Source organism: Equus przewalskii, chromosome X, assembly GCF_037783145.1.
Source record: "Equus przewalskii isolate Varuska chromosome X, EquPr2, whole genome shotgun sequence".
NCBI classification, from domain to species: Eukaryota; Metazoa; Chordata; class Mammalia; order Perissodactyla; family Equidae; genus Equus; species Equus przewalskii.
Window position 1 is genome coordinate 122,641,939 of NC_091863.1, and position 138,887 is coordinate 122,780,825.

The 138,887-nt window shown below is 56.1% G+C and overlaps 3 protein-coding genes across 23 annotated transcripts in view; 2 read left to right on the forward strand and 1 right to left on the reverse strand.

Annotated features, from left to right (window-relative positions):
• The window catches only part of BGN (biglycan), a 16,037-nt gene extending 1,728 nt beyond the window's left edge, over positions 1-14,309 (forward strand). The window contains exons 2-9 of one of the 2 annotated variants that reach the window (XM_070604855.1): positions 6,701-6,829; positions 8,959-9,210; positions 9,571-9,683; positions 10,212-10,425; positions 10,955-11,065; positions 11,320-11,413; positions 11,494-11,632; positions 13,074-14,309. In XM_070604855.1, the coding sequence (XP_070460956.1) occupies positions 8,961-9,210; positions 9,571-9,683; positions 10,212-10,425; positions 10,955-11,065; positions 11,320-11,413; positions 11,494-11,632; positions 13,074-13,271 (1,119 nt within the window). In that variant the 5' untranslated portion in view covers positions 6,701-6,829; positions 8,959-8,960 and the 3' untranslated portion in view covers positions 13,272-14,309. The remainder of the gene's footprint in view (positions 1-6,700; positions 6,830-8,958; positions 9,211-9,570; positions 9,684-10,211; positions 10,426-10,954; positions 11,066-11,319; positions 11,414-11,493; positions 11,633-13,073) is intronic. The other variant, XM_070604856.1, reaches the window with a different exon arrangement.
• A 7,492-nt stretch (positions 14,310-21,801) lies between these two features.
• ATP2B3 (ATPase plasma membrane Ca2+ transporting 3) lies at positions 21,802-93,573 on the forward strand. Of its 17 annotated transcripts, none has more exons than XM_070606323.1 (23): positions 21,802-22,295; positions 41,000-41,203; positions 41,670-42,016; positions 47,078-47,275; positions 47,484-47,741; positions 48,126-48,251; positions 48,929-49,054; positions 52,260-52,301; positions 53,983-54,147; positions 54,459-54,673; positions 55,461-55,703; positions 56,102-56,343; positions 59,446-59,680; positions 64,275-64,454; positions 64,609-64,696; positions 65,341-65,447; positions 66,529-66,720; positions 68,852-69,065; positions 70,570-70,781; positions 71,895-72,002; positions 73,746-73,928; positions 79,374-79,527; positions 90,586-93,573. In XM_070606323.1, exons 3-23 carry the CDS (start codon positions 41,809-41,811, stop codon positions 90,609-90,611), a joined length of 3,522 nt encoding a protein of 1,173 aa, XP_070462424.1. In that variant the 5' UTR covers positions 21,802-22,295; positions 41,000-41,203; positions 41,670-41,808; the 3' UTR covers positions 90,612-93,573. The 17 variants fall into 17 exon arrangements, with proteins under 17 accessions (XP_070462424.1, XP_070462418.1, XP_070462415.1 ...); XM_070606313.1 differs by having other exon boundaries at positions 22,040-22,295; positions 79,374-79,460; XM_070606324.1 differs by lacking the exon at positions 21,802-22,295 and adding an exon at positions 34,663-34,862.
• Positions 93,574-97,898: 4,325 nt separating this feature from the next.
• CCNQ (cyclin Q) lies at positions 97,899-109,013 on the reverse strand. Of its 4 annotated transcripts, none has more exons than XM_070606623.1 (5): positions 108,785-109,013; positions 106,113-106,296; positions 104,663-104,795; positions 102,394-102,621; positions 97,899-98,442 (listed from the first exon to the last, which is right to left on the reverse strand). In XM_070606623.1, the coding sequence occupies exons 1-5, from the start codon at positions 108,900-108,902 to the stop codon at positions 98,353-98,355; spliced, it is 753 nt and encodes a 250-aa protein (XP_070462724.1). In that variant the 5' UTR covers positions 108,903-109,013; the 3' UTR covers positions 97,899-98,352. The 4 variants fall into 4 exon arrangements, with proteins under 4 accessions (XP_070462724.1, XP_070462725.1, XP_070462726.1 ...); XM_070606624.1 differs by having other exon boundaries at positions 97,899-98,382; positions 108,785-109,012; XM_070606625.1 differs by lacking the exon at positions 108,785-109,013 and adding an exon at positions 107,848-108,310.
• Between the last annotated feature and the right edge of the window lie 29,874 nt (positions 109,014-138,887).

A 138,887-nucleotide genomic window follows, 5' to 3' on the forward strand; every position in this document is an offset into this window, starting at 1 on the left:
GGGTAGGAACCTGCCTACAGTGGCCCAGCCAGTTAAAGGTAGAGATGAAGCCAGGACCCAGGCTGACAAATCCTGACTGACAAATCCTGTCTATTGACCCTAAACCACCCAGGGAACCCTCAAAGTCACTTGAGCATTGACGATGATAGCCTGTGGGGATTAGAGTGGGAGGTGGCAGGGCCCTTCGCCCCTGTCCTGCAAGCTCCCAAAATGGCTAGCATGCTGAGGGGCCTGCCAGAGACCCAGGAGAGGAGCAAGAGAGAATGGAACTCTCTGGGTGTGCCACCAAGTGCCTTGGAAGGTTGGGGGATGGGAGCACCTCCCTTGCGGCTCCATGGGCGGGGCTGGGGCCTGGGCACTGGTTAGTTAGGGCTGCCTGAAATGGTTCTGCTGAGTGGAGCAGGAGGCCCACGATCCTCCACAGCAGGGCAAGCGGTGGGGGCGGGGGGGGGGGCAGACCTCCCTCAGGCCAGGGAGATTGTTCTCGAATAGTCTTCTTCAGGGCCACTCAGGTTGCAGATGTGGCCAGTCCCATCCTCAGGGGGCTCCTCCCTCCCTGGGCTGCCAGTTCTCTACCTTGTGGGGACTGATTGGGATTGAGACAAGCTGGAAATGCTTGAGCCTCCCTTGGTGCCACGAAGGAAGGTTTCCCCGGATCTGCATCCAGGGCTGCAGCTTCACACAAATGCGCGAGAATGCGTGTGCAGGACTGCATATGTGCAGAGGAGCGCCTCCTGGCGACCTGCAGCTGCCTGTGCCATTCCCCACCCAGGCAGAGCTGGGAGGGGAACTTGCCCATGTCTGGCTACCGTGGCCCAGCATGGGGGAGTCTTTGAGGGCAGGACTGTGTGGACGCGTCAAAAGGAAGGTACAGGGCTGCCTCCAAGGCAACGAGGCTGTGCAGCGGGAAGAGGCTGGGAGCCAGGGAGCAGAGAGGACTCCCGTAGTGAGCCAGCCAGCTGCCGAATGGCTGTCCCGGCCGCCCTGGCCCACTCACCCACTGGTCCACCTTTGTGCCCCAGGACCCAGGTCACAGTGGGCATTAACCATTCTACTGCTTTTGGGCCCTGCCCTGGAGCAGGGACCAGGGTCCCCGTTGTGTAGATGGAGAGTCAGAGGTCCAGCCCCTTCGCCGACGGGTCTGGTGGCCATTCTATGCCGGCTCATTTTGGAGACCCAGAAATTTGAGGTGCTGGCCCTCTGACCATTGTCCAGGGTGATTTATGAGCATCGGCCTGAATTCCTCCCCAGTCCCCCCAGGGACCCTGGCCCCCTGAAGGCTCGTGAATTGGAAAGGATAGGAAGAAACGGGATGTTCGTAAGACAGGAATTTCCTTTCTTTAGCAACATTCCGTAGTCACTCAAACAAGACCACAGTGTCCCTTCCAGTGCCAGCGTCACGTCCCCAGAGGAAGGATTTGTGATGAGCCCGCATATGACCTTTTCCAAGAGGGCTCCCATTCCTCCCCGCTCCCTGCTTCCCGGGCCCATCCACCGCCATCCCTCCACTCCTTGGAGAAGCCCCGTGGAGACAGTGCAACACAGTCCTGTCCCAGCAGTCACTTGTCCTCAGCCGCCTGGGGACACGGCATGGGAGAGTGGCCATCCCCCAGGGCCTCCCTCGGAACACACGAGCAGCGGGCATCGACCCAGGCCCCCAGACTCCCAGCCCAGCCAGGCACTGTACACACCGCCTCAGGCATAGCCCCAGCCCAGCCGTGGGGCCTCTGAAGCCCCACCTGCTGGGCCGCTGGACCATTTGTCCTGCAGGTGGCACGACTGGGGCCCCTCATCTTCCTTGCTCACCTCCAACACCCCTGATAGTTAGAAAGTCTTCCCACGCCCACCACGACTCCCTCCTGATCCTCCTTATTGGTTACCCCAGGGTGGGAGAGCTTGGTCCCTGCCCTGAGCCACCCCCCTCACACCTGTCAGCCCTACTGGTGAGAGGGGACACACCTGCCCAAGGACTTGGCTCAAATTGAGGGACTGGGAGGTGATGGTGGTGCTCCCGGGGCACCCTGCCGTGAGCTGTGGGATGGTGGGTGAGCATGGGCTCTCTCTGAAGGCAGGCAGACCCAAGTCCTGCCAGTTCTGCCCCTTCCTGTTGTCTGGTGCCTGGGGCAGTCAGTGCCCCTCCCCTCCCTTCTGTCCTCTTCCACTCAGACACTGGGTCCCACACCTTGATCATTCACAGAACCCTTTCTGTAAATTTCATCTTAGAGGGAGTCAGTGGGGGACGGGCAGAGTGGGCTGCAATGGGGGGATGCAGAGGGTGTCTGCCAGTCCCACCCCAGGCCCGAGGCCCACTAAGGCTAACTGGCCTGCCCCCCGGCCAAGCCCTTCTCCAGGCTTCCAGAACCAGCTTCCCAGTGCTCCCTGGGGCTGTGGTTCGTTTCTCCACTTTCCAGATGGGAAGTCTTGGGGTAAAGGTTCTTCCCCCACCTGCAGCCCACAGCCTAAGGGTCCCCCAGGGTCTTCTTCTCTCCCTCTCTGCTCCGGGGCACCTCCAGGAGCGGCTGTGGAGGGCGCCTTCTTGTCCAGAGCCCACCAGCCTCAGCTCGTCCAGATGCTGCTCAGCTCCCAGCACAGCCTGCAGAGCAGCGCCAGCTCTCACTCATTGGCAGACCAGCATCAATGACGTTCCTGAGCTCAGCAAAGGCGCCGGGGGATTCAGATGAGTCGCGCCTGCCCCCTCCCTGTGGTGACACATCTCTCAGGTTTAGGGGACTGGGGGCTCTACCCAGCCTCCTTGCACCTTAGCTCTCCCAGTCCACGGCATCTGAAAGCCAAACTTAGCAGAAACACCAGCCCGGGGCTGAGCTGTAGGATGAGGGGCAGTGGGCTGGGAGGGGTCCTAGACTTCGTGTGACTCTGAACTCACCCCTGCTTCTCCCCCACCAGCTGCCTCTGGGGGTTCCCATGGCCAGGGGGCACATAGCAGTCAGAGGCCCGAGTGGCTGCGGGATTGGGGATTTGGGGACCAGAAGCCGGACTTGCAGAGAACAGAGAAAGGCTGGCTCTGGCAGCCCTGACCCGGGAGACAGGGGAAGTCCACGAAGCCAGGGCGACTTTGATCCTCTGGCAGTCTGAGTCCCAGCTCGGCCTTCATTATGGTCCTGCTGGCCTTAGAAGCCACCCAGCTGCAAGGAGGTGGGCACCACGGGATCCCTGGGAGGGGCTGAAGGGGAACAGGTCCCGGGGCCTCTGGGCTGGCTGCAGAGAGCCGAGTCCCACCCCAGCCAGAGCCCCTGGCAAAGAGCAGGGACTCAGTGCAGGGAAGGGGCTGCAGGAAACCCTGGGCCCAGGAAGGGGAGGGGCAACAGGGCCTCCTTCCCGGGGGCCTGGCGCGCTCCTGTCCAGGGAACAGGGCCAAGTCCCCTTGCCCTGGCCTGGCTCCGTGAGGGAGGGAGGGAGGTGGGGCCCCAGTCTCTGGGAACCAGGCTGAGAGTATCTCCCTGTGGGGTCTGGCGCCTGCTGGGATCTAAAAATGCCTGGGGGAACTTCCCAGCTAGAGTGAGGGAGCTGCCAAAGAGTCTTCTCCAGGGCCCCGGGGGCTGGTCTGGCCCCCTTCACAGCCCAGAGAGGGTGGGATGTTGCTGCTTTGGGGCCTGCAGTAAAGTCTACGATGGCAGAGGGTGCGGCCAGACAGATGGGCAGGTAGACAGAGAGAGTGGGGTCCCAGCTCTACCATTTCCTCAGTGTGTGGTCTTGGGCAAGAGTTTTGGGTAAACTCTGAGCCTCAGTTTACCCATTCATCAAGTGATGAAAACGGCACTTCCTTCTTAGGGGAGGGCTATGTTAAGAAATCACTTGAGTCCCCTGCCCCGCCCATGGGAAGTGACAGCATCCTTCCTCTTCCTCGAAGATTCTGGAACGTGGCAAGGAGGAGCTCAGGATTTCTTCAGTGAGTGGGTGGAGGAGGAGGGGCACATGGCTCAGGTGTGCAAGGACCAGGAAACTCAGGACCCCCAGCTGACCTAGGTCATCTGCTGCCTGACTCCTGGCATGGCAGAAGGCCAGCAGTTGGACTCTCCTGCTTTCCAGAGGATTCCTGGTGGGAGAGGGGGTGGATGACTCTCCTCAATGCTATGGAGAGAGAGGTCTGACCCAGCCAGCACCAGCCAGCTCTCCACCTCCCCGGTGCCAGCCCTTTGCAGCCGATGTGGTGGCTCCCTGCTGGTTCCTTGCAGCCTACAATGCCCCCAGCCAAATCAAGTCTGTCCCTGAAGGCTGCCAGAGCACAGGACCCAGCTGTCCAGTTACCTCGGCTGCGCCAGGGTCACAGCAGGGAGCTGCCTTGGCCCTTGCAGCCTGGATGGCGTGCTGAGGCAATGGTCGTGGGTTTGGGGTGGCCGGGGTGCAGACGCAGATGGAGTATGGCTCAGGGTCCACCCCCTCCTCACTCCAGCCACCAGCCCCTCACACAGTCGCCCTGCCCCCCATGCACGCACGTGGGCTTCAGCAGACCCATGGGTGGCACATGTTCCCTCTCTCTGGTTGACACGCCAGTACAGACTAGAGTCATCAGGGGGCCAATGGGCTGGGGGCCGGGAGGCAACAGGGAGCAGCTGGGTGTCGGCCTGGGCACAGTGCCCGCCTGTGGGGTGGAGCTCTGGGCAGGCCCTGCCACTGGCCTGCTGGTGGAAACTGGGCCTGCAGGGCTTCGGTGGACGGAGGGGAAGGGGGCAGGGTATCTGTGTTGCCTGTCTTCCTCACCCCTCCCAACCCACACAGTCCCAGGGACCTGGTAGGGCTGGGTGGAAGTTGGCACCCGTGTCACAGTTCAGGTCAGGTTGCTTGGTGGGGCCAGAAACCCTGGGCTGAGGCCACAGGACAGCGCCCGGCATCTGCGACTTGGCAGCTGTGGGCCACACATCTGCAGGCGAGCTCCCAGGGCATGCCAGACCTCAAGTCCTCCTCTTGCCGCCCTTGGCCTGGCCTGAATGCCTGGCATGGCTCCTCCATGTTCTCAGAGACTGCCAATGCATCTTGTTTGGCTGTGACCTGGAGCAATCTCACTCGGAGGACTGCGCTGGCTTTCAGAGGGCCAGACAAGGAGGGCCCTATTGGGTCGGCAGCACAGGCTCCAGGAAGCCCAGCCTCTTCCCTTGCTCACATCTGTGGGCCCCAGGCCTGAGGCCTCACCACCATTACCACCTCTTTCCTTTGCTCTGAGGAGGTGGGGTCCAGCAAGCTCAGAGCACACTTTGATGGGGCTTGAGGTCCTCCCTGAAGTCCTTAGGGCCACGCCCAGGGAGGCCAATGAAGGGAAACCGAGGCCCAGAGGCCTGGGTAGCATGGGGAGTAGGGGTAGAGGGACTTGCCGTGGGTCTCACCATATCTGCGCATGGGGGGCTCCTGCTCCCTGGGCCTCAGCCCCGCCTATCTCCTGTGTGTGTGTGTGTGCGTGTGTGTGCCTGTGTCTGTGTGTCTGTGTGTGTGTGTGTGTCTGCGTACATGTGTGTGAGCACAGGTGGGGCCCCAGAGTGAGGCAATGGGGAGAAGGCAGGGCCAGCCTGGGAGGGCGGCTGGGCCTATCTCCAGACGTTCAGCCCCTGACCCCGACCCTCACCAGCTTCGGAGTCCTTCCCCCGGCTCTCTGCATTGCCCAGCAAGGCAACCAGCTGGCCCAGGCCCCCGTCGCTCCCATGCTGTGGGTGCCGGGAGCTCCAGTTCTGAGGCCCGAAAGCTCAGGGCCTGCAGTCGCCTGAGCTGGGCTCCAGATCTCAGGCTGAGTGCCCTGGGGAAAGTCAGTTCCTCTCTCTAGGCCTCAGTTTTCTCTCCCATCAAATGAGGATACTAACTCTGCCGGCCGCAGGGGAGCCTTCCTCTTGGGTATCCCCTGGAGGCCCTACCCTGGCTCCTCTGGCTCTCTGAGGGTCTCTTGCCTCCTTCTACAGGCTCTGTGTCTGCTGGCCCCCTCCTGTCTGCATAGTTCTAGCCGCTGAGTCTCATGCCAGTTCCCCGAGGGGAAATGAGGGCTGTGCCGGGAAGCCCGCCCGGCCCCCACCCTGCCAGCCTGCCCACTGCCTGGGCCCAGCCAGGAGCTGGGGAGAACCAGCCAAACCTTGTCCTCTCCCTCCGTAACGGAGCCCTGGTGCAGGGCCTCCAAGCCCTCAGCCTCCCTCCCCTTCAGAGTGAGCCTGTGCTGGAGCCAAGGGCCGGAGGGCTGGCCTCCTCCCTGCGCACCCCCCACCCGCCAGCTTCTTTGCAGCCCTCAGATACTGCGACATCAGGCATGGCTGCTCTGAGCTGGCTCACCTCCTCTAGAGCCCTCATCTCCCCAGGGCAGGTCCCATGAGCCCACTTGGGGCCCCAGTAGCCAGTCCCACCCTCGCGGCCTTCCCAGTGCCTGTCATCTTCTCCTCTGGTGGAGGGGCCTGAGGACTCCTGTGGAGACCCTGAGCCTTCCCCAGCCCCAGGCAGGCTGTAAGAGGCCTGTCCCCTCAGCCTCCCCTGGGCCTGGTCAGACCACCCCACACCACCCCCCCCCCAACCTGTCCAGGTGGGTTTTGGATCCTAGAGCCTTCCAAGGCTCCCTCTGGGCGTTCCAGCCCTGACTCATTCCCCCTGTGAGGTAGCGGTGTTGGCGGGGGCGGGAAGGAGGGAGCAGTCTCCTCCCTCTCTCCGTTCCATCTTGCTCTCCCGCCTTCATCCTCCCCTTCCTGTTCTCTCCCACTGCTCCCCCTCCTCCCAGCCCTGGGTGTCCAGTGGCACCTGGGCAAGGGCCCTGCACAGCAGCAGCAGGCTCCAGAGGCCTAGACCTGCCCTGTTCTGCCCAGGGGGTTGCAAACCCTTAAGGAAGAAGGAGGGACACACAGTCCAGGTAGGTGAGCAGGGGGCGTTCTCCCTACTCTGCTCCAAGGCCTTCTGGGGGGCTCCCCTGGGTCTTGCTTGGCCAGCCCGGGGCTGACGGACCTGGGGTGTGATCATGGGGTCTCAAGGCTAGAAGGAGCCAGAGAGGCTGGGTGCTCCCCCGGCATGGGGACTTCTGATGACCCAGAGGCCAGCGCTAAGTCTGACTCTCTATGCTTAGCGAAACAGCGGAGGCTTGGGCTCCGACCCTCACTTTGCTATGTGATCCTAGGGCAGGCAGGCAGCTTCTCTGAACCTGTCACTGGGGCCCATGCACTCAGGAGGGCTGTCGGGGCCTGCTGGAACTGCTCTGGGGCTAGCTCTTCAGCTGAGCTGATTGAACACTGTCCTGGGCCCTCAGCCTCCGCCTGCCAAGCACACCAAAGCCCTGGCTGCCGGGAAGTCTGCTCCATTCCGTCCCACCGGCAGCTGCAGCTCTGTCCTCAGGGATGGTGGGAGCCAGGGAAGGCCACGTGACCTGCTCAGGGGGTACCCGAGGAGTGCCAGAGGGGGTGGCAAGACGAGGATCAATGGGAACCTGAGATGCAGCGTGGCTGTGCCCAGCCCCTCAGCCTGTGGTGGGAGGACTCCAGAGCAGCAACCCCCAGCAGCCAGCGCAGCCCCCACGTCGACTGGGCCTGCCCAGAAAGGCAGCAGGCAGGGCCAAGCCGCTCAGAAAATGTTGGCCTAGAGTGGGCAGAGCCCTCTGCCCCCCAGGGCCTCCTTCTGCCTTTGCAGCCAGCCGTCAGGCTCGGGGGCTCACCCAGCCCCACTGAAGCCCGAGCTAGCCTCTCCTCGGCCAAGATGGGCCCAAGAGAGGACCTTCCTGGCATGGGGCAGGTTCGGGTCTGCAGGAGGCCCCTGGCACCCAGCTGGGCTCTCTGCCCACAGATGCACCCAGGGCAACCCCAGACACTTGAGCCTGAGAGGCAAGCAGGGCAGGCATCTTTATTCCCGTTTAACAGATAGGGAAAATGAGGTTGGGATTTCCTGGGAAATCCTGGCATGTGGGGATGGTGGGAGAGGCAGGGATGCCTTTTTCTGTACAGTGCCTTCCGGCAGAGGCACCCCGGGGTGGGAAGTGGCCTCTGCTGTAGGTGGAAGGAGGCAGGCCGATGTGGGCACTGGGGGCAGACTCAGGGCAGGGCAGCTTTCCCTCCACCCCTGCCCCACTACCCCACCTGGGGGGCCCCCAGACAAGCCTGACCCTGCCCGCCACCCTGGTGGCAGCCTGCTCCCCTCCGGTGGCCTCGCGCGGGGGCCGAGTCGTAGGCAGAAGGACGAGCAGGAGCAGATGTGGGAGCCCTGGGGCTCTGTGGGTAGAGCCAGGGGAAGGTTCGGGGGCCAGAGGAGGAAGCGAGGCCCCAGGGAGCAGTGGGGAGGGTGGGGGGCCATGCCCCTTCCACCTTGCCCCTGGGGCTGGCCCAGTTCTCTGCCCAGCATGCCCAGTCTGGTGCCTTGGCCTCTGGACTTTCTTAGAGAAATGTGGGTGCCCTGCAATGGGGAACTCAGGCAGGACAGGAAGCGATTCACAGTCCCCTAAGTCAACCCTGACTGTGCCCATGTTTCCTGGGCATGGGGGGTCGGCCCAGGCCTCAGTGGTGTCTTCAAATCTGAATTCTTCAAAGGCTGTGGGTAGTTGGGTTTCCCTCTCTACCTCCTCCACTCACCTCACTGACCCCCCCAGGCAGGCTGCCAGCTGACTCAGTGGGAAGTGTGTGTGTGTGTGTGTGTGTGTGTGTGGTGGCAGCAGGTGGGGGGAAGCGCTGCAGACTGGCTAACTGGGGAGACACTGCATTGCCCACTGAAGCCAAGTCCCCCCTGGTAGCCAAAGGGAGCAGAAGAAGGTGCCACCTGGCCAGCAGTACCCCCATCCTGCCTAGTGCCTCCTGCCCACCCTTGAACCCTCCCTCTGCTGCCTCCTGCCCCACCGCGCCTGCCCTGGGTTCTGGCTGTCCCTGGTGAAGGATGGGGGACACAGGCCAATGCACACAGAACTCCAGCACCTTGTGTTGGGAGGGTGGCTGGGAAAGGGCCCAGAGGGCGGGGGCTGGTGCTGGGGAGGCCTTCTGACGGCCCCTCCTCACCCTGGCCTCCCAGGCATGCCCACCATGTGGCCCCTGTGGCTCCTCGCATCCCTGCTGGCCCTGAGCCAGGCCCTGCCCTTTGAGCAGAAGGGCTTCTGGGACTTCACCCTGGACGATGGGCTGCCCATGCTGAATGACGAGGAGGCTTCGGGTGCTGACACGACCTCGGGCATCCCAGACCTGGACTCCCTCACACCCACCTTCAGCGCCATGTGTCCTTTCGGCTGCCACTGTCACCTGCGGGTCGTTCAGTGCTCCGACCTGGGTCAGTCCCAGAGCCTGGGTGGGGGAGGAGGTTGTGTGGAAGCGCAGGCCCACCTTGAGTGCCCCTACCAAGGGGACACATGTCTATCCTGTGGGATGGGCATAGAAAGGTGGGGGTGGGGATGGAGTGAACCCAAGCAGGCTTGGGGACCCTGATTTCAGCGTGGGAGGGTGTGCAGTTGTCCAAGTGCCGTGAGTGGGGAACAAGAAGAGTTCCCCTCTACCAGCTCCGGAGCTTCCGCCTGTCTGTGGTGGAGGCCCCGTGTGTGTGTGTGTCAGTGTGCGTGGGTGTCATCTTGCTCTAAGCCACTCTGGGGCCATGGAACTGGCTCACACTGCTGATGGTGGCCCCGGCCCCCAGGTCTGAAGGCTGTGCCCAAGGAGATCTCGCCCGACACCACACTGCTGGACCTGCAGAACAATGAGATCTCTGAGCTCCGAAAGGATGACTTCAAAGGCCTCCAGCATCTCTATGTAAGCCCCCGAGCCCTTCGGTGAGGCTGCGCAGAGGTGGGCAGTCTGCAGCTGGGGAGTTGCGTCCAGATGGGGGTGTACACATACATGTGGAGGGCGAAAGGGGACCTGGGACCCATGGCGTGCTGAGAGAAGTCTGGAGGCAGGTGGGGCGGGAGCGCCTGGGATCATGGGTTACGTGTGTGTCAGCAACCACAAGCGCAGGACAGGATCACTCAGCCCAATTCTCTTTTCAGCTGAAAACTTTTCATCTTACTGATTCCTCCTAGCAACACAGGAAGAATAGATTTCATTGCAGCCAGGGTGCAAGTGGGGAAACTGAGGCTCAGGAAAGTGGTGGGCTGCGCTGGGCAGTAGAAGCATTGCAGGCCTGGGTGCCGGCTCCTTGCTCTGCGCTCTGCCTGTGAGCACAGGCCAATCCGGGGCTCAGACATCTGTGAAGTCCTGAGAATCACTAGCTCAGGTGGCAGGGGAGGGTGAGATGCGGAGCTGGTGCCTTCACCTCTGGCGCCCGCCGTGCTGCCTCAGGCCCTCGTCCTGGTGAACAACAAGATCTCCAAGATCCACGAGAAGGCCTTCAGCCCCCTGCGGAAGCTGCAGAAGCTCTACATCTCCAAGAACCACCTGGTGGAGATCCCTCCCAACCTGCCCAGCTCCCTGGTGGAGCTCCGCATCCATGACAACCGCATCCGCAAGGTGCCCAAGGGCGTGTTCAGCGGGCTGCGCAACATGAATTGCATAGGTGAGTGTGGCCGGTAGGAGGGGGTCTGGGAGAGGGGCCTCTTCCAGCCAGCGCAGCATAGCCATGGACAAGCCCAGGGGACCTCAGGGAACATTCTGGAGGCTTATCTAGGGGCGTTCCCCATAGCCACCAAGGCAAGGTGAAGAGAAGGCAGGGGACCGTAGAGAGAGGAAAGGGAAAGAGCCAGTGTGGCCAGATTGCCAGCTGGGGACCGCCAGGGCCTGGCCAGAGGGACTAGGTGGACTGGGGGGCACCCCACCTTGAACTCTGGCTCCCCTTCCTTTCCTCCTGCTCCCCCTGCCCCCTGAGGCCAATGCCAGGGCCAGTGCCCTTGGGGGCTAGTGGTCTTGAACAGCTAGGAGTTTGCAATTAACCCAATAAATCAGTGGAGCTACTCTCAGGGTGATATCGGGGAGTGGGCGACTAGAGGGCCCATCAGGCCAGCCGAAGCCAGGGAGCCGACAGGGCCTGGGGGTGTGCGGGCAGCTACCCAGCTCCGGCTCTGGGGCTGAGGGGGCCTCTCTCCTAGAGATGGGTGGGAATCCCCTGGAGAACAGTGGCTTTCAACCTGGAGCCTTCGATGGCCTGAAGCTCAACTACCTGCGAATCTCCGAGGCCAAGCTAACTGGCATCCCCAAAGGTAGGAAGGCAGCCCTTGCTTCGAACGCTGCCAGGCCTCCGGGGCCCAGATGGGTAGAGCTGGGGGCTTGGAGCTATCGGGAGTGACCCAGTCTATTCAGGGAGGGCTTCGGCAGCCCCCTCTTCCAACCTGGGGCAGAGCTAGAGCCTCTGTTCCTGCCCACATCCATACCCCCCATGCCTCCCCACCCTCCTACACACAGCACCAGGCCTCCCCTCCTGCATTCAGCTCAGAGTACCCTCTTTTCCCGGCAGACCTCCCAGAGACCCTGAATGAACTCCATCTGGACCACAACAAAATCCAGGCTATTGAGCTGGAGGATCTACTTCGCTACTCCAAGCTGTACAGGTGGGCTGGGAGTCCCGGGGCTCACCCCACCATTCTTCTCTTCTCTGGCCTCTAAGTACATCTTATGCACCCATTCGCAGGCTGGGCCTGGGCCACAACCAGATCCGCATGATCGAGAATGGCAGCCTGAGTTTTCTGCCCACCCTGCGGGAGCTGCACCTAGACAATAACAAGCTGTCCAGGGTGCCTGCTGGCCTTCCCGACCTCAAGCTCCTCCAGGTGAGAGCCGGGGGACAGCCCTCGCTGCCAGGTTCTCTAAGACTGGGGGAGGGGAGCAGCCCATGTCCCCAGGGCAGTTCCTCAGCCCCCTCCCCCTCCTTGTGCGGGCCCAGCATGGGAAGGGCCCAGGTACAGAGTGGAGTGGGACCCCTCCGTGCAGGTGGCCAGCTGCGTGGTCTGGCCAGTTACTCCTGCTCTCTCTGCCTCCACTTCCTCATCTGGAAAGGAGCAGTCACAAGGACTCCTTCCTCAGTGCCAATGCTTTGTGCTGAGGAAGAGGAGGAGAGCGAGGACTCCACCGTGGACAGTGAGGAGGGTGGGGCACGGGTGGAGAGAGGCTGTGAGGGATGAGCAGGAGTTGGCCTGGTAGATATTGGGGCTGTTCTCCCAGGTGGGTGGGACACCAGAAAGGCGTGGCAGGGCTTGGGAGTTTGGGGAACAGTCTGGGCATGGGGGTGCACAGATTTGTGGCAAGACAGGGATAGCCCATGGCAGGAAATGGGCTGATGAGAGGGTGCAGGGCCTTCCCTGGGGTTGTCTCAGGGGCCCCTGTCCCTGGCTTGGCTTCCAGTCACACGGGTGAACTTGGCCTTGCCCAGGCCTTCCCTGGGCCTCAGTCTCTTTCTCAGCCCCATTGACACGTGCCAGGAGACCTGCTATTCTCGTGGGCTGTCCAGTCAGAGCCAAGCCCAGCCAAGCCCCGCGTCGGGGCGGCCCGGCTGCAGGGGCAGCGCCGCGCATGCCGGCTGAGCAGGCCCTCTAGCGGCCGGCGTCCTCTCCGCCTCTAGAGGGCGCTGCTGCCATCTGAGTGTCCCCCCAATCCCGCCCCCTGGCCCCAGTACCGCCCCGCCCCCCGCCCCGCGCACCTCCCCCCCCACCCCCAACCACGCTGCCCTGGAGAGGGGCTTCAGGGAGTTTGAGAGCTAGAGGGCAAGTGCCCCTGAGGACTGGGAGGAAGAAGAGGTCACCCTGCAGGCTCTTTCTCCTCTCGTGCCCCCTGGTCTCTGGAGTGAGAGGCTGCTCCCCAGGGAGCAGGCCTGGAGCCCAGGGAACACACAGGGAGGGCCATCTCACCTCATGACTCCGTGCACTCCTCACCTCCCACCCACCATACACCCCACCTGAGTCCCTCATCCCTGCCCCCCATCACAAACCAGTGTCTTAATCCTGGCCAACACCTGCCCGACACCCACACCCAAGCCTCGGGTTGCTCCTCCCGACAATGGGAGAATCACATCCAGGCCCTCGAAGGGCTGTGCAGATACGAGGCAATGAAATAATGCCCATGAAGTGGCCAGCAGCGCTCAGCCAGGAGGGAGGGCCTGAGCCCTCTGGGTTCTGCCCTCCACTTGGCCCATCCAGGCTGGAACAGACTTGAGGACGGCGGTCGGGGCAACTGGGCCACTGGCACTGAGCCTGAGCCACGTTCTTCTACCCCCAGGTGGTCTACCTGCACACCAACAACATCACCAAGGTGGGCGTCAACGACTTCTGCCCCGTGGGTTTCGGGGTCAAACGGGCTTACTACAATGGCATCAGCCTCTTCAACAACCCTGTGCCCTACTGGGAGGTGCAGCCAGCCACCTTTCGCTGCGTCACCGACCGCCTGGCCATCCAGTTTGGCAATTACAAAAAGTAGAGGCAGCAGCAGCCACCATGCTGGCCTGGGCGGGGTCTCTGAGGAGCATAGCAGATGTTCTGAAGGGGGAGGCAGAGTAAGGGAGCAAAGCCAGTGCCCACCTGCACCCAACCCAGCCCTACCCTTGGTCCCTGGCCCCCACTAGCTTTCCCCTGATGCCTTCATCCTGGGTCCCAAGCGTGCAGGTGGGGAACAAGGCCCAGCCCCGATCACATGCTCCTCGGCTTCACAGCTGCCCCTTCCCTCATTGTAGCCACTCAGAGGCACCCCCACAAAGCTTCCTTCCCATTCACCCTGAAACCAAATGGTCCAAGGTTCCAGTCCACTAGGAAGATGGTCCCTGGATCTGGGGGGCAATAGAGGGCCAGCAGGGATGGAGACAGCAAACCCCAGCAAGCCCACCCACCTGCCCGGCACACGTTCCTCCTTCTTGTGTCCTTCCAGCTTCCAACCCACCTTGGCCTGGCCTGCTACCCTTGGCCTCCCATGTCGCCCGCCTCACTTCTGCAAGTTTATAGCCCATCTATCCGAGCCTCCTTGATCTACTGGCCTCTGGACCAGTCCTCTCCCTCTCTGTCTGTCTCTCTGTCTGTCTCTCTCATTCTCCCTCTTGTCTCTCACATCCTTGGGCTGGGTTTGGTCTCTGTCTCACTGGGCCTCTGCCCAACCCCTACCCAGGCAAGCTGTGGGGGACGGAGAGCGGCCTGCCCTGCCTGGGCCTCACCCCCAAGCTTAGACAGTCTTGGTAGAGGCTGGTGAGTGAAGGCGCTGCATCCCGCATGCGCTCCACAGGCAAGCGGGGAGCACAGGCCTGGTCAGACCCTGGGGGTCTGCCCCCGGGAGGGGCCCGCCATTCCACCGGAATCCCCAGCATACTTTTCATTGTCTCCTTCCCCCCAAAAAATGGCTAGGTCTCCCCTCCCCTCACCTTCCAGCCCCTAGAGTGGCGGGAGTTTTGAGCAATCACACCCAGCTTGAGGAGGGGCTGCTTCTGAGGTCGGTGGTTGTCTTTCAATTAAAGAAACACTGTGCAATATGGCTCGGTGTGCCGCTGTGCTCAGGGTGGCACTGGGGACCGAGCAGAAAGGGGAGCCACTCTGACCCTTGGCCTTCCTCTCTGCTGCTTTCCCTGGCCCCAGGCGAGGGTGCGGGGCTGGACAAGGAGGCCTAGGCTACCAGGTGGAAGGCTCCTGGCTGGCCACTTCCCCTCCCTTCTAGGCACTTCTGTTGTTCCAACTGTCCTTAGACTGGGCTGAAACAGGCCCAGGCAAGGGAGCGTCTGCCCTCCCAGAGTGGAGCATTTGCCGAGCACCTGCCGGCTACAGAGCACAAGGCTAGACCACCCCTCCAGAGAGGGGCCAAGAACTCCTCAGGGGCCCTGCCCGCCTGTCTTGATGGGTTCTGGAAGCTCAGAACAATGATGGATTCCAGCTGTGGTCAAAGCTGTGTGCTGCAACCTTCTCAGCACCAGGGGGCGCACTCCTGGGCCGGATGGGCCTCCTGGGGACAGGGCAGTGCGCAATGTGCGCCCACCTGTGCCGGCCAGCCCCCACCCTGTGTGCCAGCAGGGCCCAGCCTGGGGTCCGGCATGCTGGTGCCAGCTCCCCAGAGAAGATCCAGGGCATCGAAAGCCTGCTCACTGGGGACACAGGTCTGCCCCGGAAAAGGCAGCATGGGGAGGATGGTCCCCAGAGCAACACCACTCGGATGGCAAGCCCAGCGGGCTGAGGTGGCAACGGGCCAGAGCCTGGCTGCTCTTCCTTCGTCCCGTACAAGGGCCCTCCACCTCGGGTGCTTGGAGCCAGGGCTTCCCTGGGTGGCCATGGGCCACCACCAAAAATAGGGCAGGCAGGGCCCTCCGGAAGGGCCAGCCCAGGAGAGAAGGAGCCCGGAAGCGCCTTGTACTGACTCCATACACACAGCCGCGTGGCCTTCTGCCTGGCCTGGCACTGGGACGCCTGGTGTCCCCGGGTTTCTCCTTTTGGGGATGGGAGGTGCCGCCCAGCGTGGTGGCCTGGTGATAGAATCTCACCCGTCGGCATCATAGCACTATTCTGGGCCATGTGCTCCACGGCCCGGCAATCTCTGCTGAGCTGGGCAGGCTCAGGGCAAGGGCACTGGCCAGGGGCGAGGAGTCAGGGCCTCAGTCAAGTCCCCTCGCTGGCCGGGAGGAGAGGGAGCCAGCACCAGGGCCTGGCGGAGACAGAGATATGGAGCCCTCAGGCCGTTTCTCTGTGGGCGGGCCTGGCGCACTGGACTGTGCTGTGTGGGCCAACACAGCCCCCAGCAGATCTCTGTTTTCTCGCCCTGCCTCCCTTCCAGCCTTCCTGCCATTCCATTCCTCTCTGCCTCCCTCTCACTTGGGGATGCAGATGCCATGACGAGCTAGTGGGACAAGTGTAATAACGCTGAAAGGCACAGAAGAGACCCCCCTGGCTAGGCACCAGGGAAGGCAACCTGTAGGCCCGGTGGGTCACCCCACACAGTAGGGGACAGTGCCCTGCAGCAGGACCCACACTCTGCCAAGACCAAGGAGGTGAACAGAACCACAGCCCAAAACGGCTTGTGGGTGGTGGTTGGAAGGGAGGGCTCCATACCCAGAGCAGCGGGTCAAAGATGAATTACTTAGCCTCACTCTGCTATGAAGTGTGTTGCAAAATATCAGACAATAATAATAATAATACAAAGATTGAGACATATGGAGCTTAAAAGAAAACCTCACCGCAACACCAAGGTTATCCCGGCCGGCCAGCAGCCCCTCACGCACACTGTCACGTACACTTTACGCCGTGCACGGTGGCCTTCTCCTAGAGCTCAGGAAGAGCCCGGGCGGCACAGCGGCAGAGTGCTGTGATGGCCTGCTCTGAGTGTGGGCAGACGGATGGGCTGGGGGGGGCAGGTTCCAACCTGATCTTGGGGTGAATAGAATCTCCTGGGTTTGGGGACAGATTGTACGTGGGGTGAGAGGAAGGGAGCGGGCAGGGTGGAGGGTGGCACCCCCTTGACCTGAGGCCCATGGAGGAAGGGGAAGGGGCCGTGAGGAATGCCACTTGAGGGCCAGGAGCACCCCAGGAGCTGTGGGTGTGCAGGTACGGTTCAGAGGAGGGGTCTGAGCCAGAGGGCGAGCTGGGGCAGGCACACACGCATGCACACACACGCACACACGCACACACAGGGCAGTGAGAGTCATGGGAGCAGCCCTCTCGGGGGGGGCTGTCCCGTGAAAGGAGAGGCTGCCAAGGGTGGACTCTGTGTGACTCGGGGCTAGGGTGAGGGACCTTTCCTCGTGCTTATTGCGGGTCAGGTGCCTTCTGGACGTGGCGGAGCCCAGCTGGAGTCTAAGCTGAATCCACTGCTTGGGTTTAGACGAGTCAGGGCTTGTTGGAGGGGCAGCCAGCCAGGTCCACAGGCCATGGCCAGGGATGGGGGCAGGGCATCTTGGAGGGACACCCCCTCCCTGAAGGGCCTGAGGGAGCGGGTGGAGGGCTGCTCTGAGAACTTGTGGGTGCAGTATTCATCCATCACTGGTCCCCTTATGGTATCCAGGCCCTGCCCCCGTGGGCTCTGGGCTCCAGTCCCGGGAGGGCAAGGACTGCAAGAAGAGGCAAAGCTGCCTCACTCCGCACACTGGGAGCGGGGCTCCATGGCCGCGGTGGCACCCAGCCGCTGCAGCCTGCTGCACATGGGTCGCAGGGCCGGGCCGGAGGGCCCGGGAGCTGAGCCGACCCCAGAGGCTGGAGCCGGGCTGGCAGGAGGAGCTGTTGTTCTCAGGGGCCAGGTTGGGACTGATATGGGCTTCCTGGGGCTGCCGTTACAAAGGACCACAAGCGGGTAACTTTGAACAGAGACTGATTCTGTCACGGTTCTGGAGGCCACAAGTCCAAAATCGAGATGTCAACAGGGCTGTGCTCCCTCCAAAAACTCTAGGGGAGAGTCCTTGCTGCCTCTCTCAGCTTCTGGTGGCTCCAGGCGCTCTTCGGCTTGTGACTGTGTCACTCCAGTCTCTGTCTCCATCTTCACATGACCTCCTGCTCTGAGTCCGTGTGTGTCAAATCTCCTGCCTCCCTCTTACAAGGACACTTGTCACTGCATTTAGGGCCTGCCCGAATAACCCAGGATGATCTCCTCATCTCAAGATCTTAACTTCATCACATCTGCAAAGTCCCTATTTCCAAATAAAGTCCCCGTCCGGACAGGGAGTTAGGACATGCGCATCTCTCTGGGGCCATTTCAGCCTATCACAGGGCTGCAGGTGAACACTGACCTGGGAGTCCTGGACACACTGGTGGCCCCCAAGGCCAGGAGGTGGCTGTGATCTCAGCCAGGGAAAGAGTGGGTTCAAGAAGAAGAGAGGGGGCCCGGGTCCCAGCCAGAGGGGCCCCCACCTCAAGGCTGGCCTGAAGATTGCTATCCCCAGAGGAAGCTGTGACAGCCATATGAAAAGTGACAGAAGGGAAATGGGACAAGGGAGGAGGGGCAGCAGCTGCGGGCCGCGGAGAGGAGGGGCCCGGGGGCAAGAAAGCCTTCAGAGAGTGGGGGAGGGGAGGGGAGGGAGGGCCGAAGAGGGCAGGCCACTAGGGAGGAAGGGCGCGTGCGCACGAAGGCCAGCGGGATGGTGCAGAGGGCAGACCTCTTGTTCTGGGCTTTGTTTTAGGCCGAGAGTGCCTTTGAGGTAGTCCCAGGAGGAGACAGCTGACAGGGAGCCTTTGACAATGTAGGAGCAAGGGGCGATCACCAAGGCCTGAGGCCCCTGAGGACAGGCGGAGACAAGGGCACAGTGGGGACCAGGGATGGGACAAAACGAAAGGGACATGGGAGAGAAGCAAGGAGGTCAGGGGCCTCCCTGGGGCTGCTCCCTAAGCATTTCCAGTGCAGAAGACAGGGTTCGATGTAAGGAAGAACTTTCTAGAGAAGCTTTCTCCACCCACCTCTATACAGATGGAGAAGCCAAGAGGAGCTGGCTAATAAGCAAGGGCCACCGGTGACACTGGCAGAAGTCGCCTGGCACCCAGCTTCCCTCACTCCCAGGCCTGGGCCCTCCCTCTTGGGACTCCGACCACAAAGAGGCCGTTCCCTTTCCTGGCCCATTAGCTGCTTGAGGATTGCCATTTGCTAGGGACTGAGGACCTTCATGACCCCCTGAAGGGCTGTGACTCTGTCCTTTCATCCCTCCTGAAGGCCACACACCTTGTTCCTTGGCCAGTTGACTTTGGCCTCAGTGGGCCTCATGACAAAGGCCTGTGGTATGGCTGGCTCTTGCCAAGGCCAGCCCTGCACAGTGCCCCCAGACCAGGGGCAAGGCAAAGCGGCATCAGTGAGTGATCCCTGCCTCGGACTCTCTCCCTTCAACTTGCTTCTTCCTCCTCTGTATTCGAGGGTACCCCCAGCAAGAGGGGGCCTGTGCCGAGTGCAGGAAGAGGGGGTGCATATAACTACCCAACCAAGGCGACTGGCTCCAAGGTCTGGGAGCAGGATGAACTTCACACGCTGGTGCCAATGCCCCCGTGTGGACAGCAGCCGTCAGGAAAATGAACGCGCCCCCAGGGGCAATCAGTATGCCACCTGGCCTCTGAGGGAAGTCAGTGACACAGTCCCAAGGGAATCTTCTTTTCTCTTCAGCCACTCCCAGGCCTGCACGTGTGGGTCTCTCTTCTCCCCTCTCAGCATCCATTTCTTCCCCACTCCCATCCTCCCAGAGCTGCTGACACATGTCTGCTAAGAAGCGAGCGATAGCTGAGGTGTTTGCCATAAGCCGAGGTGTCCCCCTGGCCAAGGGAGGTTCCTGCCAGGGCCACCAGAGGAGACTGGATCAGCAGCCTGCTCCTACCTCCTCTGGCTCTGGAGCCAGGGGCCTCAGGCCCGGGTTGGGATGACGTGCTATTGGGCCAGACCCCAAGGAGCCCACCGCACTGCAGGAGGCCGAGAAGGGAGCCTGGCCTGAATCTGAGGGGAGGCCATGGGCTCTTGGGAGGTGCTCCCTCTGCTTGGAGCTCCTTTTCCCTCATGCGATTGCCTGGGGGTGTGCTGGCACCACCCCTCTCCTAGCCAGGGTCTGGTGCCCCTCCGAGGATAGGGTGGCAAGAAGAGCAAGCCCAAGGCGGCCATGACAGGAGGCCCCCTGGGGCAGCACTGATGGAGCTCACAATAGGTGGGCAGGGAATCAGGGTCCTATCTTTCCTCGCTGGGTGCAGAGGATCAGGCAGGCCGGGCTCCACGCTGCTCTGGGGCCAAGGTGAAGTTCTCCCAAGTGGGTGAGCATGTAGGAATGAACGTGTGAGTGTGTGTGTGTGAGAGAGTGTGTGAACGACCGTGTGAGTCTGTGTGAGAGTTATGTGTGAGTGTAACAGAGTGTGACTGTGTGAACATAACCCAGTGGATGAGAGTGAGTGTGAGTGCAAATATATGTAAATAACTGTGTGTCAGTGTGAATGAGCATGACTAGGTGTGAATACCTGGATGTGAATGGGTGATGGTGTATGAATAACTGAGCGTGTATGAGTGTGCCTGAGTGAGCATTGCGTGTGCATGAGTGAGCTGCATGAGTGTGTGTGAGTGAGAGAATGTGAACTGTGCATGAGTGGGTGTGTGTGAGTGTGACTGAGCATGTGTAAGTGTGCATGAGTGAGTATGTGAGCAAGTGTGAGCTTTTGTGAGTGAGCATGTGTTGTGAATAAGTGTGTGTACATGTGAGTGAGTGTGTGAGCATGTGTCAGCACGTGAACATATGTGAGTGATGATGTGAGTGTGTGTAGTGTGTGTAAGTATGAGCTATGTGACTGTGACTCTGCATGAGTGTGTGAGCATTAATAAGCATGCATGAGCATGTGTGAATGTGTGTGAGCATGCATGAGCATGCGTGAGTGTGTGAGCATGTGTGAGCATGTGTGAGCATGTGTGTATGCAGGCATGAGCATGTGTCAGCATGTGTGAGTGTGTGTGTGAGCAGGCATGAGCATGTGTCAGCATGTGTGTGTGTGAGTAGGCATGAGCATGTGTGAGTGTGTTTGAGCAGGCACAAGTGTGTGTGAGTGGGTGTGTGAGCATGAGCATGTATGAGCATGTGTGTGAGCAGGTATGAGCATGTGTGTGTGTGAGAGCAGACATGAGCATGTGTCAGCATGTGTGTATGTGTGAGCAGGCATGAATGTGTGTGAGTGTGTGTGAGAGAGCATGTATGAGCGTCTGTGAGCATGTGTGTGAGCAGGTATGAGCATGTGTGTGTGTGAGAGAGCAGACATGAGCATGTGTCAGCATGTATGTGTGTGTGAGCAGGCATGAGCGTGTGTCAGCGTGTGTACATGTGTGTGAGCAGGCATCAGCGTGTGTGTGTGAGCAGGCACGAGTGTGTGTCAGCATGTGTGAGTGTGCATGTGACTTCTGCCTACACTAAAAGGTGCCAGACCTCAAGGGCTTTCCATGGAACCAGCTGCTTCCTGCAGGAAGGACACACTATGGGGGGGAAGTGACAGTCCCCTGGCCTGAGGAAGACCACCTGCAGTGCCTTTGTGTCCTTTAGGTCTCTACCACAGTGGCGCCTCCTCAAAGAAGCCTTCCTTGAGCCCCCAGCACCATCTTTCATCCCCCAGCCCCACTCCCAGCTCAGTGGTCTCCCGGGGCCCTTACCCCAACTGCGTGGTCACATGTTCACTCTCTGCCTGCCAGCTCCCCATTCTGTCGTCCCTGCTACATCCCCAGCACTCACCGTGGGCCTGGCACCCAGGATGCCCTGGGACCCTGTTTGTCCAAGGAAGAAAGAATTTGTGGCTGTGTCCAGGCCTCTTCTACCTGCCACACTCTTGGGCTCTGAGCCCTGCCTGTGCAGGATGGGGATGCTCACCGTGGGCCCATCACTTCTCTTTCTTACACACTCAGCCCCCTTCCTATACCACCCCCACCTCTCTAACTTCTGCTTGCTGCTCACAGATGGTGGAAGAGGCTTGATCTGGGTTCAGAAGCATTCACTGTCCCTGAAGCTGAGATGCTTGGGGCTCTAAAGACGGATGGCGTGGGCCAGCCAGCTCCCGCCTGGCCACTGGGCGTCCATGGGCACACGCTTGGGTTTCTGTCCACGGAGGTGCCTATGTGCCTTTGTGGTTATGGGTCCTCTGCGTGGGAGTTTGTCTGTGGTCTGTCTCCATCCATGTCAGGGGATGTATGTGTCCCTGTGTGGTTGTTTCTAGATGTCCACCTGTGTGCACTCTCTCTCTGTGTCCTGTATAACCATGTTTGTCTCATAACCTTTTGGGGTCACTGACTTTGAGAATCTGTCATAAGCTCCAACTTCCCTCTCGAAAATGCATTTAGATGTCGTACTTCCAACAGTCAGGGGACAGTTTCAGGAAGGTCACCAACCTCTTGGAGGCTACAGGGGCCTATGGACCCCACGCTACAAATCAGCAACCAGCTTCATACCCCACTGGACTGTCAGGGAGACAGAGGGCAGGGGTCCTGAGAGAAAGCCCAGCCTGGTGCCCCAGTCACATGCTTGTCTTGTCGCTGTTTCCCTGTGCTCCCGCGTGCCAGGGCCCCCAGTTTCCAGCGCCCACCCACTTCCTCAGTCAGCTCCCTCTGGGGGCACTGCAAGGCCAGGAAGGGCAAACACCCCGGTGCGTCCTGGGGGACAGAAGGGCGCGCACCACGCGTGTGGCTCCGGAGCCCCGAGGGCCCCGCGCCTTGCGCCGCCCCCGCCCCCCCCCTGGCCGGCTCCCTCCTCCCTCCCTCCTCCCTCCCCCCCCTCGCTCCCTCCCTCCCTCCCTCTCCCCCTCCCCCCTCCCTCCCTCCGCGCTCAGAGCTGCGGCTGGAGCCGAGCGCGCCGCGTCGCCCGCCGTCGCCAGTGCGGAGCGTGGGGAGCACTCGGCCGCAGCCCTCGCCTGCCGCGGAGGGTCGCGCCCGGCGCCGCCGGCCAGGCTGCCCTGTGCCCGGGCCTTTCCGTCCTTGGAGCGGATCGTTGCCCGCCGGGCGCCCGCCCGCAGTGACAGCACCCGCCGGAGCCGAGGCCGCGGCGGCGGCCGTGCCCATGACCGGGTAAGTGGTGCCCCGGGCGCGCGGGCGGGGGCGGGCGGGGCGGGCGGCCGGGCAGGTGGTGCGGCCGGCAGGTGGGGGGACGCGGGTCCCCGCCCGCAGCACCTGCGCCCCACGCCGGGCCTGCGTGTCCTTGTGGCGCCCTGGCCGCGCGTCACCCCAGGGCCCTGGGCGGGCGGGCAGCGCCCCGCACTCTGCACCCCGCACCCTGCGCCCCGCATCTCGCGCGCACGCGCATCTGTGTCTGGGGAAAAAGGCTGCTGGGGGCTGCGGGCAGGGTCCCAGGCAGGCACAGCTGGGAGCGCCCGGCCTAGGGAGAGCCGGGCTGCGCGAACGCACCTTCCCAGAGCATCACGGCACCCCCTCCCCCCCCCCCCCCCGCGCCCTCACACTGTGTCATGCTCCCCCGACACACTGTCTGAGAAACCCTCACACTTCTCACACTGTCCCCCGCACGCCCACACAGCCACCCAGTCTACCCCCCACTCGCATAGGCAGTGCCAACGGCAAGCCACCCCGGCCACACTTGGGTAACTCCTTCTCCATCCTTCCATGCACAGCTGTCCTCCCCTCCTCACCTGTGTGACCTTGGCCGGATGGCTTCTCCTGTCCAGGCCTCAGTTGTCTCAGGTTTAGGATTCTGGAATTTTGAGCAGCTGGTGTGGCATCTCCCAGATGGGGGAGCCCTGGGTTTCCCCCTTGGACAGTCGAATTCTCTCTCTAGGACCTGGTCTCCTTTCTTCTGCTGGCCCCTGCAGGGCTCAGCGGCTGGGCCGGCTGAGGAGGGGTGGCAGGTGGGGGTAGGGCAGGGCATCTGGGCAGGGCAAAACTGCAGGGAGCCTGGGGTGAAGGCCAGGTGAGGGTTGGGAGAGTGTGGAAACACTCCCTCAAGGGGCAGGGCAGGGCCAGCATCCCTCAACCAGGTGCCAGACACTCCCTGGGCTGGGGCCGAGGAGTATGGCCACTTGGTATTTCAAAGATGAGGTCACTGGGCCTCCAACCTAAAGTGGGGCCCTGCTGGTCGCAGGGTGGAGTCCAGCCTGACCCTGGCCGTCCCAGTGTCCTCTGGCTCCCTGCAAGGACTTGGGCACCAGCCTGGCGGGCATCTTCCTCATTTGCCCGCTAGCTCTGTGCTCTTCCCCCTGCCGTCGCCCCTACCTAGTCTGTGGGCATCTTAAGGCAGGGACTGGCTATCAATCGGCACTGGCTGCTGGAGTACCCAGCACAGGCCTGGCTCAGAGTGGGCACAGGTTCTGTATGGTACATTCATGACCTTGACCTCACTGAATCTGCAGAATCACCCAGTGAGGGAGGCAAAGCCTGGATTTTTGTCCCCATTTTCAAATGGGATAATTGAGGTTCCAAGAGGGGAAGAGACTTGGACCTGCATTGACTGGATGGGCTGATGGCTGGGGACACTGCCATGGGCCTGGCAGGGGGAGCACCTCCCACATCCAGCCATGGTTCTGAGCAGGTTCCTGGACCCTCCGGCTGAGTCTCACCATCAACGCCATATGTGAGCCGCTGCTGTCATCACCCCTTTCACAGCTGATGAAACCAAGGCCATGTGGCTCGTGAGAGGAGAGCTGGGATTCAGACCCAGGCAGTGGGAACTCCCACCTGAACTGACCTGCAGAAGGGAGGACTGGGGACTGCCAGAGCCCCTGCCGGCCTTGGCCGAGGATCCAAGGGTATAGCTGGCCCCTGGAGAGCAAGCCAGCCGGAAGGGACTCCAGGGCATTGATTGTCCCTGCTGCTGGCCTCGAGGAGAGGGAGGGCGAAGGACACAGCTAGTCTTGATCAGATCAACCTGGTCCGTGCCCAGCATTGCCAGGTGGTTTGAGCAAAGGGGCAGGCGGCTCTGGCACAGAAGTGGGGGGGGGGTGGCAGATAATGCAGGCAGATGGAACTGGGGTGGCGTGGGAGGGGGCTTTGCACAGAGCCAGAAGGAGAGCCAGTCCTTTGGGGAAGGAAGTCCCCGAGGCTAAGAGCGCTCTGCGGAGAGAGCTACAATGCCAGGCGGCAGAGACGCTGCAGCAGGCCCTGGAGGGGCAAGGAAGGCCTGTGGAAGGTGTCCTGGCCTAGGTCAGGGGCTCTCGGATTTGGTGCCAGCTCCGGACCTGATGGTCTTTGTGTCCTTGGCCAAGTCCCTTCTCTGCTCCGGGTCTGGGGAGGGTGGGGGTGGGCCTCGGCAGACTCTGCTGACATTTCAGGATTCTGAGCTGCAGCTTCGGAGGTTGAATCACTTGCAAGTGAGCAGGGAGAGGCCGGGGCCGTGAGTCAGTGAGTGCTCTGTGTCCCAGGACATCTTCTCTCAGCCAGGGAGGCAGTAGAAGGGTGCTGGGGTCAGCTGTGGCCCCCGCCACCTCTCACAGCGTGGCTTACACAGAGGGGTCCCTTGCCTTCCTGGTGGACAAGATGAGTGTGCCCTGGGCCCCTGGGGGCTTTGAGAGCTGAGCTTCCATTGGGACTCTTGAAGCCAGCAAAGCCAGGCCCAGCTTCCTCCTCCCACCTGACAGAGTGAGTTGTCAGCACACACATGGGCCGTGCCCATTGCACTCCCTTCCGATTTTAAACTGAGAGCATGTATTTCTCACCGATGGCCGCTGTCTCCATCAGAGGCTACTAGCACATCACATAATGTCAGTAATGACAGTGATAATAATAAGGGCACTCGTCTTGTGCCAGACACTGTTCTCAGTGCTTCACAGACATTCCCTCACTTCATTGAAACAATAATAAAATGAAGCAAGGGCTGTTACTATCCCCATTTTGCAGGTGAGTAGACTGAGGCCCAGAGGGGTAGGGCAAGCTGCCCAAGGTCACACAGCCAGTGGGTGGTAAAACCAGGATTGGAAGGCAGGCCTTCAGGCTCCTGAGTCTGGTCTGCACATGTAGCCACTAGTTCCATAGACTCTAGAAGTCTGTGCTAAACTCAGCAGAATGGGGTATTGTGCATATGAGCCGATTGTCGAGGGCCTTCTTTGGAAGACCCTGCAGCTCAGAACCTGAGCCACCTGCGCCCCCATCTATCCACTGAGAGAAATAGACAAACCGTGGATTCACATCAGTGTGAAGCCAGGTGGGGAACGATTTGCTCTTTAGTTTAAGTCTTCTGCGTGGCCCCTCCAGGGCATCCCTACGAAGGCACGATCTCAGTGTGTGTAAATAGCAGCTGATAGATGGGGACCTGGGCTGTGGCACTGATGGCAGACACTTAAATCTAATTGAGGGTGTGCTGCCTGGGAGCCTCACCAGTGCCATCTCTGAGATGAGCCCAGGTGCTGGGCTCTGGCTGTGACTTTGCTGGGCATGGCAGGCAGAGACCTGGAACGTGCAGATGTCTCCTCCCCACCCCCACCATTTCCCAGAAAGCCGTTTCTTTAGCTGGGGCCCCAGCTCCTCACTGTTCCTGTCTTCCCCACCCTGGCTACACTGGCAGAAGCCAGGCCAAGTGGTGCCCGGCTGGAAAGCCCTCCCCTGCCTGTGCACCTTCTGTTGGGTGGGAGGTGCTGGAAGCGGGCCTGGGAGTGCCGCCTGGAGAGCAGGAGCTGAGCCCACACATCACCAGCGCGGAGGGAAAGAGCATCTCAGATGGAGGAGCAAAGGCCAGGCGTCCTGACTGCCCAGGGTTGGGCAGGGGACGAGGCCAAGGTCGCATGGCTGAGTAGGTGGCAGAACCCAAACCAGAGCCACAGGGCCAGGTGGAAAGGCCCAGGGGAGAGAAAAGGGCTGGAGGTTTCTCCTGACTCCGACCTCCGAGGACTGGCAGGGGACTCAGAGCACAAGAGGTTTCCGGAGACGTGGGTCCAAAGCAGAGCTGTGCGAACGGGGTGCTGTGGTCCGTGTCCTTGGGGAGCACCTTATTCAGAGGGGTCCTGAGCCTGCTTCGATGTTCTGTAGTGGGTCCCTCAGTAAAAGAACTCTTTTATTCAAATGGGAAGTTCTTTCCTGCAGCCACAATCTTGAGGCACTTTCTAGAGCTGTGCGGTCCAATGCAGTAGCCATTAGCCACAAGCGGCAATTTAATTAAAGTGAAGTAAAATTCAAAATTCAGTCTCTCAGTCGCACTAGCCACATTTCAAGTGCTCAGTAGCCACACGTGGCTGGTGGCTGCTATATCAGACGGTGCAAACAGAGAACATTTCTATCAGTCCAGAAGTTTCCGTCACACGGCACTGCTTTAGAGCCAATGCAGACCCAAATCCTCACACAGACCCTGAGGCTGTTCCTGTGCTCTGCCACGGCTGCTTGAAAGGGAATGGGTCAGGCGGGTGTGGATGCCTCAGGGCAGCCTGTCCTCCCCTTGGAGAGTCTAAGGGCCTTTGCCACACTCGCCAAGGCCTGGCCCAGATGCTCCCACAAATGTGGGCGAGGGAGGCAGGAGAGCGCCTCACTCTGGGAGCAGCCTGCCACGCAGTGGGGATGCCGGGCCTGGCCTGGCCACATGCCGACTCCTGCGGCCCTGGCATGCCAGCCTGGGGCAAACCCGGCCCTGGCCTGCTCCCTGATGAGGCCCCGCCGTGTGCTCAGGCTCACTCCCCTGGGCATGCTGGAGGGGCCCCAGCAGCTCTGCACAGAGGGCCGAGGCTCTTGGGTTTTTAAAAACATGTTTCTTTTTCCACTTAAAAATAATGCTCTTAACACGCGTGATCTTTATAGAAAATGCATAAGACACAGAGCAGTAGAAGACACAGGACCCTCCGTCCCGTCACTGAATGCAGCCAGTGTTTCCACTCGGTAGGACCAGTTTCCACTTCATCCCTTTGCGTGGGCTATTTTCACATTACTGTCATTGTACCGGTGGCACAATTGTGTAATCTATTGGTTACTTCACATAAGCATCTCCTTTATTAATATAATCCCTTCCTAAATGAATTTTTTTCCAAAATGGATATAGTTTAATTTTTGTAAGATTGTGAAAGCACACAGTACTTATTGCAAAAATAAAGAAAGAACTTGAACGGTGCAAAGAAGGAACTACAAAGGGTCATTGGCTCGTCCGACAGCTCTTTATCAAGCACCCTGGATGTATGAGGGTGGTCCTCCGGGCTGGAATTACGATTTTTAATGGCTGCATAATATTCTCCCAAGAGATTGCAATTCACTTAATTATTTGGCTCTTTGTGGAGATCCAGACCAGCAGATTTGTCTTGCTGTCATATATGAGGCTCTGCTGAGCGCCGTGGTGGGTGATGCTCGTCCCGTCCTGAGGAGAGACTGCCCAGACAGGAGCACTTTCTGCCAAATTCTTCCCCCAAAGGGCTTTTCTGTGTGTCTAAAGGGCATGCTCCCCGCAGCCCACCAGCGTTAGGTATTCCAATCCAACGACCTGCCGAAGTGTGGCTTCAGTTTCCATCTCTCGAACATCCGTGAGGGTGCACGATTGTCTGCGTGCTGACGATTGTGGCTCTTCTTTTAGGGATTTTTTTTCTCTTCCTCCCTGGTATTTACCGAGGTCCTGGTGTTTCTCCTGTGGGTCTGAATAAACTTTATGCATGAAACATAGTGACAATTTAGCATACTGTTGCAAATAATTTTAAAACCTCTTTGTTTTTTGCCTTTTAATATTTTCATGCCAAAGGTAAGCACTTTCTATCTCACTGTTTTTTGTGGTTTCTTCTATTGCTTACAAAATCTCTTACAGAAATCTGAGAACTATCCATTTCTGGATTTGCCGTATGTGTGTGTGTGTCTATGCATTTTTAAGATGTTTAACTCGTTAATCCAGGGGTGTGCAAACTTTTTCTGCAAAGGTCAGATAGTAAATATTTTCTACTTTTCGAGCCACATGGTCTCTGTCCGGACTGTTCGACTCCGCATCAGAGCATGAACGCAGACACCACAGAGGTGAACGGGCGTGGCTGCGTGCCAGTAAAAGTTTATCCACAAAAACACTTAGCTGCCAGATTGGCCCTCAGGCCATAGCTTGCCGAACCTTATTTAATCCAAAGGAGATCTGTCTTGGGGAATAGTATGAGGTGAGGCTCTAAGGGACATCGTTTTCCCGAGTGCTAACCCAGTGCCCCCATTTCTTTTATGGAATCATTTGTCCCCTGGCTAATGTGTGATGTGGAGTAATCCTGTTCTAGGCTGACTGTCCCGTCCCAGGACCCGCCGGTGGGCTCCTCTGCCGGCAACGTGCGCTTCTTTCTTGCACCTTGTATCTTTTGCTCCGTGGCCTGGGGGTCCCACCTCAGTAATCTTAAAGCGAAACAGAACTTTGCTCTTCTCGCTTGCCTCTTTGTCCGTCCGCTGAACGTTAGAACCGTTTGTCAGGCCCGCTTCCCACCTTCCCCCAAATCAAGCTTTCGGCCAGGCAGTCTCTGGACCTCTTTAGAGTTCGGAGCAGCAGGTGCCTCCCCAGGACTCAGGGGTCTTGCTCTCCGCAGACCCTGCGAGGTTTCCTACCGGAGGCACACAGGGGGATGCAGGTGTGGGCAGGAGAGCGTGAGCAGAAGCGAAGGCCCTCAGCTGAGGAGGGAACACCAGACCCTCCTGATTAAGAAACCAAAAAACAAAGCTGGCAACTGAGGAAGGGACGGGGAGATGGGGCGCCACCGCTGGCCGGCTCCATTCCGGCTGCTGTGGGCTTGAGCACGGGGCTTTGGTCTTTCTGTTTTCCTTTGGGAGTCACGTCTCCAGCCTACCCCGAATGAAGGCAGATTCAAAGGAGCTTACCGTGGCCACTTTTCCCGACTGGCTTGGGAACGTCGTCAGTCCCTGGGCTATCCTGACACTCGGAGTCCCTGCATGCTGGCGTGTGGATGCAAACCCTGGACCGGGGTTGAGGCCTGTGTAGCGGCGGCCTCTCTGCAGAACCACTGTCCGTCCCCACAATCAATGGCTCAGGCCATGATGGTGGCATAGGACATGACTGCACAGGGAGGGCCCTTCTGCAGAGTGGACCAGTCTGGCCTCAGTGCACAGCATAGGAAACAGCCCGGGCCCCCGCTTCCTGAGCCGCATTTGGGCCCTGCCTCACCAGGCCCAGGGGACCTTCCCTGATACCTACCCTCCTACGGACCTCTGCTCCATTCCTCCTGGAAGAACTCGGAGCTGAATGTCCTGTCTTGGTTTGAACACGGGCCTGGGAGGGATGTGCGTGGTCCAGGGCCAGGCGGTCCCTGAGCACTGCCCCGGCAGCAGGCGGCCTGCTGTCAGAGGGACACCCCCACCTGCCGTGGCCCAGCACCTGGAGCAGGGCAGGAGGGAGGGATGCAGGCCCATCCTGGGCGCCCCCCAACCCCATCTGCTCCCTCCCTACCGTGGCCCTGGGCTCCTCGGCCGCTGGGCCGTGGCGTGGGACATTCTAAGGGGGAGACTCAGACCCCATGTTGTTGTCGTCGTCGAGGTGGCCTCACGTGAGAGGGGCCCTCCTGCCTCTGCATGATGCCTCACTGCCTCCAAGCACCCGCTGGGCCTGCAGGAGCTTTGTGGTGTCCTCTCAGGACTTTACTGGAAATGCTTCTGAATTTGTGTCCCTGAGTCTGCCATCAAAAATAGCCTTTCAGGACCCATCAGGGCTCGGTCCGTGTGATTCAGACGGCAGCCAGGCCCTTGGTGACCTTCAGGTCCTGCTGTCGCTGCCAGTTGGAGTTAGTAAGGATGCCGAAGAAGAGCATGGAAGCCTTGTAGATGCCCCTTCCTGGGCTGCAGCTTCTGAGGCATCCTCTGAACAGGTCTTCTCTGCTCCACCCAGCACCTTGCTGTTCTCCCCTCCCAAAGGAATGCCCAAGGCCTGGGTCTTTTCTGGGTGCTCAGAGTGGCCTGTGTCTAGGGTCCTTCTCTGGTGACGGTCCTTGTCAGCTCCTTCTCCACGTCGAGTTGGCTCTGTGGAGGAGTCAGCCCGGTTACTGGACCTGGCTCTAACCTTGAGCCAAGCTGGGGTCTACGAGGGACACAAGGAAGCTGACTTTGCCAGCGATCAGAGCCCCGCTGGTAGAGCCCAAGCTAGCCCCCACCTCGCCATGGGGCCCAGCCTTCTGGGCTCTTTTACTGCCTCTCCCTTCCTGGCAGTGCCCCTAGCCCCTGACCTTAACCTGATGAGTCCCCCCAAACCTGTTTCAGCCTGTTTTCAGAAACCAGATCCTCTCCCCACCAGGACCCACGATAGAGCCCTTATGGAGCCTGTCCCCAGGAGGACACATGTATGTCCTGGCAGTCTCCTGGTTTAGTCAACCCTGGGCCTGTAGTGTCCCATGGCCTCCAGCTGTCTGTAATTTCCTCAATTACCTGTTTAGGCCTTGGCTGCTTCCGGTGGCTTGGAGCTGGCTTCAGGGATGGGAAGCCGGCAGGGGTGGGCAGCGTGGTGCCCTGGACAGAGCTGGGGAGACTCGGGGGAGGATTGCCCATGTGTTCTCTGACTATGAAGGCCCGGAGGACAGGAGCCCGCTACCTCCCAGACTCCACATAGGTGTTCTCTGCCCCTTTGCCGTGGTGTTTCTGCGTTCCCCCCGCCACTCCTGAGACCACAGGTCAGGCCACGCTCTGCAGGGCAGGCCAAGACCTCACTGCCCGCCACCTGCTCTGGGGATGAAGCAGAAGAGGCATGGGCCAGAGCCAGGCAGACCACGAGCGCGGGGGGGGGGGGGGGGGGGGGCGCGCTGGCTCAGGCTCCATGCTGCAATGCAGCTCTCTGGGCACGCGGCTCGCTGTAATTGGATAATTAGTGTCATTATGCTTCCTGCCCATCGGCTTCTCCCTCTCCTGCTCTCTTGCACTTTCCTTCTCCAGTCTTGGCTTCTCTGGCAGGAAACAAATGACTGGCCCTCCCAGGGTAGAGTCATGACCCCCATAATGACACTTCAAGGCCCCAGCCAGAAAGCGGCTTCCAACTTCCCTCTGGGACCCAGGGGCACTCTGTGCTGTGAGGGCTACCCATGTGGGAGTGTGGACTTCCCTCAGGAAGCATCCTGGGGCACAGTGCCTAGCGCTCTCCAGGAAGAATGCAAGGCCCGAGCCGGCTTGAGGATGGCCCCAGAAATGGGATAACATCTGAGGTACATGGGGTCAGCCCTTGGCCAAGGGAATGTTCTGGCCTCACTGGTGGAGGCTGGTCCTGACCTGTGAATTCTGGGGTCCAAATGGGCTCAGAGAGAGCTCAGGGCTTCAGGGCAGGCAGAGGGATGGCTGGCATGGCAGGCAGACTGACTCAACAAGGAGCATTCTCGTCACTCATCTTCCTGGAGAAGATCTGATGAACCTTTCCCCATTCCAGGGAAATGGACCCCCAGGGGACCTTCCTAGGTATGTGTATGTGGTAGTGCCCTGTCCTCGGAGCTCACACTAACCCAGCCAGGAGGAACAAGGATCCATTTCCCAGATTCAAAAGTGGAGACCCAGAGAGGCTGACTGACTTGTGCCAGCTCGCACAGCCAGGCCTGGCTCCAATGCCAGTACTCCCAAACCGTGAGGGTTATGGGGACAGCTTTCCTGTCTGGTCACTTTGTTGAACTCTTTTCGTTGGTTTAATCATGTGTTCATTGCTTTTCTGGGGTTTCCTGGGCAGTCACTTGGCAGAGGAACAATGCAGAATTCTCTGGAGCCAGACCACCCGAGTTCACTGTGTGACCTTGAGTGAGCTCTTTAACCTCTCTGTTCCTCAGTGGTTTCAGCTATAAAGTGGGGACAGTCACTCTCCCAGCCTTACAGGCTCGTAGCCCAGAAGGAGCGCATAGTTCCACCAAAGCTCCGCCTTGCCTCTGGCCAGATGGTCGTTCTGTCTCTCTCTTCAATCTTCTGATGGGTCTGTCATCTTCTGCTTTGGCAAGAACTTCTAGGACAATGTCAAATGACATAGGTGAGAGGGAGCCCAGGGAGCCCCTGGAAGTGTGGGGGCTTGTAGCTCATGGAGACTTAGAGGAGGCCTCTGGCTTTCCCAGAGCCAGCGCTGGTTTTGGACACAGACGGAAGGCAGGCATTGTACCTGGTGCCTGAGGGTGCATTCCTCCCTGTGCACCGGAATTGCCTAGGAGATGGACTTGACCTCTTTAACAGAGACCCAGCTTAACAGAGGCATCGACAAGAGAGAAGTTGATTTCTTTCACACGTAAAAGCCTAGGTAGGCAACCAAGGGCTGGTATGACAGTTGCTTGCCCATCGGGGTTCCAAGCTCCTTTGGTGGTGTTGCCGTCCTCGAGATGCTGATTCCATGTGCAAGATGGAGCAAGATAGCTGCTCCTACTCCTGTCTTCACATCAGCATCCCAGCTGGCAGGAAAGAGGAAAGAGGCAGGGGAGAGCACATTCCTTCCCTTTAAGGACACAGCTCTGAAGCTGTCCCTATCCCTTCGTTCTCCCTAGTGCTATCCGAGAGTAAGGCGTCTCCCTGTCCCTCTTGTGGGAATCCCAGGACATAGTCACACGGTCATGTGTAGCTGCACTGAAGTTGAGGGAACATAGTTGTTAGCTGGATAACAAGATGCCTAGCTAAAATCCAAATACCACGTGGGAAGAGGAGACTAGAAATCGGGGGGTGTCTAGCAAGTCTCTGCCACAGCCTCCTGGGGGTCCGTTAGTGCCTCCTAAAGCCATAGTGTATAAACAGAACCTGCTGGGCCTTCCCCAAGTGTCCTGGCCATCCCTTCTGGTCCCTTGTGAGGATGGGGTGGGGTCGTCGCCTCTGAGGAAATGCATATCAGCAGCAACGACAGAGGGGGCACTCGGTGCCCACACTTCTGCCAAGTAGAAGGGTAAGAGCAATGGCAGAGGCTGCCACAAGCGCGGCCTCACAGCTTGTCGGCTTCTCTGCCACTTGATAGGCTGAAGGGTCGGGGCAGAGCACGTGTGGAAGGGTCTGTTTAGGTTTCCATTTCAGGTAGGGGATGCTCCTGAAAGTTAAAGCCACATGGGCAGAATCATTGGCCGTCACCAGTCAAGGTGATGGGGCTGTGTGATCACTGTGTGGCTGGGCCCCGGGGGAGGCTACTCTGGACACAGAGCAACAGGGCTGGTCGGACCTGTTTGGTTTTTTAACTGTGGTAAAATATACGTAGTCTAAAACTTCTGTTTTAACCACTTTTAAGATTACGGTTCAGGGGCATCAAGTGCATTCACATTGCTGCACAGCCATCCCCACCATCCAGAACTTGTTCATCTTCCTGAGCTGAAACTCTGTCCCCATGAAACCCTGCCCCCCCGCAGCCGCCATCCTCCTTTCTGTCTCTGTGAAGTTGAAGTTGACTGCTCTCGGGACCTCACACAGGTGGAATCATACAGTATCTGTCCTTTCATGGCTGGCTTCTTCCACTTAGCATGTCTTCAGGGTTCATCCAGGTAGTAGCACGTGTCAGAATGTCCTTCCTTTTTAAGGCTGAATAATATTCCACTGCATGGATTGACCACATTTTGTTCATCCGTTTCCCCGTTGATGGACAGTTGGGTTGCTTCCACCTTTTGGCTACTGTGAATCATGCTGCTGTGAACATGGGTGTGCAAATCTCTTAGAGACCCTGCTTTTGATCCTTTTGGGTAGACCCCCAGATGTGAGATTGCTGGATCCTATGGTGATTGTATGTTTACTTTTTGAGGAGCCACTGTACCGTTTTCCATAGCGGCTGCACCATCTTATATTCTCTATTGGGACCTATTTTAACTGGAGCATTCTGGGCCCTCCCTGGAGCTTCTGAAGGCAGGCCAATGTGTGGTAGCAAACCTGGCTAGGCCTCCAGATCCCCTAGGGGCCTTTACAGAGTCGCGATGTCAGCTCCCTCTGACAGTGAAGCTCCGGCTGGAACTGTGCGTTTCTACAGTCCCCTGTTGGAGAGGCGGCCCCTCCAGGTCTGGCATCTGCCACTCTGGAGTAGACTAAAGCGCTGGGCCATCAGTTAGTGAGGGATACTGTAGAAGTTCACCCACCCGAAGGCAGGGGCTGAATCTGGTAAAATCCACGTCACTGCCACCTCCAGGAATCTACAGTTGTTGTGTTTCTCTGGGTTCCAGAATCCTCCTTGGCTGGACTCTAATTAGTGGGGACTTCCAATGCCTGGAATCTGTGCATCTGTCTTTCTGCTGGCTACCGACGATCCTTGAGTCTGGGCCGGCGCTGGATGGGAAGCATCCTTCGGCCTCGCTGGCAATCCCCAGTGGGTCCCTGAGGTGGCCCTGGTGCCCTGGTTGCAGCATTACAGGGCCTCCCTAGGGGCAGCCCTGCAGGGGTGGAGGTGCGAGCGGGTGGGTGCATGCGTGAGTTTGGGAGAGGGTGCCATGGCAATGGTTGACCCTTTTCTACTGTTATTGTTTTTGCCCAAAGCTGTTCCCTGCGAGAGCCACTTGGCGTGTGCACAGATTGTACCAGGAACAAGGGGGAGGAAGGAACGGGGGGGGGGGGGGCCTGTCCCTTTAAATCTGTTTTCTCGGTTTTATTTCCTTCTTTTTTCCCATCCTCCTCCCTCCACTAGCACAAGTGGCGGAGCTGTGAGGGCCCAGGAGCTGCAGTGACGGCGCCTCTGAAATATTAATGAGGCTGTTCTCTGCCTCGGCTCCTTCCCCCGGGCTCCCTCCCTCCCTCCCTGGCTGAATGCAGGCCTGTCCTTGGAGCCCTCCTTTCCCCTACCCGGTGGTCGCCAAGGTGCGTCAAGCAGAAGGGAGGGGGCGGGGGCTGGGCAGGAGGGAGAAGGCCTGGTGGGGGATGGGGCAGCGTGGGAAGTCAAGGGTTAATGGGGCACCAGGGCCACCGTCTTCACCTGCCCGGATCAAACCAGGCCCAGGAGAGGGCAGGGCACCGGCGTCCCGAGGGCCTCTGCACCCGCTCCCCTGCCCGCTCGCACCCGCCGGCTGCTGCAGGTGCTCGGAGCCCACGGGACCTCCTGCCTTTCCTCTCTCACTTCTGGGGGGCCTGGCCCAGGCTCCAGGTGCCGAGAGGTGGAGCGAAGACGGGGCTGTTGTTTCAAAGAATCCCCACAGTGAGTCATGTTGCTGAGCCCTGGGTCCTTCTGGAAGGCGAGCCCCTGCTCGGTGGGTCTGGTGGGAGATGCTGGTGGGTGGTGTGCTCAAGGAGGGCAGCGCTGGAGGGCACGTGCAGGGTGGGCCCTCGGGCCTGCGTCTCTTGCCCTCTGACTCCACCTCAGACGGGACTCGGAACTCGGCCCATACTGGGCTCTGCTTCCTTCTTGCCACACAGTGTGGCATCCTGGGCCTGTGGAAGCCCCCGGGCAGCAGGACCCAGCCCTTTCCCTCAGGCATCGGCCCATTCGACTCACACGGGGGAATGTTCTTGTCACCAGTTTACTGACAGGAGGGCTGAGGGCCCAGTGACTTGGGAGCGCCACGGGGAGCTAGGACTTCCTGGCTTCCAGCTGGTGCTGCCAGGTGGGCTCTGTGCACCCTGGGGAGGCAGCGGTGCCGGGCAGCAAACGCCCCATCATCAGCGTGGAAACAGATGCTTGTGGGCCCCCAGCAACTGCAGACTGGTGGTGGCTAGTGGCTGCAGAGGGACAGTGTTTGCACAGTTGAGAATGGGGTGAATTCTAACGCATTGCGACCTCTGACCGGGGGCGCGGCAGTGGGATTTCATCCTCCATCTCTTGTCCCTTCTGTAAAGGTGGGGCTGGGCGGCCCCGCACTGAGCAGGCCGTTGGCGGAGCGTGGGACCTGGCCCACTGGGGAAGCAGAAAGTTTCCCTCTCCTGGCAGACAAGGGGCTGAGGTGCTTGGGGTGTCACGACTCTCCTCAGGAACATGGAAGGCAGGGCCAGAAGGTCTGGGATCATTGGCCCTCCCTGAGCCTCAGTTTCCCTCTCTGTGAAATGGAGAAAAGACGTCTCCTCGCCCTCACGGGGTGTTTGTGAGGGTGCAGTGAGGGAGGCATTGGGAGTGGGGCCCTGAAAGAGAGGAGCCTGGCAACAGAGGTGCCCCCACCTCATTCAGAAAGCTCCTAGCCTTCTGGAGGGTGGTGGGCTGCCCAGGGCCTTGGGGGAGGAGGTCAAGGAGGCAAAGTGGGGGATCTGGGCAGACTAAATCAGAAGTGCTGAGAGAGCTGCCAAAGTCCAACTAGAGGTGACGAGGGAGGGCCCATGCAGGGGGAGGAGGACTCCTGGGTTTCTGGCTAGGTGGACATGAGTCCCTGGGCCTGGGGCAGCGGCGTCAGGGTGTCTAGGCCCGACTGGAGGGAAGGGTCCAGAAGGCCTGAACTTAGGGGGATCTCCTGCAGCTCTGTGGCAACCCCTGAGTAAACAGCCTGTTGAGAGTCACGGAGCAAGGGTGAGGTGGACCAGGGAACGCATCACAGGGCTCTGCTCTGGCCCCCTCCTCGTGCTGGCCAATTTGTACTGGGACGGAACCAATGCCAGAAGGTCCAAGTCCTTCTCTGTGGGGGTTTTCAATTCAGTTAAGCCAATTATGGCCTGAAAGATGAAAGAGTACAGAAATGCTACGTCCCCTGCCCTTTGGGTGCCTGCAGACCATTCGAGGCAGCCAGCCCAGGCCGGAAAGTCTCTGTCAGGCCTGCAGAACCCATAGGCCCGCTCACTTCTGTTATGGGCCATTTCAGGGATGGCTGCTGTCCTTTTCAGACTGAGGAAGGCCATGGCCCAGGCTCGTAGAGAACCCAGGCAGACGAGAGTCTGTGCCGTTTGGTCTCTACAGGGGCCAACAGTCCCTCAAGATAGACCTTGATTTTATTGATGGCTCCTGTCTGCTCTATGGCCTGTGGAGTTCATGAAGGTGAGGACGGTTAGCACAGGCACAGTCTTCGACCTGAGGGACCCCCGGAGCTGGGGCAGAGCCCCCAGGATGCTGACAGTGGCCTGCTGGGGGTTGTGGGCATTCCTGCCTGTCATCCCTGCGCCCCACCTCATGCTCTCCGTGATGGTGATCCCACCCCCCAAGGCTCCCGCTCCTCCTTGTCTGGCTAGGCCCCCACTCACTCACTCCTCCAGGCCCGTGTCCCCACCAAGAGCTGACCGCACAGTGGACTTCCGGCGACTCAATAACCACGTGTCTCAAAGAGCTTACAACCCCAGGAGTAGGAAAGATGCCCTCACAGCTCATTGCAACGGCAAGCGGAGTGGGTAGGAATGGCCGTGGGGCTCCACACTCAGCAGCAATCAAGTTTGGCAGGGACTTTGTGGAGAACGTTCCACTTGAATTGCCACTTGACTTCGTCAGAGGTCATCAGTTGGAGAGGAGACAGAAGGGTGTGCAGGGCAGGGCAAGTGGTGCCATGGGTGGACCAGTGCATGGCCCGGCTGAAAGGGCCAGGGCAGGAGAGGAGCTGGAAGGTCCTTTGGCTTCCAACCAAAGGAATGCGGCCTTTGGCTTGATGGGGGGCTGGGGATTGAAACAGGGGACGTGGCTTTCTGTAGGCCAGTGCAGCTTGGAGAGAGAAAGAGGGCCAGCCCTTGAACCAGGGAAGGTGGTGACCCAGAGCAGGATGGAGACAAGCCACGAGGCTGGAGGGAGACCTATGAGGTGGTAGACAGAATGTGGGGCCTACTTGGTGGGGGATGAGGGAGAGGGAACGGGCCACAGCTGCAGGCAGGGCACCAAGGGGTGTGAGGCACAGAGGGCCAGCAGGGCCAGCCAAGGGGCTGTGGCAAGGGGCAGGAGTGCTTTGTGGCCCGGCAGAAAGCCAGGCCTCGCCTCCCTGCCCCACCTCCTTACCATGAGTCACCAAGGGCCCTGTCGGCCACACCGATGACAGCACACCAGTTAGGAGCAGCTCAAGGACCTGGCATGGCTCTGTCTGGGCCACCACTATTGTTTAATGGAGGGCAGGGCCACACTGGGGGGCAGGGGAAGGGAGCAGGAGGGGGAGGATGGAGCCGATCTTCGGTGAGCCCTGGTGGGGTGGGGAGGCTCTGCCACTGGCTTGCAGGGTGCCCTTGCTCCAAGGAATGGGCATTTCCGTCGGGCCATGCAGGGCGTGCTGGTGCGTGAGGGTATGACCTCAACCAGGATGAGCCGCTGACTCCCAGAACCAGCCCAAGAGCCCACCCAATTACGGGCCATTCCCTCTGTGGCTCCTTGGAGCCCACCCATGCCTTGTGGGTGGGGCTGAGCACCTTCCAAACCCAAGTCTTCGCCAAGTGGGTGTAGAGGCAGAAAAGAGAAAAGGATTCCAAAGGACCAAAATTGTTCATCTGGCTTCCCTTTTAGAAAGAAACCCTGTGGAGTCCCTAGGCGGCTCAGTGGGGGCCATGCAGGCACATAGCTGGCATAAGGTCTCAGAATGCAGGCCGGTGGCCAGCCCACCAAGGGCATCAGAGCCTGGGGTGAGTGCCGGCCACTCCCCTCAGCCTGGGAAGGGGCCTCCTGCCAGGGCTGGTGTGGCCTGGGAACTGTGCTCAGGGACAGTTGAGTCACGTTTCTGCTGGATGTGTCCCCCACCACACACACAGCCCGTCGGGTGGTCCTTTCTCAGCAGCCCTGCCTACCTGGGGCCTAGAAGACAGCCCAAGGCCAGGAAGCCAACTCACAATGGGGGTTTGTGCCTGTTGGTGGGCCCGAGGCTGGCCGGAGCTGGTGTCTACACAGACGAGCCCCATCCTCTCCTCCAGCAGCCAACAGATCAGGGGGCTGGGGATCCAGAACCCAATCCTGCCAGTTTCACTAAGTTCCTGGGAATGAAGAGACCCAGAGCACAGAGCTCAGGGTCAGAGATGGGAGCAGAGAGGGGGTCCCGGCAGGAGCCCTATCCTAAGCAAAGGGGGGAAAGAACCTGGGAAGGATGAAGGCATAGGGTGGAGGGGACAGATGAGTGCGGGTGACAGTCAAAAGCTGCCATCACTGCCTCCAGCGGTTCCTGAAATGGCTCACCAAGGCTTGTGGGCAGAGGCAGGAGACCTGGGTCTCCTCGTTGCTCTGCCACTTCGCCTGGCCAAGCCTCGGTTTCCTGTGCTGGCAAATGGGAGAATGATTTCTGCCACAGTCACCTGGGTGGGTGGGGTACGTTCACACAGCACCCCAGAAGGAGCCCGCCCTGCCTCACACACTGGGAAAGCTTGGCTTCCTTCAAGTCCTGGGTGCTCTGCTGCCGCCCTCCCTGAGCTCAGAGTTCACACCATCAGGCAGCACAAGGAGGGCAGCTCGTCTGTCATCTCCCGGCTTCTGGCCCACCCGCCTGTCCGTTACCTGTTACCTGCCTTCTGCCTGGTATCAGAACACTCTCCCCTCCAGAAGAATGGCTCACTCCTCCGCCTTGTTCCGGCCACTTCTCAACGGCCACTTCTCAACGGGCTCTTCCGAGAGGGCTTCCCTGACCCCCACTCCCAACTGAAACCATGCCCGCATCGCTTTCTCACCAGCAAGGCCTGAGAGCGCAGCAATCGGTTCTGTCCTGTCCTGTCCACCCTCTGTCCCCAGTGCGGATGTAGTAAATGCTCTGGAAGCGTGGGCGGTGGGGAGATGTGTGGGGGTGGGAGAGGATAGCGTGTTTGCGGGTCTGCCATCTTGTTCCCACGTCTTCTTGCAATGAAGCCTGCTCCACGTGGAAAGTGTCTAGAGAGTTAACACTTAGGTGCCCAAACTTGTACAATGTGGATCACTTTGGGTGGCCTTTTCTGAGGCGCCGCTCTGCCTCCCAGACCTGGCGAGCAGGGACTTTCTAAGTATATGCACTTTTTCTTGACAGTGTGGGGCCAGCGTCTAGAGGAACTGAGTCCCCCACCAGATTCCGAGCCCCCTCAGGGCTGTGGGGGTGGGGAATGACCCTTGTTTCCCAGAAACCCTGGTTTCATCCCCTGAGGGCTGTGGTGCTGGGCTGGGAGTGGGAAGCAGGGGCTCTCCTGAGAGCAGAGGCCACGGGGCTCTGGGCTATTGTGTTTCCATGGGCACTTTTAGATCAGAAGCCTGGATTAGTGGCCGAGTTCTGCTTCCAAGAGGATTCTTCTGAGCCAGGAGCCTCCCCGAAGGTGAAGGATCAGGCCCAACTGAGCCATGTTGCTGGGAGGCCCCTTTGCTGGTGTGAAGGCCAAGGCCACGTGCACTGAGACTAGTTCAGTCCTGGGAGTTAAGTGCATAGCCTTGAGGGATGTTTCCACTCAGGCGCAGGAGAAACTCGGGGCCCGGGACAGGGAGGCCCAGCAGGCCGCATGGTCTGCGCCGCCGGACCACGTGGAGGTTGCTTGGGCAGGTGGGGGCAGTGGCAGCAGGATGTGGGGACAGCGAGAGGAATAACAACTCCATGATTTTCTGCGGAGGGGTAAGGTGGTGTGGCTGGCTGCTCTCAGTGTGGGGGGCCCCTGGCTCCTTTGTCATCTGCAGGGCAGGAGGGTGTGGAGGGGAATGGGTGGCACCATGCTACGGGGCAGGGCGATGGAGAAGTTGCCAGTGACTTGTAGCTGCTTTCCACTTTCTCCTCCACCCCTCCTCTTCCACTCCCTTTCTCCCCTCCTTCCCCCTTCCCTCTCTTCTTCCACCCTCCTTCCCTCTCTCCCCCCCCACCTTCTTCCTTCCCCCTCTCTCCCCCCTCCCCCTCCCTCTTTTCCCCCTTCTCTTTCCCTTCTCCCCCTCTCCTTCCCCCCTCCCCCTCGTCCTCTCTTCTTCACTCTCCCTCTCTTTCCTCTCCCCTCTCTCTCCCCCTCCTTCCTTCTCTCCCCCTTCTTCCCTACTTCTCCCTCTCCCCTCTCTTCCTTCCCCCTCCTTCCCCCTTCCCTCTCTCCCTCCCCCTTCTCTCCCTCTGCCTTCTCTCCCTTCTTCCTCCCTCTCCCTCCCTCCCTCCTCTCTCCCTCCTTCTGGGCCTCCTCCTTTCCTTGCCCTGGCCCCCCAGGTACCCTCAGGGAAGCAGAGACACCCTGTGCGCCAAGCCTTGACCTGGCGCCCAGCTGGCCCTATCCATGGGTGGGCCTGCTCCCTGGACCCCCACGCAGCCCTGCGCCTGAAACCGTGAGCTGCAGAGGTGGCGCCAGAAGATTGCCAGCACTGCTGCTGGGGACTGATAGCATGCCCGCCGCACAGGGCGAGTCTGAACCAGGCAAGAGCGGGGAGGGCAACAGAGCAGATGAGCGAGAAGCTCGAGGTGGGGCCCGCCTGGGAGAAGAGTGGCACAGATCACTCACCCGTGCCAGGGCGAGACCGGCCACTAATCCATCCTAACAAGTTGCCCCTGCTTCAGTGTGGGTTCCCAAACGGACCTGGGGGGCAGTCAGAGCCTTCACATCCCAGTTGGACTGTGCTGGCAGGGAGGCATGGATGCTTCCTCCTTCCTCACCTAGGCGAGCCCTCCCGGCCTGGGTGCTCACGGGGGCAGGACTAGGGTGGGGCCTGGCAGGTGGGCCTGGCAGCAGGTGAGGGCCACTGGCCCAGCCTGGGAGGTGAATTTTGCTCTCAGTCAGTCATGGCTCAGACTAAGTACAGATTTGCAGAGAATATTCTAGAAGAGGCGAGTTCAGTCTTATCTCAACTGCTCCCCTGGCTTCTTCTTGCCTCCTTTTCCCCAGGTATCTGTGCTTAGCTTCTTCCCCGTCGCCTCTGCCACGCCTCACCCCGGCACTGGGACCTCAGGTAGCCACCTGCCCCTAGCTGAGGCCGCGCCTGGGAGGCGGCCCAGCGCCCTCTCCTCCCAGTGCAACAGGCAGGATGGGCGACATGGCCAACAGTTCCATTGAGTTCCACCCCAAGCCCCAGCAGCAACGGGAAGCGCCCCATGCAGGCGGCTTTGGGTGCACACTGGCTGAGCTGCGCTCCCTCATGGAGCTCCGAGGGGCCGAGGCGCTGCAGAAGGTCCAGGAAGCCTATGGGGATGTCAGCGGGCTCTGCAGGAGGCTGAAGACCTCGCCCACAGAGGGTAAGTCTGCCAGCCCGAGCTGCCCACCGGGGACTCCAGGCCATGCACCACCTGACCTTCCAGGGACTCCTGAAGACGGCCCTACCCCCAGGGCAGGCCCGGCAAAGACTAGGGGCTACTGCAGCAGCTTCCTGGGGGCACTCCTGACCCTGACAGTGCCCTCCCTGGGCAGCCAGTGCCCCCTGAGTGGGAGACGCGCTGCGTGGAGTGAGGAGGTCGCCCTCTGGGCAACCTGGAGTCCTCAAGGAGCTGTGGCCTGACCCCTGCACCCACACCTCCATAATCAGCAGCTCCCCAGTCTCGTCTCCTCTTTGTATTAAATAGAAACCCAGCAACAGAGAAGGGGAAGGAAGGAGACAGCCCCTGCAGGTGGGATGGCCTCAAACCAATAGCCCAGAAGTTCTTCCGACAAATCGGTGGGGCAGCCCTCCCGTGGATGGAGGAGGAAGGCATGGCCCCTGTCTGCGTGTGCCAGGGTCCCTGTGTGCTCAGCCCTGTGTCCAGTTAAGGGGGATGGGAAAAGGAAGAAGGGGTACAGGGTGCAGGCCCTCTGAGGGCTTGCATCGCAGGGGCCTCTCCTTGGGAACGGAGGGGACGGCCCGGGGATGGGAGGCCTGGGAGGGAGCACCCAGAGTGCCCAGTGGAGGTGGCACTGGCCGCAGGCTGTCCCAAAGAGGCACAAGCCTGAGGCAGTGTAGATTTGAGATCTGCTGCAGGAGCCTCTAGGGAGCCTGGGACATGTCCTCAAGGAGGTTCTAGGGGTGGAGGCCTCACTGCCATCTTGGGTCTCCGCCTCTGCCCTGTAGCCTTTTTCCCCTGCTCTGGAGGCAAACTTCTGCCCTGGCCTGCACCAGCCTTCCCTGGTCCCGCCTCCTGGGGCTGCTGGGATGCCGGGACCACCAGGAGCCAGGCTTGGCCCCAGATTCCAGGAGCCAGAGCATTTTCTGGCCCAGCCAGCCCCTCCCTGGCAGGGTTGCTAGGGCTGTCCCAGCCCAGTGCCAGGCCTGTTCCCGGCCAGCGCTGATTGATATCAGCTCCTGTCTCAGCCGTCACACCTAAATCCACTCAGGGCCCTGGCTGTTGCCCTAGTCTCCTGTTCCCTGGCCCCGTCTGTCTGCTGGTGGTGCATGGGCTGGAGCAGGCCGTGGAGACGGCCCACTCGGGAGGAGGTGGGCCTGAGGGCCGGGTGAGAGGGTGCCCACCCGGCCAGGTCAGGAACTTGGGGGCTGTCTGAATCTCTCTTACTTTGTGCTCTAAAGGGACTCAGCCTGGTATGGCATGTCACTGGGGCAGATGGCTTGGCTCGGGGCCAGAGGATCTCTCTCCTTCCCTCCTCCTTGCCCACCCCCCCTCCCGGGATTTGGGGTGGGGGTGGCTGGGATGGAGGGCCACTTAGCCACAAGGGCTCTGGCCTCTCCCAGATAAAAGGAAGCAGATGGGCTTCAGCTGGCAGCTCCTTCCCCTGCCTGTCAGGCCTTGTTAAATATTTAAAATGTCAAGGCCCCTGGGAACCTGCCCGATTCTGCCACAGCAGCTCCGGAGCTCACCCGGTCCCTGTGGAGGGCAGGCATGGAGAAGGGCAGGTGCCCAGGTGGGTGGCTCGGCCCCAACAGAGGGAGCCAGCCAGGCCTCGTCTGCATCCCGAAGAATGAGCACTGCGAGGACCATCCTCCCTCTCTGACCCGGGGAGCCCTCCAGGTCTGGATGCCAGGAGCGGGTGACTCTGGCCCCAGCAAGCATGGGGTCTTCGAGTGCCTGCTGACTCGGCCCTGGAGTTCTCACCCAGAGCCCCCGACTCCTGCTCAGACACAGTGGCCTGAGCTGGTGGGAGGGGCCAGCTTAGCTGCCCCCCAGGCCTCACACCAACCCCCTGGCAAGGTGGACAGACTTGAGGGTGCCAGCAGAGTGGTGCTTTGGGGAGGGCAGGGAGGCCGAGGAAGTGCATGGTGTATTGGGGGAGGGGACTTTGTGTTCTCCTGGCAGTAAGTACAACAATGGGCTTGGCCTTTCTACTGATCCAAGAGGATTCCAGAAGCCAGGGAAGCTGAGTCTTAGGCCAGGCTCAGTGGTAGGCCCGCTGGCGGGACCCTGGCCCTTCCCCTGTCTGGCATCCACCGGCGGTCATGGAAAGGAGGGGCAGATTAGCCAGAGCCACACAATGTGGTCCTAATCCAATTTCGATGGCATCTGGCCTCTGCTCTGGGCAGGCTGCCCATCTGTGTCCATGCCAACCGGCCGGCCCCTGCCCCCGCACCCCAGACCTGGGCTGCCTTCGGAGGCCTGCTGGGCCAATGTGTGCTCAGAACCAGAGGGGCTGCAGCTGCCTTCTGCTCCCCACTGAGGGCTTCAGCGGCAGCAGCTGTCAGGACCCCGAGTCCACAGGAAGGCCAAGGCCTCAGGCTGGTCTAGGGCGAGGGAAAGAGAAGCATTGCTGCAGCATCAAGGGCAAATCAAGGCCAAGGGACAGGCTGAGGGAGGGAGGGAGGGAGGGAGCGAGTTCCTGGGGAAGGGACCCTGAGGGCCCAGCTACCCTTGGGGACAAGCTGGGTGTATGGAGTGGGGCGGGCAGGTTGCCAGGGGGACTGGGCTCTTTAGAGGGTGAGGTGGGGCTTCGTCCCTCTCGGGGCTCCAGATCAGTGCCCTTTCCCAGGGCAGGGGTACTGGAGGCCCTAGGTGCCTGGAGCCCCAGGGTTTGAACGCCTCCCTAGCACTGACCCCACCTTCCATGGCTCCTGTAACTCAAGGGCACAGGCCCCAGTCAGGAGCAGGGCACACGCCCTCAGCTAGGCCCCCGGTCCCTAGGAGCTGAGGTCCTGTGCTTCTCCCAGACACCCAACTGGGAAGCTGCGTCTCCAGAAACTTGAGCTGCAACTGGGTCGGGCACAATGAGGCCAGGGGGAGAAGGGCAGGGACAGCTGCGGCTCTGCTGGATAGGGAGGACAGCGTGTGGTCATCGCCTAGCCCAGGGGACATGCCAAAGCTGTGCCGGCTGCGGGCTTTTGCTCATCCGTCCTTCCACCTGGGACAGCCCCCCCTCCCCAGGAGCCATCTTTCCCTGCCCCGCGCACACTCACTCTCCTGCCTCCCGGCCTCCTTCTGCACCACGCTTAGCGCTGTCTTGTTCTTGAGTCGTCTGGGCCTGGTCTTGTGTGCCTTCCCAAGCTGGCTGGGCACAGCCCATGGGCTGGGACCTGGAGCCCTTCTGGTTGCCCCTGCCCCCACAGGAGGCAGCAAGAGTCACAGCTACTCAGGGCTGGGAACTGTAAGCTGCTGTCCGTCCACTAGGTGTCAGTGTGGGGCTGGACACTGGGGGCAGAGACGCGGGAAAAGCTGGGGTACGCAGCAGCATCAGGGGGAGGAGCGGGGGAGCATTGTAGATGGGCCTGGAAGGAACCAGAACCCTGAGGGCTGAGGGCAGGGCTAGGGGATTTTGTCATCCCATCTGCCTGCCTCTGGGGAGGGTGGCCAAGTGGGTATCCAGCCTTGGGAGGCAGTGGCCTGGATGCCAGTCCCATATGGAAGCTTCTGGTACCTCCAGGCATGGTGGGCCTGAGGAGATTCATGCTCTAGAGGCATAGACCCAGAAAGCCTGGGTAGGAAGTGGGTTGTCCCAAGAAGGAGAAGTAAAAGCCCAGCTTTCAAATGTGGTAGCCAGCCCCTTTGTGGGTGTTGATTCTTGAGCCCCCGTGTCGACCAGGCCCACCCTCCCTCCCCGCTCACACACAGCAGCTTGTCTGGGAAATGGAGGGGGCCTCCCATTGGTCAGGCCCCTCTCAGCCCCGCAGCCCTACATCACAGTGCCTGAGCTGCTCAGGCCACAGGGGGTCCCCCACTGGGACTGGCTTCTCCACCCTTTACCCTCCTTGTCCTCTGCCTGGCAGCCTGAGGACACCGTGGCAACAGCATGAACCACTGACAATTCCATAGCCTTATAGACATTCAGCAGCTGCCAGATGTGCAGCCCCACAGGACGGGAGGAGGCAGTGGGGGCCTGTGGACAGGGTGAGGACCCACGTTCCGTTCCTGCCCTTTGCCATGACCCCCAGCTCAGGGCTCTGGGTTGGCGCTGCAGCAGAGGCCAGGGAAGGGGTTAGGAAGGAGGCTTCTCTCTCTGAAGGACAAGCTGTGAGAATTCAGGGTGGGGGTAGTCCCTGTGCGTCTCTGGGATGCCATGGGTGCCAGGCCCATTCTCAGCAGGGTGAGCAAGACTGACAAGGTCTCTGGGCTGCTTGGGCCAACCCTCTGCCAGGGCCTGTCGGACAGTAAAGGCTCTGTGTCCTGCACACACGGTTTGACTTTGCCTGCCTCTTGGTGGCTCAGCATCTGTGAGGCTCCCACCATCCTGACCTGCGGTCCGATGGATGGGGCAGCAGAGGGGTCCTGAGCTGCAGTCAAGAGCCCCAACTCAAGCACAGGGCCCTTTCCCTCCTGGCCTCAATTTCCTCCTCTGGACCCTGGTGGGATCGGACAAGCACCTCCTGCTCCCTCATGGCCCATGTTGGGATCAGCTACCCGGGGCACAGCCGAGAGTGGGATGCCTCCCCCTGGCCTGCATCCCAGTCTCATGCCAGGCCCTGCACACCCTGAGAAAGCCTTCACTGGTCTCTTTTGCTTCTGTCTCTGGGTGACACTTGGCCATCCCTGGCCCAGCTGGGTTCCCTCTGGCCTCCCCCCACGTTGGGTATTAGCACTTTCCTTTACATCCCCCCTTCAGAGGGACCCGCTGTAGTCCCTAGACCTCCCCAAGCGTATCAGGAGGATGGTCCAGCCCTTCCTCGTGGTAGGGGCTCCACGCCGGTGCGTGGCCGCATGCCCACGCTGTCTAGGTGGCTAGAGGGGTCACACATGCACTCCTACATACATGTCCCCAGGGTTTTCAGAAAGGCTCTGGGCGCCAGGCCCGTGCAGTCCCCACCTTCTAGGAGCTTTCAGTCTAGAGGGAGACACAGGCATGCAGGGTGAGAAGGGGAGGATGGAGCAGGGTCGCGCAGGGCGGGAGCGGGGCCAGCCTTTCCCATTCTCTCCTCCTGTGCGTCTGCTCTCCGTCCCCACACCACGCAGGTCTGGCCGACAATGCCAGTGACTTGGAGAAGCGCAGGCAGATCTACGGGCAGAACTTCATCCCTCCCAAGCAGCCCAAGACCTTCCTGCAGCTGGTGTGGGAGGCCCTGCAGGACGTGACCCTCATCATCCTAGAGGTGGCTGCCATCGTCTCCCTGGGCCTCTCGTTCTATGCGCCACCCGGAGAGGAGAGTGAGGGTGAGGGGCAGGGCCCCGAGGGCTGGTGAGGGAGGACCTGGCAGGAAGAGGCAGGATGAGGGCAGCAGCACAGTTGGGCTGGCAGGAGGGGAGGGGTGGAACCTGAGACAAGGGAGGGTCACAGGATGTCCCAACCCCGGTGGCAGGAAGGAGCCGGTGGGAGTGACTCCTCTGCCACCTCTGTCCTTCCCTTCTGTCGTCGGTGCAGCGTGCGGGAATGTGTCAGCCGGGGCAGAAGATGAAGGCGAGGCTGAGGCCGGTTGGATCGAGGGGGCCGCCATCCTGCTGTCTGTAGTCTGCGTGGTGCTGGTCACAGCTTTCAATGACTGGAGCAAGGAGAAGCAGTTCCGGGGCCTGCAGAGCCGCATCGAGCAGGAGCAGAAGTTCACAGTCATCCGCAATGGGCAGCTCCTCCAGGTCCCTGTGGCCGCACTGGTGGTGGGCGACATCGCCCAGGTCAAGTATGGTGAGTGTGCCCATCGTGACCCACCCTGCGAAGGAAGCTCAGCTCCCGTCTCGGGGGGAGAGTGGGCCTTCTCGCCAGGAGCACGTGTGTCCTCATCTGCGGGAGGCTGGAGGTGGGGAGCATGGGCAGGAGGCAGAGCCCCAGGAAGTAGGCTGTCCCCACAGTCTGTTGAAGGCTTCCCCAGCACTGCAAGATGCTTCTGTTGTCCCCATTCCCTGGGAGCTGGATAACAGGGCTAGGGTGGGTGGATCCCCCCGGAAAGGAGGAGACTGAAGGAAGAGGGCCCCACATCCAGTGGGACCTGCCTTGGGGGAGGTGGGAGGCGTCAGAAAGAAAGGCTGCCGGGGCCCATTGCCTCTGGTTCTGGCCACCTGCTGGTCTTAGGAGACCTGCTGCCTGCCGACGGCGTGCTCATCCAGGGCAACGACCTCAAGATCGATGAGAGCTCCCTGACTGGCGAGTCGGACCACGTGCGCAAGTCAGCCGACAAAGACCCCATGCTGCTCTCAGGTGAGCCTTCAAAGGCCCTGGCCGGCGGAGCCCATGGGGATGCCAGGATGCGGCCAGCCGGCCAGCACCCTCTGAACCAGCCCAGCACAAAGGAGCCTTGGAAGCCATTTGACCTGGCAACCCCCTCAATGAAGGCCCTCCTGAGTAGCGCTTCTGGTTAGAGAGTCTGCAGACTTTGCCCTCCACAAGGCCAGAGTGGCCAGTGGGAGGCATGACAGGGGCAGCTCCAGCTGCCGGGGAAGGAAATGGGTCCTCTCAGCCTGGGAGGGCCACCTCAAGGTGGGGACTGGCTCTGGGTCTGTTTCTCCCTAATCCAGACCCTGAAAAAGAGCCAGTGGGGGCAGTGTTCCCTTTCTAGAAGGTTCTGCTTTAGCCCAATGTTTATCCCAGTGGCAAATGCAGTGTGGAACAATACAGAGGGGCTGGAGGCCCTTCCGGACCCTGTGAACAGCTCACCCCCTGCCTCTGGGCAAGTACCTGCTCCTGTGCAGGCCTCCGGGTCCCCTCCAAGCTGGAGATGAGGCTTCAGCCTAGGCTTAGGGTCAACACAGCCTCCAGGGACCTCCAGACACTGAGCGCCTGCTTCTGGGATTCCTGGGGCAGGCTGCAGGTGCCGAGCCTGCCTCCCACCTGGCGGTGAGAATCTCTGTCTCGGTCTCTCTGTGTTGCTATGCCAGGTACTCACGTCATGGAAGGTTCCGGAAGAATGGTGGTGACGGCCGTCGGTGTGAACTCCCAGACAGGCATCATCTTCACCTTGCTCGGAGCAGGCGGAGAGGAGGAGGAGAAGAAGGATAAGAAGGGTAAGGTGACGCTGACCTCCAGTCCCAGCGCCGATGGGGGCTGGCCCTCCTTCCATGCAGCTCCAGCTCCAGCTCCGGGGGTGGGAGGCCATACCCTCTCTTCTGATTCCTTTTGCGGACCCCTCTTCTGGGGTCTTTGCCCCAGAGCCAGCAGGTTGGGGCCCCCCAGTTCTGTGTACAGGCAGCGCCCCTCGGATGGCTATTCCCTGAAGGCTTTGGGTCGTGTGTGCCGGGGGCCTCATGCCCACCCTTGGGGGTGTTCAACCCCCATGGTGGTGCTGAGGGTCCCAGGCCAACATGGCACCCAGGGGCCAGAGGATGCTGGGATGGGGCGGGGGCCCTCACCCAAGGGAAAGCAATGTCGAGGGACAGATGTCTTCTGAGAGCCCAGCCCTATAGCCAGCCTGACGCACAGCCCCCCTGCTGCCTCCTCTTGCCACTGCTGTGAGCCCCAGGCATGGCCAGGGTCCCCTCCAGTCCTCAGAACAGGGCTTACAAGACTGTGGAGCTGCTCTCAGCGCCCCCGCACGCTGTCTCAGGGCCTAGGGTCAGGAGCCTGCTCCCGTCTGTGACTCAGGCCTGCACCTGCTCACCACTCACCTTGTTCTGACCTGGGTCTCCCTTCAGGCCACTTCTGCAGTCAAACCAGGTGGGGAGCAGAGTTTTCTAGATGTGCGCCTCACCTCTGAGAGAATCCACCTGGGCCCACTAGAAAGAAGTACAAAGAAACCGCACACGTGTGGGGAGAACGTGGGCCGGAAGCCTGCACCCGGGGCCTCCGGGGGCAATGAGATGCTGGGGCTGGTGAGCTGGGCAGGGGACAGAGGGTTGGCAGTCACTGGCCCCACCTCAGTCAGTCAAGGCCACTGGGCCCAGCGAGCAGGCATGATCAGTCTGCCCAGTCCCAGCAACATGGGCACAGGTCAGCATTAAGGAAAGATATGCTAGTGTCCCCGGCCCTGGGCCACCCTGCTCCTAGAGGCAGTGAGGGAAGAAATAGATGAGCCACTATTGCCTAGAAGCTTCTTTGGGCCCTGTATCCTGGCAGCCTGGGCCCGGCCTCTCTGCACGGACACCTCCCTGCTCCTGGATGGCCAGGCCCACCCCTCACAGCCACGTTTGCCACACCCAGCCCTGCCTCCCTGCAGAGCTCAGCTCAGGTCTCTCCACAGTGAGTGCCCTGGGGTCCACAGGCTGGTAAGCAGGTTAGTGGGCGGGCCCTGGGCCTCGTGGGCTGGGCTAGAGTCCCCATGCCTCTCTCCAGGGAGGCCCAGCTGACTTTGCCTAGCGGCCTTCCATCGACACCCTGCTGGCTGGTTGGCAAGGTGCCCCTTCCACACTCCTTCCCAGGCTCCTCCCCTCCTGCTTGGTCCCTTAAATGTTGGCTTCCTTCAGGACTTGGTCCTAGGCTCCTCCTCTTAGACCTCGATGAAACTCCTCCAGCCCCCACAGGTCCCTCCCTCACCCCAGCTCCTCTCCCCAACAGCACCCCCGGGCTGTGCTACTTAGGAGTCAGAGGGGCATCTCCACCAGCCAGCTTCCTGGAGGAGGGGAACCCTGAGGGGGCTCTGGAGGGGGAGCGGAGCTGGCCAGCCTCCAGGGAGGGGACAGCAGCACCCTCAACCCCTTGCCAAGGTCTCAGCCCAAGGCCTGGGCCTCTGTGGAGACAGGAGGGTGGCCACACCTGGTGCCTCCCCCTGGCCCTCACCCTTGCTTCCTCCTGACCTCGTCTGGGGGTCCAACACTCCCTGTCCACCCGCTGCCCCCCAACCTGTTTCTTGCCTTTTGGCCTTGACTCCTAATCACCTTTCTCCTTGAGGCATCCTCGCTCCCCTCCTCCTCCCTCCCTTGGCTCCTGTCTCTCCCCCTCCCATAATGCTCATCCCAAACCTCTCTCCCTCCTCCAGAGGCCTCCCCGGCCCTGTCTGCAGCCTGGGTCCTCTGGGTCCATCCTTCCTCTGGGCCCCCAGGGCCCCAGGGCTTCCGGCAACAGCCCCTCATTGCACTGTATCGTCACTCTGTGTCTCTGGGTGTCTCCCCTCGCCCCAGAAGTCTCCTTCACCTTTGAATAACCCCCCGTACCCCTACAGCGGCCCTGGGCAGAGAGGGCCTGACTCACACTGCACCTCGCCCTGCAGAGGGCCTCTCCCTCCCCCCAGGACCCCCAGACCAGACCCCACTACCTGGTAGTCACCTGGCACCCTGTTTGTGTTCCTGGATCCCTAGTGACATGAGCTATTGGGTGGTGGCTGACAGGCCAGTCCACAAACCCCTCCTGCCCCCTGTCAGTCATCTCTGGATTTGAGGCCAGCACAAGTGTGGCCCCCGAGAAAGCCCCTCAAACTGACGTCCCACCCATGATGCTCTGGGGAAGGTGAGGCAGGAGGGGCTAGGGTGCAGAGCCTGAGCCTGAGCACAGTGCCGGGCTCACTGCTGTGGTCCCCTTGCTTGTCAGGTCTCCTGGGCCCTCCCCAAGTGGCAGTCCTTCCTTACCTTGGAAACCAGAAGCGCCACCAGCGCTGTTTACCTTGGCCTTGGGAAGCCAGTCACTGCTGCAGTCCCTGACACTCAGCTATGGTCCTTGTGGTTGTAGAGCACTTTCATGAATGAGTCCCCGTACGGGTCCACCTGGTGCCCCACCTGTCCCTACCCCTGCCCGTCCCCGCAGTGCTGCGAGGTGCCCAGCACTCAGCCTGGTGCCCCAAGCCCGGCAGATTCCTCTAAATCACACACAGAGCTAACTGCTGGCCACACTGCAGAGGAGGCTAATCTCTAGGCCACCAGAGGTTAGGAACCATCTAGGTATACCTCCCTGCTGGTTCTGGGGGCAACGCATGTTTCCACTAGAGGCCCTTCTCAAGGCGGCACAGCTGGGACCGGACACCTGGCAGCAATAACTCCCTGTGTTGGCAGCCCTGGTGGAAAGCCCCACTGCCAGCTGCATGTGACCCAGGGTCCATCCAGAGCTGGCTCTGGGGCTTCAGTGGAGGACTGGGTCAAGGCGCCCACATGTCGGGAGGTGGTGAGAGGGCGTTGTGTGAGCCTGGGGAGTACAGGGCCCTCCTCTTCCCACCTCCCCGTCCCCTGTGCTCGCTGGCTGCACTGTCTATACCCCACTGTCCTGTGCGTGTGTGTGTGTGTGTGTGTGCCAGGGCCACGTGGATGTTCTCAAGTCTCCGTGTCTGTCGTTCCTCTTCCATTGTAGGCAAGCAGCAGGATGGGGCGATGGAGAGTAGCCAGACCAAAGGTAATGCGAGCCCTGCACTCAGGGTGGGGTAGGGAGGGCATGGCACGGGGGGGGGGTGGGTGCCCACCTCATTGCAGGAGCAGCACCTAGAGACCAGGTGAGTGGGACGGGGCGGCCCATCTGCAGACCCCGCCGGGTGTGCACAAAGATCACCTGTGAGCAAGCATCCTGGAGAGGAAACTGAGAGGGTGACTCGCCCAAGACCTATCAGGCCCGTGGGTTTCCCAGTTCAGCTGCCTTTCTGCTGGGCCTTAGAGGCAAGGTGGCTGGGTGGCCGTCCGAGGGGCCGCCGCCTGTTCCGCTCTCGGCCTGGATGCCTGGTGGTGCCGACGCTCTGTGGCCGGGCTGAAGGCTTGTCAGCAGGCAGTCATAGGATCTGAGGATTGAAAGGTGGATAAAGCCTGGTCCTGGCCCTCAGGAAGGTCACGGTCCAGAGATGCGGCCCAGGGGCAAAACTCAAGTGCAGCATGGAACTCAGAGACCCAGGACGAGATGGGATCAGACAAGCAAACCAGAGCTCAAGGATAGCTGGAATGGGGAGGGCATTTGGGGCACGGGACAGCCCAGTGACTAGGGCCCCAGGCTGGGGCAGGGAGTGGCAGTTGGTGGGGCATGAGGCTAGAGTGGCCCAGCTGGGTGGGGCCATAAGTGTCGCTGAGGCCAAGGCCTCTGGCCTGAGGCCCCTGGAAAGAAGAAGCCATTGGTGAGTGGCCTCAGACAGTCGAGGGGACAAGGGATGGGTGGGAAGACTGGAAGGAAGAGGAAACAGCTAATGCAGCGAGGTGGCGGGAGCCGTGCAGAGGTGGTGTCAGGAGAACCAAGAGCCCCATTGGGTGGGGACAAGAGCAGTGAGGGAAAAGGACGAGTGGCGGGGGCGAGTGCCCCCTCCAGGTGGGAGAAGAACAGGCTTACGTGGGGCAGTACAATTGAAGACATTGCAGGCCAGAATGTATAAAGTGACAGAGGTTGTAAAGGCAGGGTGGGGGACCCCCCACCCTCCTGTCAGGGGCAGCGTGAGGAGCCGGGGGGGCCACCTGTTCCAGAGAGGAGGCAGGAAGGCTCCACAAGGAGAGAGGCCTGAGGTTTGCCCAGAGCAGCCCCTTCCAGCTGCAGCAGGAGGTGGCCAGGGCGCGGGCTCAGGTGAGCTAGGCCCCGATGGACAAGGGGCCCAACCAAGGGGTCGGTGGGAGAAGAGACAGCCTGAGTAGGGAGCAGGGGAGGAGAGTGCAGGGCCTCCTGGGCCTCCCTGAGGGGAGTGGAGAGGTGTCTTGGACACCAGTGGGCCAATGAGTCAGCTCAGGGTTCTGGAACATTCCTTGGGCCTCAGGCCTCTGCTCTCAGGTATTGAGATTTGGGGTTGGCCCCCCTGTCTGTGTGTCCAAGTTACTCGTGCTTGTGTCTGTCCTTCCTTCCCCTGCAAGGCCCCAAGAGAACCTTCTCTGTCCTGCCCAGGACAGCACTGGAGCGGCCCACCCACCTGCCTCAGGAGGGACTGGGCTGACAAGGAGAGAGGAGGGAGAGGAGCTAGCCTCCATGCCGTGTGACACTTGGAAATCAGAGAAACCCCCTGAACCCCGTGTCCTCTCGTATGGTGTGGCATGTCTTTCCCTCTGAAGGCCCCTTGTAGCTGTGACCCCAGCCACTGGGCCCTAACCTTGGCCATGGGGTTCCTCTTATGCAGCTAAGAAGCAGGATGGGGCGGTTGCCATGGAAATGCAGCCTCTGAAGAGCGCGGAGGGCGGGGAGATGGAAGAGCGGGAGAAGAAGAAAGCCACCGTGCCCAAGAAGGAGAAATCCGTCCTTCAGGGCAAGCTCACCAAACTGGCTGTGCAGATCGGGAAAGCAGGTGGGGGCCCCCGATGGGCACGGAGGGTACGGGCTCCTGGACGTAAGACCGAGCCTTGGAGAGCAAGTGGGAAAGGGATGTGCCAGGCGGCAAGGGGACAGCCCAGGGGCCGATGGTGGCCATCAGAGTCCAGCCCCTCTCCAGTGAGCATGGATTCCCAGCCCTCCGGGAGGCCTCACCCAACGCAGGCTCGAGCTGGTGCCAGCTGCAGCATCCCTTATCTCCTCTTCCCTCCTGCTCTCTCCTTCCCTCGCCCCTGCCGACCCCACTTCCTGCCCCCACCCCCTATGGCCTCTGTTGTGGCTGGGCAGGGCTGGTGATGTCTGCCATCACCGTCATCATCCTGGTCCTCTACTTTGTGATTGAGACCTTCGTCGTCGACGGCCGGGTGTGGCTGGCGGAGTGCACGCCAGTCTATGTGCAGTACTTCGTGAAGTTCTTCATCATCGGTGTCACTGTGCTGGTCGTGGCTGTCCCGGAGGGCCTCCCTCTTGCTGTCACCATCTCCTTAGCTTACTCTGTCAAGGTAATAATAATAAACACAATAGGAATAAGAATCCCTTGATACCAGGATACAGACCCAGAAACTGGGGTGCGAAGCCGTTAAGCAACTTGGACGCAGTGGGGACTAGAGAAAGTTTGGGATCACTCAGGGGAAGAGCAGGGAGCCTGAGCAGGGACCAAGAGCTGAACGCAGACATCCTTCGCTGCCCGGCTTTCTGGCCACGATGAGAGGAGCCAGAAACCAGGCAGGCGGTGGGAGAGACCTGGCATCTGCAGGATGAAAGCGGGGGACACGGAGGGCCCAGGGAGCTAAGGGTGCTGGTGCCACTTGCAGAGATAGGGGCGGAGAGGAAGGATGATCAGAGGAGGACGGAGGACCTTGGAGACAGTATTCAGGGCATGGCTGTTGGGGGGGAGTGGGGGCGCTGCAGGGCCATGAGAGGGGCTGTGGGTGGGGGGTTGTCCTAGGCAGCATGGAGACCCAGGGTGAGCTCTGGGGAGAGTGGCCGCCCAGAGTCAACCAATCGGTGTGTCTGATAAGAGTCCTTACATCTTACAGGCCCACTACCCAGGCCTCACCACCGCTCTGTAGCCACTCTGAGCTGAGTCTTTGGGCACTGCTGGCAGCCCAGCGGTGACGGTGTGTGCCTGCCAACTGAGGCCCCTGGGCTGTTAGTGCCACATGGAAAGCTGGTCGGGCAAAGCAGAGTCATACATGATGTTGTGTTGACAACCTCTTGCTCCCCCACCCCCTGGGCCAACCTCCCAAGGACAACTGGCTACCCAAGCCCCTGCCTTGCCCTTTACAGAAAATGATGAGGGACAACAACCTGGTCCGCCACCTGGACGCCTGCGAGACCATGGGCAATGCCACGGCCATCTGCTCGGACAAGACGGGCACACTCACCACCAACCGTATGACCGTGGTCCAGTCCTACCTCGGGGACACTCACTACAAGGAGATTCCAGCCCCCAGCGCCCTGACACCCAAGATCCTCGACCTCCTGGTCCACGCCATCTCCATCAACAGTGCCTACACCACCAAAATACTAGTGAGCTGAGAGTGGGTGGCAGGCTGGACCCAGCGAGGGTGGGCGAGGGCAGGGCCTGATGAGGGGTGCAATGGGAGCTGTCGCCAGGGGCTGGCTAGCTCTCGGAAAACCGTTTAACCAGAGCTATGATGGTCTCTGGGGTGCTGAACACCCTCTTCCTCATCTCTGGACCCAGTAGTCCCACCCTGGCTGCTGGGCAGGGCCCGCGGGTTCTGGAAGCCCCTTCCAAGCCCAGTGAATGGTGGGAAACCTGCCCACCTAGTCCACAGTGGAGGCCCTCCTTGGCTCCCTGCCACCATGCCCTAAAGATGTCGTGGCTGCAGCCAGGCTGGGTCCCTGGGAGCAGCAAGGTGGGAGGACTTGGCCCTCACACCGTGCTGATTCTCCTCACCTCACAGCCTCCAGAGAAGGAAGGGGCTCTCCCACGCCAAGTGGGCAACAAGACGGAGTGTGCCCTGCTGGGCTTCGTCCTGGACCTGAAGCGGGACTTCCAGCCTGTGCGAGAGCAGATTCCGGAAGATAAGCTTTACAAAGTGTACACCTTCAACTCAGTCCGCAAGTCCATGAGCACAGTCATCCGCACGCCCGACGGCGGCTTCCGCCTCTTCAGCAAGGGCGCCTCGGAGATCCTGCTGAAAAAGTGAGTGGCTGCCCGTGGCGGAGGCAGCTAAGGAGCGTGGGGTCTCTGGTTTTATTATTGTGGTAAAACAGACATAGCGTCAAATTGGCCATTTTCGTCACCTTAAAGTGCGCAGTTCAGTGTCGTTAAGTGCATTCACAGTGTTGTGCCACCGCCACTGTCTAGTTCCAGAACGTTTCATCACCCCCGGAGGAAGCCCCATACCCATTAAGCAGTCTCTCCCCCAGATCCCCACCCCCCAGCCCCTGGCAGCCCCTCATCTCTTTTCTGTCTCCACGGATTTGCGTCTTCTGGACCTTTCATAGGAATGGAATCATGTGATCTACGGCCTTTTGTGTCTGGCTCCTTTCTCTCAGCATAATGTTTCCAAGGTCCATCCACAGTGTAGCATGTGGCAGAACTTCACCCCTTTTTATGGCGGAATAACCTTCCATCGGATGGATACACCACACTTCGTTTATCCAGTCACATGCTGATGGACAGCTGGGCTGTTTCCACCTTTGGGCTATTATGAAGAATGCTGCTGTGAATATGAGCGTACAGGTTTTTGTTTGAACACTGCTTTCACTTCTCTTGGGTCTAGTCCTTGGAGTGGAACTGCTGGGTCAAAGGGGAACTCTGCGTCTGACTCTGGGGGGAGGCGCCGGCCTGCTTTCTGTGGGGCTGCACCATTTGCTGTTCCCACCAGTGCAGGAGGGGTCTGGCTTCTCCTCATCCTCACCAACGTGTTATTTTCTGGTTTTTTTCTTCTTCTTATTATGATTCCAGCCATCCTAGTGGATGTGAGGTAGGATCTTGTGCTGGTTTTGATGTCATTTCCTGATGGCCGGTGGGGTTGGCACCTTTCCTGTGCTCCTTGGCCCTTTGTGTGTCTTCTTTGGAGAGGCGTCTAGTCCAGCCCTTTGATCCGAGGCAGCTGTTTGCTGTCGGCCACGAGAGCTCTCTGTACGTTCTAGAGACTAGATCCTCGACACAGATCTGACTGCAGATTCCCTCCCATTCCATGGGCTGTCTTTTCAGTCTCTTGATTCGTCCTTGGATGCACAAATGTTTTTTTCTCTTCTTGTTTGTGCGGGGTTTCTTTTAGAGGTGATGAAAATGTTCTGAAGCTGGCTGTGGGGATGGTCGCACAACTCTGGATATACTAAAAGCCACTGGATTGGACATTTTAAATGAGTGAATTGTGTGGTGTGTGAATTATGTTTCAATAAAGCTGTTAGAAAAGCTGAGCGGGGAGCACGCAGCCCCGCCTCCAAGTACCCTGCCCCAAGTCCTCTCAGTGCCCTGCCCCCAGCCTCAGCCTCTCTCTTCCTCAGTATCTAGCAGCCCTCCCCTGCCCACCTGGCGCCTCACTTCCTCCAGAGCCACCTTCTGAGACATGACCTGATTGTGCCTCTGAGCTCATAGCTGGCCTTCCAGGGCCTTCAGGACAGAGTCCTCAGCAGGCCATCCGAGGCTCCCTGCCTCCCAGGACGGCTGAGTGCGCCCCCACCTGGCTGTGTCCTGGCCTCTACTGACTGCTGCGCCACCCAGAATGCTCCCCTCTCAAACTCTGTCCAGGCACAGCCTCCCCAGCCTGGTGCAAAGGCCACCTGCTCCCTGAAGCCGTCCCACTGGCTCCCGGCAGATGTGGCGGCTGGACTTGGAGGCCCCCACCTCTTTCTATGCCTCTCCTCTGGTGGGTACCATGGCTAAGAGCCCAGTTTCTGTAGTTGGGCACTGGGCTCCAGCCCCAGCTCTGCAATTTTTTATTTCTGGTGAGGAAGACTGGCCCAAAGCTAACATCTGTTGCCAATCCTCCTGTTTTTCGCTTGTCTCTGAGCTAACATCTCTGCCCATCTTCCTCTGTTTTGTATGAGGGATGCTGCCTCAGCATGGCTTGATGAGCGGTATGTAGGTCCACACCCAGGATCCGAAGCCACAAACCCTGGGCTGCCAAAGTGGAGTGCCCAAACTTAACCACTACGCCACCGGGCTGGCCCCTGCTCTTTGCTGACTGTGTGAACGTGACCCCCTTACTCCCCACCCCAGGCCTCAGTCTCCCACTGTAGCATGGCAATGGCAGGAATACTTACCTCCTGAGAGTGTTGTGAGAATTGCATGGGTGAATCCCCAGAAAGGCCGGGGTCCGTGCCGGCTTTTGCTTCATCCTCACTGCCCACCCTGAGCTCTGCAGCCGGCTCCTTCTCTCCTTCCTCACCAGTCTGTTTGGAGACCCTCCCCACCCTTCCACCTCGCCTGCCTCTAGGGCCCTTGGTTCCTTTGCTCTTTCCTCTTCCACACCTGAATCCTGCAGCCTGCCCCACCCTGGCCCTTCTGAGAAGCTTCCAGGGTCATCAGAGCCCATGCCACAGTTTCTGCCTTGTCGTGGCCCCACTCTGTGGCACTCAGTTTATGTTGATGTTCCACACTCTTGCCCTGAAGCCCAGTGTCACAAGTGTGATGTGCCCCAGCGCCCATCGAACACCGGTGGAGCTGTGATGGAGCTGTGCTCCGGCCTCCTGCTTGGCTCTCTTAGACCAGTCTATGAGCCTCCAGCTCCTAGGCCTGCCGGAACCAAGTACCATAAACCTGATGGCTTAAAACAACAGAAATCTAGTTTCTCCCAGTTCTGGAGGCCAGAAGTCTGAGATCCAGGTGTAGACAGGGCCTGGCTCCCCACAGAGCCTCCAGGGGAGGATCGCCGCTGTCTCCAGCTTCTGGCGGTCACCGGCACCCTTGGCCTTCCTTGGTGGGTAGCTGCCTCACTCCAGGCTCTGCCTCTGTTGTCACATGGCCTTGTCCCTGTGAGTCTTTGTGTGTACTCTTCTCTTTTTATAAGGACACCAGTTGTTGGATCAAGGCCCCACCCTCATCCAGTATGACCTCATCTTAACTTTGCAGCAACCCTATTTCCAAATAAGGTCACATTCTGAGGTTGTGGGGAGAGCATGAATTGGGGGGTACACTCTCAGGCCCTGCAAAAGTAGAGCGCCTCCCTCCTTGGAGAAGCCTGTCTGCCTTGTCGGATGGAGGGCTCAGGCTGATCCCCGCCAAGACTCTCGGCCTGCCGGCTCCCCTGGCCTCATGGCACCTGCTCCTCGTGTTCTGTCCCTGCCCCAGGTGCACCAACATCTTAAACAGCAACGGAGAACTGCGCAGCTTCCGCCCTCGGGACCGGGACGACATGGTGAAGAAGATCATTGAGCCGATGGCTTGCGACGGCCTCCGCACCATCTGCATCGCCTACCGCGACTTCTCTGCTGCCCAGGAGCCTGACTGGGACAATGAGAATGAGGTGGTGGGCGACCTCACCTGCATAGCTGTCGTGGGCATCGAGGACCCTGTGCGACCCGAGGTAACCACCCACTTCTCTGAGCGGCTGGGTTGTTGAGATGGGTGGAGGGGCGTGTCACTGCAAGGAGAGACCCAACCCTTTCTCCCTCCTTCCTGGCTGCCACACCACTTCCTGCTAGAGTTATAGGTAGAGCGAACTGCCACCTGCTGGAGGAGTCTGGAAGGGTGAGTGTGGGCACCGCACCCCAGATCACACCCTCCTTGGTGCACTTCAGCCCCCTCATCCTCTCGCCCTTGCTCCTACATGGAGGCTCTGACCTGCCCGCTGGAAGGCCCCCTCCCGCTGGCCTCCAGCCCTGGCTCAGGCTCTGCCTCCACCAGGTGAGAGGGGGTGGCAGTTAGAACCTCGACACCCCCAGGACTGATGGACTGGAGCAGGTGACGAGGGAGAGGGAAGAGCCGGGCACAGCTCCCAGGGCTGTGGTTTGGAGAGGCGGGCAGGTGGCACTGCCATCACCAGGCTGGGAAGTTCTTGGTTGAGGGTTTGGTTGGGGCTGAGTGAGGTTTAGGACGTCCCCATGGAGATGTCAAGTGGGTAGGAGAGCTCAGAGCAGAGGTCCTGGCAGGAGAGAGAGTCCAGAAGCAGCTTTACATGAGTGATGTCTTGGAGTGGGCATGCCTGAGCAGAGGCAGGAGGACCCTGCCAAGGAGACTTGAAGGAATGGGCTAGGCAGAGAGGGGAAACTGAGAGGGCCATGTGGCTGAAGCACGAGGGTGGCTTAGCCCAATCCTGGCTGCAGTGGGCCCTCGACATTGAGAGGTCACTGGAGACCTTGACCTCACAGATTCTGTGGGACGGCGGGGAAGGAGCCAGCACATGGACAACCTTATCAAGAGCTTTTCTGAAGGGCGAACAGAGAAACAGGGCAGAAGCTGGACAGGGAGTAGAGTGAAGGAGCAATGGAGAGAGTTGTTGGTTCTTAAAGGTGGGAGATCCTTGAGGGAGGGAGAGCTTGCCAGGGCTGTAGGACACCAGGTCCCAGAGGGAGTGTGCAAGGCACAGGAGGTGCAGGTTGCCAGAGACATGGAGGGACCATCTCTCTGCTCCCAGGACCTTTCCAGCGGTGCCTACCTCATGTTAGAGTCAGGGCCACTTTGATCCTGCCAATTAGCCTGAAAACACGTATGTAAACTAGCTGTCCTGGGGGGTGCTGACACAATGGAGGAGAAGCTTCTGGGCTCTCGTTCGGGAGACAGGCATTCACACATTGGATCAAGGACCAAAGACCCTTGATTCATAAGTCGGTGCTTGGCACATCTGAACGCCAGCCACAGGTTATCAGTGATGGCACGTCCCCACATTCCAAGGAGGTAGGGGCCACTGCATGCAGAGTGGGGACACATGGAGGCTGGCCTGGGAGGAAATGGATGGTGACAGAGGGGAGGGGAGAGACTTCCAGCCAGAGATACAGGCCTGGCAAATGTAGGTGATGGGAGGAGCAGCTTGGGAGAGCAAGAGGAGAAGGCGCTGCTGAGGGTGGCACAGCCACCCCCACGGACACAGGGGCCAGGCCTCTCCCTTTATCAGGCCAGGGAAAATCTGAGGCACAGAGCGGAGGAGGGCTGTGTCCACGCAGCAAAGCCGAGTCACAAAGTTGTGTTGCCCTTGTGTAGACCTGATGGCCTTCCCCTTCGGGATGGAGCCGTTCACCACACCCCGCAACACCCCACACGGCTGCGGGCTGCTGGCTGGTGTTCCGTGCTGCTCCTGGGGTGGTGGGTGTCCCCTCGTTACTTCCGGGGAGGTGTCGACAGTGGCAGCTCTAAACTTTTCTGCCCAGTTGCTGGGGCCGTGTGAAGCTGCCGGAAGGCCGGGGCTCCCGCCGGAGTGCGCACAGACCCAAGACGGTGGCGTTCCCCAACTCCCAGAGCCTGGCCAAGGCCCTTTCCCCACCATCATGACCCGCCCGCCCTCCCCTTCTACCTCAGCCACTTGCCCGGACGGAGGGGTGTAGGGTGTGAAGCCACTCCCGGCCGCACAGCCCAGGGAGCCCTTCCTGCCTGGTCCCCAGGCCGAGGAGCCCTGCAGGCTTCTCCTCGTTCCTAGCAGAAACATTTGTTGAGCCACTCAAAGCTCGAGTCGCAGGTGTAAACAGAACTGCAGCGGCCATCTTCTGGTCCAAGTCGGCTCATTTACAGAGGCATCAACCAGGCTAGACTGGGGTTGGGGGTCAGATGGAACTGTCCAGAATGGCTGCACATGGGTGGGGCAAGGCCTGGCCTTCTAGTGGTGGAACACAGGCAAAAGTCCAAAGAAGGGTACAGTGAAGGCCCCACAGTGGCTGCCATGGCGGGAGAGTCCCCGAGGCCGAGCAATGGGCCACTCCTGTGAGCTCCAGAGATGGCCTTGGCAGAAGGGCCCAGGGGACGGGACAGCTCCTCTCTGGCTTGAGAGTGGCTGAGTGAGTCTGGGCAGCAGATGGCACCAACATGGCCAGGCTGGGGAGGCCAGGCAAACCCCCATGGAGACTGGCCTGCCAGATGGTGGCCAAGGAGGGAGCGCCGAGGGCCCGGTGGAGTGCTGGGTGGCAGGCGGCAGGGTGGATGGGGCGCCATTAAACCTGCCAAGGCGCCTAGAGGCGTGGGACGACTGCAGCCAGAGGCAGGCTGCGGGGCTGCAGGGCCCCTGGGCGTGGGCCGCGTTAATGCTGGAGGGGTGCGGGCCTCCTCCACGCAGCCGGCTGGCTGCCATGCCGTCAGGCCTCCAGGAGCACATCGGCATCACGGCCGGGCTGGGGCTGGACGAGGAGCACGGGGCGACAGGTGAGGAAGGACAGCCGCCCCATGAGGGAGAGGGCACCTGCAGAGGGAGGGAGGCTTCCTGCCCGCTGGCTGGGAGGCCGAGGGCCTTTCTGCGGAAAGTGAGCCGGCCTGGGCTGCACCCAGAGGAGGTGAGCAAGGCCCCGGTCTAGGGCTCCCGGGTTTCCAGCTCATCACGGCCACTTGGTGGCAGCAGAGGAGTGGCTTCCAGACGCTTCAGGGCCGGGAGGGAGCTTGCTGGAAGGGGAGTGTCTCCCTGTAGCTCATCATCCAGCACCCCAAGATCCCCAAAGGGCAAAAAGTGTCCCTAAGGCCTGGAGCAAAGAGACACATTATTGGAGGTACGAGATGCAGCCCCTTTCCAGGAGCTTGGCCTTCCAGGCCACTTGGCAGTTATTTGCTACAGGGATCACAGGGTTGCCGTGTCACAACCCTGAAGTGGGGGCTCCTCTGGCTGGGCCGCAGGCTTCCCCTCTTGTCACGCCCTCTCTCTCCCTGGCTGAGATAACAACCACCCCACACCCTGACCCCCTGCCTTGGGGGCCTTGGGGACCACCAGCGTGCTGGGGACTCCCAGGTCAGAGTGCACCTACCCCCCACCCAGCCCCACCTGCTGCCTGCCTCCCCTGGGGTCTCCCGGCTGACCTGCCCCGCCCCCACCACCTGGCTCCTGCTCCTCTGGCTGTCAAGTCTGTGTGGCCCAGCTCACCCCCCTGTCCCTGGGCTCCTAAGCCTGGCCTTTGGGGCACACCCGGCACACTGCGTGCTCCCTCCCCGTCTCTCCTCAAGCTCAGACTGTTCCCAGGGCTTTCGTCAGCCCAGTGGTGCTCACTGGGGACTGGCAGGTGTGTGCGCTGGGCCCATCGGACAGAGCAGGGAGCCGGGGCTCCCCAGGCTGCACCCCTCGCAGGGGCTGCATCCAAGCATCTCACAGGCCTCGGCCCGACCTCCTTATCCAGTTCCCCAGCTCTGAACCCATTCCTCCCCTCCTCCTTGTCCTCTCCCCTCCCTGGCCCCACAAGCACCATCTGCCCAGCTGCCCTCCCCACTGCAGTCTCCAGGCTCAAGAGCCACCTCCTCATTAATTGGGGAGCCAGAGCATCTCCACTCTCTGGGACAATGCCACCACCTCTCAGCTCCCTTCAGCCCATTTTCCACTCAGCACCAAGGGGATCTCTTTTTCTCCCCCCTTTACCAAAGTCTAATATTATATTTAGAAAATGGAAATGTGTGCTCCGTAACCAAAGCAGTGTTCCATTCCCCTGATGAATAGTGAGAATGCCTCATCATGGAAAACGTTCGGCTCCGCAGGCCTTCAATTTTTTGTAGAAAAAGGTATGCTGTAGAAACGGTGGAGACAAGTGAGCAAGGGGCCCAGAGTTCCGCCCCGCAGCAGCTGATGGCCGGCCGGGAGCCTGCCCTGAGTCAGGCCCCAGAGGGATGGGCTTCTGGGCTCACCTTTCCAGACACAACTCCGATGGTGCCCCTCGACAGTGTAAAAGCTTCTGGTGGCTTCTCCTAGCCTTACTCATGGTGTCAGGGCCTGGGTCTGAGTCGTTGCTGGTCCCCAGAGCTTGGCCCAGTGAAGGAGGCACCTTGGGGAGGGGGGCGCTCAGGGACTGAGGGGGGCGCCCTGCCCACTTCGGGCTAGACTGACAGTGGCATCAGAGCAGACAGGCCTCTCCTCGCCTCCTCTGGGCTGCCCTTCTCAGGGGCCCTTCCCTGGGACCACAGTGAGGGGGGAGGGCTGCAGATCTGGATGGAGGAGAGGATACAGCCTGGACACAAATGTGCCTTGCCTTGATGACCCCACGCACCTCTCTTGTCTCTTCCAGGTCCCTGAAGCTATCCGCAAATGCCAACGTGCTGGCATTACAGTCCGCATGGTGACTGGAGACAACATCAACACGGCCCGGGCCATCGCAGCCAAGTGTGGCATCATCCAGCCAGGGGAGGACTTCCTGTGCCTGGAGGGAAAAGAATTCAACCGGCGCATCCGCAATGAGAAAGGCGAGGTAGCTCCCAGCCCATCGGCCTTCCCGTAGGGGGCCACCCGTTTCTGCCCACCTCGGTCCAGGGTTCTGGCTGTTTCTCCCCACCCCATCTCTGCTCAGCCCCACCTGCCCAGCCCCCGAGGCTCTGCAGCATCTGTGTGCTTGCCCCTCCCAGATAGAACAGGAGCGTCTGGACAAGGTGTGGCCCAAGCTGAGGGTCCTCGCCCGATCATCTCCCACTGACAAGCACACTCTGGTCAAAGGTAATGGAGCTAGCTCACCCCCGCCCACCCCTGCCCCGTCCCTTGTCCCTTCCCAAGGTGACACGGCGCTGGCTGAGTGCAGCCATCCCCCCCGCATGTTATCTGCTCCCAGACAGGTTTTCAGGGCCAGCTCAGGAAACAGAGTCCTCAGCTCTGGACCTGTTGCCACTGGAGACTTGCTTTGTGTCTGAGAGCGAATCACTGGCTCTCCCCAAACCTCAGTTTCCTCATTGGGGAAATGGGGATAATAATGGAGACCCCCTCAAAGGGCTGACGTGCCAGAGCTCACCCCTCCTCTTCTCTGAGCTAACAACATGAATGAAAGACACCGGTAGAGGCTGGCCTCTCATCATAACAGATGGGGAAACAGGCCCAGGAGAGGGAGACGTTTCTCCAAGTCACATGGCGCTGGGCCCTTGCCTTCCACCAAATCACACGGCCCTATATCATCTCACTGGGTGATGGACCAGGGTGGGATGAGAGGGACGAGGCTGCCAGTCAGGGTACAAAGGTGACAGGGAGCTTGGAGGATCGGGGGCAGTAGACACAGTCACAATCCCAAAGGCTTTCCAGAGCTACCCAGCCCCCCAGAGCCCCCTGGGCTGGTCACACAGGCCCACAGATGGCGCCACTCTGTGTTCCAGGGATTATTGACAGCACGACTGGCGAGCAGCGACAGGTGGTGGCCGTGACGGGGGATGGCACTAACGACGGGCCAGCCCTCAAGAAAGCAGATGTGGGCTTCGCCATGGTAAGCCACCCAGCGCCAGCCTGGCTCACCACCCCAGGCTGGGCCCTGTGTCCCGAGGACATTAGCTTTGTGTAGGAAGGTGGGAGCTAGTGTTGAAGCAAGTCGCAGAGTGCCAGAAGTTTCTTTCTCTCACATCCTGCCCACTTGGGCCTCCTCAGGCTCTGCTGGTCAGGGGACACACGTGTGATTTGTTTAAAGGTATCTGATGTGATGATGCCCGAGATGACAGTGGGGCCCAGCCACATTGCCATGGGGCAGGGGACTTGCCAGTTGTGTGCCTGCCTCACCCTCTCCCAGTCCAGTCTAAGTGGACCTTGGCCCCAAGTATAATCAGCAGAGCCCCAAACAAGCTTTTCCTCTGTGCTTCTCTCCTGTTGCTTACATGGAGCTAATTCCTGCTGTAAAACCCAGACCCCGCTGAGCAGGGTGGCCAGTGACCGGCCCTGGCCCCACGGCCTTTTGCAGGGAGCTGTGCTCAGCCACCAAAGGCAGAACCCCCGCGAGCCCTTCTCCCCACCCTCCCGAGAAGGAGTGCCCTTCATTCCGCCCCATTCAGTCTGGCCCACCACGTGCAGGCCCCGGGGGCACCGGCCAGTCCTTCCCAGAACCCAGCCCCCAGAGAGACCAGGCCCCAGTGCCCGGGGGCTTGGAGGACACACCGGAGCAACACAGGGCCCGGCCTCAGGGCGGCGGACAGAGTGTGCTGTCCCTGCGTCTGAGGCTTCGAGCAGCAAGGACAGGAGTCCTCCTCCAAACACCCCTGTGTGGGCCGGGAGGACTTGTCCTCGCTCTGCCAGAGGTGTCCCCGTTCAGGACTCCCAGGGCCTCCTTATGTGGCAAGCTACTCTAGCACACTAAGACAGGACAAAAGACTGGTTGGTGGCCACACAGTGGCAGCTGGGCCTTGTGAGTAAGGCCATGTTGGTGGCCCCAGTGGCAGCACCCTCTTTGTTTATGAACAGAGCCCCTCACCATGCTGCGTTCCCAGCTGGTGGGGAGCTTCTTTTGAAAGGGAAGGGGGGGGAGCCAGCCCAGAGGGGCTGGGAAAGGGGCTCGCAGACACTGTGTGTATGCCCCCCAGGGCATCGCAGGGACTGACGTGGCCAAGGAGGCCTCGGACATCATCCTGACCGATGACAACTTCACCAGCATCGTCAAGGCGGTCATGTGGGGCCGCAACGTGTACGACAGCATCTCAAAGTTCCTGCAGTTCCAGCTGACAGTCAACGTGGTGGCCGTGATTGTGGCCTTCACGGGCGCCTGCATTACTCAGGTGGGCACTGGGGACCACCATGCCTGAGGAGAACTCTGGGCTCTCCTCCCATAACCCATGGGGCCCCTTCTGCCTTGGGCACCTGGACCCCAGTGCAGAGAGCAAGCCCAGGGGAGCCCGCTCCCAGGAGTGTGTGGGCTGGGAAGCTCCTGCCTGAAGGTCTAGTTGGGAGACCCAGGTGTTTTCTTTGCTACAGGTTTTTTTTTTTTTTTTGGTGAGGAAGATTCACCCTGAGCTAACGTCTGTTTCCAGTCTTCCTCTTTTTGCTGAGGAAGACTAGCCCTGAGCTAACATCTGTGCCAGTATTCCTCTATTTTGTATGTGGATCACCACCACAGCATGGCTGATAAGTGGTGTAGGTCCTCACCCAGGAACTGAACCTGCAAACCCAGGCTGCCGAAGCCGAGCGCACCAAACTTAACTAGTAGGCCACTGGGGCTGGCCCCGAAGGTTTTTTTATTAAGATAAAGTTCACATACCACAGAATTCACCTTTTGAGAATGTAAAATTCAGTGGATTTGTTTTAGTATAGTCACAAAATTGTGCAATCATCACCTCTATCTAATTCCGGAACAATTCCCTCACCCCAAAAGGAAACCTGTTCCCATTAGCAGTCACTCCCCAGTCCCCTCTCCCCAAGCCCCTGATACCCAACAATCTAATGTCTGTCTCTACAGACTTACCTATTCTGGACTTTCATATAAGTGGAATCAAATAATAGGTGGTGGTTTGTGTCTGGCACCTTTCTCTTGGCACAGTGTTTTCAAGGTCCACCTGTGCTGTAGCACACATCGCTACTTCATTCCTTTTGATGGCAGAATAATGTTCTGTTGCATGGATGGATCACATGTTTTTCTCCATTCCTCCATCAATGGACTCTTGGGTTGCTTCCCCCTGTTGGCTGCTGGGGCTAGTGCTGCTGTGAACACGCGTGGACGAGGCTCTGTGTGGGCCTGTGTTCTCACTGCTCTTGGGTCTGGACCTAGGAGTGGAAGGGCTGGGGCTGACAGGAGCTCCAGATTTCACCTCTGGAGGAGCCTCTGCCCTTGTTTTTCTTTGCTGGGAAAGAGTCGCCCTGAGCTAACATCTGTTGCCAATCTTCCTCTTTTTTGTGTGTGTCTGCCCAAAGCCCCACTACGTAGTTGTATATTCTAGTTGTAAGTCCTTCCAGTTCTTCTCTGTGAGCCGCCCCCACAGCATGGCTACTGACAGACGAGTGGTGAGGTTCCAATGCCCGGGAACTGAACCTGGGCCACCGAGGTGGAGCACACCAAACTTTAACCACTAGACCATCAGAGCTGTCTCTCTGCCCCGTTTTCAATAGCCCAATTCTCCCCATTAGTGAGTGTCCAGAATGTATTTGTCTCCCTTTCAAAGGTTTTTTTTTTAATTGAGATAAAATTCACCTAACATAAACTGCACCGTAATAGGCATTTTAACCATCTTAAAGTGTACAATTCACTGGTTTCTAGTACATTCACAATGTTGTACAACCATCACCTCTATCTCATTCCAGAACATTTTCATCACCCCTGTACCCACTAAGCAGCCACTCCCCTACTCTCCACTGCCCCAACCCCTGGCACCCACTCATCAGCTGTCTGTCTCTGTGGATCTGTTGGTTCTGGAAGTTTCGTAGGAATGGAATCATACAGTATGTGGTCCTTTGTATCTGGCTTCTGTGGGGCTGGTTTTTAACCAGAAACTCCGAGGCGATGAGGGGAAGGAAGTTCCAGGGCAGAGTTTCTGCCTCTTCTTGCCCCTTGGGCGTGGGAGACCAGCAGGGCACCCATCAGTCAGGCTCTTTCATGGTCTGGGGCAACTGACAGGGGTTGGCAGCCCCCTGCTAACCATTTCGACCACATCTTCTAAATCACTGCCACCAGGGGAGAGCAGAAGGGAGCCTGGGAACATTTTAAGAGCAGGAATTGGAAAGCCCAGAGCAAGCTCTCTGCTAACCTTCAGAAAACAGAGGGTGGGGAGGTCACGATGGTATGCAGAGGTCAGATTTGTCGCATTTTCACCTGAATGACTTTCCAGTGGCACTGACCCCAAGCTGAGTTTCTTCCCAGGAGTAGGGGACCAGTGAGGTTTCCAGCCACACGTTGGGGTGACTGCCTTCTCTTGGCAGGACTCTCCTCTCAAAGCCGTGCAGATGTTGTGGGTGAACTTGATCATGGACACATTTGCCTCTCTGGCCCTGGCGACGGAGCCCCCCACCGAATCGCTGCTGCTGCGGAAGCCATACGGCCGAGACAAGCCCCTGATCTCCCGCACCATGATGAAGAACATACTAGGCCACGCGGTGTACCAGCTCACCATCATCTTCACGCTGCTCTTTGTGGGTAGGTTGCCCCAGGGCACAGTGCGCTGTTGCCAGACCCGTGGGCTCCGACCCTGTCTGTCGGTGGAAGGGATAGCCGAGCATCTGGAGACCCGACCCGATTTTCAGTGAGGACCCCTTAGCCCTCACCTCCCTGCCGTCCCTTTGTGTGTGCCCCACTGAGGTGTCCCAGGCCCTGAGCAGCTGAGAAACTCCACTGCTCCATAGAGTTGGTGGGATGTCTCACCCTCCACCCAGACCCAGGTCACTCACCCATCCATCCACTTACTCCATGACTATTTCTTCAGGGGACAAGGAGCAGAGAGCTCAGCTGGCAGTTGTGGGAGAAGGAGGACCAGGAGAGAAAGGGGACAAGAGGAGGGAGAGGGGAGGGAGGAAGCAAGTAGGAGGAGGAGAGAGAGGGAGCGTAGAAGGAGGCAAGGCAGAGAAGGGAGGATAGAGAGGAGGAGGGAGAGGAGGAAAAGAGGAAGGGAGGAGAGAGAAAGAAGGAGGAGGGAGAGCAGAAGGGGAGAGGAGAAGAGGAGGGGGAGGGAGGGAAAGGAAGGGAGAGTGGAGGAGGGAAGGGAAAGAAGAGAAAGGCGGAGGCTGGGGGGTGAGAGGGCTCAGGAAGCAAGAAGGGGGCCAGGGCAGGGGAGGGAAGGCAGGGGCAGGAGACCCGACAGCAGAGGAAAGGAATGGTGGGGGAGGCTGGGCCAAGGGGGACAGAAAACCACAGGGCCCCCGGCCACAGCATGCGGAGATGTGGAGAACCGAGCCTTGCGGGTGGCGACTGTCGTCGGAGTTTTCTCCTGTGCCCAGCATCAGCTCCTGTGTTTACATGGGGAGGAGGGGGTTGTTACTTTGTTTGTGGCCTTTCTCCCTTAGGTCAGGGTGCTCTCCATGTGTCTAGCAACTCTTGACCATGTGGTGGTCCGGGTCACCGTGACTGTCCTCCAGGGCCTGGTGAGGCTCAGCTTTCAGCTCCTCTTCCTGGGAGCGGATTCAAAGCTCAGTGTGCAGGGACGGCATTTGCTGAGGGGCAGGAGTCACGGTGCGGGGCCCCCAAATATCAGTATCTGGTCTCTTGGGGGCAGAAGCCTCTCTTGCTCCATCCAAGGACCTAGCCCAGCTGTCCAGTGCCAGGGACAAGACAGAGGAGGGCCGGCCTGCCCTGTGCCCTGCAGCCTCTGATCGACTCCTCCCTAGCCCGCCCCTAACTCAACAGGCATGCAAGTGACCAGAGAGGCGCTCTGCGTCTGAGGCAAAGCACGTTCACAACACTCCGTCATAACTTCTTCATTCCTGCCCTCCGGGCTTCAGTGCCGGCCCCCCTGATCGAGCCCCTGGCCTTGGCTGTGAGCTTGCGTTTGCCACCCTGTAGGATGAGGGACTCATTCCTGTCCCCTCACAGTCATCTCACTGCAAAGTCAGGGCTGCGCACGGCCCCTAGCATTGCTTGGGGGACACCAGCCAGAGCTGCATCCCACTGGGCACCCTGCGCCCCTCACATGGCCCTTGGCTTGCAGGGGAGCTCTTCTTCGACATTGACAGTGGGAGGAACGCGCCCCTGCACTCGCCGCCCTCGGAGCACTACACCATCATCTTCAACACCTTCGTCATGATGCAGCTCTTCAACGAGGTCAACGCCCGCAAGATCCACGGCGAGCGCAACGTGTTCCACGGCATCTTCAGCAACCCCATCTTCTGCGCCATCGTCCTGGGCACCTTTGCAATTCAGGTAGGAGGGAAAAGGGAGGGAGCAGGAAGCCTTCCCGTCTCCATTCGCAGGGTCAGATCCGCCCCTCCCGGCATTCCCTGTGACGCACAGAGCAGGTCTTCTTCATCTTTAGAACACCTCAGCCTTGCCCTGGGTTCCAGAGGGGTCTAGTGGGACTTCCTCAGAACTGACCTTCCCACAGGGCCCTCCAGGCCTGCCACTCCCATTTCTTGATTCCTTGGTGGGAGGCCACTATAACTCCAGAAGGTTCCTTTGGAGATGCCCTCTGTCCCCAGTGCTGACACACCGGCCTCTGCCTGCCAAAGTGTTTTGGACAGGCTGGTCCGTCAGCAATCCAGGGGGCGCTGAGCATTCAAAAATAGAGTGTCTTGATTGAAAATGTGAGGCATAGTGAGGCCAACAGGCCAGGATAATTTGTTCTTCACGGTTCTTAGAGGAGGGGGCCCTCCACGCCATGAGTGACCACCCAGGGAAGCCCTGGGTTGGTCAGGAGGCAGAGGGAGAGCAGGGAACCGTGGGCAGCAAAGAGCCTTTATTGCGGTTTCCGGGGGAGAAAATTGCGAGGCGGGGTGAGCAGGCTGAGGACTCGCTAGTAGGAATCATTTCAGGGCTCTGGGCTGTAGAGCTGGCCCTGGTTGTCTGGGAACGGGCCCTGGCTGACTGGGGTGGAGGACAATGCCCTGGAGGGCCCTGGAGGGTGACAGCCCAGGAACGGAGGTGGTTGGGGTGTGGGCACTGGGTTGGTTAGTCTGTATTTCAGAAGCTCGGCCCTGGGAGGGAGGGGTTGATGAGGGAGCAGGAGGACCAGGCAAGATGACTTGTGTCTGTCATCAGGGTGTCCAGAACAAGGTGTGCCCAGCATTTGCATGCAGGGCAGATGTTAAAGCATTGAGTTCACAGAGCTGGAAATATGGCTAATCCACAGCTGGGGGAACCGATGGGCCCTGTGACTTTCTGACCAGGCCAGGCCTGCAGGGGGCCAAGCCTGCAGGGGGCTGGGCTGGCCCGGAGGGCAGGATGGGCCCTGAGGGCTAGAGGAGGAGGACGGGCTCAGGAGCTGTGCTGGGCTGGGCCCACTGCTGGACGTGCCTCCCTCATACCCGTCTTCCACAGATTGTCATCGTCCAGTTTGGCGGGAAGCCCTTCAGCTGCTCCCCCCTGTCCACGGAGCAGTGGCTCTGGTGCCTGTTTGTTGGCGTTGGGGAGCTGGTCTGGGGACAGGTAAGTGTCTGCCTTGTCAGCTTTCCCAGCACCCCCGTTTTGTCTGCTCTGCCACAGCCCCAGTGATGGGCACAATGACCGGGAAGGGTGGGCAGCCCAGGGCCCCCTGTCCGGCTCCCTGCTCTGGAGTCTCAGAGCCTGTGCCCAGGAAAGCCTGCGGCGTGCTCAGGTGGGCGGTGCCACACAGCAGGGCTCAGGCCTGGGACATGCCATGACCCAGGCACACGACCACAAGTGATAGTGCCAGCAGAGAGAACACAAAAGGCCATGGCTGAGATGTCACAGGACCCTGGCAAAGCCACCCTCCACTCCCCTTCCCATGATAGGAGCTGAAAATTGTCCCTTAAAACTGGGTGGCTGGGAAAATCCCCACATGTTTAGAACTAAACGACACCCTGCTAAATCCTCCAAGGGCAAGGAGAAAGTCTCAAGGGAACTGAGAAACTACTCTGAGCCGCTGGAAGATGCAAGTCGGACACCCCAAGCTCTGTGGGCTGCAGTGAGAGCCGGGCGCCGAGGGGAGTTCAGAGAGCCCAATGATTATGTTAGGAAGAAAGAAGCTGGGTGCTGGGGCAGGTCAGAGAACAGGAGGGGCAGCCCAGGCCACAGTTGCACAGCAGGCCTCTGAAAGCATTTCTCCAGAATTCTAGAACATTGGTGTAGAAGGCTGAGTCCAGGATCCACTTTGCCCTGTGTCTTAGTTGGCTCAGGCCGCCACAGCAAAATACCACAGATGAGCCGCTTCAACAACACGTGGTCTTCTCTCACAGCTCTGGAGGCTGCGAGTCTCAGATCAAGTGGACGTAGGGCGGGTCCAGGAGAGACCAGGCAGGAGCTTCCAGGTCCCCTGCCAGTGGAGTTGGGCGGCAGCACAGTTTCTCCCAGCAATGACGTGTGACAACACGCACAGAGTACTGCCACCACGGAAGCTCCCCTGGAGCCATGGTGTCCAGGGACTTTACTGGGCTGGGTCCTGTAGGCCTAGAGCACCCGAGGGCCTGACCTCAGTTACTCAGTCTCCGCGCCCAGAGGTCAGGCTGCTGTGTGCGGCCCAAGGCCCCACCACAAATCACGCTGTCAGCATAGACTGCCTGGCAGGGCCCTAGGCCCTGGCAAACCAAGACCTTCTCAACAGGCAGGATGTGCCAGAGGCATAGAGGTCCCCTCTCAGGAGCCAGGAGTCAAGGCCAGAACCCTCTCTGGCAAGGCGAATCTCTTAGGGCACACACTATGCAGGAAGGTGCATTGGCTGCTCCTCCAGCCCTCTGGCCGGCACTCCGTGGAGGGGGAGCCATAGGCACGCACATCCCTGCCACCTCCCTGGGAAACCTTCTCAGCCCCCAGCGCCCTCCACTCCCGGCTCCCTGGGGACTGTTCTCGGTCTGCTCTCTGCTTAAACACTGAAAACAACACCCTCCAAAGGAAAGAGGCTGGTGTCTCCCTCTAGGGAGTGGGATTTGGCACCAAGCAAAGGCAGCGCAGCTATGCAGCCTCAGAGACCAGGAAGGGACATCCAGTCCCCAGGTCTGCCTGCAGGAAGAGGCATTTTGGAAACAGTGCACGATGCGGGGGGGGGGGGGGGGGGGGGAGCGGGGGGCGGTGCAGACACCAGTGTAAGCCTGTGTCAGAGGAAGTGGGGCAGCCTGGGTCCCTTCCCAGCCCCGGCAGAGCTCCCGCTCTGAAAGGCCCAGCCCTGCTCTGATGGCCACCTCTGCTGGCTGTCCCTTGCCTCTGGCTCCCCAGGTCATTGCCACCATCCCCACCAGCCAGCTCAAGTGCCTGAAGGAAGCAGGGCATGGGCCCGGGAAGGATGAGATGGCTGACGAGGAGCTGGCCGAGGGGGAGGAAGAGATCGACCATGCTGAGCGCGAGCTCCGCCGAGGCCAGATCCTCTGGTTCCGGGGCCTCAACCGGATCCAGACACAGGTAAGCTGCCGTGCGAGCAAGCAAGAGGCAGAGAATGAGCGACATGAGCCCTAGACCAACAGGGAGACCTTTGGGTCTTGATGCCATGAGAGCATCACAAGGGCAGTTGCTGGTGTCCCTCTGCCATCCCCACAAGTGCCCTCTGGCGGTTGTGGTGCTGAGATGGCCTGTCCCCAGCCCCTCCCTCAGAGCCCAGATGGCCCTCCCTTCCTGCTGGGCACAGGTATCGGCTAAAGGTGTGTGCTGTGACCAGTGGCTGGCTCTCACGGGGCGTGGACCACCTGCTGTCTGTGTAGCTGCTGGAACTGCCCCTGGTCACCGGGAAGTGACATTCTGGGGATGAGATAGATACCCATTTCAAATAGCCTTTGGCGAGCTCACCGCTCACTGGGTTATCTGGTAAATTCTGTGGAAGATTTCATTTGGGAAGCGGACGCTGGCCACTGAGTTGGTCCTCTCTGTTCCTCCCAATCTCTACATATCAGAGCTGGTCAAGGCCAAGGCTGTCAGCTGAAGTCTTCTATGAAGTCAGACAGCCACCATGAGCACCCAGCCATGGGCACTTATGAAGGCTCCATGAGAGCCTGCCTGCCAGAGCCAACCCCGATCTCTGCCCCTAACCCTTCCCAGCCAGCTTTCTTGCCAGAATGTTCCATACTCGCTGTCTCTCCACATCCTTCCCTTGTACTCTCTCATGATCTCGTTGTGGCCTGGCCTCTGCCCTCGACGTCCCAGAGGCAGTTCTTGCCAAGGTCTGCGAGGACTCCTCCCAGCTCTGCGGGTCAGGTTGTCGCTCTGTCCTCCCTGCTTCTGAAAGCGCAGTTGGCCCTGCTCCCCCTGGCTGCTTGCTGTCCCCTCTCCCTCTTGCTCTCTGCTCCCAGTCCGCACTTGCCTGGCACCCCTGCCTCCCACTGAGACCTTGGTCTGCCCACTGTGGTTCCCGCGTGCTGAAAAGACCCTGGCCCCAGGGGCACTGCGCCTAGTCGGGAAGGCAGGAGGGGCAGCGTTCAGTCCCATTGGGTCACCAGGCCCCTCTCAGCTGCAGCCCCCTTCGTCAGCTTCTCCTTCAGCCCTTGCCCACCTGCCCCACTGGGCCCTGGAAACACTGGTCTCTTCTTGGCCTCTTCCCCACGGCCTGCCCCACCCGTCACAGCCTCCAGATCGCAACCCGAAGACCCTCACTCACCACCTCGTCATCCTTCCAGCCAGGAACCCGAGAGTGCCACACCCACACCAAGATGCCCCTCAGCACCCACACTGGGCTTGGCCCAGACCATAGGCTCCGCTGCCCCAAGCCTACCTCCTCCAGCCCCCCGGCTCCTGAGCAATGGCTCCGTCACCTCCACTGCCCAAGCCAGAGCCCCAGAGCCATCCTGGACCCTCTTCCTGTCTGTTCCACACCTGGTGCATGGGCGTGGCCCACTGGCTTGGCTCTTCCCCCTGAAATGCACGTCCCCAATTCAGCCACCCCCTGCCCCCTATTCTCTAGGCCCAGCTACCAGCATCTCTGCCTGGATTGAGGCTCCCTGCTGCCACCCTGGCCCCCTGCAACCTTATCTCAGCATAGCACCCAGTGACACCTATTACTCCCTGCTCCTCCTGGGCCTCCCACCGGCCCACCTCTGGCCTTTCTCCATACTCTGTCCAGGACGCCCAGCCTCACTGTCCCTGACCTTAGCTCCAATTGCTTCTCCTCCTGAGGGTCCCACGAGAGGGAAGGACACCACTATGCACATGGCCAGGCCCTTCTGCGGAGTCTGTTTAAGCAACTTCCTGCTGTGGGCCCCTTGGCCTGAGGCAGGACCTGAGACCGCACCTCTCCCCAATGTCTGCCTCCAGCCTGTCACACGTAGCCACAGGCTTGTCCCAAAGAATCTTCCTTGCAATGCATCCAAAGTGCATTGGGGCAGCCTGCGCCCCAGGTCCCATGCTCCCTCTGGATGCGTATGGCTTGCCAGCTGCTCCCACACAACCCCTGGGGGTCTCATGGGGCCCAGCCTCACAGGATGCCTTCTCTCCTCCCCGGGCCCCAGCCCCAGCTCCAGCACGAGCTCCCAACCTCCCTCCTGCTCTGCCAGCCTTTGCTCCGCCAGCCCCTGCAAGGCCACCCTCCACACTGTGGCCATGCAGACTCTCTCCCTGTCCTAAGGGTGAAGTTCAGGGTCCTGACCGTGACCTTCAAGCCCTTGGCTCTTGGTGTCACCCCACATGCCCTGCAACCCTGTAACCCCTGCTGCCTTTCCAGACATGCACTCTACATCCCCGTGTCACTGTACCTCCATACAGGCCGCTATCTGGGCCCCAGGCCTCCCCAGCTCCCGCTGTGTCCCCTCGGGGCCCCTCCTCGTCCTGCAGCAGCCTACTCAAAGGCTGCCACCTTGTGAAGCCTCCTCAGAGTCCAGTCCCTCTGGCCACCGTTGGCCCTCATGCGCCCACAGCACACACTTACAGCAGTTACTTCTCCACACGGCCATCTGTGCTCTCCACCCAGGGCACTGGGACCAGTGAGGAGCAGAATGCCCCAGGGAACTTTCCAAAGCTACCATGCCCTGGGCTGCCCCCAAAGCTCAGGATCCTGTAGGGCTGGGTGAGATGGCACCAAAGAACTCCACGATTAATGAGCTCCCCTAGGGTCCAAGGGGCTTCTCCAGGAGAGAACCAGGCCAGGTCTCTGGCTCATCCCTCTTGGCGTCCCGAGCCTCTGAGTCAGTGTGGCCAGGGAAGAATGTCCTGCTGGCCCGACACCGAGCGCCCGCCAGAAGAACGGGAGTAGCTTCTGTAGCCAGATGTCCAGGTCACCCCCGTGCCTCCCGGCCGCTCAGCTGTGAGCCCTCAGCCACCCTGTGCTGGCCCTGGTTCTGCTGCGAGTCAGCCCATTTCACTTCCATCAACGAGCCTAAGGCGGCACTGGCTTTTCCAGCAGCTGAGACAGCAGCCCTGCCCCGATCGGAGGTATCTGGCGGGAGGTCAGTGGTGCCTCGGCCACCTGTGTGTCTGTCTTCTGTGTGCCCGTGGGCTCTCAGGCCTGCCACTGCTGCCTGGCTAGTAGAGCGGGTCCCCTCAGTTGGAGTCTTGGAGTCCAGGCTATTCTGTCAGTGCCCATGTAGACCGGCCGATCAGGGGCCCAGAAGGAAGGGACTCGCCCAAGGTCACTCAGTGACAGCGTGAGCTAGCCAGGGCGCAAGTCTCCCCCCCCCACCGACCCCTAGTGCACTCCCCGTCTGCTCCGTAGAGACCTCCATCCCTCCACAGCGTCTTGGCTTTACCACGTTGGATTCACCGTGCTCCTCAAGGACGCTGAGCCAGTCGGCCACTTTAGCTCACTTTTTAAGAGCATCTTTCTTTTTGATTCAGAATATCTACTTGAAAAACAGAAATAAAACCCAGGAGAAATAAAGCCCCCAGGTAGCATGTCCACCTCAAGCCAAGAGAAATATTCTTTAGGCAGCTGGCCCTAGATTTCTGGATTTTGTGAAGCACAAAATTCCTCCCCAGATTTTAGAGGCCAACACAGCTTTTTAAGTTGCTAAGTGAAGGCATTTCGTAACCTGCTACCTGCTCTCACCGTCATTCCATACTAACGTATTAATGCACCAGACACTTAGGGTGTCATTCCAGAACAAAAGAGAGTCCTGGAAACCCAGAACATAGAGCTTTCAGAAGCACTCATGACGTGGTCTATTTCGCATTCTATTTATTATAGACCAATGAGAAGCTTCAGCAGCAAGTGGGCTTCTGGGGCATGGGGTTGGGGGGAGACGACAATTTTGTGGTATTTTGACTGATGCCGTCATCCCATTGGGACACCCGTGGAGAGACCAAATCAGAGGCAGGAAAGGCGTCTTTCCCTTCCCTCGTCACCTTTGCCACAGTAAGAGTCCCCTCTTAAGACAGACCTGTGTCCACAGCCTTGGGAGTGTCTCCTTAATCTAGGGAGGAGATGTCCCCCAAGGAGACGGTGGCATCATGGCAGGGGTCATCTTCCTTCAGTGCTGTGGAGTGCACTTGGCACTGTGCCAGCCCCCAAGGGTGCTCGGTGCACCTTGCTCACGGGATACACTGGGAGAAGGGACTGGGTGGCCGAGTACACCTGATGTCTTTTCCACAACGCATCCAGGGGTTGAAATGACTGACATCTTCATTTTGGTTGGGGTCAGGGGAATCCGAGCACTCCAGCTGCCTTCCTTCAAGAAGCCTGGCCCTGGGTCAGATACCCTGCTGACCCTGCTGGCCACCACAGGGCTCCCGGGTGAGGTGGGGCCCCTTGCCATGGCCCAGAGCAGGGAGCCGGTGTGCTCCGGGCTCCAGAAATGCATACTTGCTTTGCTGCCCACATCATCCAGTGAACTGTATGGCACTTTCCAGAAATAGATCCACCTTCTGAGGCCAGAGATTCCCCCCTCCCACTGAGGGCATTCCCTCAGAGGCGGCCAAAGGTGCCCCATGCTGGGCTGGCCTCCCAGAATCTAGGCACATGGCCTCCCGATGGGGAGACCCGCTGTGGCCACTTGGCCACAGCCCTCTCCTGCCCAGGTCTGACCTGCCCTAGACCCCCTGCCGGTCAAAGGCAGGGTCAGGAAGTCCAAAGACACTGAGACGCTTAGCGAGTTCACCCACCTGGGGCTCATGTCTCTTTTGGCTCCTAGGAAGCTTAAAGGGTGGGGGACAAAGCAAAAGCCATCTCTGCTCCCCAGACCATCCAGGCTCTCTGCTCTCCCTCCAGCCATGCCTGTGGCTCTGTGGGAAGGAGTTCTAATAAGAAAAAACAGGTGCTTCCGGAAAACCCTCTCCCCCTCTTTTTAAATCCATTCTTCCGCTGAAGCTTCCCACGGGGAGCCCCCTCATTCGCTGATTGGACGAGCTGAGCCACAGAGGAGAGTGATGGCCGCACCTCCCAGCAGGGCACTAGATGTCCCCCCACCACTTAGAGCAGTGTAAAGGAAGGCCGGCCCAGGGAGTCCCCTGGCCATGGTCCCCATGCCATTGAGGAGCGCTACCACAGGGAGCCTGGTTTCTAATGGGAGCATATCACATCCCTCAGGTGTGTTGGGGCGGAAAAAAAGGTTGAGAACTACTGACCTAGGATAACAAAGTATTGCCAGACAAAGGTATTTATTGACGAGTGGCTTGCAATGAGCATATCGTGAATGCAAATAACTCTTTCTAAAACGTTTGTAGTGTGTCCCGATTGTTAACCCCGCCCTCCCAGTCTTCTGAGTGCTAATCATTTGCTCAGCAAACCCTCTTAGTGGATGAAGCAGAGGCTGGCCTCGGCCATGGCCCTATCAGCAGCACCGTCAGCTCCCAGGGAGCGGGGTGACTCAGATGAGGCTTTGCTGTCACGATATGTGCCCAGTGTGGCCCCTGTCCTCGCCCAGCCCCACCCCCGTGCGGTAGCCCGGACAACAGTGCAAGCCAAACTTTATCTCATTTTCTCTCCCACAGATGGAGGTAGTGAGTACCTTCAAGAGAAGCGGTTCATTTCAGGGTGCTGTGCGCCGGCGGTCTTCGGTCCTCAGCCAGCTCCATGACGTAACCAATCTTTCTACCCCTACTCACCTAATTCTCTCTGCTGCCAATCCCGCCAGTGCCGCTGGGAGTGAGTCTTGAGTCCCCTTTTCTCTCATAAATGGCATCTCTGGGGGAGAAAAAGTCTCCCACCTCTTCTCTTTTTTCCAGTCTTGCATCCTCCGCTCACCGTGGCTTTTCCGTTCTTTCTTTATCGCCCTGTCCAGTCCTTCCCGCCCAGATGGTGTCTCTCCAAAGCCATATTCTCTTATGAAATGTATTGAACCCATGGCACTGCTGGACCTTCTGTTCTTTTCTTTGTTTGATTTTTTGGTTTTCATTTAGTGCTCCTTCTGTCATTGGTTTTCTTTTCTTGAACTTGTCTGCCTTCGCTGATAGTTCTTCATGAACTTGGGCCACTTCTGGTGGCGTCTGGTGTCAGGGTGGGGCCTTGGTCGGTGTCCTGTGGGGCTGTGAAAGGGATGCATGCAGGCTCAGGGCCACCTTCTGGGGCTGGAGCGGGAAGCAAGTGCCTTTTTGGCATCATTTGCAGGGGAAGAATCCAGCCCACCTACTTGGGATTAAAGTGGCAGCTTCCAGAACTCTCCTTGAAGTGGTTTCCAAAAGCAGTAGACCTGATGTGAGCTTCAGGAGGCTGCTATCACATGTCCCCAGGTGGGCTCGGTGGTGGCCAGCTGCTCCTGCTCAGGTGCTGCCTGCCCTGTAGGCCCTTGCCCTGAGCCACCGGCTGTTAGTGGTGTCTGAGGTGTCCCTCAACTGGAGCCCTCCTCACGCCCCAAGCCTGCGCTCTGCTCCGTTTCCATTTGTTCCCAAAGCACCTTCGCTCTTTCCAAACAGGCCGGGATTGGAAGGTCTTAACCCCATCTGGTCAACACTCTTTCTCCTCTTTCCTCCGAGGAGAAGCCGGGAGAAATCAATCCCCTTCTTTACATTCCAATGGAACGTTCCCGCCATGTCGGTCACATTTTAAAGAGAACCCAGGGCCTGTCCTGAAGAGGGAGAAACGTCCATAATTTCTCACATCTTTTTACAAAGACAAAGGGAAAGCCACTAGACCATTGAAGCTGCCACCCACGGCTCCCCCAACGAGAGAGAGCACAGCAAACCGTGTGAGCCCCCTGCCCTGCCCACCCCCCTCCAGGGCTGCCTGCTTCTCAGAACAGACTCGAGATTTCAAAAACCGAACAGTAAACCTTCCAGTAGGAGCCCAGAGCCCCTGCCGGGATGGGCTGATGCTGCCTCCTGCCTTTCCTTCCAGTGACCCGGCTGCTCTCACCCCCGGGAGCACAGCCCTCCCGCAGACAGGATGTGACCTGCGCCTTGCCCCTCAGATTCTGGGATTGGGGTTTTGCTCAATTTCTTCTCTTTTCCTTTTTTTTTTCCTTTTTTGTTTTTTCTTTTTTGTCTTTTCTTCTTTTTTTTTTTTAGGAACTGGTGAGAGGTCCCCCATGGGGGCCATCCCTCCTCTTGCTTGAGCTGTCATTTCAGGCCACTCTGCCCTTTAAGGAAGGGATGTGGGCCGCACCCGTCCCCACCGGGCCACCTTGTCCCCTTCGGAAACAACGTGTGTGTGTGCGCGTGTGTGCGCACGCGTGCACACACACGCACACACACCCCTCCTCCAAACCACACCTCCAGCTCCCTTACACACTCACTGGGCCGCCCACCTGGGCCACAGATATTGCCCGACAGCTGTCACAGGTGGGTTGGAAAGCTCTGGCCTTGTCCCAGAGGGGCCTTGCCACAACTCCACCCAGAGAGGTCTGCAGACGGCTCGCCAGTCAGTTAAGGACAGAATTGGTGCGTGTCCTCCCAGGTGCGCCTTGGCCAGGACCCGGCTGGGCAGCAGCACCTTCCTTTCTGGGAACAAAGGGACAAGAGAGGGCATGAGTCTGCTCAAGGGGCATGCACTGACCTGCTCCTGTCCCTGCCTCCCCCTTGACTTCCTCCACGTGTTTCTTTACCATCTCTCTCTGCTCTTTCTGTCTGTCTGTCTGTCCATCTGCCTGACTGTTGACTTGGGGTGAAGGCAGCCAACAAGGTCCCCACACTGCATGCCCCTCAGCCTTCTCCACAGCTCTGGCCTTGTTCCGCTCTGGGGCCAGCCTGGGCCTCCCCTCCACGCTCCTGGGTGAGGCCTGCAGTCTCTTGGCTCCCTCTGGATTCCTTGGGCTTCTTCCCTTTCTCTCTCCTCTCTTCCTTGGCTTCTAGCACCTTCCTTCCCTCCTTCTATAGCCGTGTGTCCCTCACCCCCTTCCCACTTCTGGGAGCCCAGCAGTGCCTGGTAAGAACAGTGGGAGAGATGCCACTCCTCCCACTGGTCACTAGCCACTCCTGACTAGTGTCTTGCCAGAAGAAGGGCCACTGTCCCTTTCCACACCACATGCTGCTGGGCAAGGAGCAGTTGGCAGGGCCCCGGTGAGAGCTGAGGACCTTCTGTCTGAGGAGGGCACTGGTGTGACAGCAAGGGGATCCTGATGTCCCAACTCACAAGGGCCAGGGCCCCGCTGTGGAGGAAGATGCTGGTTGGAGGATCAGGCGACACCGGGGGACATGCCTGCTTTCTGAAGCTGCCGACCAAAAGCGCTTTCTGCCAGCATCACCGCACCATGTGGCAGATTGGTTTGGAACTCTGAACCGGCCCCCAGTCTGAGCTGCGAAGACCCTGAGAAATCACCAAGCCAGCACCCTCATCCTACAAATCAGGGGAAGGCCTAGCAGAGAGAGGCTAGCCCCAGGCCCTCACCCTCTCTTGGAACTTGTCAGAAGGAAGGCGAGGGGCAGGTGGTGACAGAGCTCCCAGCCTTGCCAAGAGGCAGTATCGTGTGAGGTGCAGTGCTCATAGGCTCTCAGGGGGAGGTTCCTATCCTCCTCGCCCACTGCCCAGCCAGCCTGCCCCTTGTCCCCGGTGTGGGGGCAGGTCTCTCCAGCACATCAGGGCCTCTGGTCCAATATCACTTCCACCGAGAACCTCAGGCTCTCCAGGTGGAAGGTCCAGTGCGGGGTGTGGACAGGAGCCTGAGGGCCAGAGTGATCGGTGACGTTGCTCACCAACACAGGCCCTGGCACGTAGTACCAATGCAAAAAGTGGCCGGAGAATGTCCTCGGTGCCAGAGGGAAAGGAGAGCCCCCAGAGGGGTGATGGGAGGTTAGAGATGCAGTGACCCTTGGGGCTCAGTGCACCTACATTCACATCCACTCCTGCTTTGTAGCCGGCCCCTGACGCCCTCCTGCATGTGTGCATGCACCTCTGCTGCTTCTGGATTTGCAAGTCCCAATACGGTCCCCACTCCCTCAGTCGTACGCAACGACCTCTCAACTCCAGGATGGCCTTGGCTGCCTCCTTCCCGCTCACTCAGCCATTTCTCCTCTCTGCCTGGCCTGGCGGCCACCCCCCCGCCCCCCCATCCCAATCATTTCATTCTCGGCCTTGGGGGTAGCACCTCCCCCTTCAAGCCACCACCTCATTTCACGGGACCTCAGCTGAGGCCTTGAGGCCGGCCCATCTGAGTGGCTCAGGAAAGAGCATTCTTTAACAACCACTTTTAGTCAATCCCCTGTTGGCATGTCAGTCACCGCTGTTCCTGCCCGAATCACACTGACACACTAATGCTGCTGGGAGCTCAGCATCGCTCCCCCAGCTGGCTGTCAAGATCCCCAAGGTGTGGCTGGAGATGGGGTTCACTTGGGTTGACTAACTAGAAGCAGGGAGCTGGATGGCTGCCTCCAGCTGTGAGCAGGGACACACAGATACACCCCAGCCCCTCCCCAGCCACACACTCAAAGCCTGTTTGCCAGCAGCTAGCCTCAATGGCCCTCCAGCAGCAACGCTGGGCCTCTGTACTCAAATCTTTACTGTTGCAGTGGTTCGTGAGAGGGCTCCTGACCCAGCCTGGCAAAAGGGGCAGGGGCGGGCAGTGGGTTTGGTCAAGTGTGGCCAGAAGGGCTCCCTCTGGGCTGGTGAGTTCTGATTAACTGTGCTGGAAAGAGATCAGGGCAGTTGCTTTATTTTAATTGGCTTTTGCAACATGAAAACCTTCTGTCCAACTTGGCAAAGCCAGGCCAGGTGAGCCCCCACGATTTTCTTGGCCACACCCTCTGGAGCCCAGGGAGACATGCAGCTGCCATCATTAAGGCAGCCCCGCAGAGGAAGGAGCCCTGCAAAGTGAAGGCATCTTGTTTGCTTCTTTCTCAGGAAGTTCATTGATTTTGAGCCGAGTCTCCCCACTTGGGTTTCTGGGAATAGTGTATTGGCATTTTCTCTTGGCTATTGGACAGTGTGCACACTGTCTCCGCACTAGGAAGAGTATCAGCCCTGCCCTGCCTGAGCATTCCTGCACCCACGGGCCCTACCACGGGAAAGGACCTTCCAGGTGATTCCTAAAGCACATGCCAGCTCACAGGCTAGGGCCAACCCCAGAACCCCTGCTCCAAGCCCTCCCCGGTAGGCACTTCCCAGCTGACTCCCAGAGCTGGGAGCCAGCCCCCAGGGAGCTCAGGAGACTTACTGGAGGTCCTGCAGCTGGATACTCTCTGTGCGTGGGTCAGCTCAGTGTGATGTCTGGGCTTTCTGAGTCCCGGGCACACATGCATGCATACAGGACAGGAGGTAACTTTCACAAAACTCACCAGCCATTAGCACTTTTGGCTTGCCAACGTACACAAAGCCATGTCTTTAGTTTGGTTTGCGGCTCAATCACTCAGTGAAAAGGCCAACTCTGGAATTTGCATGATTGTGTTTCCTGATTCCCTGGTGAGGAAAGGGAGCCTTCTGCGTGCTGCCCCCTCGTTGTGGGTATGGTGGCCCACACCTCTTTGTGTTGCTTTCAAGTCATGATTCACCCTCACGTCTACAGGGAGGATTTGGGGCCTGGGAACCCCAAAGTTCCCAGCAAGCAGTTCCTATGGCTCTCCACGGCTGCTGCGTCCAGAATTTGCTCTAAATCCAAAGCCCGTATGCCAGGGGAACTGACAGGTCCCTTCCTCTCTCAGAGGGTCTGGATTAATGGTTGGTACAGAGCCAGGCATATCTGCCAAGCATATGGGGGCTTTGAGGGAGCAGCAGAAGGGCAGGGCAGCTGTCAGACGGAAGACTTCTGAGTTCTGTGGGCCTCGGTGGTGAGACAGGAGCCGAGGGCCGCGAGCGCGATGATCCCCAGGGCCTGCTTGTCACCACAGCCCAGGGGAGAAAAGGCCAGAAGGATCAGGCAGTTTCTGTTGTTACTGTTGTCATCATTCAGGAGCCTTTCTTTTTATGTTTCTCTTCTCTTCTTTTGTTTTTCTTCCCTTTTTGCATTCCTTCAACAGTGTGGGGGTCCCCTCAGCCTTCGCTTGCCTCCCTGCTTTCACATCCCTTCTTGCCTCACCCCCACCTGCATTGCAAACTCGAGCGATTGAAGGTTGAAACAAAAGCGAGGCACACCCGCTTTCAGCTGTGACCTCCACCCCTCTGCTCGTGCCCCAGCCCTCCATCAGGAGCATGATCACCTTGCAGAGTCTGACGCAAGCATCCCTTCTGCTTCAGCTTGGTGTGGCTGGGGTGGTTCTGTGGCTCTGGAGTGTCACCTGCCCTGCCCCCGCTAATGGAGCTCATGGTTCAGGCGAAGGCAGGCCAGGGCTTCCATGCAGGGGGAGGGGCAGGCAGCCATTATGGAACAGAGGCACATGCTTACGCCAAGTGCACGTGGTCGTGAGCCTCAGCAGAGAAGAAAGCAGAGCAAGAGAACTATTTGGGGCGCTATTTTGGATAAGGTGGTCCAGGACAGCTGCTCGGAGACTGGATATGTGAGCTGACTTCCGAATAAGGAGACGAGGCCAGCATGGGCCCTACTGGCGGGAGAAGAGTCTAGACAGGGGAAGGGAGCTGTCACAGCCCCAGGGGAGACTCAAGCTAGTTGGTTAGAGTGAAGTGGGTGGAGAGCCACATGCCAGGCTGTGTAGGTCCCCTACTTTCAGCACCCACCCACTGCGCCCCTGCTGGATGCAGGTGCCATTCTGGGTGCTGGGGACATTAGTGAACCAGACAGACCCCTGCCCTCAGGGGCCTCGTGTTTTGAGGAGAGGAGACAGACGCGAGAATAATGGGATGTGTAGGGTGTTTGAAGATGAGCTGTGCTGGGGAGAAAATGAAGCAGAAGAGGTGCAGTGCTGCAAGAGGAGATGAGGAGTTGTGACTGTAAATAGGGAAGGAGGTGAGCGGAAGCCAGGAGGCTCACTGGAGAGGAAGCTTCTTGGCACAGGGAACAGCCAATGCAAAGCCTCTGAGGCAGGAGTGTGCCTGATGTGCTTGGGGAAAAGCCAGGAGGCCAATGCTAGGGAGAGTACAGGAGGAAGAGGAAGAAAATGGCAGGCCCAGCAGGACTTCAGGTTTTCCTTCGAGGAAGACACAGCTATTGAAGGGTTTGGACCAGTGGAGAGGGTGACAAGCTCTGGCTTTCATTTGAAAGGATTGCTCTGGCTACCATGCTGAGAATAGACTGTGGAGGTCAAGGGCAGCAGCAGAGAGACCAGGGCAGAGGCATGGGGCAGGGGTGAAGCTGAAGAGGCAAGTGGAGCCCAGAGTCTGGAGACAGAGATGTGGGACTTGTGAGCAGCCAGCTGGGATTTCAGGCCAGGGGAGATAAGAAATGTGTGGCTGTAGACAAAGATGAGAAAAGGTCCAAAGACGAGCCCTGGGGCCCTGGGACATGAGATGATGGAGAGAGAAAGGAGGAGGACCCGGAGACTGTGTCCAGCGGGGAAGCAGGGGTGTGGTGTGCAGAGTACTGAGTGCCCAGCCGGGGAGGTGCCCAGGGAGTGGGGGCAGAAGAGAACAGGGGGAAATAAGGTGGAGGCTGTGAGGGTCTCTCTTAAGACGGAACAGATAAGTAACCTAGAGAAGGGAGAGCCAGATGGCTGGGCGACATCCTTGAGTGGGTGCGGGGACTGGGATGGGGTGCCTGGGCAGTGAAGGAGGAAGCAGGGCCACGTCTCGGATGCCAGGAGGTGGGGGGCACGTCGGCCTCATGTTGAGTGAGATGGAAGTTATGCGAGAGCCCAGCCCCAGCCCGAGCTGATCCTCTTCGGCCTTCCCAGCCCTCCGGGCTGTGACCCTAGGAGTGATCTTCACGGGGACGTGCTTTTCATGTCTGTCTTTTACTCTTAAACTGCCCCACAGTAGAATAGACCTTGGCGGGGGGGGGGTTCAGTTGGATGAATTCCCACGCTGCACAGGTTGGGGCAAACACCACCGCAGTTGGCACTCAGAGCAGCTCCATCACCTGCTGGAATGTTCGGAGTCCCCACCTGCTAGGTGGAGGAGGGCAGGGTCTGGCTCAAAGGTCAAAGAAAAGTCACCTTGGCCATGCAGGCAGGAGCCGGGAAAGATCAAGGGACCAGGCAGGCAGGGTCTCTGCCCTTGGTGGGGGTGCCGAGGGGCCTCCAAACCCCGGCAGACATGGTGGCAGCAGTGAAGAGGTTTGGGAACCAGGGACCACAGGACCCATTGATGTCTGGTACTGGGGTCGGGGTCGAGGTGCCTCCACAGTCCATCTGGAGCTGGGGCAGGCAGACCAGGCAAGGGCCAGGGTCGGTGGGGGCAAGGCTGAGGGTTGCCCTCGGCCTCCTTCAACCTGAGAGGCCCATTAGCCATCCGAGGGGAGGTGAAGGAGCAGCAAGTGCGTAGGCCTGGCCTGCTGGGGGGGTGGGCCGTGGCTGCAGACTCAGGCGGAGGTGGTGCCAAGGGCGTTTATGGTCTCAAGGCAGTCTGTGGGCTGTGCGCGGCGTTGACAGCTTTGAGGGCAGCAAGGTCTCTTTGGGAGTGTAGTGATGGCGTGGTAGTGATGGAGAGGTAGTGATGGCCTGAGGACCCCGCCCTGGGCCTCTGGCATGGTCCCAGGCTGGGCAAGGAGCCTGAGGAGGCAACAAGGGCGCTGGCTCCGTTCAGCCTTGATGGTGCTTTCACTGGGACACACTAAACTCCACTGTGAGGACGTCCTCGGCCCCCGTGTGTGAGCTCAGGCCTCCGGGGCTCAGGCCTTCCCCTCAGAAACATTTTGCTGGTTCTCACCAAACTAGCGCTAGTGTCCCAGGAACTGACTGTGCCCTTCGGCGCTGGGTGGCCTGGAAACACCCCGCCATGAGACCAATACAAAACCATTTGTTAATAGCCCGAGATGTGAATGTGGGGAAATGGGACCTGGAGGAAAGCTGGAAGAGACTCAGGATGACACGAGGCGAGCTTAGAGCCCCAAATAGTCAAAGGTTTGAGCGGGCGGCCCTGGCACCCTCTGTTGATGACTGAGCGACTGCTCTGTGCCAGGCTCCAAGAATAAGCAGTAAATGGGGCAGATACAATCCCTCTCCTTGAGGCCAGTGACAAGACTGCTGTTAAAGTGAGTCTTTGATGACAGCCAGGCCAGAGCAGCAGAAGCTGGGGAGGGGAGGGGTGGCCACCCTTTTGGGGCGAAGACTTTGGAGTTCAGCCAGGGGCAAGGAGACCTGAGGATGGGTTTGAGCAGGGGCCTGGCCTGAGCATGTGACCCAGGTTGCAGTGAGGGGACCAGCTCAGCGAGTGGAAAGGTTGTAGCCAGGGTCATCGGACCATTGCTGGCATACTTACCACAGAGGCCCCAGGGGTCAAGGGCAATTTGCTTTCCTTTCTGTGACTTGAGGGGTGTGGCCAGCAGCTGGAGTAGGTGCTCTGCCACCGCCGTGGCTCCCCCACTGGAAGAGGCCCAAATAATGAGGCCACATCTGCAATGGCTACAAAAAGTGAATTCTACTTCTTTGCATTAAAAATATCAAATGATTCCCAGTTTCTGTGTTACCCCTATCTCCGAAGCCAGTCTGGGGGAGCTAAGGAACTGAGTGCAAATAAGTGGCCATCTGCTATCAGGAAGCTGTGGCTCCCCAAATTCAGAGAAAACCCTAACTAGATCTAAGACATGACGTTAGAAAATATCGATTTTCTGGAGCTCTTTGATCCCCTTTGTTGCACTCCAAAGACTGCGAGGCCGGCCTGGTTTAAACTGATCTGGGAGCACTGAGCTGGGCTGAGCAAGGCCGGCCCCAAGGTCCAGGTGCCGGAGGGTTGGAAGGGACTCCTTGTCGACAGTGAGATTCATGGTCTAATCGAGGAGCAGCAGACTCTCCTCTCGAGGCTGGAGGGTCAGGCTTTTCAGCTTTGCAGGCCAGGCCCCTGTCACAAGCACACAGCTCCGCCCTTGGATCTCGAAGACAGCCATAGACAGTGCATAAATGAATGCGCATGGCTACATGCCAGTAAAACTTTATTCAAAAGTCCAGGCTAGGGGCTAGAGTTAGCCCTTGGGCCACAGTTTGCCAACACTTTGTCTACACCAAGAAAACCAAACCCTAGAACCTTGGGCCTGGAAATGACTTTAGAACTCGTGTTGTGTCCACACACTCACATAGGGAGGGGCTGGCTTCTCATCCCAGCACATGGCCAGGTGGCTCATGTGGGGCCCAGCAGAGGCCTTCTCGTCAACTCTGGCTTCTAGAAGCAAGAGGGAGCCCAGGCTGGGGGACTAGGGAGGGACCAAAAGAGGCAGCAGCTCTCTGGCTTGTAAACCCTATGAGACTTGAGCACATGTAAGAGAGGGTGGAGCAGCCAGGGGAGGGAGGGACTAAAGAAACCGAGGAGCTAATTCTGGGAGCAGGTTCCTGCAGGTGCGGGACTCAGGGGGTGCCTGAGTTCAGCTGGGCCCGAGGGCCACAGTGGCTTGAAAACAGGGCGTTGTGGGAAGCTCTTCTCTGTGGGGAGCTATGCTGAGCTGAGGTCTGTAGATGCCAGCAGGGCAACCAGGGAACAAGGTGTAGAAAAGCCTGGCGGATTTCAGGGACTGACAGAAATTGTCTGACTTGGAGGGTGAAGAGAAGGAGGAGAGCACAGGATAAGCGAGCTTGGAGGGGCAGGGAGCACCAGATTGCAAAGGGCCTCTGGTGGCAGGAAGGGTCTGCAAAGGGCAGTGACAACCTAATCAGATGCACCCAGCTGCAGGCCAGGGAGCCCAAAGGTGACGCGAGGAACCGCCACAGTGCCTCAGGGCATCCAAGCGGGACAGGTTTGGTGGGCGCAAATCAAAAGTGGGACCATTTTCAGTCTTTGTCTCCAGATGGGGGCCTGGTGGGCTCTTGGGCCTGGAGCTCTGAGAAGAGACCTGGGTCACAGTCCGCGGTTATAGCCAGAAGAGCCCCAGAGCCATAGGCAGGGCTAGAAGATGGGCTTGGGGATGTGGACAGAGAGGAGGAGGGGCCGGACCAGGCCAGGGCCCCGAGGCACCCTGGGACAGAGGAAGAAGCAGTGGAGGAGACGGGGCCAGTGCAGCCAGCGAGGTAGGAGGAGGGCCAGGCAAGGGCAATCTCAGGGAAGCAAGGAGGAGTTTCCAGAAAGAGGGGCAGTCTGCTGTGTTGAGTGCCCCTGAGGGATCAAATAAGATGGAGACAGAGAAGTGGCCGCTGAGCTTAGCAGCAGGGAGACTGGTGGCCAGATGGGTCTGGCCGTGACAGGTGCTGGCTGCGGCCACAAGACCTGAGGGGACAGAGGAGAGGTCCCTAGAGAAGCCAGGGAGAGAGACCCACTCAAGCAAGGCCAGCAATGTGCCCATTGGCTGGGGACTTTCTCTCACCAGCAAGTCCTTCCGACTTTCTGGTAAGAGGAAGTGGAGAGCTCTCTCTCCAGCATTGTCCCTTTTCCAATCATCTTTCTGTTCTACCAAATTGGAATTCAGATCTGGCAAAGAGCCCAGGGGTCACCTAAGCCGGTGCAGGGAAAGGGGAGCCAAGAGTCCAGTGCGTCCATCACTTGAGTTCCAGAATATCTGTCCAGGTCGGCCTAGAGAGAGCCACTGCCATTTGTCCTGCTTGTGGATCAGTTGATGAGACTGAGACCCAAACCTGAAAACCCTCACCACAGCCAGGTAGAGCTGCCCCAAATGTTCTTGTCCAATGGTTGAACACTTGTCATGCAGTGCCCCCTGCCATTGACGAGGACGGAGCTCGCCAGCACCAGCCGGCCATTGATTGTCTCCTTCCTTCCTTCCTTCTTTCCTTCCTTCCTTCCTCCCTCCCTCCCTCCCTACTTCCCTCCTCCCACCTCGGGCCCCTGTCCCTCTACCTCCTGATCCAGATCCGGGTGGTGAAAGCATTCCGTAGCTCACTCTATGAAGGCCTGGAGAAACCGGAATCCAAGACCTCCATCCATAACTTCATGGCAACGCCCGAGTTTCTGATCAATGACTACACCCACAACATCCCGCTCATCGATGACACGGACGTGGACGAGAACGAGGACCGTCTGCGGGCCCCCCCACCTCCGTCCCCCAACCAGAACAACAACGCCATAGACAGCGGCATCTACCTGACCACGCACGGCACCAAGTCAGCTACCTCGTCAGTGTTTTCTTCCAGACCCGGGAGCCCGCTCCACAGCGTGGAGACGTCCCTCTAAGCAGAACTGCTCTTGGCACGCACACACCCGCACACATGCGCACTCGGGCGGGCAGCACAGGCCTGCAAGGAGGGTTCGGCCATGGCACTTGCAGGAAGCCAGTCCATTCAAGGCTTCTTACCCGGACCCAGGAGACGGAGGAGGAGCAAGAGGAGGAGGAGGAGGAAGGAGAAACTAGAGAGCCAGAAGAGCTATGTTCCCCCCTTTTTTCTATCAAGGCTTTTTTTTAATGAACACTCCAATTCCACCGGATGTTGTCCGTTTGGGCTATGCGCTGGGGCAGGGGGCTGGTTTCGGTTTATTGGGAGCTTCGTTGCACCCACTCGTGAGCAACTGGATCGATAGATTCATACAAAAAGAAAAAAGGCAAGTGCTGATTTGCAGGGCCGGGAAGGATGCCCCCGCCCAGACAGCTCACCCCTGGGAACTGCCTGCAAATGTACCTGCCCTGCCGAGCACGCCCTTCCCAGGACACGTGTGCAGTCTGTATGTATGTGCGTGTGTGCATAGAAATGTGTGTGTGCGTATAGACATATGCGTACATGTATGACGATGCAGATTTAAAGAATAAGGAACTATTTATTGGCATGATACTTCCATTCTTCTTATCAAGTGTTTTCATTTTGAAATTTCATTATTTATTGAGGCAGGGTTTTTTCAGGGAACTAGACAGCAAGAATATCTTTTTGGTCGCTTGGGAACATGCCCGCCTTCTGCTCCCTTCCACCGTCCCTCCTCCGGGTCTTCCGGGCACACTTCCTGGGAATGTCACCCGTGAGTGTCTGGAGGAGAATATGGGGGGGCTCGGGGTGGGAGCAGTTACAGTCGGAACGTTTGCACTTTGAGACCCCTGCCTACAGAGGAAAAAACCTTTCAATGGAATTTTGTATTTCAAAGGAAAATGCCAAAGTATTGATGAGAATGACCCCCTCCAGTGGGTGGAAGGGGGAGTTTTGTTTTCAAGTTTTTTTGGTTTCAACTCCAATTCCAAGTCCTGAATTCTAGCTGGTGGGCTCTCTTTGTCCCCACCCCAACTTCAAGAGCATGAAGCACCGCCCCCTGCAGCGCCTGACCCCGCGGGAGAGCCAGGTGGAGGCGGGTTGCCTCGAGGCAGACAGAAAGCGCAGAGGAAGAGGAGCTGATGGGCACAGCGCAGACCCCAGCCCCCTCGGCGCTGCTGCCTGGATTAACACTTTTTGCTTTGGCAAAGGCCAAGAGGTTGTCACTTAGGCACCTCTAAAGCGACTGGGAAAGGTCCTCAGTCACCAGCCGCCTAAGCACTCTTCCGACCCTAGTCTTCTCGTTTAAGGACAAATATGACCCACAAAGGCGTGGATTTGTGTCTGCAGCCACCTATATGACACTGGGGAAGCGGATGCAGAAGCGAAGCCCCTGGGAGCGATGGCACCTCGTTGCTGTGCCTCTAATCAACCTGTGGCTCTTTCTTGAGAGTCCAGAAGGCTGAGGAGGTCAGCGCCACCACGTCAGCTGAGCACTTGGTCTGCAGGCGGGGAGAGCTGGGCCTGGGCTCCCCAGACGGTTCCCTCGGAAGCCTCTCCTTGCAGTGTGGGCACCCAGTGTGCCAAGCCTCAGTTTCCCCCAAATGCATGCTAACAGAGAGGGAAATGCAGAAAAAGCAGAGGTTCTTTTATCTTCTGAATGCATCTGTCTCACATTTTGCAGGGAGGCTGTTGGGGTCTGACCACAGCTCCCACACGTGCCTGTCGCTTGTGCGCGGGGCTGAGTCACTAGGGTACAGCTGGGAGCTGAGGGATGTAGGTGTGGCTGCGCATGCTCAGCAGCTGAGCAGCAGCTGGACTGGTGGCAAGGCTGGTTGGCCCATCACGTCCCCTCTCCAGCACCCACCAGCAGGGGCTCGTCTACCACCACCTGCATCTGTGAGTGTCCGGGCCGACGTCCAACACTCTGGGTGCCCACATTAACATCAGTGTCATGTCACCCCTGAGCAGGAGTAGTCAAATCTCAGGCAAAGGAATTTCGGTTAGAAAAGAAAATCCCACTTAAAATGCCAGCTACAGATAACTCAAAGCCATCCCTTTTTTCCAAAGGGCACATTGAGAATGTCACCCATTTGTAAATTGTTCCCTAATGTCCTCGTTTAAACAACAACAAAAAGGGCAACTCAATTTGTTGAGGGTCTGTGTGTTCTTAAACAAGAAATAAAATTGGAAATGTTGAAATTGAAGAAGATACGCTGCATAATGCCGCACTCACGGGCTTCTTCTCATTCTCTGTTGTGGACGCGCTGATAGACCAACATCCAGCTCCCTCAGTGCTGCTGTACAAAGTGTCCATCGTTAGTCCCTAGGTCGCCTTTCTGCGGGGCGTGGGCTTCAGAAACGGGGCGCCGGGAGCTCGGACCACGGCTCTGGCTTCTCCGCAGGCTTCAGGCTGAGGGGCCTGGCTCTGCAGGCAGCCCCTCTCTCTAAAGCATTATATTACCTGGAATGGCTTGGTCAACTGCGTTCAGTTATTAAGTATGTTTTACATTTTTATCTGCCTGTTATAAAGATGAACAAAAATATCTTAATGAGGAAGACCACAGATGCATAATAATTTAAAGTCTGTAGTTGAACTTCCTAATTTAAAGAATAGACCAAAATTTCTGTGTAAAAAAAAAAAAAAATGAAAGGCTCCTACAATCCCGGTCTGGGTAACGTGTGTGATTTATTATTTGGTGAATTTTCGTCCAGAACAAAAGAGAGGCGTCTTCATGCGCTTCGCTGAGCTGAGAGTGGCAGAGTTGCCCTGGGGGTGTGGCCGCCTTTCCAAACCTTGTGGAACAAACAGCAAGAGGCTGCCCTGGCCTGAAGGGGCAGAGGCGCTGTGAGCGGAGATGCGCATGATGCTGCTCTAACTGTCTTGCCCTGGAAGGGCCTGGTGTGAATGTCCAGGCCGCTGTCCCCAGAGAAGGGTGGGGGCGGAGGGCCCAAGATGATCACAACAAATCAACGTCAGCACACCAACGCAAACGCCAGAACCCTGACACATCCATCCCCAGAACCTTCCATCTTCCCAAGCTAAAATTCTGTCCCCATGAACCACTACCTCCTGTCACCTGCGTCCTCCTTGCTGTCTCTATGAATCTGACTGCTGTAGGGACCTCATGCAGACGGAATCATACAGCAGCTGTCCTTCTGTGTCTGGCTTATTTCACATAGCATGATGTCCTCAAGGTCCGTCCAGGTTGTAGCACGGGTCAGAATGTCCTTCCTTTTAAGGCGGAACAACATTCCAGTGTGTGGATGGACCACATTTTGTTCATCCGTTCACCTGTCGATGGGCACTTGGGTTGCTTCCACCTTTTTGCCACTGTGAATCATGCCGCTGTGAACATGGGTGTGCAAACATCTGTTTGAGCCCCTTTCATTCCTTTTAGGTATATATCCAGAAGTGGAATTGCTGGATCATATGGGAATGCTGTGTTTAATTTTCTGAGGAGCTGTCCAAGTGTTTCCCACCGCAGCTGCATCATCTTACATTCCCACCAGCAGTGCACAAGGGGTCCAGTCACGGACGTCCTCTTTAACCCAAAGCCACGGAAAGAAAACCCATTATTTCACTCGTTCGCTTGCTCCGTGGGTCATTCCCCCATTCATTCCTTCACTCCTCAGGTGTCTTTGAACACCTGTGAGTAGGAACATCTGTGCTCCGTGGCCCATCCCCTCTGCTTCACCAGCAGAGTGACAAAGGCAGCTCTGGCCCGAGACTTACAAATGACTACTGTGGCCATGGCGCCAAGACTTTGCATCTCGTTTCCTCACATTTCTATTTCTCCTCTCCACACATCACCGTTTTAGACTTGGCAGTGCCAGAGGACACATTTTCTGGGGAAGCTGCCAAGAAAGGAGAAAAATAGCAAATCCATCTTGAGCCATAAGGCTAAGTAAGTCTAGATCGGGCAAAACGCCCTATCAAGATAGCTGGTACCTTATAAAGAGATACTGTGCTCCCCCGAAAGACTCGTTCATTTGTGTCTGTGCACTCTCTTTTCCACTGACTTCCGCTATCAAATATGACACAGGTTCCCATGGGAAGAAATCAATACTTAGCCCGATGGCTTGGGGCCAGGGAGCACTACAACACCCACCCTGCACAAAGCTGGCTGCCATCTTCCCCAGCCGTGGTGCCTAGGAGCAAGGGCGCATGCCTGCAGCCTGGGGGCTTCAAACAACAGATGTGTCTTCTCTCCCGGTTCCGGAGGCCAGAAGTCTGAGAGGCAGGGGTTGGCAGGGTTGATCCCCCCGAGGGCTCTAGGGGAGGATCCTTCCTTGTCTCTCCCAGCTTCTGGTGTCGCCAGCAGGCGTTGGTGTTCCTTGGCATGCAGACACATCACTCCAGTCTCTGCCTCCTTCATCACATGGCTTCTCCCTGTGCATCTGTGTCTTCACATGGCACTCTCCCTCCGCACCTGTCTGTCTCTGTGTCTCTTCTCCTCTTCCTAAAAGGACACCAGTTGGGGCTGGCCTGGTGGTATAGTGGTTAAGTTTGCGTGCTCCACTTTGGCAGCCCGGGGTTCATGGGTTCAGATCCCTGGCACGGATCTACACACTGCTCATCAGCCATGCTGTGGTGGCGTCCCACGTAAAAATAGAGGAAGATGTTTTGTTACAAAATAGAGGAAGATGTTGTTTGAGGAGATGTTAGCTGAGAGCCAATCTTCCTCACCAAAAAAAAAAAAAAGGACACCAGTCATATTGGATTAGGGCCCACCCTACTCCTGTAGGATCTCATCTTCCCTTGATGACATCTGCAAAGACCCTACTTCCAAATAAGGTCCCGTGCCCAGGTTCCAGGGGTTAGGATGTGGACACATCTTTTGGGGGACACCATTCACTCCATCACAGTTCCTTCCACCCATTGACAGGCCGAGTAAGGCTCAGCCATTTATCACTTTACAGTAATTAAGATGTGCTCTGAACTGAAAAGCTCCTGGAAGCTTCAGGTTCTAGAAAATCTTATGTCAGTGTCTCATTGCTGACCTCTTTGAACCTGAAATAAAGGAGATGGAAGGTTGTATTTGTTTAATCTCCATTATTTTCTACAAAAGCCTCAGTAATAGGAAGCTAAAACAAACAAAACCGTTAGCACCACTGACTAATTCAGTGTCCTTACAAAGCAGGGCTGACCATGTCACATAGTCCCAGTGTCACATATGTCTCAATACTTTTTCTTCATCTCTGTTCCAATGACAACACACACCGAAGATGGAGCTTCAACCCCTGCTGCATCAGGAAGACACACAGATGGGCCCTGTGTGACAAGTGCTCAGATGACAGGCCCAGCAAGTCCTCAGGGCAGTATGACAGGCACACAATCGGCGATCACAGTCTGAGATCACTTGGTCCAACCTGCTCAATTTACAAAGTGGGAAACTGAGTCCCATAGAGAGAAAGGAACTTGCCTAATATTCGGTCATCATGAAAGAAAACCTAGACCCACAAAATCTCCAGAGACTGCAGGGAGCCCCAGCAGCCCAGAGCTTTCTGGGGTCATGCTTCCCTGGCTCAGTACCGTGGCTCTAGCTGGGGGCAGGATGCCCATGGAATCCCTAGGGAGCTTTATCCAACTATCCCCCCACTTCTTTCCACTAAGTCCTGGGGCGGGGGCGGGGAGGGAGCAGACTGGACCAGGCGCAGTCAGAGAGAGCTCTCCAGAGAGTTCTGCGCCCCCCCCCCCTCCACGCAGCCCTCCCATCCAGAGCAGGATTCTGCTTTCTGAGGGCTAAGAAAACTGCCTCAAGTCAAGTGTGTGGGGCCGGCTGCTTCGCTGGAGGCTGAACCTGAGGAGATCCAAAGAATTGGAAGCTTCTATAGGAGCTGTGATCTTGTCGGGGCAAAGACAGAGAATCCAAAAGTGACACATCCGTCTCTGAGTTCCATTCAAATCCACAATGAGCGCTGGCCAAAGGCAGTGCCCAGTCAACACCCGGCAGGCAAGGCCGGGGGTGGCTGGGCGGTGCCTGGGCCTGGCCTGCAGGAAGGAAGGGCATGACGGCAGTCAGGTGCTCTTCAAACAGCAGAAGGCAGAAAGGACCAGCGAGAGAGCCGAAGCTGCCCTCGGAGGCCTGCCGGCTGGGCCCTTCACCTTCCACACTCCACGCTCAGAGCCCCAGTGCTGGCCCTGGGCCTGGATGCCAACCCTGTCCTCAAAGGGCTCCCAAATGAGCTGGGTGGACAGACGTGAAAAGGACACAGTAGAAAAGGAGACATTTACTCGGACCCCTCGCCCTGAAGACAAATAACACAGTCACTTCGTAAACTCAAGCAAGCCCCACTTCCTCACTTGTCACCAGTGTGTGACCCCTCCCTGTGCCCCCAAGCAGGGATGAACACTCCGAAGCACCCTGGTGGACCCGCAGCCTCCATTCCTGTGGGTGCTGGAAGGCATGACGGCGGTCTCCTGAGCCCATGATCCCCTGGGAAGAACCTCCCAAACTCAGGGAAGTGCCTGGCCAGTCCCCCGGCTCCCCTACCGCCGCATGTGGAAGAACAGTCCCGCCAGTGTGCGTTGAGCCCAGTGGGGGCTCCCAGGGGGAACAAGCCAGCTGCTCTGTTTCTCTGAGGCACCCAAGAGCAGGCCCTCCTGAAGAAAGGCCTTTTGAGTGGGAGTCGGGGTGCCACAGCTCTAAGATTCTCTAGACTCCCCATCTAGACTCACTGTCTTGACATTTCAAACATCCCGTCTATTACTTTCTAGTTACATGTTGGTCAGATCTGGGTTTTTTGAACCCAAATGATACCCCCTAACTCCTCTTTCCAAAATTTATGCTCACTCTCCAAGCAGGACAATTGCCAAGCCCTGTGAACGTCCCAGTGGAGGGAGAGTGAGGACACGTGGGCTCTTTTAGGGGACGCTGCCGTGACATGGGCACACACTGTGCCAGCACACCCTCAGGAAGAGAGGGAGGGCCTGACCCAAGAATGCCTCAGGAGCACAAGGGGCCACAGAGCAAAGACAGGGTGTCTCCGTTGATTTGTATCATCTTTTATTACACAAAATAAAATTCCATCTATGTTGCACATTCATACTTCCTCTAAATCTGGCTTTTAAAAACTCCCCAGGGGTGCAGTCCCATCTGTTCTTTGATTTTCCTTCCCATGACGTCACATCTCAACTGTAGTCGGTATCCTCTCAAAGGACAAAAGCAGACGTGGACGCTGGGGGCTGCCCCACACAGCGCACTCCCGGCCTGACCACTGGAGGCGCGGCCCCGCCAGCGTCTGGACCACTGCTGCCGGGGCCAGTCAAAGCATGAGAACCAAAGCGGCAGCATGTCATCGCCTTCACCAGCCCGTCTCCAGCAGCACAAAACCTGTCCTCCCAGCCGGTCTTCTGGGGACTGGGCGTCACGGTGATGTGGTGGCGCCGTCCCCAGGCAGCCGGGCGTCCGGGCTTCTCTTTGGGGAGGCCTGGACCAGGGCCTTAGGGGATCTCTGTGTCCATGGTATAAATCTGAATGAGATCAGACACAATGTTATCAATGATTGGCTTGGTAAGGTCGTCACTAAACACCTAGAAAGGAGAAGGAAAACAGGCTGATTAGATTCCCTCTGCGTTAACCGAGGCGCCTCCCACTAAGCACAGACTCACACTGCAGGGGCCAGCCCGCGGACTTGGCTATCAGAAACGATGTTGGCTCTCTGCAAAGCCGGTTCAGTTCCAGCCTACCAAGGCTGACCACAAAGCAGGGAACCTTCCAGACGGAAGAGCCTTGGTGATCATCCAATCCAGATAGGAGAGGAGACTTGTCCTGGGTTACACAGGGAGTAGGTGACAGAGCTGGACCTGGAGCACCGGTTCCTGCCTCCCCAAGGACTCTCTCAATACTAGGGTCTCTGGGGATCTTGGGAGAGGAGGGGGTGGGAGTCCATTTCCAAAAATAGGCAGGGTAGATCACCTGGACCCCACCCCACCCTAGGCTTTCCCCTGGGGAACACCGGGACTGCTCTACAGCCTGGACCGGACAACCTCTTGACCGCGCTGGAGAGCTTTAAAATTGTAAGGTGAGTCCCTAGGGGCACGGGGCTAACCCTGCACATTCCCAAGGAAGGTCTGGCCTTGACCCCCGGCTCCTGAGAGGGGACCTCTATGCCCCTGGCACATCCTGCCTGATGAGAAGGTCTTGGTTTGCCCGGGCCAAGGGCCCTGCCAGGCAGTCTATGCTGACAGTGTGATTTGTGGTGGGGCCTTGGGCCGCACACAGCAGCCTGACCTCCAGGGCACAGAGACTGAGTAACTGAGGTCAGGCCCTCGGGCGCTCCAGGCCTACAGGACCCAGCCCCAGTAAAGTCCCTAGGCACCATGGCTCCAGGGGAGCTTCCGTGGTGGCAGTACTCCGTGCATGTTGTCACACGTCATTGCTGGGAGAAACTGTGCTGCCACCCAACTCCACTGGCAGGGGACCTGGAAGCTCCTGCCTGGTCTCTCCCGAACCCGCCCTACAACCGCCCCTTTTCTCTTTGCTGGTTTCACCCTGTATCCTTTCACTGTAATTAACCAGAACAACCATAACCACGAGGACAATGGCTTTTCTGAGTTCTGAGAGTCCTCCTAGTGAAGCATCAGGCCTGAGGCTGCTCTTGGGGTCCCCTGACCACATGGGAAGTAAAAAACAAAACAAGGATCCCTCGATTGGATGCCGTAGCCCCTTTGGGCCCAGGGGTTGCTGCCTGGGGAACCAAGGTACCACAAGGGTCAAGGCCTTGGGCTGAGCCAGGGCAAAAACTGGACTTGAGTCCATCCCTTCCATGTCCACAGCCCTCAAAGAAAGCTAGGACCCTCCACAGGTGACCACCTTAGGTGGGAGACAGTGACCTGCAAACCCTGAGCCAGAGCTCAGGAAGATTGGCTGACTCACCCTGGACTCTAGGTGGAAAAGAAATATTTCAGAAATATGGGTTTGTTCATCAGGTTCCACTATCTGTGTGCTCCTAGAGACCCCAAGCTGAGAAATGACCATTAAAAATACAAAGTAGTCCATGGCCAAAAGGTGGAAGCAACCCAAGTGTCCATTTATGGAGAAATAGACAAACACAATGTGGTCCATCCATCCCATGGAATAGTACTCAGCTCTAAAAAGGAGGGAAACTCTGACACGCGCTACTGCTTTAGAGTCAGCGCCTCGTCCACCCAGAGGCCCAACCCAGCTTGGCACAAAGGCTGGCCCTGCCGCTAGCGCGCTTGCGTGCAGGCAGGCTTCTGGCAGGGAAGCACAACAAGCTCTGCCAAGTCTCCTGACGAGCACGGCAAAGCCCCAGCCCACAGCAGACAAGCGACAACAGAGAGGCGGTTGCTGCAGGGAGTGGCGGCCGAGAGCATGCGAGGAGGAAGAGGGTTTCGCAAATCACACATAAGCGTCCCAGGGCTGGGCAGGCAGGGGTGCCATCGGGAGCCGCTCATCGCAAGGCAGCTGGCCAGAGCACCTCTCAAGCCCAAAGGGTGCCAGGATTCTGGACACTCCTGGTGCACGCAGCCCAGAGCCTTCCAGAAAAGGTGAAGAGCTGGGTGAATATGAGTGTGCTACTCCAAAAGGGGCCACTTCTTCCAAGTTTTAGCAATTACCAGGTAAGTCTGTGTTGCCCAGAAAACTGGCCCATGGCATCGCTGCTTGCCGACGCTCTTCTGTCAGGAGGCCGAAAGCAGGAAGCAGCGGCGGCGCAGTGCCACCCAGTGAAGAGAAAGGAGGGCAGAAAGGCAGACACATGGGGGAGAGCCGCGACGGACGATGGGGAACAAAGCACGACATCACAGATGCAAGCAGCCGAGGAACAGGGGCCACCATGCCCACCAGATGCCCTCAGAGAGCAGGGCTGCGCAGTGGGGAGCCCCTTCTGCCACACCAGATTCCAACAGAGCAGGGACACTGCAGTCACATGATCTAGAAGTCCCCAAGAAGCCCCAGTATGGAACAATCCTTTCTGTCCACACAGAGGCCCTTTCACCGCAACACTGCTCCCAGGGGGTTGCGTCTGCCCTGAGATGGGGGCTGCAGATGCGTTTGTTCAAAGACACGTGAGCACCGATTGTGTGTCCGGTCCAGGCACCGGACAGGGGCAGGTGATGAAGCAGACAAGACCCTGTCTCTGCGATTAGTCTGCTGTGTGGGGGATGAGACAGGCAATAAAGGACAGCAAAGCAAAGAGGAGGAAACGCTGTGGTCTCCCAGGGAGGGCAAGCAGGCCAGGGGGAGGGAGCATCAGGAAAGGGTGAGGCACCATGTGGGGCAAGGCGGGGGGTGGGCAGGTGTGGGCCCAGGAAGGCACCAAGGGGGCACCCTCAGTTCAGGAAACAGATGACACATTTTAGATTTCTGGCCACTGTGGGTTTGAGGAGAGGGGTGGGGCACAAAAAGGAGAAACCTTCAGTAATCTCAAAGTCAGCTTACGTAGAAGCTCATTCTAGGACAAGGCCAGACAATAAGGTGTTATGAGAAAGGAAGAGCAAACTCCAAGCATGGGAAAGGAAAAACAGAAAATGATCCCTAAATTCCATTATTTTGAGAAGCAGGGGGACTGCTCAGGGAAAATCGGACAGGACTGCAGAAGTCCTTGAGCAACGCCCTTCCGACGGACAGATCTCAACTGGCTCTCTACAAACTACGCTTTGGATTCAGTAGGTCTGGAGGAGGCCGGGGAATCCATCAATCACTCATCAGTCTCATCTCTCTATCCACCCATCTATCCGTCCATCCCCCCATCCACCCCCTACCGATCTATCCAGCATCTGTCTATAGCTATCACCTGTCTACCTGTCCATCGGCCTCCATGTTTTTAGAGCACCCGTTACACAGTCCTGCGTCACTTAACGACGGGGACACGTTCTGAGAAATGCATCGTTAGGCGATTTTGTCATTGTGTGAACATCACAGAGTGCATTTACACAAACCTAGATGGTACAGCCCACTACACACCTAGGCTACATGGTACTAATCTCATGGGACCACCGTCGTGTAAGCAGCCTGTCACTGACCGACACGTCATGATGCAGTGCAAGACTGTACTTGTTCTGATGTGAAGCCAGGTTTATTAACCTCTGATCTGCAACAAGCTCGCACTCAAGCCAATAAAAGTGCTTGGCTGAGCTCAGTGGTTCTCAACTGGGGGCGACCCCACCCCGGGACATTTGGCAATGTGTGGAGACATTTTGGCTGTCATCACTGGTGGAGAGGGTGCTCCTGGCATCTGATGGGTGGAGGCCAGCAATGCTGCTCAGCATCCCACAGTGCCCAGGATGGTCCGGCACAGACACTGATCCGGCCACAGTGTCCACAATGCCAAGGGGAACAAGTTCTGCCTTAGACTATTGTGACAGGGCATCTGCAAGCTTCTACATCCCCAAGTAGCCCACATCTTTCTTTGTGGATAATTACCACAAAGAAACACGAACACCAGGTACAGGAACTTCCGAAAGTCCTTAGGCAATGGAAAGGGGGACACACGCCAGTGCACTGAGCAGTCACCTCACCTGCCACCATGGCTTCTCGGCCTCAGCCTCGGCGGGCACCTCGACCCCATAGGCCTGCAGGGCCAGGTGGAGCACTGCCACGGCTATGTGCTGAGCCCGGAACCGGAGGCACAGCCCCCCGTGGTAGCTGTCCCGCAGCAGGGCCCAGGCAGTGACGGAGACGGGGGTCCGCTGCCAGCTGTAACGATTCAGCCAGTTCTTGAGGGAAATCAGGTAGTGGAGCAGGTACTGCAAAGACATGCCAGTCAGCCAGTTGGCCTTCGGGGCTCAGGCCCCCGGTTGCCTGCCTCCTCACTGCGAAGCACGGTGGCCCCTCCACCCGCCAGCCACTCTCCCCTCAGCTGTCTCAATGTGTACAAAACACAGATGGGATCGAGTCACTTCCCTGTTCACACGCTCCAACAGCTCCCTGTGTCACTTAGGAAAAAGCCCCAGTGCCTTCCACTGGCCTCCAAGCCCTGCCTCGCCCTCACCTCACCCTCCCGCTGTGTTTGAAGGCACCAGGCGCGCTCCACCTCAGGGCCATGGCACGCACTGCTGCCTCCACCTGAAATCATCTCATGCCCACTCCAGTCCCCACGTGCCCACCCACTCTCATCCTCCAGGCCCAGCTCCTGAAACCTGCCTGGGCCACTCTGGATGGCCACCCCCACCTCAATCCTTTTCCATCACGTGGCCCTGCTCTGGCCACCATCGGAAATCATTCTGCTCATCCCCTTGCCCGACTCAAAGAAAAGCTCCAGAAACAGCAGCCTTATCTGCAGAACAGAACAGTGTGCCCTTGCACCCAGCCCGAGGCTGGGGTCAGTGGTCACAGGATGCCTGCCTTCAGGACTAGAGACCGGGGACTGCGTTCCCCAGCAGTGCCGTCCTCGGCTGTCAACTCTTCATGACCTTCCAGCTCAGCCGTCTGCCAGCTCCCGCTCCGGGAAGGCAGCTGCTTTGCCCAAAACTCACACTCTACTGAACACACTGCTGAGCCCACACGAGTGGCCCGAACACATGGACCTGGGACTCCAGCCTGGAGGAGGCAGCGGTTCTTTGGCTGCTTTCCAGCCCATCCTAACCCAGAGCAAAGGGAGAGCTGCCGGACTCCTGGCCATGAGGAGCCCCGCTCTCCAGCCCAACAGTCCCCGAGGCCAGCTGAGCACTGTTCCTCCCCAGACTCAGTGCCGTGACTGCCCCCGGCAGAGCCAGGGCGACTCCTGCCTTCCCCTTGGGTGTTTGTCAACCATCTTGCCGACCGAAAACACAAGGGTTTCGAAATCTCCACCAGGGGTTTCAGGGATTTAGGAAGGCGTTTAGAAGGATGGGAGTAAGACTATAAAACAGGCAACATGAAGGACCGCTGAGGTGAGGGAGTTATTCTGTATCTTCACTGTGGTGGTGGATACAAAAAGATACACACGTGATACAACTGCATAGCACCTCCCAGGCACAGCACACAACCAAGTAACCACCCGAACCAGGGGGACTGCATCCATGCCAACACCCTGCCTGTTCCATTGTATTCAAGTTTTACAGAATGTTTCCATTTGGGGAGACTGGGCAAAGGCTCCATATCAAATGTGATCTCTGTTATTTCCTCTGACTGCTTGTAAGTCGACAATCACCTCAATGAAAATTTCAATGAAAAAGAAACAAAATCCTGGCACAGAGCAGGATGTGACACACACACACACACCCTCCCCCCCCCCCCCCCCGCTCTCTCTGCAGGCCACCCTTCCAGGCTGCCTGCACAGGGGCCTGGGGCCCCCAAAGGATGACATCCAAGTGCTCTAAGGGTTTCACGTGTCCCTTTGCTGCTGTTGGAAACAGTTCTTCTGTTGGGCCCTTATGTTCCTAGCAGTTAAAGTGTGCTACTGAACTCGAGCAACTTGGCTTTGTGCGGGGTTTCTAAGCACAGTGGAGCTGCATGCGAGCTCCGAGGCAGAGCACCAACTCTTGGTGACAGGGACTCGGGAAGGTCAGGAAACCAGCCCTGTTCCCCTGTGGCTCACTGAGCACACAGACTATACCAGTCACAGGAACTGCTTCAGAGGGTGGCCCAGACTCCAGCTTGTGGCCACAGCCAGGCGAGCCGAAAAGGCAGATGCTGGAATCAGAACTGCCTGAGGGAAGTCCGCAGCAGGCCAGGAGAGGGCGCCCAAGCCCCGCACCAGGAGCAGTCAGGAGCCCATGTGCTCCCGGGGGTTAGAGGGGTGCACTTTCAGGATGAAAAACAGAGGCTTGTGCCTGAAGACACAGTTGTCAATTCCCCAGCACGCACCTTGTGTGGGTGCTGGAACGAGACTTGGAAACGCAGAACTCTCAGCACGAGGAGCTCACACTGCACGATGCTGTCCCGGAGCGCCCAAAAGTGGGAGTCCAGCTCCAAGGGCTCGCTGCCTGGGTGAAGGCACCTGCGGAGAAACGACCATGCTTAAGGCGACCAGAGAGGGGCCCTGAGGAAGAGTCCCGTAAGTCCCACGATGCCCAGATACAAACCCCAGTGTCCTCTGGCCACAGACTAACATCGGGCCCTTCTCCCTCTGTGTAAGTCCCTCTTTGTCCACACGTCTAGTGTTCAGGATAAAAACCAAAACCAACAGAAGAAAGATGCCAGCTTCTAGTTCTAGCCCCACTGGGCTGCCCCATATCACTCAGCAAGATGTCCAGTGTAAAGATGGGCTCTCCGCAATTGCTCCAGGAGAACCAGAAGTTCTGGCACGCCGGGTTGGTCATGGTCATGCTTCCGGGTACAGTCAGCCTGGCAGCAGGACAGTCTTCATCACCTGGGGTGGCAATGCCCAGGGCACTCACTCTGGGCTCAAGGAGGGGATCTAAACATATCGTGGGGATGATGTATCCAAAAGAGTAAATGTATTTCAGCTTCACGTTTCGCAGATTGTCTTTCCTTCGTTCCAAATCTTTCTGTCCTTATTTACACCAGATACATCCACAACCTTCCCACCCACCCAAGATCATCAAGATGTACGAGAACAGGATTCACACTCAAGTGATCAAAATCCTCTGCCGATGACTCAGCCTTCCTAGCTCCTTACTCGTCTTCCAGTTTCCCCACAGAACCCCAGCCGGGTGCCCACATCTCATTACCGATCCACACAATCTCCCCTTCTGCAGCCTTCCTGCTGGAGACCCAGCAATTACGGGGGGACCCCAGCTGCCCACCCTTAGGCCTCTCTTCTGTTTTTCTCTTAGTCTTTCACTGTACATGGCTGCTTGGGCCCAGGGCTGCTGCACACAGACAACTGTGCACACACCGGGGTGAGAGACACTCCTTACCAACTCTGACTCAGTTCCTCACAGCATTTAAATAAGACGATTGCCCAGCTGGCTCTACACCCTCTCCTGCATGGCAGGCTGACCTGCAGGGCCCACAGAACCCAACTGATTCCATCTGTCCTGTCCAAGATTCCAGATGAATCTTCTTTGATACACCTTTCCAAGCCCCCTCTGCTCCAGCTGTGCTCCCACCCACCCCAGTGACCCTCTCTTACCCACCCCCCTCCACACTCCCTCTGGCCCAAGCTTCTCTCCCACAGACGCCCCTGGGCTTCTGCCACCAGGCTCGTTCTCGCCTTTGCTGCTAGTGCTTCCGGCCTGGTTCAAGGCCACTCAGGTGCTTCCTTCCGAGCTTGACTACTAGAGTCTGGAGGGCAGGCCCAGTGGGACCCTTCTCTGCCCTCCCATCGGGGTAGACGCCCAGAAGCCGTTACCTGTTGGACACGTTGATGATGTCACGAGTACGCAGATGCTGCTCCTCCACTTTGCCGGCCAAGTAAAGGGAAGACATGGCAACCAAGTAGGGGTCATAGGCATCCAGGTTGATCTCGCAGAAGAACTTATGATAAATGGTACAAGCAGTGGCGATGGGAATGGACTGCATCCCGAGCTTGACACCTACCGAGAGAAAGCAGGCAGGAGAGGACTTAAACCCAGTGCTCCCCCACTGTGAAAGGGTGAGGGGAGCCGCTGTGCTGGGCCCCAAGGGTGCGCATCCCTGCTCAGACAGGACCGAGAGTTTGGAGCCTGGCTGGCAGTGGCAGTGGGTCTTTCACTGGGTCCTCTACGGAGGGGTTTAGAGGCAGGCTTCTCAGACTCTAAAGGACTAGCCAGCCCCTGGCGGGGGGGGGGGGGGAGAGGGGTGGGCTCAAAGGCAGCACCTCCTTCAGTGGCTCTGCAGAGTCCACACTTCTACCAAGGCCCCAGGTCGTGCTCTAGCTACAGATGTGCAGACCATACTAGGAGAGGGAAGGCTCAGACTACTGCTCAGTTAGCACTGGGTGTATCAGCTTCTGCACAACATCTGGGAAAGGACCACACACTGCTGTGTGTCTGTTTCTGCCTTAGCAAACATTTAACTAGAGGTTGCCCCTGCCCCTGCAGCTCACCTAACCAAAATCCTCCCAAGATGACAAGAGGGAACAAAGGCCTCTGAGCATCAGACACCACAGTCCTGATGCTACAGGTCAAGATTATGCTCAGCAATGATTTCCTAGTCTGTAGATTAGAAAAAGCAGGAAAAGCTAGCACGGTGACCGCCAAAGGCAACCCAGGGCAGAGCAGGAGAAAAGTAGAGCCCATGGCCACAGCCAGGCACCAGGGAGGAAGCCTGCCATGCTGAAAAGGGGACAGAACTCAAAGAACCAGAGCTCGGTGGTGTGATTTGGGAGTTAAAGCCCATCCTCCGCCCCCAGCCCCAGACAGCAGCTAAGGAAAGCACTGCATCGGGTCACAGAACCAAAACAGATTCACAGTGGCCAGGTTAGCAAGCGAAGTTTACATGACCTCCAATAGGCTGAAAGAAGAAGGTGGAGAACAAGCAACCAACAATCATTAGGATTCCACTCAACATCCGCCACCTAAGAAGGTACATTAGTTCCCTAGGGCTGCTCGAACAGACTTTCGTAAACTCAGTGGCTTCAAACAACACACCTTTATTTTCTCTTACAATCCTGGTGGTCAGAAGTCCAAAATGAGTCTTAGGAGCCTAGGCTCAAGGTGTCAGCAGGGCTGGTTCTTCTGGAGGCTCCAGGGGAGCACCTGTTCCCTTGCCTTTTCCTTCTTCTAGAGATGCCTGCAGTCTTTGGCTCGTGGCCCCTCCCTCCATCTTAAAGCCAGTGGTGCAGCAGCTTCCACCTCTGCTTCCCTCACCACCCAGCCTTCTCCTCTGCCTATCACTCCTCCGGCCTCTCTCTTAGGATGGTGTGACTACATCGGGCCCACCAGATCATCGAGGAGAGTTCCCCCATGTCAAGATACTTAATCTCTTTTGCTACATGAGGTAAGAGCCACAGATCCCAGGGATTAGGATGGGAAGATCCTGAGAGGACTAGTATTTAGCTTGGCGCAGAAGGCGAGGGTATATGCAATACACTTTGTAAACAAGTCTTTTAAAAGTGATACCTAAAGACCTTTTAGCGTTTCAAGGTTTAAACTTCAGTTACATACACAGTTCCTGCACGGACCGCATTTTCAGAGATGTCAGATAAGGTCGTAGAGCTGCACGTGGCCCTCCAGGTCTCGTTTTACACAGCAAAGCCTCCCTCAGAGGACGGCTAGCTTCCCTGGTTTACGCGGACCCTCCGAGCAGATGGGTGGCAGCATACGAGGGGACACTGCCATCCTTCCTTCTACACTTCACAACTCTTCTTGGAAATTAAATGTACAAATCACTGGGATTAACGGTCCTGCACTATTTCCGCAGACGCGGCCCACCTTGACTTGAAAGCAGACTCACCCAAACCCCTCTGCCTCGGAGTAACAAAGTAACAAAGATCGGAAATAAGCGGCTGCCGGCCGAGCCAGATACTATTGACAGAGAAACAATGTTTCTACCGGGATCCGCTAGGCTGCCTCGCCTAGCCGGAGAGCCGGGCGCCCGACCCCAGTGCGCACAGCGTGGCGGGCCTCCGAACGCGAGCCGCCCCGGGGCTCGGGGCGACGGGACCTCCCCAGCACGACTGGTCACGAGCCTCACCAACGGCGGGCTCCGAGAGGTTCCGTGAGCCCGAACGCCACGCAGTGTCCCCGCAGGCTGGGAGACAGGGGTGGCCGCCTGCCAGCGGGGCCGCGGCCTCGGCAGCTCTCTGCCAGGGCCTGCGCGCCAGCCCCGCCGTGGCAGTGACCGCGGCGGCCCGCAGCCCACGGCCCGGGACGCAGGGCGCGGCGGCGAGGCCGGGCCTCCCTCCGGGCCCCCGCTCGAGCCGGCGGCCTCTCCCTCCGCCCAGCCGCGCCCGCGCCGCGTCCTGTGGGGCCTTCTTCGGGGAGCGGGTCGCCGTCCCGGAGGCCCGGCCCTCCCACGGCGGGGTCGGGGAAAGCGCGGCTCGGCGGCCCCGGCCAGCCGGTCCAGCCCGCGCGGGGCCCGCCTCTCCCCGGCCGGGGTTACCTGCCTCCATGATGAACCTCGTCACTCGGAAGTGCACCCTCGCCTCGGGGGCCGGCCGCCCCTCGGCGCCCCGCGCCACGTCCCCTCCTGCACAGCTCTGCGGGCCAACGGCCTCCATGGGGCCGGCTCCGCGGCCCGGCCGCCCCCCCGAAGGAGCAGCGCCCCCAGAGCGCCGCTGCCGGCTCCGGGGGTCCTCGCGGCGGGCGCGGCAGCCCCGCCCCGCCCCGCCCCGCCGGCCCCCGCCCCCCGGCCGGCCCGCCCCTCCCCTCCCCTCCCTTCCCCTCCCCTCCCCCTCCTCCCCCTCCCCCTCCTCCCCCTCCCTCCCTCGGGTGAGCGCGCGGCTGCGCGCACGGGGTGGGCCCGGCCCAATGCGCAGGCGCAGACGCAGAGGCCGACGTTGCCGGGCGGTTTGCGTGGCCCGCCCCGCCCCTGGACGCCTCCGGCCTCCTCCCGGGACGCCGCCCGCCGCCCCGCCCGAGGGAACCTCGCGCTCCGGCCCCAGGGCCATTCCGCCGACCCCGGAGGTCACGCGCAGCACCCTGGGCGCAACCGGCCGGGCCACTCCGCGAGGGTTCAGCGAGGTCTCGGGACTGGGGCTGGGGCGCGAGGGCACCTCCGGGCGCCTGAGCTGCAAGTCCCTGCGGTCCCAGCGAGGTGTCGCTCCAGACTGGTGGCCCAGCGTAGTTTAGGACGGGGGCAGTTGGCGGCGTCTGCCAAGCCCTGGTCGAGGGGCGCGTACGAAAGCTCAAGCTGAGGCGTCTCGGCTCCCGACAGAAGGCGTGTGATTCCGTGTCAGAATTCATAAAACCCGAATCCAGGTCTGCCCGAGCGCCCCGAAGGAAACGCTGTGCACAGAATGAGGGCATGAAGGGTATTGGTCTCTGGGTTTTCCAGCGGCCCTGCGTCCCTTGGGAATCTGGTTTCTGCTCGCCTTTCCAGGCTGGTACACAGTAGGAGCTTAATAAGTGTTTGCTGAATGAAGATTGTTGAATATCCTGTTCACACTGCCATCCCACATTTTGTTTAAGTCTTCCACAAGCAGGAAATTGTGCATCAAGCGTTAGGGATGTAGAAACAAGCTAGGGAGGGACAGTTCTGATAACAGTTGCTGGGATGTGAGAGGGCTGGGAACTTTGGGAGGAAAAAGCCACTGCTCCCAAGCCCTTCTGCCGGAGTGACTGGACCCTGGTGACTGGACCCCAGGGACGATCCTGATGTTTCCACCTCCCACCCCCCCCACCCCACCGCTGCCCGGGACAGCCTTGATCTCCTTCCTCAAGGCTCCTGTCTTCTCTCCACACCAGCTGGGTTAGTTTCCCCGGGCTGCTGTAACAAATGACCGCAAATGGGGTGGCTTGAAACAACAGGAATTCATCCTCCTACAGTGCCGGGTGCCAGAAGTCTGAAATCAAAGAGTCAACAGGGTGATGCTCCCTCCGGAGGCCCTAGGGGAGGATCCCTCTTTGCATCTTCCAGCTTCTGGTGGCCGCGGGCATGCGTTGGCTTGTGACCGCATTACGCCAGTCTCTGCCTCCAGCTTCACATGGCTTTCTCCCCTATGTGTATATCTCTCCTCTTCTGTCTCTTAGAAGACACTTGCCATTGCGTTTAGGGCCCACCTGTGCCATCCAGGACGATCTCAACTTGAGATCTTCAACTTCATCACACCTGCAAAGACCCTTTTGCCAAATAAAGTGGAATTCATGGGTTCCTGGGGTGAGAACATGGGTATCTTTTGGGGGCCACCGTTCAGCCCACAACACAAGCCACCAGAGTGAGCTTCCTAAAATGCAAGGCTGAACGGGCCTGCCCTGCCTGACCCTCTCCAGGGCCCCTTCACCTCAGAATAAAGCCCAAGGCCTTTGTGGAGTCACCCTGTCGACTGGCCAGCCCGGAGTCTCACCCTGCCACTCGTGGTAAGGGCCTCGGGCAACTCCCTAAAGGTGTGGTCTCCCAGCTCAGGGTCTTTGCACATGCTCCACCTAGTGAAGGAATTCCTGCCCTACATCCTTCTCGCCAGCTCCCTCTGTCTGAGGCAAGGCACAGGCCCTCTGGGCTGAGTACCTTTGTGCAAGCGTACATGTGTGCGTGTGTGGAGGGGCTCAGGGCCTCCAGCCCCCTGTGCTGCTGCCTCTGTCAAGCCTTGAGCACTCTCAGTGCTGTCTGTCCCCAGGCCAGAGCAGCGCCACCCTCTCCCTGGCCCAAGGCTGAAACCCAGAGAGCCTGGAGCACCCGCCTAAAGAGGCTGTGGGTCTTGGGGGATGGGGCCACTGCCTCCAAGCTTCCCACATCCGTGCACACTACACACAGCCCCATGCACTCACACACAAACAGATGCACGCACATGCACATCAGGTACTCCCCCCACATACACAGGGGTGTAGACGTGCACACACATGCACACACCCAAATTATATCACTCTTCCCTCTGGCCCCTGGCCCATGGCCTGCCTGTCACCTCCCTCACCACTCTTTTGCCAGTTAAACAGCGAAGCTTGAACTCCTCCTTCTCCCCTGGGCCTTTTGTGGTGGGAAAAGTCTGGGCTCAGCAAGTAATAGGTGCCTGTGAATGTGAGTCAAGGGAATGACTCAATGAACACATTAATTTTTAAAGCCCTGGGTCACAGGGCACCCTCCTGGCAGGCAGCCTGGGCGCAGTGGTTGGTAAATGAATAATTCACTCACCACCAATTGGAGCCAGCATACCTCTAGGTGGTACTTCCTCTCCCACTGGCAAGCCACACCTACCACAGGGGCCCTCCCTTCCCTGCCACCTGTCACCACTCCCAAATGTGGCATCCCCCCTCTCGCCCCCTCTCCCCTGACCTCCCCTGGGGATCATCTCCAGGTGCAGCACAGAAAGACGATCAGTTAAGTTGGGGCGGACAATCGTATCAGAAGAGGATTCTAGGATATTTGCCAACACTTCCTTGTCTAACCCTTACTGCGCGCCTCTGTGCTGTGGGACCCACAGACTCTTCCTCACAACAGCGCTGTCATCTAGTGAGTGAGTGAGCGAGTGAGGGACTCAGGCTGAAGCTCAAAAGACAAGGCAGAGAAGGGGGAGACGCATTCCAGGGGCAGAGAAAAGGCTGTGCCCGGGCGGGGCAGTGGGAAAGCCCTGGTGGTCTTCAAAGGCAGGGGGCGATTTCCAGAGCGCCTGCCCTGCCTGCCCCTCCCCTGTGGCCTTCACCTGAGCTGCAGGCAGTCCAAGAGCAGCCTCCTCCGAGTCAGTCCTGCCATTTGTTCTCGGCACCTTCTTGCTACCTGAGAACCTCGCTCCACTGTCCCCTCTTCTTCCCCACCTCTCCCCTCTCCCCCAGCACCTTCTGGGCCAGCACGGGCAGCTGCTCGAGCTTCCTCCCTCTCACCATCCTCCCTCCTGGTCCCCCTCCCCAGCCCCCTGCCCTCTGCCCGCCCAGCCCACTTTTCTCAACTCCACGTCTCTGAAGCCACTTGTGTCCCCGGACTCCCTGGCCTCCCATCTGCTCTGCCCTTAGCCCCCTGCATCCAGCCCCTGCTGCACGAGACTGCCCTTCCCCACCCCAGTCCTTGCCTTAGTCTGTTGGGGTTGCTGTAACTGAAAACCACAGACCGGGTGGCTTATCAACAACAGAAATTTATTTCTTCACAGTTCTGGAGGCCGGAAGTCCAAGATCAGGGTGCCAGCAGGGTTGGGTTCCGGTGAGGAGCCTCTTCTGGGTCGCGGACAGTCACCTTCTCGCTGTGTCGTCAAGTGGTGGGGAGGGGAGGGAGCTCTCAGGCCTCCTTGATCAGGGCACTGACCCCATTCATGCGGGCCTCGTGACCCAATCATCTCCCAATACCATCACCTTGGGCTTTCAGATCTCACCATATGAGTTCAGGAGGGACACATTTAGCCCATAGGCCCCGTGAAGATTGTGTGCCACCTCAGCACTGCCTCCTCTCATCAGTGCTCAGTGCAGCTGACTGCTCTGTAAGAAAGGGTCTGGCTCCGCACGTGGATGTCTGACACTGTCAGCTTTGAAGCCTCATCCTGCCTGTCCCCTCATGCCCCACTTCTGGGCAAGCTGATGAGAAAGCCTTGGTGCTCCCTCCTTGGGCACCAGAGGGGACTTGGAGCCACACACAGGAACCCTCACCCTGGCCCCAGGTGCAGCCATGACGAAGAGCCCTGCCAGTCGCCTTTCCAGGCCCTCTCAAGCCATTTTCCATCCAGCTTGGGTGCCTGCCCTGCTCTCCCCAGAAAGCCTCAGGAACCTTTTCATAAGCTCTTGGTTGGTGTGGTGCCATCAGTCTCCATAGCCAAACCGAATTTTGGGTGGGGGTCCACCCTGTTTCGGTAGAGTGACCACAACACACTCCCTCCTGCCCCCCGACACTTTCCCCTTGTGGATTCCAGGCCCCCTACTCTCTTGGCTCCCCTCCTCCCTTCCACTTTGACTGAGTGCCCATGCGAGCCAGGCTCAGGCCTGGTGCTGGGACAAAGCAGACAGGGTCTCCCTTCAGTAGCCTTGCCCTCCTCCCCAACCCCTCACGCTTCAAGACAGAGCGACCTTTGTAAAGCCGAAGTCTGATCAGAGTGCTTCCCTCTCTGAGCCCACAAGAACCGTACCAGCTGCCAGAACGCAGCTCTGTTTACCTGGCAGGTCAGTGTTCAGTTTTATTAAAGGAGGTGGAACTGTCCTTACAAGTGGTGACACTGGTGGGATTACATTTCTTGGTGAATCTACTGCCTGGGATTATATCTTTTCTCAGAGTTTTGAGTAAAAACAGGTTTAATAGAGAGAAAAATGGTGCAAACTCTGAGCACCCACGAGATCCTGTGTGTGACCAAGTTGGACCTCAGGAGAAGCGCTGAGAGTTGGCACGAGGGTCAGAAAACCCACCCCATCAATAGATATGCACGAACAGCTGCTACGAATGCAGACGAGAGGGTACCAGAGGATGCGGGCTGGGGGAGCAATGACAGTGACTGCTAATGGGGATAGGGCTTCTTTAGGGGATGGTGAAATTGTTCTGGAGTTAGATTGTGGTGATGGTTGCACAACTCTGTGAATATATTAAAAATCATTGAATTGTACAGTTTAAGTGGATGAATTTTATGGTATACGAATTATATCTCACTAAAGCTGTTATTTTAAAAATTACCATGGACAATTGTGCCATCAAGGACAAAACCCTCTCATTGAGAGAAGGCGTTTCTTGAAGAAGAACCGGAAGACTTGTCAGCATGGAAAGTTGGAGGGCAGAGCAGTGCTGGCAGAGGACCACGAGACGTTTATTGAGCCAGGGAGTTCTTTGAACAGCAAAGGCTCTTGTGTGGACAAGGAAACTCATGGACCCATGGAGCAGAAGCTGAGAAGCCACAGGGATGTCAGCAGTAGGACAGCTGCAGTGAGAGTGGCGATGCTGTGCCACAGAAAGGCCAAGGGACTCTGAATGGCAGAAAACAGAAAGTTGTCGACACCAATAATCCATAACCAACCCATAAATCAAAATTGAGGTGAGTTTATTCTGAGCCAGAGTGAAGATTATAACCCAGAAAGACCTTAGAAGGCGTTCCGGAGAAGCATGGGTTTCGGTACGGTCTTATATCTTCTTAGAACAAAGAACATACATTAAACACACCCAGGATACATTTCCATTGAAATTTCAAAGAGGTATTCAGTTGCAAGTTAGCAGGTCAACATGACCATGAGGTCAAAGAAGGGACCAATCCGGCCGTTACCAATAGGGCATTACCAATAAGGGGTAGGAGGGGAAGTCTGCATTCTTATCTTTTTTTTTTTTTTTTTTTTGAGGAAGATTAGCCCTGAGCTAACTGCTGCCAATCCTCCTCTTTTTCTGAGGAAGACTGGCCCTGAGCTAACATCTGTGCCCATCTTCCTCTACTTTATATGTGGGATGCCTGCCACAGCACAGCTTGCCAAGCAGTGCCATGTCCGCACCCGGGATCAGAACCAGCGAACCCCAGGCCGCCAAAGCAGAATGTGTGCACTTAACCGCTGGGCCACTGGGCCGGCCCCTGCATTCTTATCTTAAGAGAGTGCATTCTTTACTTCATGGTTAAGCAGACCTACAACGTATGTTTGATAGGCCATAAGTCAGGCTTTTTAGTTCAAGCTGAATCAGTTTTGTACTCGAATAGTTACCCCCTATACCTCAATATTCCCCTTTTGGTCAATAATCTTTCAATAGGAAGCATTGCTGATCAAAATATTGTCCCTCTGTGCCAGGGTGATTGCTGCCTGCCCTGGGTCCATCATGTCCCTCGGCGCTAGGCTTTTGTTTCATTGATTTGCCCAGTTATACATGTTGGGGGGAAATAGTAAGATACAGTGGATAGACGTATATATTAACAGGGGAAGTGTTTTATAGGTTATGTAATTTGTCAATTACTTTTAGATTACCGCACAAACATTGCACATGTGCTTTTACGTGACTTCCTATGGTTATGTTGTTTATAACAATTATAGAACAGGTAATCCAATACTCTAAATATTAGCTTAAAGGTGAATTCTTAGTCTGAGCCTTAATAAGAAAAGGGGATTCTTCCAGGGTTGTAAGATCAATCACCCATCTCAAGTTGCTGAGCAACCATTACTCTAGCTCGCATTCCGGTCTTACAACACTGGGAAAACAGTAATTAGTTTGAATATTATAAATAATACAAGAATTCTAAGGAGTAATAGAAATAGGAATTTTAATCCAGGTCACAAATGGAAGCCAATCTCGGAAGGGAGCCAACTAATCAAATCAAGACGAGGTATAGGATCGCTTAAGGCATTCGCCTACTTTTTTCACGTGCTTTAGAAAAGATGACACATTGGAAGATTCCTCAGGTATAAAAACACAGCACTCAGTTTGAATGATATATATGTACCACCTTGGGATGCTGTAAGAATATCTAAGGCCATTCTATTGAAGGACAGCCTTTCTCATTAAAGACATTTCAGTCTATTCCTGTTTGACTACTGTTAAGGGCTTCTGTATGTGATATGACATCTTCTAGCCTCAAAGAAGGAACAAACATAGCTAGCTGCTCAGTGGCCATACCAGTGGAACACTGAATGAGTCCATCTGACCTTAAAAAGAGGGAGATTGGCAACAGGTGTTAGCTCAGTCTGAATCCACCCCTGCATCCAAGGGAAGCTCAGGGTGCAGTGTTTTAGCCATCCAGGCAGTAGCCAAGGCCAGAGATTTGTTCCACATAACCACTGAGTTCCATTAGGAGCCGCCCAATAAATGCCTGGCCTTCAAGACCAGTCTGTTCCAAATCAGTCACTTTCATCAAGTATGATAGTGATGCGGGCTCCGTGAGCCAAGGAGTTGAAAGAAAGATTTCTTGGACTCTCAAGGTCTGGTAGTAGTGCTCCTTTATTCAGAGAATAGGATGGGGCAGCATGGGGACAGGACCCGTGGGCAGTGAGGAGCTGTCAGCATGGGGACAGGACCCGTGGGCAGTGAGGAGCTGCAATGGGTTGAGGGCAGGGCTAAATTCATAAGGCATAGGCATGTGAGTTATTTCTTTACAAGATAAAGGAAAGATCATGTAAAAAAGTCGTTAAAATGGTATCAGGGCAGGTGGGGTCTGGTTATTGAGTGGTCGTATAACTTTGGATAAGAATCAGATCAGATCAGGTCGGGATGTCCCATGCTTCCCAGAGAATGATATAGATCGGTGTGTAGGGCAGGACACTTTGGGCTTCTCTCCCTGGGGCAGCCTTGATCTGCATCAAAAGTATTTTGAGGGGCCGGCCCTGTGGCCGGATGGTTAAGTTTGCGTGCTCCACTTAGGTAGCCAGGGTTTCGTCGGTTCGGATCCTGGGCATGGACGTGACACCGCTCATCAAGCCATGCTGAGACAGCGTCCCACATGCCACAACCAGAAGGACCCACAACTAAAAATATGCAACTGTGTACCAGGGGGCTTTGGGGAGAAAAAGGAAAAATAAAATCTTTAAAAAAAAGGTATCTTGAGGGGCTGGCCCCGTGGCCGAGTGGTTAAGTTCGCGCGCTCCGCTGCAGGCGGCCCAGTGTTTCGTTGGTTCGAATCCTGGGCGCGGACATGGCACTGCTCATCAAACCACGCTGAGGCAGCGTCCCACATGCCACAACTAGAGGGACCCACAACGCAGAATATACAACTATGTACTGGGGGCTTTGGGGAGAAAAAAGGAAAAAAATAAAATCTTTAAAAAAAAGTATTTTGAAACCTTAAATGGAACAATTATAAAATAGGGATACAGTTTAAGCATAACAAAGGTTAAATAAGGAGATACAAGGTTCGGGATACAGACCTGGTCTGGAGGCTTGGGGCAGCCGCCTACAGCGGATGCCGTCTGCTTCTCCTCCTGGTTTGGAGATATTTGCATTGGTCAGTTGCAGTCGGGTATCAGAAATAGGAACTGAAATCCACTCAGGTGGAGAAGCCTTTTTTAAATGAGAAATGTGAATCCATGAGCCTTTTGATTCTGCAGTGCATGAATCTGTTAAAAGTACCTGGTATGGTCCCTTCCAACAGGGCTGCAAAGAGTCTTTTATTTGATGCCTCTTCCAATAAATCAATTCTCCAGGTTATAGTCCATGATCCTTAAGGTCTGGGAGCTCTTTACGAAAAAACTCAGCTACCAACCTCTCTCTCTCTCTCTTTTTTTAAGTGTCTCAATGAGACCCTGACAGTAATTAAGATATTTCCTTTAAGCAAAGTTGGTTCATACATTTCTTTGTCTAATTGCATAGGCTGTCCAGTTATTATCTTGGAAGGAGACAGCCAATGTTTACCAAAGGGTGTAGATCTGAGATTAAGGAGCACTAACTGAAGAACTTTTGGCTGTGAGAGTAAATGCTTCTGAAAGCTTTGCCAATTGAGTTTTGATTATGTCGTTAGTTCTTTCTACCAATCCTGAGGATTGGGGGTGGTAAGCCCAGTGGAAATGCTGCATTATTGGCCAAACATTACAAATAGATTTAATTATTTGTCCAGTGAAATGAGTTTCGCGGTCACTGTGTAAAGCAGTAGGAATTCCCCAAACAGCAATTATGCTCTCCAATACTAATGTGTCTAAAGCCATCGCTCTTCTGCAAGGAGCGGCCTCAACCCAGTGTGAGAACACATAGAGTACTGCAAGATATATTTATACCCTTGAGATGGTAGAGTTTGGACAAAGTCCAATTGCCATACCTCAAAGGGTCCCTTAGGAAGGGAAAGTGGCCTCGTGACTCATGAAGTGGCTTCTCTAGATTATACTTTGGGCATGTAGCACAACAGGTAGAGGCTATATGAGCCACTGGGAGAAAGTTTCCAAAAGTATTGGTTTCCCCCTTTTGTTACCACCTTTATTTCTTTTCTTCCTTGGTGAGTTCTTGAGCCTACAGAAGGAAACCTCTTAGTGGGTCAGCAGAGTTCACAGAAAGTAGCAGACATTCTCGAGGCTGGACAGCACATCCAGCTTTGTAACATCCGTGCTTACAGTTTAAGTAAACCAATTAATAATAGGGTGCAGTCGTGTTCTTTTGTTCTTGTGATGTTGGAAGCAAGGTAGCAAGGTTATAATAGTGAATAATATTTACCTACACAATATAACCTAAGAAGGTTTGTCATCATTTACTTGACAGTGCTTCCCATGCAATTCCACATACCAAACAAGCCTAATTAGTATCTCTCCTTTATAGGAAGAAAGAACACATTTCTTTGAGAAGTCCCAGGGCCCCTCTGAAAAGTCTCAAAGAAGAAAGCCAAAAAAGACTCCACTTAGGATATGAATTTTGGGGAGCTTGTCAAAAATATCAAAATGTCTTAAAACACTTGGTCAAACAAGATCAAGTGTCTGCTAATCTTGTCACTGTGAACCAGTGCTTGGTTATCAATTCAAACAAAGTGATCACAGAAACAGTCAAGAGCAAACAGAGCATTAAAACAGTTAAATACCTTAATAGAGAGCCTTCAGTCCTATTTGAACATATGAAATTATTTTAACAAAACATAGATCTTCTGAGGCCGGCCCGGTGGCACAGCAGTTAAGTGCGCATGTTCCACTTCGGCGGCCCAGGGTTCGCCAGCTCTGATCCCAGGTGCGGACATGGCACCACTTGGCAAGCCATGCTGTGGCAGGCGTCTCACATATAAAGTGGAGGAAGATGGTCACGGATATTAGCTCAGGGCCAGTCTTCCTTATCAAAAAGAAGAGGATTGGCAGCAGATGTTAGCTTAGGGCTAATCTTCCTCAAAAAAAAAAAAAAACAAAAACATAGATCTTCTGTCTTTTAGGTAAACTTACTCCAAAATAAAGAAAACCTTTTTGATGTGGGCTCAGTGAGCCGAGGAGTCAAAAGAAAGATTTCTTGGACTCTCAAGATCTGGTAGTAGTGCTCCTTTATTCAGAGAATAGCATGGAGTAGCATGGGGACAGGACCCGTGGGCAGTGAAGAGCTGCAGTGGGTTGAGGGCAGGGCTAAATTCATAAGGCATAGGTATGTGAGTTATTTCTTTATAAGACAAGGGAAAGATCATGTAAAAAAGTCGTTAAAATGGTATCAGGGCAGGTGGGGTCTGGTTATCAGGTGGTCCTATAACTTTGGATAAGAATCAGATTGGATCAGGTCAGGATGTCCTATGCTTCCCAGAGGATGATACGGATCAGCGAGCAGGGCAGGACGCCTTGGGCTTCTCTCCCTGGGGCAGCCTTGATCCTCATCCTAAAACCCCCCTGAAATCATTTGGCCCCAAAATCTTTTGGGGATATGGATGATGGTCAATCTTCTGTAACTACTTCCGGCTGTACAAGGTCGTAGAGCTGTCCCGAAATGGGGCCATAGGTACAGGTAGGAGGTTCAGTGGACCGGAATGTTGCGCCCGTGGAGTCCAAGGCTGACAAGGTACACAGATCCTCTGGAGACGAGAGAATCATTTGACGAGAGGTGGTCCAGAAGGTGAAACTTTGTTGACATGCGGTAGACAAACAACAAAATAGGCAACAAATTAAATAAGAAATACAAGCAATATGATTAACCCAATGAATAAAGCTTTGATAGTAGTCCAGAGACGGGGACCTGACCAGGAGTCCAACCAATCATTTAAGGATAGGGTAGGGTCAGACATGGATTTAATTTGGTGGCTCATATCAGATAGGAAGCCAGAGATATTTTGATGGTAGTCAGGAATATAGACAAAACATTTGGTTTTTATAATGGCACAAGTGCCCCCCTGCGCTGCCATCAAGACATCCAGTGCCATTCGGTTTTGGAGGACTGCCTTATGCACTTGGGATACTTCTAAATCGAGCAGCAAAAGGCTATGTCGTGTATCGTTTAATGCCTTCATGGTAAATTTGTTTAGGGCTTCCATGTGCCAGATGACACTCTTGATTCCTAATTGGGGAAGGAAAACTGAGGCAAGGTGATCATACCAGTGGAAGACAGAGCGGGTCCAGCGCTGTTGCAGGTTGGGTAGGTTAGCAGGAGGAGATATAGTAAACGTAGTTCTACCTTGCATCCAGACGAAGCCTAGGGTGCATCGTCCAATCCATCCAGGTGGCAGCCAAGGCCATAAGATGGAGCCACATAGCCACTGAGCGCCATTAGGGGCTAACCAACGCGTGCTGGGCCGTCTATCCCAGTCAGTCCCAAACCAATCAGTATTTTTTTTTAAGGCTATGATATGAGAACACATATAACGGTGAACTTGTCCCATAGGTCAGATGCTATTAGGCCACATATCACAAGTGTGATTGGTTTGTTCCCAACATAGAGTGGCCTTTTGACTGAGTTGACCACTAATAGGAGTGAGCCAAATATATTTGTCCCAAATATGATGCAGTCCATCCTGTTCGTATTGATAGGTTGGGGACTTTACCTATGCCCTGCTCCAGACTGGAACCCAGCCCAGTTCCAGTCTAGGAACTTGTCGTTTGTGATCCACCTGTGACAAGGCAAATCTAGTTAGTATCTGGGCAGTAGAGTGGAAGGAAAAAGTTTGATTGGGGTCAGGGAGCTCCCAGGTATCAGAGACAGATGGCCACAAGGAGACATTATGATTAGTAATAGATGAATCTTGTAGAAGAGAAGAGCTAGAATCTAATATCCGTGAATGTGTGCTATAGCTTCTACTGAAACATAATTTGTCTCTCTAAAATCACCCTCATTTTTTACAAAAGATAACCAAATTAAGATTAACTGGTTTGTAAAATAAGTGTAGTTTCAATAAAACTTGGTCCAATTATTTACATAAATTCAGCAAGAATAACAATTGATTGTATAAGCTCTTTTAAATCTGATTGGCTGGAATTTTTTATTAGGAATCTTAGATTCAACTTTAAAGGCCTCTTGATGCCGGGAAAGCCAAGCCAAAGACTTGCCATCAGATTTTGCCTGTGATACCTACAGATTTGGGTGGATTCCTCTCTTCTCGAGGTCCCCCAAAATATTTCGAGGTTCCAGGCACCTGCCAGATAAGTGAGCTTCCTTGCTTACCAGGTAAGATTGCTGGAATCTCTGTAAACAAGGTACCAGGCCAATATTTCCAATTGGCTTTACTCCAGAAAGTCCAATCTTTGTTCCTGAAAAGCTGTCTTGTCATATCTGAGCCTGTATGTTTCTCTCAAATATGACATTCCAGTCAAAACCTTTGTAATATAACCAATGTGTCCTGTTATAAGGAGAACAGATTCTTATTGAACTTATGCAAATAACTATATTGCCACGAAATAACCATACTCACTCATAAAGAGTTTCCAAATTCTAGAGGGATCAGGTAGGGAGAAAAAGATAAGTGTTTCAGTTCTGCTCATAAAGGTATAACTTCATCAAATTGCTATAAGTCATAGTTAGTATAAGAGAAAAGAGAAAAAGATTTCCTTAAATCTGAGAAAACAAAACAAAACATCAAAAACTCAACAATATTTCAAACAAAAGTTATAAAAAACTATAATCATCCTCATCAGTTCACACAGTCCTGTATAATCGATTCTTGATCTTAATCTTCTGTTAGCAGTTTTATGAGGTAACAGTTTCTCCATTAGAATTCTGTAATTTCTTAGCCAGTTCAGTTTTACGATCTGAAAGTTTATCGGAAACCTGTGTTTAAGAACCCTGTGTCGGAATCCTTTCCAGGAATTTCTCTGAAGACGAAACATATTTGCAAAAGCAAAAAGCATCAGAGTAAAACAGCAACTATCTGCAAACGACAAGAGACTCAAAAGGGCAATTGACAAAGAGACTTGGCTATTTCTGTGACATACAACTCTTCAAGATAGTAACTAAAATTATGGCTGAGAACCAGGACAGATCAGAATTTTAGGAATGTTATATAATTTTAAAACACCTGTATCAACAGCATCCACCCACACAATACCACCGAGGAAAGTTTATCATCGCTTATCTGACAATGCTTCCCATGTAATTTAACAGACCAAATAAGCCTAATTAGTTTAGTATCTTCTTTATAGGAAGAGAGAGAAATTTCTTAGAGAAGTCTCAGGGGCCCTCTGAAAATCCTCAGAGAAATTTTCCTCCTTCTGCCAGGTCAAAAGAAAGCCTTCATTCAGGACTTGAATATTCTTTTGAGGGAGAAGCTTGTCAAAAATATCAAAAACTTTTAAAACATTTGTTCAAATAGGAAACAACGCTTACTGAGAAACAATGCTCAGGTATCTATTCAAAGTCAAAATAGAAACAGTCAGGAGCAGTTAAAACAGTCAAAAAATCTTAAGAGTGACCTCTTTCTTTCTGAACACAGGAAATTATTTTAGCAAAACATAGATTTTCTGTCTTTGAGGTAGAGTTAGAGTAGGCCAAAAGTTCAAGAAAATTATCCTTTGAGAGAAAACCAAATTTTAACTTTTACACCAGCTTATTTTTAACATTAAAACTCATCTACTTAATTGGATTTACTTCAATCTTAGCCAACTTGACCAGGTATAAAATTCTTTTCTGAATTTCTCCTTCACAAACAACTTTCTTTTTACCTTCAGAATTTGTCCCATGCTTTCTTTCTTCTCTTCTAGTACTTTAGGGCAAATTTATCTTTCTTAACCCGACAAACAAAAATACTTCTGTTCTTTATAGCTTCTTTACTGAAAACATACATTTTAGTTTCCTTGAATACAGAGCCATTTTCCTTATTAATTTCCAGTAGCTTTTTTTTTTTTTTTGAGGAAGATTAGCCCTGAGCTAACTACTGCCAATCCTCCTCTTTTTGCTGAGGAAGACTGGCCCTGAGCTAACAACTGTGCCCCTCTTCCTCTACTTTATATGTGGGGCACCTGCCACAGCATGGCTTGCCACACAGTGCCATGTCCACACCCGGGATTCAAACCAGCGAACCCTGGGCTGCCAAAGTGGAATGTGCACACTTAACTGCTGTGCCACCAGGCCGGCCCTCTAGCAGCTTTAATTACATATATTAATCACAATTTTTAAACCCTTACAGACCCTAGTGAAAACTAAAAAACCAAGCACTTATGAACTGCCTTTTATATCAACATTCTAAACACTTTTCATAATTTCTAGGAAATATGCTACTACACAGTAATAAAACATAGGTATATTTGCTAATAGACCCAAACATCCTTTAGCCTCTCTGCAATAAGAAGCCAAAAGTAGATAACTTAGACACATTCAGCAATGATGTTTCAGTGGTCCATCCTATCCAAAAATGACCCAAATTCTCAACAGATTTTTATTATTTAACTTAACTTGGCAAAACTGAAGATTTTTACCAAAAAGAATTTGGAAGCTAGTTTTTTCCCAAGTATACAGACTATAAAACATAATTATTGTACCCAAAAACTCTTACCCATTTTCATCTATCCAAATCATTTGTTTCCAACAATTATGTTCAGATTTCCCACAAAAACCTCATGAGATATTAGACAAAATTAGCTATCATTTAAAGTTATTATTTTGCTGATGAATTTCTAACAGATAACAGAGCTTATTTCACTAGTGAACCCAGGCTGCATGTCTGCATCATATCCAAATACTGACAACTCTGAGGACATGACTATTTCAATCAAACCAACAAACTTAAGCTTTCATTTACCTAAGATTAATCTATATCATGTTAACTTAAAAGACATTGAGTTAATTTCTATTACACTTAGAATTTATGTAAGTGCTTACTTTAAGCCAATTAAACAGAGCTCTTGATTTTGGCCATACCATCAGAGGTAAAATACCACACACATATAACATACATATAGACACACATACACAGAGTCTCCCCAGCCATTGTTTTAAAAATTACTGCCAAAACTCACCAATTATGAATCCAAATTTTGTTTTGAGCCTTTTTACTAATGTTTGTGGAGAAGACATTTAAGATGCTAGGTTTTTTGGCAAGGGCATGCTTATGGCCATTTTTCCTTTTTCCCTTTTTTTTTCTTCAGTCTTAGGAGTTAGTGATAGGCTAGACAGTCCCCAGAGGATTTGCAAGCTCTTTGAGATAAGGGAAATGAGTGGAACCTGAACTGCCTGTAGAGCTGTATTTCCAGTCTTACAAGGATTTTCCAAGGACAGTTGCTCTTGACTTCTCAAAAATTGGGTTGTAACTCAAATGACATTATAGGTTGATCTACCTGTCCAACTACATCATAAAGGCACAGAGAAACCCCCCAAGTTTTCTCCCAGATGGAGTTTCTTGGGCATATTCCATCCAATTGAAAGTGTTTCCAATTAGTTAAAATTCACCTGAGTGGGGGCTGGCCCCGTGGCCGAGTGGTTAAGTTCGCGCGCTCCGCTGCAGGCGGCCCAGTGTTTCGTTGGTTCGAATCCTGGGCGCGGACATGACACTGCTCATCAGACCACGCTGAGGCAGCATCCCACATGCCACAACTAGAAGGACCTACAACAAAGAATATACAATTATGTACCACGGGGCTTTGGGGAGAAAAAGGGAAAAAATAAAATCTTTATAAAAAAAAAAAATTTGCCTGAGTGATGAGGCTCCAGGGATGCTTGGGGCGTTCCCCACAGCAGTAAAGCTGGTGTCCGACTGACTGTGGCTGGAGAAGGGTGCAGAGCCCGACTGCAGGTGTTACCATAGTTATAAGATTTAGTTAAGTCCTGCTCAGCCGGGGTACTTAGTCCCTGAGCCAGCACGAAGCAAGCCAGGGAAGCAGGAGGCAGAGGCATGGAGCTGGCTGGGGGCTGGGGTTCCCAGTGCCAGGGTTAAGAATTAAGTCCCTGGCAGGGGCTGGCCTGGTGGCACAGTGGTTAAATGTGCACATTCCACTTTGGGGGCCTGGGGTTCACTGGTTCGGATCCCAGGTGCAGACATGGCACTGCATGGCCAGCCATGCTGTGGTAGACGTCCCACATATAAAGTAGAGGAAGATGGGCACAGATGTTAGCTCAGGGCCAGCCTTCCTCAGAAAAAAGAGGAGGATTGACAGATGTTAGCTCAGGGCTAATCTTCCTCAGAAAAAAACAAAAGAAGAGTTAAGTCCCTGGCAAAAGGTTTTCAAGTTTTCGATTTTACAGAAGGTCCAGGTTCTGCTCAGGTCCAGCCTGAACTTAACCTTGACTTGGTGACAACAGAGGAGGTGATGAATGAGACAGACAAAGAAAGGAAAAGAAGAGATCAAGCCTCGCCCTCATGGCCTCTTCCCCAGGATTATCGAGATAAGGGTCATACAACAGTTCCCATGCCAGGGTACACAACACCGGCAGGAAAGTTCACACAATAAATCACAAGTCTCCTATCCTCATAACCAACTCAGTAGGCACCTAAAATACTCAACAAGTCAACTGCCAAGAGAGGGCACCCCACTTGGGGTCACTGGAGTGATCAGGTCCAGAAACCAGGGAGGGGGTGTTCCCAGGGGTGGAGCCTTTAACTCTTTAAAGATTTCTTTGCTTCTCGGCTGCAAAGCTCAAGAGGAGCCCAAAATGGCCACTGTAACTTTAAGAGTGACGAAAGAAGAGGGTCCATTACCTTGCAAATCCCCCTTGAACTTAGGGCAGCATCCTACCATTTGTTCCTCCTGTGGGGTTCCTATAGCAGGGGGTGATGGGTGTGTCCCCTGGCATTGCATCCCTTGTACATCTTCCCTATTATGCCTGGCAGTGATAGGTGCCTGGTGAATGGTCCCAGAGATAAAAGAAGAATAGAGAAAAACAGTGAAGAATTTTCTACCAGTCTGAGGGAGGTCCTACCCAATTGTGTCCTGGAGCCGTTTTCCCGAGAAGTGGTTCCCATACTCAGCCAAAGGTTAGAGTTTGGTACTTTCCTTGAGCGAGGACTCCAACTGGGACTTTCTCGCGGTTTGGAGTGTGGTCAGGAGCCATAGAGAGGGATCCCAATCCAGCCTTAGAAAAAGAAACCTGGCATGGAAGTTCTGGAGATTGGCGACCATCCTAATGACTTAAGTGGTGGACTCGTGCCCATGTAAAATTTACATATTAGAGATAGGATTAGGAAGGAATGGATTAATTCATTCTTCATCCCCCTGAGGCTTAAGGTACTCGTTCTCTTCAGGCTGAATGCCACAGTTTGCCCCATAGAGTAGCCATGGGTAGCAAACGTGGATTCATACAGCTATCTGAGAAGGTTCCTGATGTGGAGGTGAATTTAGATCCATCCTTGAAAAAGAGGAAGGCACAAGGAAGAAAAGTGCTCTTACCAGAACTTCAGGTCACAAGCCGGTGAAGTAATGTCCCCATACAGGCCACCAGAAGAAATGATGTGGGCTTGGCAAGCCAAGGAGTCAAAAGAAAGATTTCTTGGACTCTCAAGGTCTGGTAGTAGTGCTCCTTTATTCAGAGAATAGGATGGGGCAGCATGTGGACAGGACCCACAGGCAGTGAGGAGCTGCAATGGGTTGAGGGCAGGGCTAAATTCATAAGGCATAGGTATGTGAGTTATTTCTTTATAAGACAAGGGAAAGATCACGTAAAAAAGTCGTTAAAATGGTATCAGGGCAGGTGGGGTCTGGTTATTGAGTGGTCGTATAACTTTGGATAAGAATCAGATCAGATCAGGTCGGGATGTCCCATGCTTCCCAGAGAATGATATAGATCGGTGTGTAGGGCAGGACGCTTTGGGCTTCTCTCCCTGGGACGGCCTTGATCCTCATCACTTTTATCACCTCTTTATCAAGAGCAGACTGAGAGTTTAAGAAAATTATCCCTTTGAAGAGAAAGAGAAAACCAAATTCTAATTTTTGTACCAGCTTACTTCTGATATTAGAGCATATTCACTTAATTAAATTTATTTTAGTCTTAGCCAACTTGACCATGCATAAAACTCTTTCCTCAGGGTTTCTCTTCAGCAAACATTCTATAACTTTGTTTTACATTCAGAATTTGTCTCATGCCTCTTTTTCCCTCCTGGTACTTTGGGACAAATTTATCTTTCTCAGCAAAACAAACAAAATATTTCCATTCTTTATACCTTCTTTACTGAAAATGAATTTTTACTTTCCTTGAACACAAAGATGTTTTCCTTATTAATTTTTAGTAGCTTTAACTACATATATGAATTAGAATTTTTAACTCTTTTTTTTTTTTTGAGGAAGATTAGCCCTGAGCTAACTACTGCCAATCCTCCTCTTTTTGCTGAGGAAGACTGGCCCTGAGCTAACATCCATGCCCATCTCCCTCTACTTTATACATGGGATGCCTAGCACAGCATGGCTTTTGCCAAGCGGTGGCATGTCCACACCCAGGATCCAAACTGGCAAACCCCAGGCCACCAAGAAGCAGAATGTGAGAACTTAACCACTGCACCACTGGGCCGGCCCCCAGAATTTTTAACTCTTACAGACTTTAGTGAAAACTAAAAAGCAAGCAATTATGAACTGTCTTTTACATTAGCATTCTGTGGCTTAGCAAGTTTATAAATACTTTTCATAATTTTTAGAAACATGCTACTTCATAGCACACTTTTTAATAAAATACAAGACATGTTTACTAGTAGATCCAATGAGTAGACTTATTTCTCTGTAATAAGAAGCCAAAAGTAGATAAACCTAGACGTGTCTAATGATAGCTTTCAGTATTTTATCTTATTTGAAAAATGACCCAGATATTCACAGAATTTTTTTTATCATTCAATTTTACCTAGCAACACTTCAAAGTTTCGAGTTACCAGAGAGATTTTGGAAGTTATCTTAAATATACATGCCATAACACATAATTAAAGTTCACCCAACACTTTTATCTTTTCACATTTATTTAGTTACTTGCTCCCAATAATTACCTAGATAGCTTACAAAACTTCATGAGATGTTTGGCAAAATCATCCATAATTTTAAGTTATTATTTTTGTTGACTAGTTTTGTAGCAGAGATAACATCAGTTTATTTGACCAATAAATGTGGAATAAAGGCTGCATGTCTGCATCATATACAAAGCTGATAATTATGAGGACATGTCCATTTTAATCAAACTAGCAAACTTAAATAAGCTTTCAGTTACCAAAGATCAATTTTATCATGTTAACTTGAATGACTCTTGGGTTAGTTCTATTACATTTAGAATTTATGTAAGCACTTACTTTTAGCCAACTGAATAGAGCTCTTTAGAAATTATACCATCCAGAGGTAAAAATATCACACATATGGACACGCATACATAGAGACCCCACAGTTATTATTTTTAAAATTATTGCCATGAATCAGGTACAGTAACACAAGTCTCCCTAGCTATGAATCCAAATTTTGTTTGAAGCTTTTTTACTAATATTGTGGAGAAGACACTCAAGATGCTAGATTTTGGGCAAGGGTGCTCTTATGGCCATTTTCCTGAACTTTTTCCTTTTTATTTTCTTCAGTTTTAGGAATTGGTGATGAGCTACATAGCAGTTCCTACAGAGGCTATAATCCTTTTGGAGATAAAGGAACTGGGTGGAATCTGAACCGCCTCTAGAGCTGATTTTCCAGTCTTACGAGGGTCTGTAAGTTGAGGACAGTTGTCCTACCTGTCCAACCACATCACACTAATTTGCTTTTTTTCCCTCTGGGTGTTTAGTTTTATTTTAACTTAGGGAAGAAGGCCTGGAAAGAAAATTCCTATCAGGCTCTAACTATCAGCTTCCAGTCTGGCCAAATTTCTGATCTTAGGTTGCTAAATCCTTTTGAACACCTTGCCAGGTTTCAGCCAGGACAAACAGTCACTACCTAGCAGTATTGAACAGTTCCAGTAATCTTCGGTGTAGCAGTATCCCAAAAAATCTCTGAGTCTCATCAACTTGGAGAGTAGATTACAGGGGTGTCTGTAAAGTCATGGCCTAAATATATTCCTGTAAGTGCTATCTATAACTTAATTTTCTATTAGCTTTTTGCAGCAAAACTTTCAACAAGATTATTTTGGAATGTTGAAGTTTTTGCCTTTAAGTGCACTTCTTAAACAATCTTATCTAATCAAAACGTTCCTTCTAATGGCCAATGTGATTCCCCTGAGGCTGGCAGCAGTTTGGTAGGACCCTTAGCCATGAATGGAGTGCAACTCACATTTCTGCCTATCTCTGACCACAAAATGGGGTGCAACCACATTTTATCTGACTGTATTTTGGGACCTCTAACCTGATGATTATTAAGCTAAGCCCTTAGGACATGAAACAAGCTTGGTAGGGGTTTTTTTGTTTTTGTTTTTTTTTTTTTTTGCTGTTCTTATAAATATTTACAGCTTCTAGAACCTTTAGTTTGAGCAATTGTGCTGGAAGTTGGTGAGCTTGACTCTAAAAATTTTTATTACCTGGCTCTTAAAAAGGAGCCCCACAGTGGCCACTGTAATTTCAAATTATCCATCATTATCTTGCCAGCCATTTACAGTTATCCTTATTCTGTTAACCACTCAAGAGTCACAGCATGAAGCCAGCTGGAGTTCAGAGGTGAGGCTGCCCATTCTGGAACGGGTCAGCTTTTAGAAGCTCAATTTCTCACTTTTCTTTTAGTTTTGTTTTGCTATAAAGTCTGAACAATTTCTAAGGACACTATTGTGGGTCAGAAGTATACTTCTTGTGAGTGTTACTCCCTAAGGAAAGGTTGTAAACACTCTCTCACGTGCCTCAGTTTCTCCCGCCAGCAGCCTAAAACTGCCGTGGGGGCTCCGAGCTGGGGTGACCAACCCTCAGATGAGCTTCCCCGGGTGGGCCTTTCATTAATTAATGTGAATGATAGTGGAGTTCCCTATGGGACCACTACACATCATGAGGATTTGACCCTCTGACACTCTTGCTAAGGTTCTCAGTCACCTGAGAATGCCTTTCGGCCAGAAGGAGCAATGTCCATTTTCTTTGGAGCTGAACACATTCAGTCTCTCATTTCTCTACCAAGCAGTTTGTTCAGACATTTTTGTTTTTACAGATTGGCCCTGAGCTAACATCTGTTGCCAATCTTCCTTTTTTTCTTCTTCTCCCCAAAGCCCGCCAGCACATAGTTGTATATTCTAGTTGTAGGTCCTTCTAGTTGTGGCATGTGGGACGCCACCTCAGCACAGCCTGGTGAGCGGTGCCATGTCATGCCCAGGACCCAAACCAGTGAAACCCTGGGCCGCCGAAGCAGAGCATGTGAACTCAACCTCTCGACCATGGTGCCAGCCCCTGTTCAGACTTTATAAACACAATTCCTTCCAATTTGAAGCCAAATTAAAGGGGTCAGCCTGCCCTATTCACTCCAAAGTTCTTTCTAGGCACCTTTGGTCTAGGAAATTCCCCCTAGGTTTCTCTTTCCTAGGAATCCCCTCCACCATGTTCCTCTTACCTAGGGTATGTACCAGTACCCCATTAAGACACCTAGAACTAAGGTTTGAAACAGCTCATATAAACTCTGGACCTTTGACTTAAAATAGGGAGGGCCATGCTTTAGGAGAATTCACCAGGGTCACCTAAAGAATGCAGAGATCCAGGGGAGCTCCATGGGCCTCTTTTGGCACTAAATGCTGGCTCGGTGTAGATTCCAGGTGGTCTCTGGTGGGTTTCTCTGAAATCCTGATGACTACACCAAGAAATATCAACATAAATCATCCACAGCAAACTTATACATCAAAATTGGGGTGAGTTTGTTACGAGCCAGAGTGAGGATTATAACCCAGGAAGGCCTTACAAGGCGTTCTAGAGAAGCATGAGTTTCAGTACAGTCTTATATCTTCTTAGAACAAAGAACATACATTAAACACACCCAGGATACATTTCCATCAAAATTTCAAAGAGGTATTCAGTTGCAGTTAGCAGGTCAACATGACCATGACATCAAGAAAGGGACCAAGCCAGGCGTTACCAATAGGATGTTACCAATAGGGCATAGGAGGGGAAGTCTGCGTTCTTAAGAGAGTGTACTCTTTACTTTCGTGGTTAAGCAGATGTACAATGTATGTTTGATAGACCATAAGTCAGGCTTTTTAGTTCAAGCCGAATCAGTTTTGAAGCCGAATAGTTACCTGCTATACCTCAATATGTGAAAATCTCTTGTCACAGTGCAGGGAGGACCCCTGGGGGTGGGGCAAGTCCTCAAAGTCTTGAAATGGAGCAAACAGTGTCAGTTCTGTCAACGTAAAATAAGCAATAACCATTCTATAGATGAGAGAGATTGACAAGTTTTACTTGAGCCAGAGTGAGGATTATAACCTGGGAACGCCTTTTCTAGAAAGGAAGAGAGCATTCCGGAGAAGCACTGTTTTCAGTACAGGCTTACACATTTTTGAACAAAGAACATATATTAAACATTCCCAGGACGCATATTCACCAAAGTTTCAAAAAGGTAGTCAGCTGCAAATTAGCAGGTCAACATGACCCCAATGTCAGGAAAGGGAACTTGTTTTAGCAGCACTCATATGGGCAGGTGCTACAATAAGGTGCTACTGCCTTTGTCGGGGGGGAAGTATGATTGTTATTCTAACGGTTAAAGCAGATGTACAACTATATTTGATAGGCCATAAATCAGGCGTTTTTTTAGTTCAAGCCAAAATGAGTTTTGAATCAGAAGAGTTCCCCATATACTCCAATATGTGACAATCTCTAGTCCGTTCTGAGACACAAGACCCCTTCAGTTGGGGAGCTGGAGTGGACTGTTGGAGATGGAGGAACATCCAGGCCTGGGGGTGCTGGTGGAGAACTCCACTCTGTAGTTTTGCACACCCAAAGCCCACCAGCCGGAGAGGGGGCTGATGGGGACATCTTGACCCAAGTCCATCTCATGGGTGATCTCCTTAACCCATAAGCCACGTAAAGATGGAGGCAGGGATTGAAGCGATGTGGCCACAAGCCAAGGGACACCTGGAATGACCAGAAGCTGGTGGAGGCAAGGAAGTTCCCTCCCCTAGAGACTCCAGAGGGAGCCTGGCCCTGCAACACCTTGATCTCAGACTTCTGGCCTCCAGCACTGGGAGAGAAGAAACTTCTGTTGCTTAAGCCACTCGGTTTGTGGTCATCTGTTTCAGCAGCTCTGGGAGAAGTCCCACAAACGGGTAAGGAAGGGGGTGGTTAAGCCTTCCCCTTGACGTCTGCTGATGAACTTGAGACTGTAGACAAGATGAATGTCACGTCCAATGCACGGGCCCCTCCTAACCCCTGTTGGAGGGTAGAAGGCCTGAGGAGGCATAATCTTCATCCTAGGGCATCAGGAAATAGAACAGGTGAAAAAAATGCACATGCAGAAATCAGATCCGGGGAAGTCAGGTGGCTTCTCAAGGTCACCCAGCACGTGGATGCTGGTAAAGAGAAAAACCGGAGGCCCTAAATGGCGTCACTTGTGCTAAAGCCCATGATACAAACCTGATTTAATTGCAGCTTGACCTTCCCCAGAAATGTCATCTTAATCAACCAGTCTGTAATTTTCTGGTCAGCATCAGTGAGGTCCTCTCTCACACGGGCCCTCTCCACCCCCAAAGGAAGAAGAGGCAGTCTGCGTGATAAAACCCTTGCTTTCCCTTCACCCAAAAAAGATGCCCTGGTCCCAAATAATCCTTTCTTTCCTTTTGTTAAGACCTTCTTGCCCCACCCTCCTTCTGCCCATAAAAACCTTCCATTTTGCACAACTTCTTAGAGAGCCCTTCTAGTTGTTAGGTGGGACACTGCTCAATTCATGAACTACCTAAGAAAGCCAATTAGACATTCAAATTTACCCAGTTGCATTTTGCTTTTTAACAATGCCAATCCAATTGTGGGGCTTTTAGCTCCTGGCACAGTGCTTTCCTTGTTATCCCAAGTAGCCCTCATTGAGATTGGAAAGTGAAATCCTTGCCAGTTTTGTCATCCTTGCCAGGTCCCTCTCACCTGTATACCATGTTGTTGTGCCTCTCTAACTCTAGCGCTCTCAGTTTCCACTGGACCCTCTTGAGGTTGCTGCCAACAAAGCCCTTCCTGTGGTTGGGATCACTGAGGCTCAGGGCCAGAACCACTGCCTTCTCTGCCCTCCTCCCGGCTTCCCCACTCCCGTATCTTTGGCCATGGGGACCAGAGCAGCCCAGACTTTCACTCACGTACCCACCATCATTTGATAAACTCTGTCTCTAAGGTTCAAAGGCCAGTGGGAGAATTTGGATGAGCCTAGTTTAAGAACATATCCCTCTGACACAGGAAGCCACCTTTGGTCAAATCAACTGGAGGGCAGTCCAATGTGTGCACAGGTTCCTGAGGAAGGGAGTATGGGGAGGGAGGGAGGGATCGGCCACACCAGCCCAGGAGCCCAAGGACATCCACTTGGCAGAACCACTCTAAGGATACCTGAACCCATTGCCTCAGGTGTCACACTTTGTGCATCACCCCCATACACCTAGAAAGGGACTCAGGCAAAAGGCGGGTAAGATCAGTCAGAGATCTTGTCTTTGCTATTTCACTGAGCAAGGAAGTCAAACCCTCAGCTCTCTTGCAGGCAGTCAATAAAGAAGGTCTAAATGGCTAGATGGAGAAATAGCTGTGGAAGCCAGTTGTCGAGTGACGTGGAGGCAACTACCAGAAGAGTTCTGACATTAAGACGAAGGCAAGCGAATGAAGTGATAAAGTGCATCCAGACTGGAAAGGGAGAAATGAAACTCTGTTTGCAGATGACACAATCTTGTATAGGAAAAGCAAAAGGAATCCATACACAAAAAAACCTATTAGAGCTAATAAACGAGTTCAGCAAAGTTGCAGGACACAAGATCAACATACAAAAATCAATTGTATTTCTATACACTGCCAATGAACAATCCAAAATGAAATTAAGAAAAGAGCTCTATTTATAACAGCGTCAAAAAGAATAAAATACCTAGGAATAAATTTAACAAAAGAAGGGCAAGACTTGTACAACAATATATTATTAAAAGACGTTAAAGAAGATCTAAATAAATACAGTCATATCTTGCCTAATGACGGGATACGTTCTGAGAAATGCATCATTAGGTGATTTCCTAATTGTGCGAACACCACAGAGTGCACTTATGCAACCTAGATGGTACAGCCCACTACACACCTAGGCGACATGGAACTAATCTTATGGGACCACCATGGTATATGTGATCCGTCGTTGACCAAAACGTTGTTATTCGGCACATGACTGTAGAAGGACATCCCATGTTTGTGGATCAAAAAACAATATTGTTAAGGTAGCAAGCAATACTCTCCAAATCGATCCACAAATTTAATGCAATCTCTATCAAAATTCCAGCTGGCTTTTTTGCAGAAATTGAGAAGCCAATCCGAAAATTTATTTGGAAATGCAAGGGACCCAGAATAGCCAAAACAATCTCAAAAAAGAACAAAGTTGTAGGACTCATACTTCTTGATTTTAAAACTTACCACAAAGCTACAGGAATCAAGACAGTGTAGGACTGGCACAAAGATAGACTTATAGATCAATGGACTAGAACTGAGAGCCCAGAAATAACCCCATACTGCTATGGCCAACTGATTTTTGACAACGGTGACATGACATTCAATGGGGAAAAGACATTCTCTTCAACAAATGGTGCTGGGGGCAACTGGACAGCCACATGCAAAACAATGAAGTTGGACCCCCTACCTCATGCCATATAAAAAAATTAACTCAAAGTGGAGCATAAACCTAAATGTTAGAGCTAAAACCATAAAACTCTTTTTTAAAAAAAAGCATAGGCATAAATCTTTGTGACCTTGGATGAGGCAATGGTTTCTTAGCAACAACACAAGCAAGAAAGGAAAAAGATAAATCAGACTTCATCAAAATTAATCAATTCTGTGCTTCAAAGGACACCACCAGCAAAGTGAAGAGACAGTCCACAGAATGGGAGAGCCCACCTACAAGTCACACGGCTGCTACACGAACTGTATCTAGACGAGATAAAGAGCCATTACAACTCAGTGATAACAGACAACCCCATTGAAAGGGGGAAAAGGATCCGACGGAATAGCTCTCTGAAGACTGTGCACAATGTGCCGTGAATTTGTGAAAAAACGCTCAACATCACTAGACATTAGGAAATGCAAGTCAAAAGCATGAGATAAGGGCCAGCCCCGTGGCTAAGTGGTCAAGTTCATGCTTTCTCCTTCTGAGGCCCAGGGTTCACTGGTTTGGATCCCAGACACAGACCTACACACTGCTCATCAAGCCATGCTGTGGCAGCGTCCCACATACAAAATAGAGGGAGATTGGCACAGATGTTAGCTCAAGGACAATCTTCCTCAAGCAAAAAGAGGAAGATTAGCAACAGATGTTTGCTCAGGGCCAATCTTCCTCACCAAAAAACAAACAAACAAATAAAAACGTGAGATACCACTTCACACCCATCACTGTAGCTATAATTAAAAAGAGATAATAGCAAGTGTTGTCAAGGATGTGGAGAAATTGGACCCCTCATACATTGTTGGTGGGAATGTAAAACAGTGCAGCCACTGTGGAAAAGTTTGACAGTTCCTCAAAAAGTTAAACATCGAATTACCATATGACACAGAAATTCCACTCCCACCAAGAGAAATGAAAATGTGGCCACACAAAATCTTGTACATGAATGCTCATAGCAGATTTATTCATGATAGCCAAAAAGTGGAAACAGCCCAACTGTCCATCAGCACATCAGCAGATGACCGGATAAACAAACGGCGACCTGTCCACACAGCGCAATACTATTCGGCCACAGCGGGAACGAGCACAGGAGTGAAATCCTGATACAGGCTACAGCGCGGATGGACTTTGAAAACAGATCTCAGTCACATAAGACTCATAAATACGACTTATAAAACATATAAGTCAAAGAAGCCAAACACAAAAGGTCACGTACTATGTGATTCCACTTCTGTGAAAGGTCAGAAGCGGGAAATTCGTAGAGACAGAAGGGAGACGAGCAGCTGCCGGGGGCTGGGGGCAGAACGGGGAGTGACTGCTAAATGGGTATGGGCTTTCTTTCTGGGCTGATGACAATGTTCTGGAATAAGATAGTGGTGATAGTTGCACAATGTGGTGATAGTGATGAATATTCTAAAAAGCATTAAACTGTATACTTTAAATGGGTGAATTGGTATGTAAAGTATATCTCAATAAAGCTGTATTTTTTCAAATAAGGCCAGAAGGGAATCCTGAAACTGTTACTGCCCTGGGGCAACTCTAGCTAGAAGGTAAAGGAGGTTGTCCTGAGGGAGGGCCACAGCCAGTCTCAGAGGCACCGTGTGAGGACAACAGGCAGTGGCCTCCGGGGCCAGGTTTGACATCGCGCTACAGTTATGTAAGATGTCACCGCTGGGGGGAGCTGGGGAGGGTACACAGGACCTCCCTGTACTGTCTTTGGAACTTCCTGCGAATCTATAATAATTTCAAAACATAACAAAACAAACAGAAGATGTCAGATGGGTTGGGGTCTTATCTGGAGGCTCTGGAAGATTCTGCTTCCAAGTTCATTCAGGTTTTTGGTAGACTCCACTTTCTTCAGGCTGTAGGACAGAGGTCGAGGTTTCCTTGACACTGGCCCCTTCACCTTCAAGATGACAATGGCAGGTGGCGTCCTTCTCATTATCTTTTCCTCAGTCGGTGAAGCTCTGCTTGTACGAGCTCCAGTGACAACACCCAGCCCAGCCCATAGTCCAGGCTAAGCTCCCTATGTTCAGGTCAGTTGGTTAGTAGCCTTAATTACACCTGCAAAGTCCCCCCGGCCAGGTAACATAACACATTCACAGGTGTGACATCAGATGATGTCCTGTGTACCCTCCCCAGCTCCGCTTGTCAAGCCACGATGTGGCAGGCATCCCACATATAAAGTAGAGGAAGACAGGCACGGATGTTAGCTCATGGCCAGTCTTCCTCAGCAAAAAGAGGAGGATTGGCGGCAGATGTTAGTCAGGGCTAATCTTCCTCAAAAATAAAAAAAAAGAGTTAAAAAAACCCACAGAAGCTATTTGGGATGTAGACCTTCCCCAGGATGGGTGAAGAGTTGGGTGCTGGGGAGGAAGAAAGAGGGGCATCAAGGAGGTGTCCCTAGTTTGGGGCAACCTGAAGGGAAAGGCATGGGCAGCCGTCACCCAAGGAGAAGGTGGCAGGTGGAAAAAACGGCCAGGCAGGAGCCAGCTGCGATCCCCTCCTGGGATGCTCTCGGGAAACAAGCTTAGCCCGCAGTTGTCTCCTTGGACCCAACATCGAAGGATCAGTCTCCTGTTTGTCTCCTTCTCCGAAGACCCCTCGCCTAAGTTTGAGCTGGAAGGAATCCCAGTGGCAGCCTGGCCCCCACGAGTCCAGCGTGCTGGCCGCAGCCTGCCACTAGGGGGCAGAGTCGTCTACACCAAAAGCCACACAGCTGGAGTGTGCTCATCTGTGTGCGTGTGCGCGTGCACGCACGTTGGGGGCTCGCTCATCGCTGAGTTAAAGGAACGCAGCTCACCGCCTGCACCATGTCAGAGCCTCCGCCTGCCTACCTGGAAATGGGAAGCAGGCTCTTAAAACAGGAAGAGGCCACCCAGTGAAAGGGAGCCCCCAGTTGGTCTCCTTGCCACCCCAGTCATCCCCAAAGCACCTATCTTCCCCTGTTCTGGCCGAAGGAGGGATCCGATCGGATGCTAGAGATTGAGTCTTGTGGCAGATACAGGCAACCTTGAAGGTTGGGGTCAGGAGTTGAGACTCTCCTTCGGAGAAAGAAGGGGAGCAGGTCACTTGTCCAGCCCCCCAAACTTAGGCCCAGCACCCTCAAGGCCAGCTCTCCAGAATTGAAATTCACAGTAAAATGCAAAACTAGTGAATAACTGGGCTCAGGTCCCAGAAATAGGCTGCCCTTTCCACGGGGCGCCAGGAAGATCCTCCCCGCTTTCTGTTGCCATGGTTTCCACTCAGCGCCAGGCAGCCATTTCCCACAGTGGGATGCTGGTGCAGCCTGGGTGTGCAGCTGGTGGTGGCCAAAAGAGAGAGAGATGGGTGAAAAGAACCTCATCTTAGAGATCCCCCGGCCAGAGATTAAATGTCAGGGCATTACATACTCCTTGAGCACGCAGAGCACGGACCAAGTGACCTCGAAGAGAGACTACGCAGAAAAACATAGCAAGATGCTAAAGCCAGCCCACGCTTGGTCAGAGCAAGCCATCGACTTGAGCGCTGGGCCTAAGTTCTTGGGACAGGGAAGCCCATCTTTTCTTCTGGCCAGAGAAACACAGCGAGAGGGGAGAGCCCTCAGCCATGCTCCCCACAGAGGGGTATCTTGAGGGTCCCCATCCTGAACAGCACAACAGACTCTGCAGTCCAGCTCCTTTGCGCCCTGCCAAACCTAGGACATTGCTAGCAGGCCCAAGCTGGGGGCCCCATGGTCTGTAGCTGCACTGTTGGGCCCAGTCTTTTGGCCGCAGGCCCAGGGATGCCCTCTAGGCCTGTCCACCCCGGTAGCCTGCCACCCTCCCAGAAGAGCGGGCAAGGATCTGAGCCCCTCTGGTCCCCTAACCTGCAGGTTGCCCCTGTGCCAACTCAGGGACACTCTCACCTCTGCCTTGTTGTTTGTCCCCAAACCACAGCCTGCTGCTTTTCTATCTACCCTGAGTCTCTCCTCACCCTGCCCAGTAGCCTCTGTTATGGGAAATGTCTTCTGGGGTAGGGACGGGCCACCAGTCCCCCCGGCTCGGCTTTGGGAAAGTAGAGGGTCCCTTCGGGTGTTGCCCTCCTGCCCCCGGGCTCCTCTCCCGGCTGCCTTCTGGGGGAGACCTCTCTCCCTGGGCACTCGCCTGCTGCTCCCTGCTCTACCCATGTGCCAAGCCCCAGCT

Coding starts and splice junctions, on each gene's coding strand:
- CCNQ (XM_070606623.1), bottom strand. CDS start 108,902: ATGGAGGCCGTTGGCCCGCAGAGCTGTGCAGGAGGGGACGTGGCGCGG. Junction 104,796..106,112: donor ATCATCAACGTGTCCAACAG/GTAACGGCTTCT, acceptor GTTTCTCCGCAG/GTGCCTTCACCCAGGCAGCG. Junction 102,622..104,662: donor CGTTCCAGCACCCACACAAG/GTGCGTGCTGGG, acceptor ATGTCTTTGCAG/TACCTGCTCCACTACCTGAT.
- ATP2B3 (XM_070606314.1), top strand. CDS start 41,809: ATGGGCGACATGGCCAACAGTTCCATTGAGTTCCACCCCAAGCCCCAG. Junction 70,782..71,894: donor TGGGCACCTTTGCAATTCAG/GTAGGAGGGAAA, acceptor CGTCTTCCACAG/ATTGTCATCGTCCAGTTTGG. Junction 79,461..90,585: donor TCCTCAGCCAGCTCCATGAC/GTAACCAATCTT, acceptor CTCCTGATCCAG/ATCCGGGTGGTGAAAGCATT.